General features: G+C 39.1%; 1 protein-coding gene across 2 annotated transcripts; it reads right to left on the bottom strand.

Moving 5' to 3' along the window:
* Window positions 1–56,985: 56,985 nt before the first annotated feature.
* On the bottom strand, window positions 56,986–135,541 carry KCNN2 (potassium calcium-activated channel subfamily N member 2). 2 transcript variants are annotated; one of them, XM_032205422.1, is made up of 9 exons: window positions 135,520–135,541; window positions 134,065–135,182; window positions 133,887–133,982; window positions 114,404–114,822; window positions 83,258–83,399; window positions 69,051–69,161; window positions 66,376–66,503; window positions 61,243–61,312; window positions 56,986–59,298 (listed from the first exon to the last, which is right to left on the bottom strand). In XM_032205422.1, the coding sequence occupies exons 1-9, from the start codon at window positions 135,539–135,541 to the stop codon at window positions 59,011–59,013; spliced, it is 2,394 nt and encodes a 797-aa protein (XP_032061313.1). In that variant the 3' UTR covers window positions 56,986–59,010. The 2 variants fall into 2 exon arrangements, with proteins under 2 accessions (XP_032061313.1, XP_032061314.1); XM_032205423.1 differs by lacking the exon at window positions 135,520–135,541 and adding an exon at window positions 63,826–63,834 and having other exon boundaries at window positions 134,065–135,174.
* Between the last annotated feature and the right edge of the window lie 8,638 nt (window positions 135,542–144,179).

Genomic DNA, 144,179 nt, shown 5'->3' with positions numbered 1-144,179 from the left:
GAATATTAAACAGTGGTTTCTCTTTGTAAAATGTGAAGCTCTTTCTTCAGTCCACAAAGCTAGTACTACTCTACCTGTCACCAGCTGTCTCCTATATAGTGTCTGAAACAGTAAGCAAATACAGAGGTGTCAAAATGGACTTGCAGTTACAAATGATGATTTATTTTTCTCTTAATGAGGAAAAGAACAATAAAATCTCTTACAAAACCCCAAGTGGGGGAACAAGTAGAGTAAACGCTGAGTTACCCTACTTTGTACATGAACTCTATTTTTCCATGATGGCATATCACCCACTTCAGTGAAACAACTTTCAGTGCCAGCATCCATGTTCCTGTGAAGGAGTCAGTGGCAGGGCAAGGAAAAGTTTTGACTTCTTATGCGTCCTGGCATTTTACAGGTTGTTCTAAGAAAACAAGCTCTTATTGCCTTCTGGGCAGGTGATAAACAAACTAACATAAAGACAACTTTTTGGTCATTTTTTTCTTCTTTATTTTATTTTATTTTATTTTATTTTATTTTATTTTATTTTATTTTATTTTATTTTATTTTATTTTATTTTATTTTATTTTATTTTATTTTATTTTATTCTCATCATTTACCTCTTCACTATTCTCTGTTGAAACAAATATGGTATGCTAAAAGCATCAGGTAAGTTAATGTTGGTTTAAAAGACCTCTTGCTACTGTGCTATGCAGAATAGAAATATATTTTGAAAATTTTTGGAGCACTTTTAACTAATTTTCCCATTAGATCATGCTGTGAGTAACTAACAGACCAAAATAGCTTCCAGCTTGCTCCTGAATATGATGAAAGAGGTCTCTGCCAACCTAGATGATTCTGTGATTCTGTGAAAATTGTTAGGTTTGTTTCCCTATCTTAAATCCCAGATGAAGACTAGTTAAGCCAGACTTAAGAATCTGTCCTCATATGTGAGGGAACTGTACACTATGGCTTCTGAAATAGCCACAATGAAAGGCTATAGTGCTCTTTTAGAGTTTCCTTTCTTTTTTCTTCATGCATACATCTAATTGCTAGACTTGCAAGTTTGATTAAGAAAAACCTTTTGCTATGAAAGTCATCTACATTTATCATAACAGAGGAAATAATTATTGATATTTTCCTTTCTTCTGTGAACTCAGAAAGAAAAATGAAGACCAAGACAAAAAAAATTGCGGAGTTGTCATTTTCTATGAACCATACAGAAGCATTGTAGATAACCAGTTGTAACAGAGAACAAAGTCAGTAAATCATTTCATTTTTGTTATTAAGTTTAAATGTGTAGTTAACGGCTTTACTAAGACAATCAAACAAATCATAATGAATAATATATTCATCTAATTGTAGTTCATATGTTGCTTATGAAATATTTGAAAACAGATCTTGAAATTCATCAATGCTTTTTATGTGAATAATTGACAAGATATACTTACCATAATTTATTGTGTCATGATTTAGGATGAAAACTTCAGAATTCTCTGTGTTTGGTTACAGTGCAGAGTAAGACTTGAGTAAGATGCTGAATGTTCTCGAAGAGTCTAAGGTATTTATTTTTTTCCCTTGGAGAAGTTTTTGATGGCATTTTCATTACTTGGTTGCTTTCTTCTACCCAGCAGTAGAGATGAGTTTCCCTCAGAAAAAAACTGACTTAGCTCCAAGGACTATTATTACAAAGGAATCTGAAAGACTGGGAAGCCATTTAAGAAGTAATAAAAACTTTTCCATTACCATTACAGTGAATTATACAAAAAGCATAGGCTGTTGTTATTAGGAGGCTGGATATTACCCGTGGAGACAGGTAGGCTTAGCTATGTCAACTGAACAATATTAGAAGTGAAGGATGTACAAACACTGCTAAAGAAGACAGCCATACAATGCATTACAGCACTGATTGCTGTGATTATCCACAGAATTTCATTGTTAGTCCCCTCACTGGCTCTCTTTTGAACCACTCCAATGGGGTACTACCAAGATAAATCTGTTCCAAAAGTGGTGAGCCCAAAAGCAACATCAACACTAGCTTCTGCATAATAACTACTTGATTTTTGCAACACAGGTCTGTATTTGTCACTCTTACATTCAGTGGCATAGAAATAACCAGACAGAGAGCTGCCCAAAGGTAAGAGGTCAGGAGATACTCTTTTTCACCTAACCTCTGTGTTCACCCTACTGTGCAAGCTTGCTCCTGCACCTTTTTTTTTTTTTTTTTTTTTTAAAAACACTTTTAGATCTACAGATGACAAGGGCTATGTAAGTGCTAAATGTTGATTAATTACTGTTATTACAAGCATCACAAGGTTGGCATGCTGGGCCAGTTCAGTGTGAGGGCCCTAAACAAAATCAATGAAAGATCAGTGGGAACTGGCATTGGTTCCTGCAGAGTGCTGTACTACTATACAGAAAATGGTTTATTTTTCCCCTCTTTAAAAGCTAATTGCTCTTCGTTATTGTTTAACATCATGTAATAGAAGTAGCTGCAAAGAAGGAAAAATAGTTGTTCTTTTTGGATCGGGTTGTAAATATCCATTAGAAAGTACCTAATGTGAAATCGTGACTACAGAGGGAAGTAGAAAAACCCCAAGGGCACCATATTCCCTTCTTAGAGAGCTTGATCTTCCTACTTGCAAATTAACATAATTAGAGTTACACATCCCTATATTGTAAGGAGACTAGCATCCCAACTACAAAATACTACAGTGCAAATGCAGTTGCTGACACTGCTGTATGACATGGCAGTACCTTCCCATCTGTTGAACCAGAACTGAATTCCTAATGGCAGGCAATAAAAAAAGACAAGAAAGTTTAAGATATAACTTTTTATTTTACCAAGTTGCAGTTCTGACGTAACTGGAGAGAGGTGCAGAATAGAAAAGAGGAGACATAATCAAAGGACTTATACATACTGTATATTTATACATACAAAACAGTCATAAATACAAATAACAGTTCATTGCATAATCTTTCAATAAAACAGAATTGTGCTAAATATATCTATAATGACAGTTTCCTTGCTGTCTCTGATTGCAGAGGCTTTTGTTCTTTTATAGATATCAGCTTGATGAAGAACTGTTTTGCTTTAGATAGTATCTAGACTATGGCTGTCAGAGCAACAGCTGAAGGTGAGAACTTGCAGAAATTATTACTAGCAGTTATGGATCAAATCAACATATCCCAAAGTGTAATGATCTGTAGATGCAGAGCTCTCATAACTAAATAGTATTTTGGTCAAGATTATGAGGACAGAAAAAATAAATTTGTCTTAAAAGGTCAGTTTTGTGTTTGAAAAGGCTAAATTGAAAAAAGGAGATATTTAGGATCTTAAAAATTGCTACCAAGAAAGCTGTTAAGGCTGGTTGCATATGCTAAAAGTGCAACCAAATAAAACAGAGAGCATACACTGATGATAAAGAAAAAAAAGTTTCCTCAGAATAAATAAGACGGGGACAAAGGGAAGTAGCAGATTGGTTGAGGTGCCAAGAAGCAACCACATTTTTAGACCAGTAAAAATCTTTATTAAAATTCTTTGTTATGCAGTTGCTGCAACTGGAGTTTTCATTCCAGTCCTATGGACTATGTGTGTTATCCTGAATTTTTCTGAACTGCAATTTGTATTGTCCACCAAGAATCATACACAACCCTTACACTTCCATACTGAAAATATCTGCCTTTAAAGTGTGATGACTATGTAGGAATTCAGTTCGAGAATACTACAGACAGGAGGATTAGGCAGGACACAGTTTTAGTTTCTCTTGAGTAAACACAAAGCCAATAAAAGTAATAGTGTCTCTAACAGTCTAATGAAGATTCTTTATGCATAAGGTTAATAAGAAAATGAACGTTTTTCTTTTTTTTGCTTTAAAAAGCAGCTGTATGAATTGCACGTAAGGTGGCTCCTGTCTTCTGCTTTTTAACAGATACTGACTTGAATCCCTTATATCAGGATAGATAAAAGAGCAATTTAAAAAACAACTCAGATGTTTCATTTTATCTTCCTTTTTTCTTTCATAAGCAAATACGACTTTTAACAAATGTGTGACATTCAATATTTCATTTGCTGTCTGTCATTCTTCCTTCCAGTTTTTGTTTGCCATTGGACATTTACTACTGCACCATGATGCCAGTTTCATTCTTTGTTACAGCATGGTTTATTCTGCTTAAGCGCGGTCCATTCTGGCTAGATTTTTATCATCAGTTTATTATCATTACAGACTGCTATGAGTATCTGCTTTGATTACAAAACTGCTTTCTCTTTGCCACGTGGCTTCTCTAAACATTGATTCTAGATATTATTTCATGTCAGAAATAAACATTTACTTCATTTGCCCACCATTCTCTTGTGTTATACAGGGATATTTTCGTGTGATGGAATATTTATTCAGTGCTTCACTGTTCCTGTTTCTGTTGTGTTTGCCACTTGTTAAACCTGTGAAACTGTCTTGATATTCTTGATATATCTATATAGATAATTGATGTATAATGTGCCACACATACATAGTGCTGAAACATGGTTTAAGCTTAAGCTACGGCATCTTACAGTTGTCATAAAGAATAAAAGAATTAACATTTATGTTACCAAAAAAAAAAAAAATCTGAACACTGTATTCCAAAATTTAATTTGGTCTAGTATTTTTTCTAGGGAATGGCCTGAGGCTGCAGAGTTATGATCTGAAAATTTAATTTGGAGACATCGCTAAAGGTATGTTTAATCTCTGTCTAACTGTAAAGCTCTCTCATGTACAAATTGCTTTGATTTTATTACACAGATCATGACAACAGCTGAGGTCAGCAGAGGTAGTAACTGGATGTCTACAGCAAGAGAGTGTGATCTAATTCCTTCCCCAAGGAACAGTGGAAATACAGTCTGGAGGCCAATCATTTTGATTGGTGTGGGCATTTTTCCAAGCACAAGAAAAGTTTTGAAATACTAGGGGCTAGATGCAAGGAGGCAGGAGATTAGAAGATAAATGGTCTTTGTGTAACCTTCAGGCTATTGGGGGTCTTGTGATCAAATGTTGCTCTGGACATGTTGAATTAACTTCATCCTGAATTACAGGACACTGAACCCCAGGTAAGAAGATGGAATGTATTATACAAACTCTTCCTTTCCCTTTGCACATATTCTCTCTCTTTTTAACACTTTTTTTTTTTTTTTTTTTTTTTTTTTAATGAAATAGCATAATATAAATTCAACAGACCCTCTAAAGCAGAGTTCTCTCTCTTGTTTGGAAGTAGAATTAAGGCAAACAGTACACACATGGCTTGAAACCATACTACTTGCTTCTACCAGAAGGCAGGGTTACTGAGAGAAGGGGACTACCAAAACCAAAACTTCAAACAGTATCTCAGTAAGAAGGCACCACAGAACTCAAAGGGGAACTATGAGGGGAGGAGGAACTATGAGGCAATAAAGTTATTATATAAAAACTGAATAGCACTGCCTCTACTTGCTACATTTTAAAAGAAATGTGAAGCACAACCTCCTTTAAAAGGCCTCTCTCTCTATTGGAACATCTGTAGCTGTCAGATCTGAAAGGGATGGAGGCATTCAAGCTCCTGAAGGGGATGGAAGGCTAGTCAAATATCAGTAAGTGAGCACTAAATGAATCTGCAGTTTCAGTCATATGCAGCCTTGTGCTGCTGAGGGAAGTTTGGCAAGTGTGGGCATGGAAGTGATGAGAAGGGCTGAGAACATGGAGATGCCCATTACTAGACTTGTGAATATGGCTGAGAAACTCTTGGTCTGAACCCAAAGCCTAAGCAGGAAGCTAGAGAAGCTTCACACGAGTATGTGTGAGAGAAGCAAATCGCTTAAAAATGGGATCATCTGAGAAGCAGTCCTTGTTGGAGACAGATTTTAGCTGCTACCACCCTGATGCTGGACAGGTATGGCCAACTGGTTTGGAAGCTGGGTGGCTCATTTGGCATGGTTAGAGGCAGAGTATGTGTTACAGTCACGGTAGTTTGGCATAGATTCAGTCATTAATGTAGATTCTGCACAAGAGTTGGCTTCAACTTGGCCAGCCTGTGTGCAGGTGGAATAGAAGGATTTCTCTGCCTGCACTTGTCCATTACAAGATCAATTTCTAAAGAGTTACAAATAGCAAGTGGAAGACAAAGGAGTCTGAAAGTGGTGCAGGGAAGCAATGAAAATGATAGTAAATGTAAATAGCATGCAGAACAGGAGAAATAATCATAGCTCTCCTGCTCATTAGTTTTCTTTGTCTTTTGCTAGAGATTACTTTAACATTTTTATAGAATGATTTGCATAAAAATTATAAATGGCTAGAGTATTTCCATTTGGTCTTTTATTTGAAAATATAGCTTGGTTCATTATTAAGTTATATGGCAAGAATGTGTTTTCAGAACTTTGGAAAACAACTATTTTCCTTCAGAGTAAGAAGTCTCTGAGAGTGACAATATGATTCATTACTTTAACTAATATGAAAATACTGATTCTTACGCCTTTTGAAACAAGAAAGTAGGACAGAGATGTTTCTTGGGCCCAGAATACATGTGATCGTCAGACAAGGTCTAATATACTACTTAAAGTGCTGTCAGATTCTGAATATGTACTACTGGTTTAAAAAAAAAAAAAGAGTTTTGTACAATTAAATTTGTGCTATTGCCAAGCAGTAGGAAAGCAGCTGGGGTTGATCACCGATCATTTGATAAAAGTTCTTCTATTATTCACCTCATTTTTGCTGCCCTTCTCTAGCTTAATGTTTTGACATGCACCCAGCAGATTTGTGCCATTTTACCACATCACTAGTTAGACTTAGACTTGATTTCCATATGTCACATCAGCATCTAGTAATTACTCATTGTTATTTATGGCAAGGAGTTGCATTACTTACTAACACCCACATACTGGGAATAAATACCTCTGAGTACAGTTTAAACCATGCAGTTAAGGGCAACCCAAATTTTCATTTGGGAAGCTAAGTATATGGGGATTTCAGAAGTCATTTTCTTGATCCCCTAGCTTCTTTGCAACTGTTGTTAGCTTTCCCATCCTCAGATTTAGACGTCTCTCATCAGGCCCTCTTTCCTGAAGAAATCTATTAGAAATGATGCAGTTGCAGATATCATTAGAGTCGACCTTCTCATTTAAAGCTAATAGCTATAAAGATATCTTCTAAATTTGTTTGATGTTTTTACCATATACACCATGATAGATATTTTAACCATGTGAGCTGGATTTATGAAGCAGCAATAGCAGTCTGTGTTAAATTCTCCTCTGTTTCCAGTGTAATGGGAAGAGCCTATAAACTAACAAACTCACAAAAATAGTGGAATTGTAGAATAGTAGATACTACTTGGTACTCCTCTGTTGCCAGCTATTACATTTGTCTGATCTGCTTCTTGCAGAAGACAAGGAATCCCTTCACAGACATCAGAAGCCCTTCCTGTTTTTTTTTCCTGCAGTTTTTTATTTTTGTTTCACATTTGAGAGGAAATGTAGCATTCTGCTGGTATCTGATAAACTGAATATGTATATGTCTTCCTTTCATTATAACCAATTACGAAGTTTTTTTTCCTATTTTTTTTGGGTAAACTGTCATGTTGAGAACTGTTGTATTGTAGTTGTATTAAAATAGGTGGCTAAGATATTCATTGCAAGCACCAAAGAGCCCATGGTCTTCTGTTTGTTAGGACTAAGACCGACCATGTCACTGGCAGCTGAAGCTCTCATTTTTTGTTACCTGAACTTTGCAGTTGGGATTTGTTAACTTTAAAAGAAAATACTGTTCTGTGCCATCCACTGAAAAGCAATGAGAAAAACAGCTCTGGTTCAACATGGGACCTAAACATCTGCTTGGTACTAAACATTCAGTAATTCCACTGACTACAGTGAAGGTATTTGTGTGTTTTAAGTTAAAAACCTTTCAAATGCTTTTCTGAGTGGGACACATCTTTTAAACTGATCTGACTCAAATGCCATCAATATAGCAACAGCTCTGGAGATCTTTATGATTAAGCTTTATTGAAGAAAAAGACCTAACTGTACCAGCCTGTTCCTTGTCCTTATTTTCAGTTCAATAAACTTAGCATATCACTTAGCACAGGACTTCCCAAGACTTCTGACACCATTATGGTGTTTTGTTTAGTTAGAACCACTTTCTGAATTTACAAAGTTCAGTTGTTGCCCACATGTCTTTCTATAAAATCCTGCAAAGGATTAAGTGATTTTAATGTGCTTGTAATCTCTCTGTAACTGGAAAAATTATCTTCATTGCTGCCAAAACCAGATAAGTGATTAGGCTTTACCCTTCAAGGTTGTCATGCTGTTGCAGAGCATCCTACAGCTGCAGAATCCAGCAGCTTTCACAGGGACTTCAGGCAGAATAATTCATGCATGCCATATGCTATCTTTGCTCAGAAGTAGAATTTTTGGCACTGGGTACATTGTTTTCTTTCTTTAATGTCAGCTTCCCCCACTCCACACACATATAAATCCCAGGATGTCTGAGGGCAACCCCTGCCTCAGTGACATTTAAAGAGGACAAGACAGAAGAAATTAATGGAAGATTGCAGCAGTTTAAATATGCATGTGCTTATTCCAGGCGTGTGATAGTTACTTAGGCTTCTTGAACTGAATAGAATTCTCAGACTTTCACTCATCCACTGACTGATGCTGGGAATGACTCTGAAGTCTGAACTACCCCAGAGATTAGGGTTTGTTATTTGATATCGAAATATAAAAACAAAGTTCATGAGACTTCGACCTGGAAGTGGCTAAGAAGAGGATTATTCTGAGTGCTGTAACTACTGGTCTGCTCTAAGCTGATTAAAAGCTACTCTTGGTTTAGTGCAAAAAGTAAAGCAAAGTAAAGCAGTAGAACAGAAAGGCATAGGATTTTTTCTAGTGCAACAGTGAGTGGTCCAGGACTAATGGTCACATCGCACTATGGAATGCAGGAGTGGACTTAGGTGGTGTCTTGCCTTTTCAGGTTGTAAACTGGTAAAAAAAAAAAATAATAATATTATTTACTGTCTATTTCCACTGTGTTCCTTTACTCTCTCTTGAGCCAATGAATCTTTTATAAGAAGGCTGTGTTCATCCCAAGTATAACAATAGCTTTCTTGTTTACAGCTACTATGGGGAATCATGTTTGAAGAGGAGCTAGAAGTCAGGTTTTGCAACAAAAAGGGGAAACTCATTTATAAGCACAAACTCTCCAAAATATGAATGTCTCCAGGCATGCCCCAGCCTGTCTCCTCTTGCAAACTCTTTACTCATTGAACCAAAACTTGTAAGAAACACGGTGGTTCTCCATAGTGAGTACTATTGATAATCAGGTGGAGAAGAGGAAAGCATGGAAGACATTCAACCAATGGCTTCCCATTTAAGATCCCATTCCCTGTGGCACTCAAAGCTGCTAATAACAGGAACTGTTTAGTTACTAGATACATTTTTTAAATTTGGAAAGTTATTCAGACCATAACCATGTAGTTATGCAACAGCCCTGAAATGACTACTGTAAAAATAGCACTTATCAGTATTTATTAATTTCTTCATAACTAAATAAACAATTGTTTGGTTTTATACCACTGCTTGCTACAACAACTCTTATAATTTACATGCAGTGATCATAATATAATCTCACAAAAATCCAGTTCCACCTAAATTGATGTGCTGTACTGCTCAGTGACCAGCATAATTCATTTACTGCCATTTGCTTCCTCTGGAATATGTTAGGGCTGGCTGGAAACTGGAGACATGAGTTCCAGAAACACTTGGACATCTGTTTCATAGAACCATTAAATCACAGAATGGCTCAGGTTGGAAGGCACCTTAAAGATCATCTACTTTCACCCCCCCTGCCATGTGCAGGGACACCTCCCAGCAGACCAGGTTGCCCAAAGAACCATACAACCTGGCCTTGAACAGTTACAGGAATGGGTCATCCACAGCTTCTCTGGGCAGCCTGTGCCAGGGCCTCACCACACTCAGAGTGAAGAATTTCTTCCTGTTGGATCTAAACCTACCCTCTCTTAGTTTAAAATTATTACTCTTTGTCCTATTGTTACACTCTCTGATAGTCTCTCTCCCCAAAAAAGTCTCCTCCCATTGTTACCTTTCATTGTCTTCATTTACTTACAATGGGAGATCAGCTCTCTCCTATCACTTGTGTGTGTGTGATCACAAGACCCTGTTTACCAGAGGCTTCTATGAAATTACACCAGCATGAAATGCATGCAAAAGGAGATTCAGGTTGACATTTCACAATGCAGAGACATTGGTCTAAGAAACATTCCATCTGTCTGTCTACCCCACTCCAAAGCTGAGACATTCCTCCATCCTGCTCTTCTCACCACGTGCCTGTTCCTGTGGTCCAGCCTGTACCAGTCTCAGCAAACAAACTGGGAAGTGCTTCTTGTGCTGAGCTCCCTGGCTCACCGAGGGGCCTGACGTGTACCAGAGCGCACAAGACAGGAAGACCACACAGCTGGTGGGAAGGAGGGAGGAAGGAAGGGAGAGAGGGAGTCAGCAGGGAAGAGGAAGCCAGGCGTGCCTCTCCGGTGGCAGCAAGCTGTTGGACTGGCTCAGGTCCATGTGAAACCTCATCCTCAAGACCTTGCACTGTGTTTATTTGAAACAGTAGGGTCCCAAAGTGGGAACAGTACACAGTGTGCATCAAAAGAGCCCTCACAGTTAGTTATTCACCCTCTGAAGAGCTTCTGATACTCATGGTGATGCATCACAGGATTGTGCTCATAGGTTACTATCCTTGTGTAGCACACAGTGGACAATGGACCATGGCCCTCCCAGCTTTCTGAGATAGAGACAGTCTTGGTCTCATCTGTTAGGCCCATTTTCCTCCTGTCCTCCTGTCCTGTTTGAAGTCAGAGTACTTTTATCTGGAAAGAGAACAGCCAGTTCTTCCCATCAGGGCCCAGCCTTTGCTCTGTGTCACTTTCACTTGATGTCTCCCTCTTCATGGCCTAGGGCCACCTGCAAGTACCCTGCAAGTACCCTGCAAGTACCACCTGCACCCTACTCAGGGTCCAGGACCCCATGTCAGAGGCCACTGCTCCTTTCCCAGCGAGGCCACAGCAGGGCAATTCTCCAGCTCTCCACAGCCCTGCTCTGCTTGTCCACAGGCCCACAATGTTGGGCCCACCAGCAGGCCCATGTCCCAGCTAATGGGGATGGTACAAATGAGCTTAGTTGTGCTATTTCCTTCAGCAAATATCAGTTTATTTCCTCTCTGCATTAGTCTGACTTGGGTTTTCTACCAGATGAAACCCCCCACCACACCACAACTAACCTATGCTCAGGGCAGGCAGCAGAGGTAGTGGAAGTGGTTGGGGGCTGCATTGGGCATGTTCAGCTGCCCAGAGCCTTCCCTCACGCTGGGCTCTCACCCACCATAGCACACTGCAGAGCATCACTGCCTACTCCCCAAGGTCTGATCAAAGGACAAATTACCATGGGGGTGATGGCATCCCCAGTCTGGGGTGATGGTTGTGTGCTGGCCTCTTCTAACGCTGGAAATGTTACAAGCCTGATCTGTGCCTTAATGAAATTTGACTACAACACTGCGGACAATGAGACCAGGTGTTAGCCGTGGTCATGGAATGTGATCATTGGTGTCAGATTAGTAAATATTTTAAATACCTGCACCATTTTCATTTGAATTTTTGCCAGCTTTTTTCTTAAACCCTTTTCACTAAAAAAAAGCAATCAGATGCAAAATCATCTAGAAGGAGAAAAAATAAATTCTTCTTTTCATTGCAAATAAAACTCAGAAGATTACTATTATGTGCAATTATTAAAATTAAGCTGTACACAGTACATGTAAAATAAAAAGTAAGGAATATTTGTTGCCATACAAAGGAAAACCCAGTAAGACAACAAGCTGCCCTTTCACTGAAAGTGTCTGATGGACATTTTGTTTTTTTCTCTTTTCTCTCCCATTACTTTGGCTTAGGGTGTATTTTCTCAGGGAACCATGTACAGAATAGACAGTTTTGTTTTGCATAAAAAAGTGGCTTAAATTTGTCATATACCATATGATTAACATACTTGAAAACAAAACAAAACACACAGAAGTTAATTATGAAATAGTCTACCAATACAAACAGTATATTGAAAGTAGAAAAGCAGTTCTGTCAGGGAATTAGTCATAGTCAAAGTCTGAAATGGAAGGAAAGAATGAAACATCATAAAGTTGCTAAAATTCAGGTACTTTTCACTGCAACATAAAGCCCCCTGTATGTTCTCCTTCCCACAAAGTCACAGCAAGCAAAGTAACAGAATTTCTGCCAATTTCAACCCATTATTTCCTCCTTCTTTCCAAGGCAGCTTTTCATACCAAGTGTAATAGCCCTGCTGACTGATCTTACTTTCTAAATGTTTCCTAGTATCCTGAAGGCACAGTCAAAGGAAGGACAATGTGCAACAATTTGGGGTAACATTAGGGAGTAAACTTTCTTTGTATGTAGCCAGTGGAGACAGATTATGGGTAAGTCTGACTTCCTTTACGTAGTGCAGCATACATCTTACAGACAGATTTCTGAGCATGTTAATCATGATTTCTGACAAAACAGCATTCAATTATGTTACACAATGCTAGAAATTAAAAATTTCCCAATTACCTTATTTGAATTAATTGGATCTTTATTAAAAAAAAAAAAAAAAAAAAAAAAAAAAAAAAAAGGCTTTCGAAAATTATATATACAATCAAATTTTTGTTTACATAAAGTTAGATTGGATGAACTCTTAGTATTCTGCACTCCTGAGAAAGATCTCTGTTCATTTCCAGCCTCATTGCCCATGAAATGTTGGCCTACACATAAAAAATCACCGTATTTTTGTATCCAGAATACAGTACTTTTCAATATTTATCAAAATACACAGTCCTTTGCTAAATTATCAATATTCTGATTTGTTTCAGATTGAATTGCTTCAGACAGGGCAGGCTGGTCAGAATTTGGCTCCACTTCATCAAAGAATCACAGAATGGGCAGTGTTAGAAGGGACCTCTGAAGATCATCTAGTCCCACCCTTCTGCCGAGCAGGATCACCTAGAGCATGTTGCACAGGATGGCATCTGGGTGAGTTTTGAACGTCTCCAGAGAAGGAGACTCCACAACATTTCTGGACAGCCAGTTCTAGTGCTCTTTCACCCTCACAGTACTGAAGTTCCCCTTCATATTGAGCCGGAACCTCCTGTGCTTCAGTCTGTGCCCATTGCCTCTCGTCCGGTCACTGGGCACAACTGAAAAGAGACCAGCTCTGTACTCTCCATACCCTCTTCTCAATGTGAATTTATACACGTTGATGAGGAGTCTCAGTCTCTTCAGTCTCCTCTTTTCCAGGCTAAACAGGCCCAGCTCTCTCAGCCTCTCCTCATATGACAGGTGCTCCAGTCCTCTAATCACCATAGTAGCCCTCCTTTGGACTCACTCCAGTAGTTCCATGTCCCTCTTGTACTGGGGAGCCCAGAACTGGACACAATACTCCAGGCATGGTCTCACCAGAGCTGAGTAAACAGGAAGGATCACCTCCCTTGGCCTGCTGGCATCACTCTTCCAAATGCAGCCCAGGATCCCGTTGACTCTCTTGGCCACAAGGGTACATTGCGGGCTCATGGTCAGCCTGCTGTCCACCAGGACTCCCAGGTCTCTTTCTGCAGAGCTGCTCTCCAGCAGGTCACACTCAGTCTGTACTGGTGCTTGGGGTTATTCCTCTGCAGGTGCACTATGCTGAGGGTGCACTCCGTTCCATTGTCCAGGTCCTTGATGAATAAGTTTAAAAATTTGAAAGGCTCCTGCAAAATATCCTAGTGTTGCTTTAATGGCAGATCTTCTAATTGTTGAGTTAAAGTTCTGGCCATTTTCAAGTGAAAGGTACATGCAAAAATACATAAACAAAGTATTATTTGGACTTCTACCAATAGTAATCCCTTTGCCCTTGCTGATTTTTGTGTAACATCTTACCTTATGAGAAAATGTAACAAAAGCTCCTGTACTGCAGACTAAGAAATAGGTTGACAGGAAATTTAACCTCATAAAATTCAACAAGGGGAAGAGCAAAGTCCTACACGGAGGAGGAATAACCCCAGGCACCAGTACATGCTGGGTGCCACCCAGCATGAAGCAGATTGGCAGAAAGGGACCTGGGGGTCCTGGTGGACCCTGAGTTAAACATGATCCAACAAATACTCTCAAGACAAAGAAGGCCAGTGGTATCCTGTTTTATTAGGAGGATTTCTGCTGGCAAGTCAAGGTAAGTGATCCTTTACCTCCACTGCTGAGGTCACACCTGGGGTGTTGTGTCTTGTTCCAGTCTCATCAGTACAACAGAGACATGAGTACTCTGGAGAGATTCCAGGTAGAGGCCACAAAGATAATGAAGGCACTGGAACACTTCTTGCATGAGAAAGGTCTGAAGGAGCTGGGACTGTTCAGCCTGGGGAAGAGAAATCTCATTGTGAATCTAATCCATGTTTATCAATAGCAGAACAGAGGATGTAAAGAAGAAGGCATCAGTCTGTTTTCAGTGGTGTCCAGTGACAGGAAAAGAAACAATGGGCCCAAACTGAAACACGGGATGATCCTTCCCTCTGAACATCAGCAAACACTTTACTGTGTGGGTGACCAACCAGTGGGAGAGGTTGCCCAGAGAAGTTGTGAAGTATCCCTCCCCTGACTCCTTCAAAATGCCTGTGTATGTAGTCATGTGCAACCTGATCTTGGTAGAGGGGTTGTCTCAATCATTCTGTTCTTCTTTGACATGAATATCAAATAACAACGTATTTTACTTTGAAAGCACATGATAAATGTTCAATTATAGTTTATATTACAAATTAAACATAAAAAAAAGAAGGTTTCTAATGCAAATAAAATCAAAAACTGGAAGTAGAAAATGGTAAAAAACTATTTGAGATACCTATAAAGATTTAAAAGATAAAGTAGATCAAGTTTTGTTTAACCTCACATATTTTATCTAAAATAGAAACAAAATCTAAGGTCTTTTATATGCCTTTTGGAAAATGGGGGATACACATACACATTGTTGAAGTCTTTTCTTCTTGCAAATTCTCTTGAAAAATTATGTACTTCATGTATTTCATAATTCATTTTTTATTGATCATAAACATTCCTGCATAGGTAGGAAACAAGACATATCTTTCAGTGTAATGTATGACCAATGTTTGTTTCCACTTGATGAAAATCAATGAAGAACAGAAGTCTGGTTTCCATAAAACAGAACACACTCTTCATTCTTTGTCAGCCTGACTTTGAATGTGAATCCTTTCTATATAAAGCAGCCAGTTTCAAAACAACACAAAACAAAAAAAAAAAAACCAAACAGATGGACAATTGCTTTCAGTCATACAGCTATTTTGATACCAGTACAAAGGTGCCTCCAAATTTTGGAGCCAAAGTGAAGATAAAATTTTGTTGAAAACAAAAACAAAAACAAAAACAAAAAAAGACACAACAGGAGCTATGTCACAGTCACAGATGTTAGCAATAAATATTTAAATAGGGAAAACCTTGTCCTGTTCTCTGTCTTGTATTAAATGACCTTATGATGAGGGTATTGAGCTAATTCTGAATAAACACAGTAAATTTCCAAAGCAGTAAGAAACCTATTAGCAGATTGATATAATTTTTCTTCTTACGTAGTATTTTCATCAGCGTGTCTCAGAAGTGGTTTTGCAAAGGCAGCTTCTCAGATGAGCAAGCTGGGGCAAATTGACCACGCACAGAAAGGCCACTGAAATTGGCTCCTGCAAAGCTGGAAATGGTACATAAACTTAAAACATCCCCAGACAATACCCTCATTACTAAGCAGCACTGTTTGTTTAAACAGATATTAGTTAAATAGCACAATATCTAGTATATCAACTCCCTTTGATGTTTTCTAGAGAATCCAATAAAATATACAGCAGTAATTTCAGTCAATGGTTGCATTGTAGTGCTTTACAATTGTGAGTACTGAAAAAAACTTTCACTGGGATTTACAGGTACAGTGTTAATGGCTATCAGTTTATTTTACTAGTTGAAGCCTTGGGCAAACAGTTACAGATCTTTTGGAGGCTGAAATATAATATCAACTATTTCTCAGCACAGTGTGGTTTTTCTAGTAGGACATGAGTCTGAGTGCAGCCCCCAATGATATCAGTAAGAATAGATCTAGCCTGGACTAAAGCTTAAAAACTGTAACATAAAAATTGCTGTCCTTATTTCTGCCTGGTTAGGCAGATAATCTCTGATCCACAAAACCTCGCCAACGCTTTGAATCATAAATAAATGAATAAATAAAGTGATACTCTTTCCAAAGGACTCTTTAAAAAGAGACAGACCAAAGTCCGGCAACCAGAAATTAATAATATTTAGGTTGCGAAATGCCAGATTTGTCAGCTTAAGCCCATTTCTATTTTTAATGCAATCTAAAGATTTCATGCTCACCACCATTCCCCTTTTGTATAATAAATATTACATTCCACTAATACTAATAAATATTGCATTCAGTTACAAAAGTAAATGCATCTGAGTGGGCTAATTGGTTCTTTATGAGGGTGTTTCAAAATTGACGATTCTTATTAATGTTAACAAAATTGCTTGAGGGCATACAGTGTCAGCGGAGGCCTTTCAAAAAGAAAGTCTGTCACAGTTTACCACTTCAGCATTTATGTCTGTAGTTAAATTTAAAAATGCAACTTGAACAGCTAACTAAATTAATTATGGCATATGCAAAGTGAAAAGGTTTTAGAAGCCTTTCATCTTGTTTGCTACAGAGTCACAACAAGAAGCTCCTCCTTGTTGTTTTTATTTGTTCATCATATTCTCATATTACAAATGGTATGAAATTTATCTGCCTCTAGTTGCTAAAAGAAAATTTTAGCAGTTTTAAAATACACAAAGTAGAGTCTTCTGCTTAGAGACAATAAATAACAAGTATACATGTAAGCATTAAGGCATGAGATTTCTTTCTATAATTTCTCTGAAATTATATTTAAGCTACTTTGAAAAAAAAAAAAAAAGGAAAGTAAAAAAAATAATTCTCTGTTTTCTCTCATCCAAACCTGACAAATAAAATCCATAGACTACACCAGGAGATTGCACTCTGACTAACAGAAATTCTAACCTGTGCAATGTAGGGGTTCCTGTGTGTCTAAATATCTCATTTCAATCATTTTCCTCTGAAGCTCTATTTCCTCATGTAGAGAACCAGGAACAGCACTCCTTTACTTTTATTTATTTATTTATTTATTATTTTTAAAATATATCTTCAGTTGCAGATAAAGAGTTAAAAAAGTATTTCTATGTATTGTATGAAAAGCATATGGAAATCTCTTAAGAGTCATAGCAAAGATAACATATATAATATTAATGAGATCATAGTCACGTTACTATTTTTGCAAGAGCAAACAAAACCAGCCTTTAATTTCTAAATGTCCTTTAAAGATATTTATTTTCTGAGGGTCATAACTAAACAGATACCTGGTGAAAGTTTTTGTATTGAGAATTCTTGTTTCTTTTCATCTATTCCCCTGAGTATTTGATACCCCAAGGAAAGATTGTGTCCTGACATTTTAATACACTCTTAGAGCTCCAAGCTTTGCCTCTGAAATCTTCAACTTTTTTAAGCAGTATGTTGGTTATATGACTAATCACTATATACAGTATAGAGCTTCTTCTGTGGATCATCTTTTAGTTGTGGGCTGGGTTATATTTAAGGATGGGTTATGTTAAAGTTGTAGGCTGGGTTTATGTATAATTTTGCTACAATTTCAATATCTTTTTTTTTTTTTTTTTTTTTTTTTTTGAAGAGGCCACAGAAATCTCATAGTCTGTCTATATGCAACCGCAAGGCACTGAATGTACAGGCTAATACACATTTCTTATTTTTGTTGTTGAATTGAAACACATTATGATAAAAAATTAGAGACTGTAGAGATAGAAATGACTCTTGATATTGGAGTATCTCTTCTGACTCTGAAACTGTACCATACCTGACAGTGCACAGTATGCTATCAAATAATATATTTTGTTTAGTTTTGAACATTTACCATATTTCTTGGGAGCGCACTTCATGTACAAGCTAACCGAATTGCTATCTGATAATTACTTTTCTCTGTACTGTTCTAATTTTGTATCTGTTTTCTCAGTCTAAGCAGTTACTAGGTGGGCAGCTTTGGGGAGTAATTAGGAACTTAACCCAATAGTGAGGGTTTTTGTTGTTGTTGTTGTTGTTTTGTTTTTAATTATAAACTTTTAAAAGTGTTGAGGCAGAGGTTCTTTTTGCACCTCTCTGTCACTACACATGGTGGAATCTAGTCCACAACTGAGTTCCTGCATAATGCTATAGTGCTAGCTAAGATAATTTAAAGAAACTAGTGGTGGGCAGGTACAATTTTCAAAGTAGTTAGGCATGTTACGTAAGGTAGGAATGTCCCACCAATGCTATTTTCATTTCTTTTAGGAAATTTGACATTAGTGAGCTATACTCTCCTTACAGTATGCTTAGCAGGTTTATTGGAAATATTTTGTGTCTTAATATTACTAACTTAAGCATTAAACAGCAGTGCAAAAAAGCTTACTCAGTGGTGGTTTTTTGCTTCAGCAAAAACACAGGCACAGAGTATTGCTGAACCTCTAGCCTCTTAATTATAAAACCTTAAATATTCTATGACAAACCAGTCCTTTTACCTATTTCCTTGATAATGCGCCTATCATTTAGTCATAAATATGAATTCATTATTTTCATCTTTTGTCCTTTGCAAAACTGTAATGGCTGTAATCCATGAGTGGTTGTCATATATATGACCGACTGAAAATTTTTATATTGTTATGGTTAATATGAGCACTGATTCAACTGAATAGTTCCTTTGAAGTAATAATGAACACAAATATTGAGCACATTTAATGTGCTATTCTTTATGATGCAGTTATATTAAAATACAGATAACTGTATCCTGTAGATAAATGTATTGCATTTTTCCTTCCTGGATAAGATGAAATATTATTTCTGTTTGATCTCTGATAAAATTATAGAGCAGTGTTCTTTTTCTACTTTTTTCCACTCTCCATATCCAATAAAGCATGTATGGATAGTAACATCTAACTGCTCACATTGCAGTTACAAAGCCATGTTTCCTGTAAAGTTTATACAGTAGTTGCATTGCAGCCAGGGTTGGACAAAATCAAGTAACCAATTATAAGATAAAACATATGGGAAATCTATCCATCTACATATCTCCCTAGGACCTTATACAGGGACTGTTAAAATGCTATCTGAGTACTCAAAAAAAAAAAAAAAAAAAAAAAAAAAAAAAAAAAAAGAAAAGTACAGAATCATAAAATAGCAATGGAAATGCTCTAGAATCATCCAGATGCAGGAGGACACAAAGTGAGTCTAGACGTGATTTCCTGATCTTATGAAGAGGCTCCTTTCACTGTTACTGTCAAATATCTCCATTCCACTCATACACACATCAGTGTCTGAGATCAAAAAGGGTCAGGAACCAGAAACCCCTTCCACACCCCTCTCCTAATAAAGAGGCTAACTGGTCAAAGATGTGGAAAGGTCAAATACTCTGCCCACGCAGAGCAGTTATTCTCAACAGGAGCATAATGTTGGTTTGTACAACCTGAATATCTAGCCTATTATATACATAAATATCATGGCTTGGAGTCAGTGTAACAGCTACAGGCAAAGGGAATCCCTTCATTTTATTTTATTTTTTTTTTAAATAGAAGCAAAGTGATTTGTGTTTTTGTCAAGTTTTGCACTTGGATTGCAGGTGTGGGTGTAGTTTTGTTGCTCTACATAGTGCAGAGAACAGATGTTATATTTCCTTTTCAGCACAGCTTTGGCTTGCTGCAGCTGCTGCTTTCAGACTTTCTGAATCCTGCTACCCCATTTTGGCAGTATGGTCTCTAATAAGCTAGATTCAATATCCTGGAAACCCCACCGATGTCATCTCCCATACAAAGAAAGGCTTAACCTTTGGTATGATGGCTGAAGAGTCGAAGGGGGCTGAGAGAAGAAGGTGATAGGCTTGTTTAGTAACAGAAAGGAGTTCTCAGGATCTCTCAGCTGAGAGACAAAGGATACAGACAAAAAGATGAAAGACGATGAAAGACACCAAAAAGAAGAAAGGTGTCTTAGAATAATTCACTGTCCTTGAGGTGAAAAAGAGTGCAGTGAGACTTATGATATCCAAAATTCAGGTGAAACATCAATGAACAAGTGAAGCACTGTGAAACTTATCTCCCTCTCACAAAAAATGTCCACATGTGGATGTCCTGCCTTTTTAACCTCTCTCAGCCTGACAGTTTTTGAAAGCCCAGAACTAGTAGTTCCACAAAGAACAGTGGGATGTGTTCACCTGTGTCAAACATGTTTCAAATGCGTTTCATTCTTTAAAATACCTAGAAGCCCTTCACTTTTGGGAATAATTAGAGCAAAAACAGAGCAAAATGTCCTACAGATGTTGGCTGTCTGAAGAAAACTATTCAGTAGCATCAAGGACAGTATTGCATAGTACATGTCCTTTTTCCTCTTTTCTCATTCAGATGGAGACAATGCAACACATCTCTACAGCACATCACTGCAAGGCAGTAGCAGAATGGAGCATCCTATCTCTCTGCTACCAGCACTGACTTGGCAGGATACAGGCTTACATTAAAGCACTTCCTCACATCAAGTGCATAGCTAAGGTGAAATTATATTTTTGAATAATGTAACAATAAATCTTTGAAAAGGAAGACTCTGTGAATATCTGACTGATCCTTTATTTCTTCTCTCCACTCAATGATAAATGGAGAATGGTAGTATTTTTTCAGCATTAAACTGTTTTCTGTTTGTTTGTTTGTTTGTTTGTTTATCTGACTTTTAAAGCTTTTATTATGAAAATAGCATTTTTTGACAATTATTCATATTCTTCAAAACTGAATTTAACATCATGACTGTCACTGACAATGTAGCTTTTTAAATTTGTTGAATATACAGTAATAAGATTAATCTCAAGACTTTTTTTTTTTTTTTTAATTGCTATGAATTGTTGGTTAAAATTGTTCCAAAAGTTATTTTAGAAATAAATTTTGAGTACAAAATGTGCAGTTTGACTTCAGTTTCCTCATGTACAATAGAATTTGGGGATTTACTTGCAGTATCTGGTCAGTGATTGTTTTCCAAATATTTCAGATGTAAGGTTAAGTCAGCTCCTACACAGACAACTGTATAATTTATATACCCTTAATATCAAAAGAAATATACCTATCAACTCTATACTCTGCTTTGATGTATAAGGTGCCAAGAAATTCTCACAGCTTATTATATATATATATAATATATATATATATGTAATATATATATATATATACACATATATATATATAAAAGTGTATATATCCCTCTCACAGCCATTGGATTAATAGCAAGCATATTCCTTGGTAAAAGGGAAGACAGTCAAGCACCTGTGTATTTTGGTAATCTTTTGTAAACAGAAGAGGCAGGAAGGGCCAAGATGCAACAACATTTGAGTGAAAACAATGCTGAGGATGCTCTAATTATTCATATAAACTAGGCTTTGCTTTATGCCTCTTCCCATCCTTCTTTCCATATGATCCAAAATCAAGGTCAAATACAATGGCTGGTTTTTGACTGCTATTTTGTTGTTGTTTTCTGTTTGTATTTCAATACAAACAAATATCTAGAATATTATCAAACTAAAAGCACAATTCTCTTTGAGTGAATTGTTAAAATTTCTAATTAATGTACTTTATTTTACTGTTATAAGTCCAAAAATATATTTTTACAGCTAGAGAGAGAAAATTGTTCAGTACAGCTATGTCACAGGAAAGTCTCCTGGATCAATAACCGGCTTCATATAATTATGTCTGTTATTTTAATTCTGGAGCCCTATTATGATGTGGTTCAAAGAGGGAGATACTTTTCCTTTCTTGCAGAAATAACAGTGGCATCTTGTTTACAGGAGTAGGACTATGAGCTTATGTTTTCAATTTCATAATGAAAGGATACAAATTCAAGATTCAGAAATGTATCTGTTTTGTGTCTGTTTAAAATCATTCTTAACTCCTAACAGCTATGGCTAATGCTGCTGATCAACAATACAACAACCTAGTTAGACATGATTAACCTCTGCCAGCTTCAGATTGTCAGGGTCTGAATCAGACATTTCCAAGGTGTTCAGGAAGATTTTGTTCATTATCTCAGGTGGATGAAATAAGTTTATTCAGGTTCTAAACTAATTTTATAATACCATTCTCTTGATATATTAAACTACTGTTTGTATCCTAAGCAAAATTCTGATGGACAGGAACTCATTCACAGGCATAACATCTGAAACAAACAAACAAACAAACAAAAACAAAAAAACAACACCTCCAGCTACAACAATAACAACTAAAAATTAAAGAAACATATGCCTTTCATTTTCCTTTTACTTTGAATTATAGACATGGAAAATACCTAATTTATTTTTCTGTTTTTAGAGTACGAAGTAACGGTTTACTTCATAAATAAAAGCAAAGGTAAAGAGTTTTAAAAATATATATTTCTATGACCAACAGAATAAAGACTTTTTGCTTTGTCCTAGCTATCAGCTAGGGTTATCAAAACATTATGTGCTGGTAAGGACAGGAGAGGCTTAGTGTGTAGCTGCCAGATCAATCTTGTTTTGAGATTTTTTGTTAGATGAGGCTTTTCAAGATTTCCGTATCCTTCTCTTAAACTTTGCTAAGAGAGGGATATACGACTTATTGACTGGAGAAATTCTGGCTTTCATGTGACCCTGTTTCTCTTCTGTAGCTCTTATAACACTCTTTTTCCTTTCACTTATTTCAGTCCAGACTTTTCTGAATCTTATGTTTAGATTGTCTGCTTACTGGTTCTCTACTCCCTTCCAATGTGTAAAATAAAATGTAAGAACTAGCAAACACAAAATGTGATAAACACAAAGCTACTCCTTCACTAGTCAGGCAACAAAAGTGATCCATTTGGAGATATAACATCCTGAGATTGTGTCTGATTTAACTATCCATCTCTTTAGTCTATTTTATGTTTGTCCAGGTTTATTGCAGTTATTTGAGCACTAAGATGCTTGGACATTTTTAAATGCTATCTCTCTACCTCTTGTAAAAAAAAAAAAAAAAAAAAAAAAAAACCAACTAGCAGTCACTAGCAGTGCAATAGGATTAGGTAGATACCATGGTATCTACCTACACAGCAGGGCTGAGGCTGGCGGGGACCTCTGGGGGCACTGCTCCAACCCCTGCCCAGGCAGGGCCACCCAGAGCAGGGTGCCCAGCACCATGTCCAGGGGGCTTTTGGAGGTCCCCAAGGAGGAGACCCCACAGCCTCTGGGCAGCCTGTGCCAGTGCTTGGTCACCCGCACAGGAAAGTGGCCCTCCTGGTGTTCAGAGGAAGCCTCCTGTGCCCAGCAGGTGCCCAGAGCCTTTTGTACTGGCACTGGGCACCACTGAAAGGAGCCTAGCTCCATCTCTTTTCCCCTTAATTTAGAAGGAGCTATATAAGTACTCACTGAAGTGCATGGATGCCCAGTGGTTTTTAAATTAAAAAATATATATATTAAAAAAATTGAAATCTTGCTGTGCCTTCTCTGTTCCTTCTTCTATTCAGTGTATACTTAAAACTTATAGTTCTTATGTGGGTGTGCCAATTTGACAGTCTAATGTATTAAGTCAGACTGGTTTATTTTAGCTATAGAAAGCTTGTGATATTCTTTCCAGTGTTTAGAAGTCTATCACTCATGCTTTACAACAGTTACCCTTTGTAATCTATGTGTGAGTTGGAGGTGTGTGGGTTACTCATTCCCATGCAGAGAACACTGGATTCTGTATCATTTTCAAAGTCACCCGAAAATCTTGAGGCGCTGCGACTGCAATTGTGGGCCCTGCGGACTAAGCCCCGCATATCAGTGTGCCATGCAGCAGGGTGCTCCCACACCAGCTCGTGCCCTGCAGCTTGCTGAGCTAATGAGAGTCTCCACAGGAGGCAGAGCACGGCTGGCGGGTGGAGAAGTTGTTGCTTTTCTTTAAGTAACAAGTAACTTGCCAGTAACTCTGGCTGTGTACTGGAAATTGTTCTTAAGCGTAATAAACACAAGATTTGGGGTTTTGCTTTACAAAATTAGTTAGAGATATGATACAGTGTAGAAGAAAGAGAAAGTAGAGAAGCCATGCTGTGAAGTTCTATGAAGTACAAAAAAAGAGTGCTAATGGCAGATCGGTAAAATGCCCCTAATTGATGCAGTGAATTCCAGTACAGAAGTGGCATAGTTATTCTCCCATTACAAAACATCTCAGAAGTGTAATGTTGAGAGGTTCTTCATGGCAGCTAGTCTACTGTGCAAAATGAATGTGGAATATCTGTTCCAGTGCCAGGCTTCTAGGGCAAGTCCTGCTGGCTACCCAGAAGGGTGGAAATCTGGTTTGCTGAGGCTGGTGGGTTTGGTGCCCATTGACTGCTAGGATACTAGTCATGCTCTAGGTCTCTCCCTTCAAACTGCAGAGGGTATGACTCTCAGCCTTACCTGGGGCTTAATATTTCGTAGGCTAGTTATTCATTTTCTATCATGCAAAGCTAAAGCTTCAAATTCACTTATTTGCTTCAGGATGTTACTGGCAATAAAGTTATTGGTCCTCTGGCTATTTATTCATGAAACTTAGAACACAAAAAGTAATGACCTGTGGATTTGCCTCTAATGACTTCCTCCTATGCTGGAGATTTCTTTGAATTCCCGGGTGACATGAAGCAGATCAAAGCAGCAGCAGGATACAGGGTATGATGCAATAGGCAGGTGGTTTTTTTGTTTTGTTTTGTTTTGTTTTTTTTTTTTTTTCCTCATTGGTTTTGCTAAGCCTGATTGATTTTTTGTTGTTCTGTTGTTTTTATTTTTTTTTTCTCCAGTATGTTGTGTAGCCTGTTGTACTCAGCACACCAAGGAATAAGTCCTGCAAAATAGATCAGAAGATCCCAGAAACCTGAGAGGAAAGACATCAGAGATCATTTCACTTTACTTCCCTTCCAGTAGAAAGATGGTGTGTTTGAAGGGTGGAGTCGACTGGGGGACTGGAGAGGGGTGGTGGTGGTTGTGTGGTGGTGTTTGTTGTTGTCATTTCTTTTTGTTTGTTTGTTTGTTTGTTTTTGTTTTCCATAGCATTTAAGTAGAGGGTTTTTGTTTGTTTGTTTGTTTGTTTGTTTGTTTTCCCCAAAGATACCTGGAAGATTACTAGTTTTTACATAGAACACTTTACATTGGAAGTCAGTGACAGTCTGATCAACTTCTTAAAATAAGTAAGAGTAAGTAAGAGTAACAAGTTTTGTCTAGAGGAAGAACCACGAGAGTAAGTGATGTGGGTTGTGGTTTGGGCCATTCTTTCAGAGACCCTGGGTCCTTGGGAGCAGCACAGGACCATGCTCTGTTCTGAACCTTTGAGCTGCAGCTCTCAGACCCCTGTTGAAATATGTATGTGTGTGCATTTCCACAGGTTCCCTACTCTAGGCTTCTGGATGCTCCTCAGTTCCTGTTCCTGCTAGACCTGAGGTCTGTCTGCCCGCTGCCATGGGAGGTGGCCTGGTCTGACAGCTGTGCTCATGTTCCGCACAGCTCTCATGAAGGGGCAGGGGGAAGCAGGCTATTCTATGTACAGCTTGAAGATTTCTAGCAAACAATGGGACTGTGAGAAGGAGACAGAAGGTTTTAACCGAGTGTGGATGTTTGGTGTATAGAACTCTACCTGCAATGTGAGAAGAAAACCCATATGCCAAGGAAGATGCTGAAAGTAGCTACATTTAGGAGAAGGAGCAGTCTACACAAATGAAGAAGGATATGGAGGAGGAGAGATCAGAAAAGCTGATGACTCAGGCCTGGATACTTGACTTAACCATGGGACGCTGGAGACAAAGCCTGTGTGTTTCCCCTGTTCTGCCTTCCTGCCTGAATGCCCAGCTCTTCACTGTAGCAGTTGCCGTGAAAATGAATGTACAGAACTGAAATCTGGGGTGCTTCTCAGCTCTGGTACAACAGGACTTATTAGAGGAGAGTGGAAAGGAAGGGGCAGAGGAATGTGTTTTTTAGCAGTATGTCTGACATTTTCTTCCCCTGTTGTCTAAACCAGGCATACATATTTCTAGAGCTAGAAGTCCTTTCTCATTCTTCAGTCAGATTGGCTTTTCCTCATGGTTCTTTTTAAAGCTGTCCTTTTAGGTTACTGATTTTGTTTCTGTGTGGGTACTTCAGTTTTCTTCCTTAATTACTCCAATTTGCTTCTATTTCTCTATTAGGGAGCATTAGGGAGATAAATGTTTTATTTCAAATACAACCACAGTAAAGCTGCTAAGAGAGAATTTGTAATTTCTTTGTCTCCACGTGGACATCAAAATTCTACTGTTCCTTCTATACAACCACATGGTCTTCCACACGCATGCATTTGCAATTTACCATTGCTATATGACAAATTTCTTATCTGCTTTAACTCATGGGTTTTTCTGACTTTTTCACTATCTTTGTTCACCTGACTTATTGAAAAAAAACCACTGTTATTATGGGTAACAAGTAAAAATAATTTCAGGCTTGTACCCTTTTCACTCATTTTACAGCTTTTGCTCTTATTCCCTTCTCACTTTGGTTCAGCATATCAAGTCTTCCATAATTAGCCAAGCAACATTACTATTCAGAAATTCACAGTTTTTTACTCTCTGAGGTTCTGCAGGTATGTGTTTTGACATATATATATATATATATATATATATATATATATACACACACATATATATATATAAAAAAGATGTTATTAAGTATTCCATACTTATATTATAAATGTTATTTGTAAATATATGTAAATTATATATATATATAAAACAGTTTTAGAGATAGGTAATCAATAACCTTTATATGAGAAAGAAATATGCAATTGCAACACTTAAGTGCTAGGGCATAAATTTCAGTGCTGCTGTTTCTTATTCTTTGTATTTATGATGAGCTTAAAAGAATTTAAATCTTACATGGACTAATATAATATTGTGCTACATGCCAAAAGAGGAAAAAAGCAAACAAACAAAAAATGAAAAGTGTCTGTTGCTCTGGAGAGTTCTCCTGTGTCATCCATCCAACATCCTTCCATCCCAGAGGGAGTGATAAGGAACGTAATTCACTTCACTCCAGGTTCATTGTAACATAAAAAGTGCTATCAATTTCTCATAGAATACACTGAATGAAAGAAAGAAAGGAAAGAACAACACTGGCTTGTAGAACTGTTAAAAAGATGAACTGACATAACAATTGCTCACTGAGATATAGAGCAGCATACAAGTTGTAGAGCTGTAGTAACTACTGCACTATAGTCTTCCAGAAAACCTGGTTATAAACACTGACCATTACAAGTAAAGGGTGTGATATGTTTCATAAGTAGTCTGAAAAAACTCACAACATAGTTATGTAGGGTTTAGTCGTAAATCAAGTCATGATTTAGTCACAAGTTCCAAAAGCATTTGGACAACTCTCTCAGACACATGGTCTGGTTTTTGGGTGGTTCCATGTGGTGCCAGGGGTTGGGTTTGATGATCCTTGTGGGTCCCTTCCAACTTGGGATACTCTGTGGTTCTGTAATTACAATATAGCCACTTTTGGATGCTGAACTGCACTGCAGCTTTTAGCAAAGAAGACTAGAAGGATTTCTTAACTAAACTTTACAGAAGACACAAAGAAAAATTTTCTTTCCAGGCAATCAGGGTTAACAGTACTCCATTCATGCAGCTGCCAGGACTGGAAAAACACAGACACTGCAAATTCTTGTGACTAATATCTGCCTTCATGGTAACTGAATTTAAGATATGCTGAGAGCCATAAAAACCAAAGGTAAATTGTCATCAGTGAAGTTGAAAACTGTCATAAATCACTCAGCATGGTGCAAGAGAAAGCCAGAAAACAAGTTGAGAAGCATGTAGTTTCACTTGTCCCTCTGTGAGTGTCAGTGCTAAATTACTGGGGAGAAAGTTTTCATGCAAGTCTGTTTTGTTATTTTACATTCCTGACTAGAAAAATCTAACCTGACAAATCTACTTTAAGTGCTGTAAGTAGTGCAAAATTCTAACTTACAGAGAACTTTTAATAAATAAATAAAAGACAACTTCTCCTAAGATTCCTGGAACATAAAAAAAAAAAAAAAAGGGCACGCTCAAAAAGAAGAAAATAAAAATAAATAAAATAGTTGAAACAAAACTGGAAGCACTGGTTTACTCGGGGATGGAAGAGGAGATTGACAAGTCTGAGGTGTGGAACCTCAGTGTTGGGGAACATGCTCTGCAAAAGCTGGGAGCAAAGCAATGAGGATAACACCACCATGCCACCATCAACAAGGACACAAACGCATCCCACCCCAACAAGGAGAGCAGTACAAGGTTGGAACAGTGACCAGAGGTAGCCAAAGGATCTGTGGCCACCACAACAGCCCCACTAGTGAGGTGGGTCCAAGGTCATCCACAAAGCCAAGTGAGCAAGGGACAAGAACCTGAGAGTAAATACAGCTCCTAAACCAGGGAGGAAGGGGCATGCAGTGAGGCATTGCTCAACTCTTTTTCATAGCATAATTTTTCTCCCAGAATTCTAATTCAAGGCTGCACCATGACAGACCTGACCTTAAACACTGGCAGCTAAACACTTGGGATGGAGGGGGGAAGCATTTGAGCCTCTTGATGCAATGGGTACAGAAGAAATAGTGACTTTAAAAACATCAAGACATGGAGCTGTTGTCAGCTGCCTGTAAGAATAAATAACACAGTCCTGTGTTAACTAATGTTAAAGCAGAAGACATGGGAGAAGAGTATTGGTTTAGTTACAAAAATAAAAATCCACAGAGAGAGATAAGGAAGGTGATGGGATTGTTGACATCCCAGTAGCTTTTAATGTGCTACATGTGGAATTGAATTTGTTCAGACTTACCAGGTATGCTGTCTAGTAAATGCTTTTGCTGCATTCAGACGGTGCTTCCAAATCATAAAACTAGATCAGCACAGTACCACATCATCCAGTGATAAAGGTCTGATCCAAATCAGGCATTGCATGTGATCGTAATTCAGTACAACATTCCAAAGGATGTGGCAAAGAAAATAGATTGGAGAAAATATTTTCTTTCTTCTATTAGCCAACATAAGACTAGCATGAAGCTAGTCTTATGATCTTCCATGATCTTCCAACATGATCTTCCAAAGTTAGTTTATACAGCAGTGGGGCTGTGCGCTGCCTGGCTGTGACATCTTTTGGTCCAGTACTGAGAGACCAAGAGCTGAAGGCTCCACGTTCACAGAACTGCATTGTTGGACCCTTTATTAACCACCAATTTGGTGACACCATAATCACATCTATATCTTTTCAGTCAAGCCTAATGTTTATCCATATACTTTACCTTGTCTTGAAAGAATTATATTTTTAACTCTTTTTCAGGGTAGGTAGAACAGAGGTGGAAATTTGATCTTTCATGTGTTTGGGAAGAGAACTGCTTCTCGTTTGATATTGTGAGTTTGCTTTTTAGCAAACATATTCTTCTATTCATACCTTAATTTTATTTTATTTTATTTTTTAATCTTCTCTGAATTAAGTTTATAATATTTCAAAACTTTTATGGTGCCTTACTCTAAAAGAAAGATGCAGAATGATTTCATGCTTTTCTGAGATTTTTTCTTGCAGCTAATCAGTATTTTGCCTCATATTGTTTGAACCTCAGTTAGTCTTTTTCTTATAGCTGTCTCTCTTTTCAAATTTGTAATGCTGAAAAGAGAAGAAACACTCTAGTAGCATAACCAAATCAGGAAATGAATGGAAAGTCCTTCTGATATACCTCAGACTTCTGGCACCTTCAGAATTGCATTATCTTTATGCTTTTCAACCCACAGCTTTTATAATCAAATATTCCCTTCTCCAGCAATGAATGTTAAGGGCAAGAAAAATGTGTTTAGTATTTGTTGGAACTAGAGAGACAGTAGGAACAAGTGGTGTCTGAGCAAGTTGCTATTGCAGGTATTTTCACCTCTCAAAAACACAGAATCTACCTCCTGCTACTAGTAATAAAGGTTGCAACCTCATCAGATAATCTCTCTTTCCTTTTCTTATTCTTACTTCCTTGAGAATTCTGTACTTTAGACAATAATAGCTTCTACAGGAAATTCCTAGTGGTGCGCTGTCTTGCAGAAAAAGAAGGGTTGTAAGGAACTCAGACAACTCATAGAAACTATGTAGGTCTACGGAATTATGGAGGAAGGTGCATCTGAGTTTTTTGGTTAGTTTGGTTTTAATCTGGGGAAGAAGTTTAATGGTGTTGGATCTTGAAGTTAAAATATGTTTCTTTAAGTTTTGCTACATAAAAGATGTCCTCTTAATTTGCAGGTATAAATCCACTCCCTAAGCCTCCAGCTGTCTGAGAAAAACTTCTTGGCAGGTATCCCCCTGTGAGCCTAAGCAGGAATGCCGACTCTCAATGATTCTGAGGTTCTGTATAATCCAAGGAATCTGGAGAAACTGCTGAAAGAATTTCCCCGCTGTTGCCCAAGCAGTGGTTGGATTCTGCAACCACAATCTTAATGGTATGTAGCACTTGAGCAAAAAAATCCTTGGCTCTGATAATGTCTTTTTTTTTTTTTTTTTTTTTTTTTTTTTTTTTTTAAGACTTAGCATAAGGAATGGAACAGGAGAGCCTTTTCTAAATGCTAACTTCCTTCAGGTCTTTCATTCTATATTCAGCTCTGCTTTCTTTGGATGATCAATAAACTTTGTCAGCAGTTCCAATCCTATTTATGCAATTTATCTTGCCTTGTCATGAAAGCTTTTGGGTTAATTAAAGTGGGAAAAGACAACAGTTCAATGTAATAAAGGGATAATCTTTGGTTCAGTTCTGCAGCCACTCAGTCAACCTTAGAGTGGATTTTTAGCATATGTCTAAGAAGAGTGTGCAATAACAGCTCTCGGCAATATTAGCAAACTTCAGAATTTGCTGGCTTTGCTGTCTTGGACTTCTGTTGTTGCTGTTGATCTGATCTTAGTGAATTTGCGTGAGGCTGAAACATGTAGTCTTGCAAAGTTTTCATGATGACCTAGAGACTCACCAGAAATATAATTTTTTATCTGCAAAGGTTCAAGACAGGACTGATGCTGAAATCTCCTTGCTCTATAATCTCAAGAATACTTTCAAAACAGCTGTATAATAACTCTTTCTTATTCTACTAGCTAACATGATCAAGAAAAATTATAACCATTATCCAGTCAGCAGTCAACACAACATGTGGAAGAGACAATGGCAGTGAGGAGCACAGGCACTGTGGTGTATTTTTTGCAGCTTTTCCACGTATGGTAAGGTCAAAGATAAAATTGTTCATATACTGTATCTCTGTTCCAGCAAAAAAATGTATCTGAGCTCTCCATATGACACTCTCACACTCACCCTCCTTAGAAGAGGGGAAGAAGAAAGTATGCTGGAAAAACAAACAAACAAACAAACAAACAAAAAGAACTCACAGGTTGAGGTAAGGATAATCTAATTAAAGGGAAAATGAAAAGGAAAAAGGAAAAAGGAAGGAAGAAAAGAAGAAAGGAAGAAAGACAGAAAGACAGAAATAAAGAGAGAAAGAGAAAGAAAGAGAGAAAGAGAGAAAAAGAGAAAGAGAGAGAGAGAGAGAGAAAGAGAGAGGAAGAGAGAAAGAGAGAGAAAGAGAGAAAGAAAGAGAAAGAGAGAAAGAGAGAGAGAAAGAGAGAAAGAGAGAGAGAGAAAGAAGGAAAGAAGGAAAGAAGGAAGGAAAGAAGGAAGGAAGGAAGGAAGGAAGGAAGGAAGGAAGGAAGGAAGGAAGGAAGGAAGGAAGGAAGGAAGGAAGGAAGGAAGGAAGGAAGGAAGGAAGGAAGGAAGGGAGGGAGGGAGGGAGGAAGGAAGGAAGGAAGGGAGGAAGAAAGAAAGAAAGAAAGAAAGAAAGAAAGAAAGAAAGAAAGAAAGAAAGAAAGAAAGAAAGAAAGAAAGAAAGAAAGAAAGAAAGAAAGAGAAAGAAAGAAAGAAAGAAAGAAAGAAAGAAAGAAAGAAAGAAAGAAAGAAAGAAAGAAAGAAAGAAAGAAAGAAAGAAAGAAAGAAAGAAAGAAAGAAAGAAAGAAAGAAAGGAAGGAAGGAAGGAAGGAAGGAAGGAGTGAGTGAGTGAGTGAGTAAAGACTGTGTGGAAGCACAGATAGAGAAAAGAAATTACTCTCTACTTCCCAAGGAGTGATGTTCAGCCACATCCCAGGAAGCAGGGCCTCAGTTCATGTAGTGGCTGTTTGGGAGGACAGACATCTTCATAATAAGAACCCCCCTCTCCTTCCTCTTTCCAACCTTTTATCGCTGAGTGTGACACCACATGGCATGGAATATCCCTTTGGTTGGTTTAGGTCATCTGCCATGGCCATATCTCCTACCCATCTCTTGCCCACCCCAGCCTGCTCCTGGGGGGTTTGGAGGGAGGCCTGATGCTGTGCCAGCACTGCTCAGCAGCAGACACAACACTGGTGTGATACCACTGCTGTTCTAGCTATGAGAGCAGAGCACAGCACTGCATGGGCTGCTGCAGGGAAAGTCAACTCCATCCCAGCCAGAGCCACCACACTGTATCAGCAAACAAAAACATTATCAGAAGCTCTCTCAGTCTGAGAAAGATCACATGAAATAGAGCCAGCTAAGGAATGAATATGAAGTACCCAAATTAAGTTAAGAAGAGTTGTCTTCTTTCTGCCCTCCCAAAACGTACACGGTCTTTTACCTAGGAGGCAAGCTGAGTGTGTAGGGAGCAGTACAAGTTAGTTATGCCTGGTCAGATATGTCAAGGCATAAAAAGAACAAGCCACTGCACTGCACTACATATGTGTGCTCTGTTACCTTCTGAAGTCCTTGAAGTTTTACCATTATATCTAGAGATTGCATATCTAGTGACATATGGAAGCTTTCACCAAATGGGTAAAAGCTGATCCTGATAAGAGAACACTTGTATTCTACTGAAGGAAAACAAAGGAAAATGGGGAACGGTGGTTTTCAGTGGTCCTCTCCCAAAAAAGTGTATTTCTCTGTTGGTTATAGGCCATAGTATTTGCTATGTGTGGAGTGATGCTATGGCTTCATTGCACTGTGGCTGGTCCTGTAAACATGCAAAGGAAGCTAAGGGATGCAAAGGTGAAACTTCAAAGAGGGAGAGGCTGCTGTGGAAGCACAGCAGCTTTCATACACAGTAAAGAATACTTGGGAGATGCTGAAAAGATCCAGAAATATGTTCTTTCTTTTGCATGGTGTGGTGGGTGCTTTTTAAAGTAATTTGCTGGGAATGAAGGCTGGTATGGCAGAATAGACTATGAGAGCAAATGAGATGATTTTGTTAAATTAAAGTGGAAGTGATGGGGTAAGGAAGAATGAAGAGTATCAAACTAAGAACCCCTGTTGACACTGAGTGACTTTGGAATAAGGAGCAGTAGTGACAGGTCTTGGGGTCCAGTTCTGCTGCCAGCTGGATGTCTGTCAATATACGGCAGTTGTTAGTGAAAACAGAATCTCGTCCAAAATGTCTGAATACACCGATACATGCAACAGAACAGGAGGAACGCGTGTGTGTGTTTATGCTGGTATAATCGTACCAACTGCTTGAAAGAAACCATTAAACATTTTAAACTGTTTTCTTTTGGACGAAATGTGAGTGGTATGTGGGGGTAACTCAATACTTACATATAAACATCTATATTCTGTTCTGAAAATTAAGTGTTGTGTAGTAAAAGCAAACAAACAAACAAAACACACACACAAAACAAACAAACAAAACACACACACACACACACACACACAAACACCTCTTCCTAAATAAAATCAGGGTAAGAAAATGTTGAATTTATATGATGAGATAGCTTGGAGTAGAAGCATTTATATTCTGGTACCTTGCAAAAGTTTTTGTGGTTAGGGAATATAGAGTTGTGTTTTTTAAAAAAGCAAAAAGCCTACATGTTTATGGTGGAGACCTTTTTGCTACATAGTTCATAGACTAAAAATAGATGGCAACTTGTTCAAGAAACACCCACATGACTTTCCAATGTGATATTTTATATTTTAAAGATTTTTGTGGAGATCATTTAGAGAAATGATTCACAACATCTACATATACTTATTGCACTAGGGAATAGGAATGAGGTATTTTTCATTCTTCCCATTCAGCTCAAAATATTTCTAAGGATCACAAAAAAAAAAAAAAGAACAATTCAGTGATCCGGATAACATTTGATTTTTGTGTTGTGTTGTGTGAAAGGGAATAGGAAGTAGCAACTGCACTTGGAGTTGATCTGCACTTGGAGTTTAGATCATCTGGAGGTGATCTAAATAAACTTTGAAAGTGCTCTGGATTAGAGTAACTCTCCTGTGTAGACAAGTTAAAGAAATTAAAGTCTCCTAATAGGCACTTAATTCACTGGAATGATTGCAGTTTGCTCTTAGCTGGCTGTGTCTTCAGAGATTCTGACACGTCCTGTTCTGAAAGCAGAACTGAAATTACTGGTGGTTGACTTGGTGCCTGGGGCTCCAGTGCATCAGAGCTGAGCAAATACGTGAGCGGGAACGTCTTTTCCCTGAGGCAGATATAATTTGAGAATTCATCCCGATTTCTGTTATTGAGAACTCATGGGACTCTGCACAGGCTGCAGAGGCTGCTTGTCATGCAGTTTTACAGGCAGGGTGAGAAGAAACATCTCTTTGCAGATTTCCCCACCTGCATTTACACATGAATGAATTCTGAAGGATTCTACCATGCTGTCCTGCTTTCTGCCCTTAGCAAGCTGGCTGCTTAACGTCTTGAAAGAAAACAGGCAGAGGAGGACAGGGCAGTGGCTGCTGGGAGTGTTTCAGGGAGGGCATCCCTGAAAGAAAACGCAAAGGTAGTTGCAGAAGGGGTAGCTTGGTGCATTATCTGGACAAGTTTGTGATGCTGAGACGTGGACTTTCGTCCAGTTTGAAAGCTGATTGGTTTTTAAGATGCACTTTGTCAGGGACCAGCAGTTCTGCCAATGGTGGGAGCTGAGGGTGGTGGAGAGGCAGGCAGAGTTGTGTCTGCACCATCAAGGAATCCCCAAAAGGATAGCTGCACAGGTCTGGGAGGATGAGTGCGGATAGCCAAAGGACCCATGACCACCATGCCAGCCCCACCAATGAGGATGGTCTGAGGTCAAGCCATGGAGCCAAGTTAGCACATCAGGGCGAGCAAGGTGCGAGGCCAGGAAGCACACACCTGCAAGACAGCTCCAACAAGGCCCAATGAGGAAAAGTGTGAACTTAAATGCATATCCTGACCCAAGGAGAAAGAAGCACTCCATGAAGCCTCTCATAGCTCTTCCTCACCACATAGCTGTTTTCACAGAGATTTCATCCAGGGCTGAATGGTTACACCTTGGCAAAGCCAACCTTGAACACAGGTTGCTAAACCCTGAGGACCAGGCAGAAAAACTTACAGACTCTCCCCTCATCACACAGGGCCCTGACAACCTGCAGGACTTTTAAGACCTCCTTCTCACTTAATTATGCAATTTTGACAGCTACAGCCTTATGGTAATATGATATTTCATGGCTTCTCAGCTATCTCTGTCAACCCATTGCACTACAGATTATGGACCTGGGAATTATCCTGCAAACAGCAATGTATCATGCATGCTAATAAAGATGGTTTTCTTCAAAGGCTCAATTGCCAATGAGCAGAGCAAATGTGTGTTGTGAAATCATATTCTTCTGACCTCCTCCTCTCAGCAGGGCATTGCAACCTCAGAAAACATTAGAAATGGCAAGCACTTAGCCTTGTCCTGGCTGACTGCCTTGCCCCTGTAGGGTGCTGTCAACCGAGATCTGTGATTCCCCACTTCTGTTCCTGTCAATTTTGCTCTTGAGTTCCAAAAATGAGAGTGGCAGCCACAGAGTACTCCTCTGGATCCTTCCCTTCTCTTTTCTTCTAAACCTCCTTCTGGCATAAGCTCTTCCAGAAAACCACACCATAGGAAGGGAGGTGAATGAGCAGCTGCACTAAAGGGGATGGAGGCTTTGGAAAGGCATGTGAAAGAGGCAAGGTTTTGCTCAGTCTTGACCCTAATGCCATAATACCATATTTTTTTTACCAGATGCTCTTGAGATACCCACACTGGTAGTTAAGTGCAAGGATGTAAGGACAGGGTGTGAAATGCTGTGAATGCACAGAACATGTTTGCAAAGGGTAATGTACCACTTCTTACAGTCAAATGACCTTGACGTTTCCAAAGGATGAGCTCCCATCTTTGTTTTCTCTCCTCTCCCCTTTTGATCTGATGTGGTAACATAATAAATAACAAATAATAAAGTAGAAAGATCAGATTTGGGGAGCACACTACAGACAGGTCTGTATTTGTGAAGGTGAAATCAGATTTTATTTCAACTGGTCAGGAAAAAATGTCCCTCTTCTTTTCCTTTGTACATATGTTGTCTGTTATGTCATGATGGGTTTTGTAGCTTTGGGTGTTGTGTCAAACAAAGGCAAGGTTCTGACAGACCTGTCTAAATGCTAACATCCTGTAAGTCCAACTCAGGCACAGCCCTTGTGTTGGTGAGCCAGCCCTTGTCCTGCCTCCTATGCTGTGGTGAATTACAGGCATGAGGCTACCACGTTGGGCTGCAAGCAGTGAGAAACTTCACCTCTGAAGAGTATTGCAGATTTGGTTGGGTTCCTCATTTGTGGCAGCTTGTGCAAGAGGACTGGGGAGGTTGAGACTGAAGGAGAGAGGAAAGGACCCTCACTGAATTTCTTTGCTCCCTTGCTCCAGCCACAAGCTCCTGCTTGGTGTGCAGTGATTGTAAACAGTAGAGGGAGGACTAAAGTTCAAGTTCTGGAGCCTGTGTTTGTTCAAACCCCTTGTAAGTATTAACTCTTCCCTCATGCCCTACATGTGAATTGTGCCCCAGACTGTCAATTTGTTCTATCCACACATAACTCGTTCACTTACTACAAATATTGCAAAATTCATGCATCCCTGGTATACCCACATACCTTCCGATATCTGTGCAAAGAACAGTGCTTTGGGCTCTAACGGGCTTTATGCTCTGGGTTTTTATTACACTGAACACACACGTCCTCTTGCCCTGTATGCACCAGCACTTATGGAACAAGTAAGCTGGTGCAGATGAGCTAAATACCATACAGAGAGCTACTGCTGTTCTTGGGTAGCTCTTCTTGGGCTCTTTTATCTACAGATAGCAGCCACTTGAAACCATTTCCTTGTTCCTATTGGTTTAGATTTTGCACATTTTTTTTTTTTTTTTTAGAAGTAAATTGCTTGCCAGTGCTACAAAGCTGATGTTGTGTTCTGTGCATCCCAGTGTTTCCTTTGCATATTAACTGCATATCTGGAAAATTCTGCAAAACATACGTGTGTTGTGACTCTACATAAACATGTAGTGGCCACACCCAGAGAAGTGGTCAGGAATTATTTGGCAGTGTTTATGTATTTCTATTTTTGACCCCATTAGGGAAAAGACTACTATTAGGAGAGTCCTGTGCTCTGTAGCAGAGGAGAGAAGTGGAAAACAAAATGGCTTAACTTGCATTGTAAGCAGTCCTGGATGTATTAATTTATTTATTTAATATGCAAGGTCAAGTTTTGTCTCCTGATGAGTCAATTAGGTGGCTGTTCTAGTCTTTTAGCAGTGAGAGGACCACTATCAATTTTTTTAAAGCCTGGTGGGATGGTCTTAGCAAAAAATAAAATGAAAATCAAAACAGATAAATGAGATTTCTGGTTGAGGGAGGTTTTAAAAATTCCTCTGACTCTGTTTTCAAGAGTATTCTTTCCTGAGGCTGGAAAAATCTCTCTGCAAGGAGCTCACAGTTTAACAGCACTGAAGCTGAACTCCTCAGACACAGCTGCTCTTTACAGGCTATTTTGTTTCACAGTCTTCCCTCCAGTATGGTTCAAGTTTCATGGTGATTTCAACAAGCCCTTACAAACAGCTGCTGCATTTCAACAGAAAAGACTCCTGGTTTCCGAGACTGCTGAGCTTTCCCTCTGAGCTACTGACAGAACGGCTAATTTAAAAATAAAATAAAATAAAATAATAAAAACAACACGTGGTGTTTCATCGTTATCTCATTTTCAGAATATGATTTTGGTTCTGATCTGAGTTAATTGAACTTCCCTCTTAAGACACTGGGATTGATGGTATTTATAGCAACCTCATTTAAGTTTTCATTCCCCCAGATGAATATTCTGCTAATATTAAGTTAAAGAAGTACCTGGATCTCAGAGGAGGCGTAGTTTTCTGGACTATAAGGTGGCCATAGGTGGAATTTAGCCAGCTGCTGAAAGAAAACTTTGTGGTCACAACAGTTCAGTTTCTGAAGTGGTGACAGAATTTGTTTTTTTCCTTTCTTCATCAACTTGCTCATATTAAACTGCCCTGGACTTTTAGACTATTGTCAGAAATGAATGGGTGCTATAAGTTGATGGGTTTGTGAAGTTAAAAGAACAAACAAAAAAACAAACAAACACATACACACTCAAAACAACTTTAAATATTTATAATATAGCTTATAATATTTAAATGATGTTTTTTTCTCCCTTGGGTGTCCTGTGAAGAGCAGTGAAAGCTTTTGCAGCTTGTGATTGTGAGAGTCTCCTCATGACCCAACAAAAAAAAAAAAAAAACCATTTAATTATTATCTTGTTACTTAGTTAAACATATTTGATGTAGGTGCTGACTAAAAACATCTTGCTTCTATTCTTATGTTTTTCATAGTACACAATGCTTCTCTGTAGGTAAAAGAAAACTTGGTTTACAGGATTCTCCATCACAGATTCAAAACAGGTCCAAAGTATCTTTGCAAATCTTCTAGTTTATCTGTCCTAAAGCAGCAGTTGTGCTCTGTTAGAGGGCAGTATGTTACCATTTTATTCACTCCTCCTGAGTGTTTCCACATTCACAAAGTAGCCTGAACTGGCCATTGTCAGCAGATTAATGGCAGTCACCAAACTCTTGATACTCTTTATAAATTCTCCTCTAAAAGCTAGAAGTCCTTAATTCTGGTTCTATGGTTTTTCAGAGGAATGATGCTGAGTGCTCTAGCTGAATGAATTGGCTAGGATTCACAACGTGACCTGAGTAATATGCTACAGAAAGAAAGGATCAAGATTTATTACTCACTAACGAGCTCTGCTGTTTAGATGCTTTCCTGTTCATAAGCAACCAGCTTGTATCAGTCAAGGCAGCTTAGCCACAGAGAAGCTGAGCTTGTTTGGCACCATGTGGGCCAGCAGCTGCTGTGGTGGGCAGGGGTAGCTGCTGAAGTTCAGGGTCTGTGGAGGAGTGCAGTATGTTCCCCAAAAGAGCCAGTTCAGTCCAGAAACATGACTGACATCCAGACTAACCAAAGCCAGTTACACACTTCTTTTGTCCCCACCACATTTCAAGTTATTGCTGAGCCGCTGTGGCTCTATGCGGCACATGTGGTATTCCTACAGAGTCCTAAACCTTGTATTTTTTTGCGATTGCAGTAAGCCTAAGCTGGGTCCCTTAGTTGCATTATCCTCTGGTCAGGACTGCAAAGCGGCAAGACAATGTCACATAGGGCTTGGACCCTCTTTCTTTACAGCTGCTTTGTACTAAGGACAAACAGACCCAGTGTGTGCTTCTTACTCCAGTTGCACACTGACTGTGTGTAGGTAAGACTTACATCTGCACAGGGAACCTCCACTATTTAGTGGTCCTGTGAAAAACAAGTCTAGTTTATGCTAGAACACAGTCCACAGTCCTTTACTGCTCATGTAGCCAGAAAAGAATTATTACTCTAGTGTAAACTTGGCTAGAAGTATCATTGCCTAGACATGTTTAGAATCAGGAAACATTTGTTAGGAAGACAGAACAACATTCAGTAAAAAGTTTATCTTGTAAAACTGTGATTTTAGCACCTTCCAACAAAATATAGCACCTCTGAGGTACACTTCTCAAGCTACAATTTCAAAGGGGCTGTGCTAAGATGAACCTGCTTCAGTTTTGCCGTTGGTTACTGGTCTCTTCATTATCTCATGCAGTAAACATATTGGAAAAGGAAGAACTATGTAAAGTTTTTGATCCATGTCTATCCTAAATCAGACTGTTTAGAAAGAAAATACACTGCTTTTTGTCATAAGAGGATTTCCCTAAATGTAAAGGAAGTTTTTTTGTTTGTTTGTTTGAAGACATAATATATTGAAAGAAAACTGACTGGGATATCATAACATGTGTTGGTACCAGACACTGGAGAGTGCAGGCCAAGTGTCTTTGGGTATTTGTGACAGTGGCTGAGGCCGTCTTTGATATTGATGTGTTAAGGGACCAGGGCCCACTGGTGAAATTGTTTCCTGTTATGTTATATCTACCAGTGGATCTTTGCATTAATTCTCAGTTACAGTCAGTATTGTGTCTTGTTCTCCAGCTGACAAGGTAATTCTTCACATGAGAAGAGGTAGAGTGTTGCTGTCTGTACAAGGGGCTTCAATTAAGATTTATTTTGCAACATCATGTTTAATATGAACTTTTTGTTTTCTTTTCAGCATTAACTTATTTGAAGAAAAACAGTTCTGCAGCAACTCAGGTTGGTTTCATTATACCATCTTGGCTTTAAAACCTATATGAGAGAAATTCAGTTCCTCTGTTGGAGAATACTGTAATTAAAGTGGAACTTTATTTTCATGTCCAGTTTAATCTTATTGCAAAAGCTTTGTTTTCCCGTTTTGCTTTCTGTCACTATCCTGTTTACCTCCAGCAATCATTGAAATAACTGTAAAGATGGATGATTTTTGTTCTTTTTGCTACTAACTTTATTAGCATACAATGGAAATCTTCCATTTCAAGAGATGTTGCAGTTGGACATTTGTCTTTTTTATGTACCTAAGTTCTGAGAAACTCTTCCTTCTGCATTGTTGATTGTCCTGGACTCATTTTGGTGAACTAAAACATGCAACAGCCCTTCCTGTCTTATTTCCTGAATCTGTACTGAAGTTGAAAAGACCCCGAAAAACTTCTTGAAATGAGTATCAATTAAAATTCAACCTATTTAAGAGAACAGGAACTTGGTATATGCAATGGCAGAAGCAGACTATTCAAATACAGTTAAAATCCAGTTGTTTTGAAGGGTGTAGCAGAAGAGGATGTACTTAGCTTATCAAATTAGACTATTTTTTCTTTTTCTTTTTCTTTTTCTTTTTCTTTTTCTTTTTCTTTTTCTTTTTCTTTTTCTTTTTCTTTTTCTTTTTCTTTTTCTTTTTCTTTTTCTTTTTCTTTTTCTTTTTCTTTTTCTTTTTCTTTTTCTTTTTTTCCTTTAACATTAAAAGCTGAAGTTTATTTATTCTCAGAATACGTAAAAAGTATTAGCATACTAATACTAGTTATAACAGACAGGATTTTCAAAATTCAAGAGATTATGTTGTTGTTTAGGAATACAAACTACTATAAAACTATTATGTTGCATTACATACGAAGCATCAGGATATTTGATAGAGCTTGGAGAATGCATTAGCTTCTAAAATTAAGCTGGTTATTTATGTACTGACATATGGATTTAGGAGCTATATGTGCACAATTTTAAGGTCAACATGAGGAAATCAATATTTCTGCACCAGCTTGCTCACCCAGAAGTATGTGACCACATAATTGTGTGCAAAAGATAGCTAAGTCTTACATTAAAACTTGGAAGTTTATTTAGTGTGTTTAGACAAATCAAGATGTGCTTTGTACTGTACCAAGCATTTGGTTTATTTATTGACGTCTGTTTTCCGTACAATTATTTTTCACTTAGTGTCATCCTTTCAAAGACTTCATTTATTTTCCGTATGTGGCAAGTGGAAGCAAGACAGATGTTCAGATATAATGAGCTGGGCTCATTAGTAAAAATCTTGAGGAAAGGGTATCCCAGAAAGGAGACTTCTTAACTTATGTGCCAAAGGAATATTAGCAAGAATTTTATTCTCAAACAAGCACTAATGATAACCTGCTTTGGGGATGAGTCTTGTTCTGGTTTTCTTCTTACATTTGTGAATGCAATGTATACCCACTTGCCTTGGAGTAACCCTTGATTAGTGTGTTCAGAAATGCAGACTTAGGGTGCAAAACAGCCAGTACTGGACATGAATTCTATGATGTGCACAAAAAGTTGAGAATTAGTAGGAATAGCTGTGAATTGTTACCTATTTCACATGTGCAGTGGGATGCATCCCGAAGATGGAGATATGTTTATTAGTCAGAAGTGTTCAAGAGGTCACTACTGTGGTGGTGGGCTTTTTCTCCCCCCAAAGAAGTGCAAGTTTGGGGTATCAGGTAGAGTGGAGATGCGGAAGGAGGGAACAAAAATCTTCAGCTTTGTCATCCAGCTAAATAGAACTACAAAAATTATTACATCTTAACTCCTTATCCTTCATGTCTTAAGATCTTTGGAGGGGGGGGTTGAGTTGTCCTAACGTAACTGTGAACATATGAAAACTGAGAAATTAAATTGTTTCATAATCTCACACTTTCTTGTAAGATAAAAAATACCAATAGTAGATGTGGGCTGTGAGCAGAAAGTAGACTTCTACATGTGTATGTGGGCAAATGTAGTTGTATTTTAATATTTGGATGACTGGATTGCCATAGACTGATAAACTGCAGCCTTGTTGGTAAGAGTCTAAGATATTCCAGAAGCTGTGGGTTCCAACACATAAGGAACTGTCAGTGCGTTCTGGACAGTCTTGTAGTTCATGCATGAAGAATGTGCTGGGAGTTTACAGGCAAAAAATGCTTTTCTTCTCCCTCTGAAAGGCAGAATGCATGTCATTTCCTTGGGTCAGCCATGAGACTTAATTCACTTGTGCATGGAAAAAGCCTCGTGGTGATTTCTGAGCTAGATATCATTTTAGGATTCTCTGCAATTGTAGGGGTGTTGAATTTTGAGACTCAGCCTGTGTTTCTCAGTTAGTTCTGTGTTGCCAATAACTATGCAATAGCTACCTGGCTAATCAGTTTTGGTAAAGACTAGTGAAAGAGTCAGGCATGCTTAGAGATCACTTGCTCTCCGTTTCTGCTTTAGCAGCTGTATTAAAACTTGCAAGTATTTGTAATGAAAATCCTAAGATCATGAAGGAATTTCCCAATATTATTCTCATCTAACTGGCAACACTGCTTTTAATTATCATGAACCCCTCTCCTGCCTTTTCCAGCTTACTTTTTTTGCTAGAGCAATTTTTCTTTTAGAGGAGTGTGTTGGATTCCCCAGGGAAGCTTGCATCTTATTTGGTCCCTTGCTGTTTTCCCTCAAGGGGAAGCAACTATGCAAGACTGTAAGGACTGAAGTTCTTGGGAAATAATTTTAAAGCACAGAGAAATTGCACAAACTTACAGTAATTAAAGAACAGAAAGAAAATACCAAAGATTATATGTGTAGGTGAATTAATGTTAGAAATACATGTTATCATATAAAATCTTGTAAATGGGTTGTGTACAATCTGAGCTTTTTATTTAGTTTTCTTAATTTTAGATAGGTGGTGTTTGATACTGTTTCCAGTTATTTTCCAAGTCCAATAAAGTTGCATTGCATTTGTAGGCAGGTCTGAAGCCCTGAAACAGCACAAAGTGAAAAGTGAAAGAGAAACTCCAATAACAGCAGTAGAAAAATATAAAGCCTTACTAAAAAAAGTTTTTTTAATTTTTTTTTAGGCTCAAAGAAGTTCCCTTAGACAAAAGATATCTTGGGTTGAAAGTGCTGTGTGGTAAAGATGCTATTGATAAAATTGATACAGTCATGTACTTAGACTATAAAAAAAAAAAAAAAAAAAAAAAAGAAAGAAAAAAAGAGGGGGGGGGGGGAGGACAGGAAAAAAAGAAGAAAGAAAATAGGAAAAACTGGGATGAAAGAAAGGAAGAAAGGAAGATGCAAAGGAAGAAAGGAAGGAAGGAAGGAAGGAAGGAAGGAAGGAAGGAAGGAAGGAAGGAAGGAAGGAAGGAAGGAAGGAAGGAAGGAAGGAAGGAAGGAAGGAAGGAACACCAAAACCAAAAAGCAACCAGTATCTGACATAATGAAAGATTTAGTCTTTTGAGAGGTGCATGTTTCTTTGTTTATCCCGCATGACCCTGACTGCCAAAGTTAGGTGTCAAAGATTTGCAGACAATATATCTGAAAGGCTATGTCTTTTTGAAATATGATATAAAAATTCCATATGCTTAACAAAAGCAGCCAGGAGCCTGCTGGTAGCAGCAGGTGGCTTACCAGGCAAGGGCTCCATTCTTGACTGAGATCTCCAAACTCTGCAACAGATTTGTTTGGTGAACTTGGTGAATGAATTTACCCCTGTGCTTTCAAATTTGCTTAGACGTAGGTGCTGCTGGGAGAGGGAAAGGATAGTGTCACTGCGCACAGTGACACCCAAAATGCAAGAAAACCCTGATCTTTGTTAAGCATAAATTTATTTTGCCCTGCAGCCAATATGGATCTACTGGTAATATTTGACTTCAGCAATGAGGATTTGAGAGGGAAAAAAATCTGAGCAGGAGGTCTCCTGTCTTTTGATGAAAATGGCTGTTTTCAATCTTTTTTTTTTTTTTTTTTTTTTTTCTCCTAGCCATTTATTGTGCATTGTCTATATATACTATGACAATGTGTATATGTCATGGAGGTGTTTTGTTAGTGAATAAGGTCTTCCTCTTCAGTGTTCTTTCACTTGTTGACTCAGAGGATGATCAGCAAGTATTGAAAAAATCCAAGGGAAGAAAAACATGTTAGATGAGCTTGGGAAATGTATGGGACACAAGTCTGATGCCAGGTTACTTTCTATCTTCAGAAATCTACAGGGAGGTATTGTACCAGTTGTAACCCATCTGCACAGCCAAAGAATATAAAATAGAGAAAATAACACATATTTTCAATGACGTGAGGATGGATTGTATCTGATTATTACACCTATTCATTTCACAAGCCTGTTGCTTTTGTTATGCTAGTTTTTGTTTAGTGCGCTGGTAGATGTCCAACAGCTTGAAGCACTGTGAATTAGGTAACTACAAGGATGAACAGATTTGGGAAAACAAATGTGATGTTTTGTGCCTCAAAGAAAATCCAAGGAGATACTCTGCTGTTACTGGATTGAAGGAAAACAAATGAATAATGTATAGGCAACTACATTAAGTGAAGAAAATCGTTCCTTTAGGAAAAAAATGTTAGGCTGTACTTAGTATAAAAAGACGTATTATACAATTGAAATGCTCCAGGCTTTTAAAAGACAGCAAAACTGGCAGAGCAAGGTTGCAGCTGCACTAAGTGATGAGGAAAGTGATGCTGTTCATCTTTGTGCCCTGTGACCTATGTTCCCTGTATCTGCCTGTACTAGTAGCACCACAGTTTGCTTCCCTGCTCAGAAAAGAAAAGGTTTAACTGCCCGTTTGGCAGTTGTGTGGCACAGCTGATCTATTACTAAGAGTAAATAAAACATAATAGGAAGTTTGTGTCATGGGATTGACTCAATCTACAAATGCTAGAAGTCTGTAGGACCCTGCCTTTGTACCTTGGTCCATGTAAGCAGAAGTAAATACTGCTACACGCAGGCTCTGTCAGCTAAACTTTGGCATGGGAAAGGGCACACACTCTGTTGGGTGAAAATGGCCAAGTGTGTTTTTGGAAAAAAAGAATTATTCTCAATGAGGCTGGAATATTTCATGAAATGTTGTTCTCCTTCAGAATTTGTAAAAAGTGAGGGAGACTCCTGCTGAACTGTAAAGGAGTATGGAGGTGAAATGTGTCCAGTGCAAGTATATGCTACCATTATTTGGTTTGTAGGAATATGCTGGTCTTATGTGTGCTACAAATCTGGGCTTGAGCCAGGATCTCCAGGAATATCACACTCCTGTACCCCTGCCAGCATGCCATACATCCTCTTTATTTACCATGAACACATTTGAAAGTCTTGAATTATTGTTGTCATCGTTGTTGTTATTACTATTTTGTTTCTGTTCTCGTAAAGAAAAAAATCAGACATTACAAGCTGATATAATGCTGAACTGTCTCCCCACCCCTGTCACCAATGCCTCTGCAGCTAGGTGGCTTTGTAGTTTCCTGGGATTACAGCAGCAGGGTGGCAGAAGCACCTGCAGCCCATGGAGAGGAGCCCATGCAGGAGTAGGGGGTTTGAGGGGAGCTGCCGCCCACCCGTGGGGGACCCATGCTGGAGCAGTTTGCTCCTGGGGGATGGATGGATGGATGGACCCCGTGGGATGGAGCCGTGTGGGAGCTGTGCTTGAGGAGCTTTGGGAAAAGCAGTTTGGGAAGGATGGCACCCAATGAGAGGGACCCCATGGGGAGCAGGGGCAGGGAGTGACTGTAAAAGAGCAAAAGAGAGGAAGTGTTATAGACTGACTGCAGCCCCCATTCCCTGTTCCCCTGCACCACTTGGGGGGGAGGATGTAGAAGAGGGTGGATGGGGGGAAGGTGTATTTTGTTTCTTTTCTTTGTTTCTCACATCTCTAGCCTGATAGCAATAGGGAATACATTTTATTATCTCCCTACTCTGGGCCTGTTTTGCCTGTCACGATATTGTTGAGTGATCTCCCTGTCCCTATCTCAATCCTTGAGCCCTTTACATCGTATTTTCTCCCCCTTTCCCTTTGAGGAGGGGGAGTGAGAGAGCAGCTGAGGTGGAGCTCAGCTGTCCACCTGAGTAAAACCACCACAATTTTTCAAAAAGAAGTCTTAAAAGTTTTCATGGAATTTGTTCTTCAAACTCCAGCACTGCTTAACTTGCCACTAATTCAAAGAATATTCAAATAATTCAAATCTCAGAGCAGGGAGAAATATAACGTCAACTTACCCAATGTATATCATTGAAAGTCTAGCATGATTGAAAACAGTGACGTTGCTATTCATCAGTGTTAATATTTCAGCAGCAAATCCCCATGTTATTCTTTTCAAGTGACTGGTTAATGTCCTAATGGTTGCATATTGCAAATTCCTTCTGAAATCATTGAACTTATTGTAAAAGAAAGCACTTGCAGCATTTTACATATCATTAACTTATTGCAATATTTTAAGTGAAAAGTACACTGAAATAATACTGTTGTTTTAGCTTTTTCCTTTTATTTACTGTATAACTCTTCTGGCATTTTTGTTTATGTGTTTTCTACAAAAATTCTTATACTATTCCCACAGTACTCTGGGAGTTCAGAGGTCTGGAACAAAAGTCCTGTGAGGAGTGACTGAAGAAACTGGGGTTATTTAGTCTGGAGAAGAGAAGGCTCAGGGGAGACCTTATTACTTTCTGCAACTACTTAAAAGGAAGGTGTGGGGAGCTGGGGGTCAGCCTCTTCTCGCAGGTAACTAGTGATAGGACTAGAGGAGATGGCCTCAGGTTGTGCCAGGGGAGATTCAGGCTGGAAATTTGGAGACATTTCTTCTTGGAAAAGTTAGTCAGGCATTGGAACGGGTTGCCCAGGGAGGTAGTGTAGTCACCATCCCTGGGGGTGTTCAAGGAAAGTTTGGACCTGGCTTAGGGATATGGTTTAGTGGGTGAAATTGGTGGTAGGGGTGTCATTGGACCAGATGATCTTGGAGGGCTTTTCCAACCTTTATGATTCTATGATTCTACAACATTAAACGCATTTAATTGAAATGATATTTAAAATATTTTAAAGATATTTTAAAACCAGGGCTCTGAAAAAAATCTGGGTGCCACAGTACTTGCTTTTTTTTTTCATACCACCTCCCAAAATAGTCAAGCTGTCCTATGGAATCCTCAGCCTCTCATGGAGTAATGGGGACAACTAACTCATCATGCACAGATTTTTGTAGTAGGTCAGTTTCTACTGGGTGACAGGTAGGAATCATGGTTAGAAGAAAAATGCCTAGATGCACAAAGATCTGTAGGTAAATTGGGTTGGGGGAAAAGGATTTGGGCTTTTAATAAGAAGTACTTCCCCCTGTTTAGGCTCATCACTCCACTTCTCTCGGAGTTAAGATTTTTCTTGTTATATTTGACTGCCTCTTAAATCACAACTATAGGGGAGAGTCCTTATCTTCGTTCTCACTAATTAGTTCATTGCTAATTGAACAACAGGTACTTAAAACTTCCTATGGGAAATCAGCATTAAAATGGTAGCTAACCATGCTCTTAATGTTCTTAAATTCTCAGTTTAGCAATTCTTTATAACTGTTCAGTACATTTTTATGCCTAAGCAATTTTAACCTTGATCAGACTAAGCTTTCCTACAACCATCACTCAAACAGCACATAGCCTAACTTTCAACAGCTTGCTAGATTTTGCCTATTTGGCATTAATAGACAAGTCAAAAACAACATTAACATTGTCTTCCTGATGGTTTATAGCAATATATGAAACATAACATGCCATAAAAATATAAGCACATCCTTTATTATCAAAGCAGCACTCTAGTAGAATATCAAGCACTCATATCTGTGACCTTTCAAGACAGTCATGCTGATTCATGTAAATACCCATATTTCTTTACTTGGACTTGATTGGACCAAAGTAACCTGCTGGATGGGGTATGGCTGGTGCAATACGGCTATAAGAAGAACAAATGGGAAGGCCAAAGTGCTGGCCAGCTTCTACAGTCAGGGAGCAGTGCTGTGTGTGCAGGCACTATACGAACAAAAGATTCTGCTCCAATGATCTGCTGGCTGATGTGGTACATTTTGGTGCTACTCATCTGTGGGATGTGACTGTGTTCAGACATGGTGCTTGGACAGGTGAGCAGCATCCGAACTGGTTGTTGACACAGAGCAGTGTGTGGTTTTCTCATCATATCAAAAAATGTTGTGTCTGTTATGCTGAAGATTTTCTGTTTTCTGGATGTCAACACGGCACGCTTGCATGCAGCTATCAGAAAACAAAAGCACTGTGTCAGCAGGGGAACCAGTGAAGCTGCAGGCTCCCTTCGGGATTAGTCTCCAAAATGCAGAATCATTCCATTATTTTGGGGGTGGGGTAGAGGGATGGGGGTGGTTCATTCTTCAGTTGTAGAGGAGCTTTTAGAACAATTATCAGCAATTATCTTTTTGCTTTGTCTATCAGAAGTACTATAGGCTTTTTTCTTTTTCTTTTTCTTTTTCTTTTTCTTTTTCTTTTTCTTTTTCTTTTTCTTTTTCTTTTTCTTTTTCTTTTTCTTTTTCTTTTTCTTTTTCTTTTTCTTTTTCTTTTTCTTTTTCTTTTTCTTTTTCTTTTTCTTTTTCTTTTTCTTTTTCTTTTTCTTTCTCTTTCTCTTTTTCCTTTTCCTGTTCCTGTTCCTGTTCCTGTTCCTTTCTCTGGAAAGCAAGGGTAACAGAAAAAGCCTAGGACTGACTTCACAAGACGGATCAAACAATGGCATTGGTTCCAATGGCATTTGGAACAGGCAGCCCAGGGAGGTTGTGGAGTCTCCTTCTCTGGAGGTATTCAAGGCCTGTCTGGATGACTGCCTGGGCAACCTGCTCTAGGGAAGCTGCGTTGGTAGGGGGGTTGGATCCAGTGATTTCTTGAGGTCCCTTCCAACCCCTACAATTCTATGATTCTGTGATTAGTTCTCAAAATGTTTTTGGCACTTAGATCATTGATCTGCTCTGTGTCCAGTTCACTTCCAAATCCCACCAGAAACAGGCTTATTGTTGTGAATGTGACATGTGCAGGGTGCCTGATAACAATGTTCAGACTGTCTCAGACTCTATAAAGAAGGAGCAAAGCACCAAGTCCCTAGGGATTCCTCCCAGCCAATAATACAAGAGAGAGGCTGGAGGGAAATGTGCTCCTGGTACTTTGTTTGGGCCTTGGAACCCATCCTTCCTGCCTTCTCCTGTCACAGAGGGCACAAAGCTGACTGATGGGTGGTTAAGCTGGAAAGGATCAGGAGAAGAAATCTGCATGATGCCTCTGGCTCTAATATGTACAGTTCTGTTTGAGTCATCTGAGCACATATGGAAAATTAGACGGCTGAACCAAATAGAACCAAATAGGGTCATTGGTACCCAGGTTTGGGGTTTGTTTAGCTGTTTCTCTTAAAAACAAACAAACAAACAAAAAAAATTTCTTCTTCTGGCAAAATGACTGAACTCCTAGTATATTTATGGATGAGGGACCCCATCTTTGAGGGGTGTGAAATCAAATCTCAGGTAAAGGAGTGGTATTTCCTATAGATTAATTTGGACAGATGAATGTTGTTCTCTGTGACTTCCCTTCCACGGGAGAGTTATCTATCAGAAATGCCATAAAACAGAAATATGAATTTACTTGCCATCAAGATTTTATGACAGTCATCTTGAGAGTTATGTGGATCCACAGTACATGAGAGACTTCAGGGAAACTTCTGGCTTTGTTTAAATAAAGTATTGAGCAGTGGCATAATGCTTCTTTGTTCTTCACAAGGCCCAAATCACCACATCCTTTTCTGTGCTCTTTTGTGTGGTTGCCTTGTAGCTAGCCTTAGTGGCCTTAGTGCTCGGTCTATTTATCATGCGCTCAGCTGAACTGAGCCAGGGCTGGTCAAATAACTGCAGAGCCACTTGTGCAGCCATGCAAGGTGTGCTATTCTCTAGCTCCTTGCAGGACAAGGAGCACAAGTCAAAGCAGGTGGAACTTCATATCCTGAATTCTGCGTTGAAATGCCAGCAGTTATCACCTTGCCATTTCATACACGAATAGGAAGCGTTTTCTTCATCAGGCTGGAAGGTTACACAAGGTCCTCTGCCTGACAATGTCTTTCTTACACCCAATGAGCAAAGATCAAAGGGGGGAGGGTGAAGACAGCCTCCTTCAAAAAGAAGACTTTGCCAACCTGCTTGTCATTTAGAAAAAGCTTAATGCATAAATGTCATGGAAACAGCCTGTTCCTATTGAATAAAACTGACACTGTTCTTCATATGCCTTCTTTCTTAATCTTTTTAATTCAGGGGAAAAAAGAAGGCAAATGTTAAATAGTCAAAAGCAAATATTTTCTATGGTAGCAGTTTATCTGTCTGATTTTTTTGTCTAGTCCTCTTTGAATACTGTATGAACAGCTGGACAACTCTGAGCAGAACACCAGCAGGGGAAGTAGATGTTTGCACTGGTGGAGTCTGAGCTACAGACAGATACCTTGTGCTGCCACAAGGCACCACCCCTTGCCTACGCTGTCTGTAGAGCTAGCCCATGCTCTTCCATGGCATATTTGGACACAGCCATCAAAGAACAATTTAACCCTATCCATTGACCACTAAGAGAGATGCCAGGCTGTCCCAGCTGAGGATCAAACCCTCCCTCTGTCCTACTTCTACTTCTGTGACATTGATTGCAAATCTTGTTTGGAAAGCCTATCCACCACTTGCCCAACCCTCTTCTGTTTCCCTTCTGCTGAAAAGAGTATCAGCACTTCTGGAAGTGCACTTATTTCTTGCTGCTGTATTACAGCAGTTCCTTCAAACTGAAAATAAGTAGAGCTGAATCACTAAAAATATTCGATACATCGGAGAAAACAGGGTAGCAAACCAGGAAATGCAATCTTGAGTATTGGAGTGCTGGAAAAGCAGTCTACAATTTTTAGAGGGCTAGTCAATGCCTGTCTTCACACAAGGCCTGACACAATTATTTCATCTCTCTCTCTTCTTCATAAGACTTTAATGTTTAACTACTTATAAGCTAAGCTCCTAAATCTTACTGGCCAGGCAGAGCACCATAGTAAGTTCTGTTCCTCTTGAGTCTTGACGTCTGATGCTGGTGGTTTTGATCTCAAAGGCCGGCACATGTCAGAAAAGGAGGCCCTGCTGCGTGGCACAGCTTTGCCTGTTCTTGCAGTGGAGCAGCAGACCCCGTGGTTTCCACACAGCAGCATTACAGCCCGTCAAAATGTGTGCTGACTTACAGTGCTTGAGATGTGATGTTCATTCCATCAGACTATTTGAGAAATATAAAAATGCAGTGAAATATATAGAGATGCAGGTGGAAGAATGGACTCCCAGGTTATGAACCTTAACAAGGGGGCTGCGACCTTTCAGACTGGATCTTGCTCCCAAGTGGCCTGGGGCTACCCTGCCTTTCAGATCACCATTGTGGTAAGTGATATTTGTGAAATTAGAGTACTGGGGGGTCTGAAAGTTACTGTTATGCCACCTTGTATTGGAAACAGTTGTTTAAATTTAGGAGGGATTAAAATAGACTTCTTGTTGTCATACGTGTATGTCATGTCCATGTGCTGATCTTTGTGGTTCCCACACAGGAAGGAGAATCACAGAATCACAGAATTTCTAGGTTGGAAGAGACCTCAAGATCATCGAGTCCAACCTCTGACCTAACGCTAACAGTCCCCACTAAACCATTTCCCTAAGCTCTACATCTAAACGTCTTTTGAAGACTTCCAGGGATGGTGACTCCACCACTTCCCTGGGCAGCCTGTTCCAATGCCTAACAACCCTTTCAGTAAAGAAGCTCTTCCTAACATCCAACCTAAAACTCCCCTGACGCAACTTTAGCCCATTCCCCCTCGTCCTGTCACCAGGCATGTGGGAGAATAGACCAACCCCCACCTCGCTACAGCGTCCTTTAAGGTATCTGTAGAGAGCAATAAGGTCGCCCCTGAGCCTCCTCTTCTCCAGGCTAAACAAGCCCAGCTCCCTCAGCTGCTCCTCGTAGGACTTGTTCTCCAGGCCCCTCACCAGCTTCGTCACCCTTCTCTGCACCCGCTCAAGCACTTTGATGTCCTTCTTGTAGTGAATGGGCCAAAACTGAACACAGTACTCGAGGTGCGGCCTCACCAGAGCCGAGTACAGGGGGACGATCACCTCCCTTGCCCTGCTGGTCACACTGTGGAGAAATCCTGCTCCAGCAGGAATTTGGTCTCATTCAATTTGGGTTGGCAGAGCACTGCCACATTTCATTTTGCACATATTTTTGCTACTCAGTACATCATAAAGGTTTTTTGAAGGGCAATTCTGAGTGTCTAAAACTGATCCTTAGGTAGCTTTTGTTCTTGTGATTTGTTGCTTGTTTTATTTTGTTGTTTGTTTGTTTATTGATTGATTTTTGCTTTATGTTTGCATGAAACCTCATCTCTTGTATGTTTATGTATTTATTTGTTTATTTTTCTGGAGGCTAGAGGCCTGTCTTTTGAAACATTTATCTGTCACAAGATTTTTCAGAATTTTTCCTTGTTTCTATTAGTTTGGAGTTCTTTGTTAAAAAGAAAATAAAAAAAATCTTGCTTTAACTTTTTGCAATAAGCTGACTTCATATCTCTGTCACTGTTTCATGACTTTTCCATAAGGTGATGGATATTATGCACTGTGTGTTCCTAGACCTCATTGTCAGGAAGTGTAATTGCATGGTCTCTTCCTTTGTCCAATGCCCACGACTTTCAGACCTGGAGTGAGGCTTCACTTAAATCTTCCTCAGATCTGAAGCCAAGCCCTGTAGCTGGTCGATGCATATACCTCAGTGTTTTTTTCTAAATTCATGACTATTCCTGGTGCCACATGACAGTTGATCATTTAACTGGACTAGAGATGCTTTTCAGCTCCAAGACCTGTGTTGTAACCACAGAGCCAAACACACAGCTCCTCTTTAGACTTGGCATATTTGGAAATGCAGGTTTGGAAGCCAACAAGAGGTCAGAGTAAGCATCCTTTTAAAGCAGAACCTCATACTCTAACTAAAAGCTTGTTGCTTTCTTCATGTATAATTGAAAACTCTCTTAATTCTCCTAAATATTTGAAGATACCACTGGGTTTAAATGAATTTGAATGCAAGGAAAGTCAGCATAAAGCACTTCAGGCTTTACTTCTCCATCTGATTTAGTTACTTGCCACATTGGATTACAACAGGTACATGTTTGTAGCTTATGATTTTTCCTGCACTGCAGCTGTGTTGCATGCCCTACATATATTATGCAGAAAGGGTCCCCTGCAGGAGAGACTTCTTCATAGGAAAGCCTGGAAATTATTGACCTAGCCAAACTTTAACAGCATCTCTGATAAAGTGAAATATAGAGCAATATGGTCATGCCAGTTCTGGCAACTGAATGCATTTTAGCTTTCTGTAGGGCACATCTGCACAGGTGAGCCCAGACCATACCGCACCTGCTCCATCCCTCTGCCGAGCTGCCTGGCTGCAAGCACTTCTTCGCAGGAAGCCAGGCAACTGCATTAGGCGTGGTGCTGTGCTAAGCCATAAGGCTTGAGCAGAATTTCATGAATTACCAGCACTCTACTCTCCTCTTCCTTCTGCTCATCTTGCATATCAGGCTGATCCTGAGAGATGTGCTCTGTGCTGTGCTTGCTCACTATGGGGTTTCTGGATGAGGATTTGATATGCAGATGGTGAGGCACTTGGGCAGGTCAGAGACATACCTGTGCACACCTGACCACAACGTGTCTCCTATGTATTTTATTTTTTTTCCCAGTTACGGAAGGGCAAAGACCCTTGTAGATATTTCCTAAATGTTTTGGAGGAAAAAGGCTAACTGATGATACAGCCCAGCATGCTGGCAGGCATAAGATCAGACTCATGAGTCCTGATGGCATGGGTTGACAGATGTAGGCTAACTTTATTCTTATGCATATATAAAGTTCAACATATTCTCTTTGAACTCTTGTTGACTCTTGTTGAGCCAACCATTTCTGTAAGGTCCACATCAGGATGGTGCTACTGTGTCAGTGCTCCTCTGGGCTCCAGCTGGCTTGCATGATGGCCAGAGTGCTGTGGGGTGGGAAATTTGTGTCTGCTTCTACTTGAGCACGGAGATACCCTGATGGAAGCAGGTTGCTAAAAGTGAGACACTGCTGTGTTAGCTTTTTCCTGCACCCTACCTCCCCACCATCCCCTTACTTGGCTGCTTCTCACCACTTAGTAAATGTTTTGTGAGAAGTGGACTAAAAAGGCAAAAGGACTTTAAAGGCTTCCTTTAAAGAAAACAAAAAAAGTATATATCTTTCAGCAACAAAAAGGTTGACAGATGGTGAGAACAGACTCACTAATCAGAAAACCTTCTCTCTGAAGATAAAACTTAGTGAAAAAAAGCTTTCAGACAATTAACACTTGTACTACTGATTAAGGTAATAGGTTTTATTCTGAATATGAGACACTCATATTTAAACCATTTATTATTTCATACGTAGATATGCTTTTAATGTGCATTGTATCAATGTCCATGTATGATCTGACATAGAAAGAGTCTTACAAACTGATCACCAGTAAAACAGTTTGCCTACCACCCATCTTTGACCTCTCATGACAACAGTGATTCAGACCCATTCAAGGAAACCATGGTTTTTGAACATCTCACGAGGAAAGGTATGAAGTTCCAGAAGGTGTTCAGGGATCCTAAGCTGGTTGCTTAACTTTTAGAGAAGTTCTTTCTGAATCAGATCCATCTTTACGGAGACATGGGAGGTAAAGAATGGCTGAGTTGCACGGGTCTTTTCCAGGAAGATCTGCAGGCTTACAAAAGATAATGATTTAGAGAATTAAGAACTACAGAAGAATTTCCAAGTTATTTATGGTGTGAACATATTATTCTGATTTTGCAAAGACTTAAAATGTAACAAAAAAAAAAATACTATTTAAATCAATGTACTTAGTTTTAAGCATGGTGAATGGGCCTACTTGTGATCTTACATTCCAGTCTTTACAGCCAAGATATCTTTGCTAAGTGTCATTAAAAATGCCGCAGTTTGCAACATGACTCAAAAGTAACTGATAAATTAAATTAGTACCTGGAACAGTGAAAAGGACATGTTCAATCACAAGTAAAAGCTGAATTTTCCAATCAGTGAAGATGGGTATGCATGAAGGTTTTCAACTGTAACACAGTAAATATGCTATATGCTCTGAGGGGGATTCCTTGTTATTTGTAAGTGATCTTTCAAAGAAAAACCTAAGAAAAATCTATGTTCAACTACACAAGCAGTTTCAGAGATCAGTCATAGCGATACTTTTCCTTTTGGTTAGCTGATATGCTGAACATGGGGAAAGAGTTGGAGTTTCGGATATAAAAAATCATTAATGGAATTTGTGGTACAAGACTCTAATAAGAAAAGATGAAAGGGAATCTTGTATTAGGAGTCAGAAAATTAAACCCATGTACTTTGTGCTCTCTCGAATGTAAGTCTGTGTATGTCTTGTCTTGGATTGGATTCAAATGGAGTGCTTTAAGTGCTTTGCAAAACCAGGTATTAGAAGAAAAGACTCATCAGTACAAAAAATGCAGATAAAATATTTGTAGTGATCTTTAGAGAGAACTAAGAAACTGAACTGGAATATTTCACGGTGTCATCATTTGCTGTTTGTTTTAAAAACTAAGACAAAAGAAATCCAAAAGAATTTGGCAGACTGTTATAGAACCCGACTGATGGGGATAGTCGGATCACATCTATCAGCCCTCCCTGCATAAAGCTACAGCAAGAAGTTAGTACGTTTGCTTGGTTTGGTCTCCTGTGTTGTAATGGGTAACACAAGACTGAGAGGTCAAAGATGACAGTAGGTCTCTCACATCAGAATAAACCAGCTCAATACTTGCAGACAGATCTTAAGTCAAACTTAACTCTGAAAGATTGGCAAGAATTTTCAATATGGAACTACAGTTCTTTTAAAATCCCATTGTACAACCCAGAGGAGAAAAAGGGAAAAAAAGAGTCTTAAAATATAAAAAAGATGTAGTAAGCAAGAAAAGAGCTAGTTCACACTGACAAGACAAAGGATGCATTTAAACTACAGCACACATATTTCACTTTCAATGACAGAAAAACATTCTTAAATTAAACACAAAAAATGGGAGAATGAGAAAAAGAAAAATATTCAAGGAAGAATTCTGCAACTTGACTACTAAATTCCAGTATTATTAATCACTACTTCTAATTCTACCAACAGGATGAAGAAGGTGGGCTCATGACCCTTCAAAATCTCACCCAGTTTAGGACTAGCAAAGTATTAGCACTATATAATATCCCCTTTTTTTTTTTTTTTTTTTTTTTTTTTTTTTTTTTTTTTTTTTTGTCCTTTGGTAACTGAGAGAGATGAACATCACAAAAACAGAAAAATCCCCAAAGCAGAACTGCAAATACTGCACATACAGCTTATTATTTCCAGTCACAAAATACCACAGTCTATAAGGAAGGCACTCTAAAGGTATGCAACTGTGCTGCTCATCCAGGGGGGAAATACTGCAAAGTCATCATCTTTCTCAAAGACATAAAAGTGCTGGAGAAACACGTGAGCTTTTTATAAACAAGCAATGCCACTGTATGTAACTTACATCTATCTATTATACTTTGTACCAAAAGAAAAAAAAAAGGCAAACCACTTATTATAAATAGGCCCAAAGTGTCTGTTGTTTTTCAGATTCTGTACCTGGCTTGGGGAATTTCGGGAGCTTGGAGAGAAACGCTCCCCTGCCTTATCTAGCACCACGCTGCCCTGACTTTCTCTACTACTGTCCTCCCTGGCTATTGCTACTGACCAAAACTCACAAACTTCTGTAGAGCAATCATCATTTCCCTAAAACATGCACATCAGTTACATCTAGACAGATGTAGTACTCCTTGGAAACAGTTAGCCATACCTACTTGTTACACTTAGCTATTGTGTCACCTTTCACTGTAAATTAAGAGGGGAGGGCGCAGGGCTAGTGTATTTTATAAATATCAAATATGATAAAATATTTTATAAAGTCTTATAACTTCCTGCTTATAAATAGAAATCAAGAATGCAAGTTGCATGTGCTGAGCATTTAAGCTTACCTAGGTTTGCTACTCTGGAATATAAACAAGGAGAAAAGTCAGCCAGAACTTTTTCACAAACATGTACACTATGCTTTGGTTTCTCAAGAAAGACCTTATTATCTCTGCATGGAAGTAACATAGTACGGATACCCCACTCACATAACTCCGGTCTACAGCAGGTTTACTACAATTTTTTGGAAATATTGTTAAAAGTTTCTTGCTAAACTTGATGGCATAGCAGAAACCACAGGGATTATCTAAGCATAATGTATACAGGACGTTGTGCTGCCATCACACAAGCGTGTACACTCCAACTCTGTGTGTCAGTCATTCACTCCAGAAGCACTAAATACAAAAAAAAAAAAAAAGGAAGCAGAGAGAGTTAGGAGCAACCCAATATTTCCAAAACCAAGTAGCACTAATGGGAGACTTCCAGCTTGAAAGTGATGCTTCTGTCTGGACATACTTACCTGGAGTAATTATGAGACTCCAAATAAATGAATAGGACCCTTCCTGTGCTTTTTGCACATCAGCAGCTTTACAAATAGTCAGTTTAAAAGATCTTTGCCATGGGCATGGCATAAATAACTTTATATACATATATATATATGTATATGTATTATCTATGTGCGTGTGTACAAATGCGTGTTAAACAAAAGCCCTAAGAAGATCTTAAAAAACCCATAGCATACTTCTTAACTCATTTTCTAGGATAAACTATGTTTTTAAGTAATCCCTTCAGAAACTGAAGCTGTCAGTGACCTTTTAAAATGACTATATATTATTCAGCACACTGTTAGATGAACACTGATTTTTTTCCCCCTCCACTGCAAGCAAAGTTTAGTGAATTGGTTTTCATACTGAGGGATAATGATTAAGCTTCAATTTTCTTTCTTAAATGTTTACAGTTAGGCCTTTTGATTGTGAGCTTTTTAAAAAACTGTTAAAGTCCAAGTAACCAAGCAACTATGTGCAGAAATTAACCTTTTTATTATATTATATATTGTAGTAGTAAAGTTTGTTTGAAGTGCATGAATAAAAAGTTAGTGAAATTACAGGAGGAACAATCTAATATAGCAATAATAGGTGCATTCACTGTGCATCTGAGAGGAGGATGGGGGAAAAAAAAAAGAGTTTTCACTCATTTTGGCCTAAAACATTGTGTTCAGGTTTCCAGGATTCTGACATCAGAACCCAGATAACACTGGTTAGAACCATAGGGCTTTACAATAAAAGCTAAAATATTGACCATATGATGGCAAAAAGTCTTTATTTTGTGGTTAACTTATTCTCTTCTAGCTACTCTCTGATGAAGTTGGTGGTGCTGTGGATGAGGATCTCCTTCTTCTTGACAAAGATCGTGATCGTTCAGCACTGTAGGCAACATGCTTATCATAATTTTGTATCTGAGCCTCGAGGAAATCCCTCTGTTGCTGGCTGATTGTCTGGCTAATCAGTCCAGGTAGAGCTTGAATACTACCAATTAAAGTTTCCAGTTTAGTTTCCAGAGTAACAATTCTCTTTTCAAAATCTTCACTTCTTTCATTTAAGTCAGAAATCATGTCATACATGATGTTTTGAGTCTGAAAGTAGAAGGACGTAAATAAAGGTTTAGATAGATCTTAAAAAATATTGTAACATGCAGTAAAATCTACAAGGGCTTGCAAACACTTTTGTACTCCACAAGGAAAAAAAATAAATAATAATAAGTAATAAAAAAAAAGATATAGCCTTGTGAAATAATTTTACATGTAAATTCAGAACAAACTTTTTACTAACTCTGTTGAGCAGAAACATAACACATTTTGAGTAGCACTTTGAATGCCAAGATCTAAACGAATTAGACAAAACAGCAGACCTTTTTTTTCAGAAGTTCAGGTGCTTAGAAATGCACCATGCCAAGAAACAGTTGTGTAAACCTCATGTGCCACAGCAGGGATGCATTCTTGACTCTTCTGCATTTTCTCTGACTTTAAACACCTTTGTACTTTTAAGCAGAACACAGATTTTGTTCCTTTGCTTACTCCTTAAACTAACCAGGTTTCCTTGAACTGGCTGTAACAAAAGTAGTTGAGTGGGCTGTTTTTGAACTGCAGGACAAGGAATAAAAGCTGAATTGTACACTCCTCTGCTTCTGTGCTCCCCTGTCCATTTGCCCACTGCAAAACCATATTTGGCTACAGAAAGTATATAGTGTCAATTTTAAATGCCATACAGGTCAATAAAAATGTAATCTGAAACATGTTACTTCACAGGAACTGTCACTTTTTTGCCACTTCCATTAGTTTTTCTTGCCATTGAGGCCAGAAAATGGTTAAAAATGACTGACTTTCTCCTTCTTCTAGGACTTCAGATTAGACTAAACTAAAGTTAAAATTGTATGTAATTCAGTAGACAAACTGGCTGAAGTTTATAAACCATTCAAAGGGAATCAAAATTGAAAGGTTGACTGCCTGAAGTATAAAGCATTTCACTATCAGGTGAGTGTTGACAACGCATTTCTCTGCCTGATATTTCAAGATGCCAGCATATTACTTGAAGGCAAACTATTCTACGATAAATGGTATGTGAAAATTCCTTATTTACTGCTAGAAACCATAGAGCGAAATGTATTTCAGCAAGTGAGGCTGTCAGGTGGTTCTCTAAAGCAAAAGGCAAAGAAACGCTGAAGAATTTAATCTTTGCCTTGATGATGTACTTTAAATTGAGGCAGGCTTTGAGATGCCTGAAAGGGGTGTACAAGAAACCCTTAGGTAAAAGCAATGGACACTTCTAATATAGCTTCAAATTAAGATCCTTAAATGTATTGAGGTCTAATGTGAAACCTGGAATGCTCTCAGCTCAACCCTGATATTCTCTAGTAATTATATACATATTAAAAGAAAAAAAAAAAAAAAGAAGCCAGCAACAATAGAGACAAGCAGTTTGCAATTTATCTTGAAGGGCTGAAGAAAGATTAATGAACCCTTACCCTTACAATTTATCAGCAAAGTAGGCAGCTATTGTTCATTATAAAAATGTGGATCAAATGCAGACCTAAACCAACTTATCCAATGTCTCTGCTTCATATGAAGATAGGAACAGAAAAACAGAACCTTCAATTTCAGCCTGCATACTATGATTCCTCACAGCAAACACACTGTCACTGGACAGGTAACCCCTTAACTACACAGCATTACACTACTACAGCCTAGCCATAGTTCAGGACTTGATCACTGCAGTCACCTCATCAAGTGACTCTTCACATTATCAGCAGTCAGGATCACCCTCTTGATTGTGAAATCTTTCTCAAATATGAACCCCCACCCCCCAGAAAACAAATGGTGCATTCAAACTTTGGTCAGACATAAACAAGATGTTTCACTTAATGAGTGTCAACCTAAAACAGATGCATATTTCCATTTTCTGTAAATAAAAGCAAAACCAAAATACAATACTCGTCAACAATACCTGCACATACAATGCATATTTTCACTTTCAAATTCTTCCATTTTGAAACATTAAAACAAGAATAATTGCCTACTAACCTTTGCCAGGTCCACCAATGTGTTGGCTTGATCATTCAGTTTCCTTTGTTCCATTTTTACACTTCTTAATCTAAAAAGTGGAATCTTAAGTCAGATTTGTGTGTTTGTGTAGTCATGCAAGGATTTCTAAAAAGCATGCATAAAATTTACAAGAACAAATAACTGCATGGACAATGCCTTGAGTACTTTGTGTAAATTCAGAATTGGTCATGTGCCTGCTACAATGAGAAGCATGCTTCTTCAAGACCGCAAAAAAGGAAAGAGCAAGGAAATGTGATGTCCTTGAGAATACTATTTGCCATGGTTAAAATTGAATTCAAAAAGGGAGATAACAATTTATCCAGACTACATGAAAGAAAGCCAAAACATTCCTCAAAGCCTCAGTATCGTGACAAGTAGACATAGGAAGAAACATAGAACAATTGTTTTTTGTCATTAATGCTGTAGTAATCAAGAATCTTCCCATGTCTACATGACTAGATACAGGTATTAGCCCTGTTCTGTCGGAAATGGATTGGGTTAGCAGGTGTTTGAACCTGATGGAGATACAGTGATAAGTGAGTTTCTTATTGCTTTAAACACAACTTCCATCTGACCAGCAGCTAAATAAACAATGTACTTGCCAATACACTTCATTTTCTTACATAACTTGTGAATCTAAATATGCTTACATTTTAAATGTATATTAGATATACCTTTTCAATGCACTATTTAAACGAGAGAATTGAGAAACTATGCAAGAAGTATGTATTTTTCTCTGATGCCTACCTATCTGCATTGTTATTAATTAGTTATACACAATCTTGGAACATGATCTTTCTTATGGGTTCTTTGAATCAAAGTAAATGTTTAGTAAAGTAAGGGTTTGTAGATGTGATTTTCACAAATAGGCATTTTATTATTTAAGTATGAGTGCTTTGTTAAACATTTCCCAACAGAGGATTACTTGAACTTTTCGCGACTTTTCTGCTGGATGTTTGAAGCAAGACACAGTCTTTTTCAAAATCAGCACATCAATTTATAAGAGACTTGGTAAGTCTACTAGTATGCCATGGGCCAGCCAAGCGAACTATTTGGTTAGCTGTCAAATCAAAGTAAATTTAGCAGTATTTTGTGGAACATGGGTTGCCAGTGTGTACTCTGCCTATTTCTCAATTATTATGTTACTTAGAAAATTTTGTGTATCTTATAAAAGAAACATGATTTCACAAAGGCATATAAACCTGTTCTTGTATAAACAAAAACTAAACTCTAGCAGTGGCACAAAAGAACCCCATGTCACCGCCAGTCTCTGTAGTAGAGCCATAGCAGTTCAGAAGGGCTTACTCTTTTTCACTTCTGTAAGCCTCAAAGTGCTCCAAACAATAATGTGGAAAATCATTTTGGTTCCTCTGTATTTTGAATGTAGGGGATGAAATTCTGACACCCTTTAAATTAATGACAAAACTGCTAATGGCTTCACTGGGATCAGGATTATTTCCCTAAACTCTTGGGAGCAAACAACTCTCTTCATTTCCAGCAGCTCGATGCTTCCAAGATAGCTACAAATTATTTTAATCCAGAGGCAGAATTGAGGGAATTGGGGAAGGAATCCTACGCAGTGGTGCTTATTTTTCCAAAGGAATCTGGGGAAAAGGGCTACAAATGACCTCTTAAATGATAAGAAACAGATGAAGCAATATAAATATATACACATATATATATATATTATTTTTTTTAAATGGAAGTTTTCTTCAAGATACACCAGAATTGGGAAGTTTGTGTCCAAATCTTTGGTTACCAAGCATTTCTTTTATTATCCAGGCTAACCTCCATGAGAAAGTTATGAAGATTGAAATATCTTTCTTAGAACATGGAAATAACTCCGACAAGGTAGAAACCAACTGTTTGCATAAAGTTGACATTCCAGCATCTTGTTACTGGAATGCGATATGCTCTTCTTCCCCTGGAGGCCTCCTTTAGAGCACAACATAAAAACAGATTGTAGGAATGTTGCTTTCAGAGTCTGTGAGTGGAAGCTATGCTAAAGCAAAAATATGGAAGCACTTCCGAAGTATGGAGCTGTATCATCATAGTCTCAGTAACTAATACTCAGGTAAGTTTGTAATGACTTGACTGGAGAATGACAATCCTGGTGTTTTGGTAAACATCTCTCAGACAATTTGCAGAACATGTTTTTTCCGCTTTTCTTCAGATTCCTTGACACACCCGTTTGCCAGTGAATATGTCCACTTAAAAATTTTGAGCAAATCATTGACAATGTAGCAAAACAGGTACCAACTGACACCAATGTGATAGACGTTACAGTCTGTAAAAACGTATACCTAGGTAATGGCAAGTCTTTAGCTGCAGCAGCCAGATTTAAAGAAAACTGATGGACTTTTGTTCTTAAGTTCACGAAGAGAAAATATGAAACACCTTGATTTTATAAACTTCACTTATCACAGCAAAAGATCATGATTCTGGATCGCGTTTCCATGGTAGCAATCAGACCACCGAAGTTCACAAATAAAGACTCTATTTTTTGCATGCAGACAGTGGTAAACTCTGCAAATTTAGAAAGGAACGGCTCATACAACTTACTTCCGAGCTCTATTTTCATTTTGTTGAAATAAAAAGACAAAACAAAAGAAAACAAACTGTAAAATATACTAAAACAACCAAATGAGCACAGTGGGCTCGATTCAGCAGGTGGGAAGTCCTAGTTGCCTCTGCTTCCAACCAGTAATTGCCTCAGGTGGAGTCTAAATCCACCTGCTGTCATGATGAAGTACTTTCAGTACCTTGAAACCTTCCCATTAACTATCATCTGTACATTTTCTTATTCATAGAATTCATAAAGTCTTTTTAATGATATTGTTTAGAGTGGTGATTTCACCTTCACCTTATTTAGTATGCATGAGAAGCAAAAATGATCCAGACCAGCGGAAGGCAGCACAGTCATGGATAATCATGTTTTAGGGCTGTGACTGGGAGTTTGAGACTGTTAACATGATCTGCTCTCGTTTGTTGTATAAAACTGAAGCTTCACTTCTTTTATTCCCGTCTCCAGCCAAATGACTGAAAAGGTGAAGGAGGACTAAAAAAAAATCCTAAAAATCCAGAAAAATGGAAGAGAGCCATATACCACCATGAGTCCCTTGGTCCCTTGAGAAAAGTTTGGATGCAAAGAGAGAGAAAATAAATCACACCCAGCTACTCTGCTGCAGCTGGAAGAAAGCAAACTGCTAGAGCAATGTTTCCATCTGTGGGACATTCTTCTGCATACTGAGAAAATTATCTAAATTTTTGTTCTTAAATACAAGGTTTTGGAATGGGATGCGAGTGCTAAAGAACATTAAGAAATATATTATTAACACAGCTGTTCAAAGTTTTGCTGGCACAGCTAGGAAAAAACTTACTTCCACCTTCTCCACCCCACCTGATTAATGAATTTTTAAGGCAGGTGCAGAACAATAGTTTACACCCTGTGAAGTTCTTCTGAACTTGAATGATATATGAAGCTGCAGATCGAGCCTGCTGTGCTTTTTAGAGTCGTCTTTAAATACATGTGCACGCACACAAGACACACACACAAACAATAAATAGGAAAGGTAAAATGTTAAGGAATAAGTTTTTCAATAAGGCATTCAAGTCTGGCAAAGGATGCAAAGGACACACCATTCTCTACCCCAGGACCCTCTCCCACCCCTCCCTGCTTCCCAATCCTTTAAGCTAAGCAGGATGACTATACTGCACAAATATACTTTTTATCCTTGGGGAAAATGCCTCAACTTCTGCAGTCCTTTCATTACCTCAAGTATGTCTGTAACAGCACAGTAACATTTAACATGGCAAGTCTGCTAAATATGATATGGTAATCAAGGCTTACAGAGTACTTCATACCTTCAAAGCTTAGCTACCTATTCTTTTAAAACACAATTACAAAACAGAGAAGCAATGACTGTTAGCCTAAATTTACTAATAGGAAATAAGATAACCTGGCTTTTCCTTTCTCTTCACCATGCAAGATGAGACATAGGAGTCCTTTTAATGAACGTACGTGGGTCAGATGGATGCTTCCTTCACTTCTCCTCACGGGCTGGCTCACACACAGATGTTATCAAAATATCAGTATAAAATGAACCTTGATTAATTTATCTACATTTCCTCAAGTATCTCTGGAAAACCCTTTTCATAGGCCAGACAAATGGCTGCCTGAGGCTGGATGGGGCATCAAACAGAACAAATAGTGGCATGAGTCCTAACCATCCCTTATGGCTGTGGTTCTTGGTGACAAAAGTCTCTTTTTTTTTCTTCTGTGTAGTCCAAGGAAAAGGAACTGAATCACCATGAAATTCTTCAGGGTTTTATGTGCTTTATGACAAATATGTATTAGGAGTTTCAGATGAATACTGGAATTACCATAATTCAGTTTAGTCCTACTAAACAGTTCTCAGGTTTTCTTCAACTGTTTTGGAGTTCAGCAGAGGGAAAGAAGTCATCTGAATTATGGCAGAGGTGTTCAAGGGTCATAAAATGTCTGTTGGTGTATTTTCTCATTTTCTCTATGTCAGGGGTAGTAGCTGATTGACCAATACTTGCTTTTATCCACTGAGGAAATGGCAACAAATTACTGTTGAGCTGTAAAAATGAAGCTTGATGCATACTCTTTTTTAATTAAATGCTACATACACACTCATAGCCTCTCTTTTATCACATCATTCTGATCTGAAAGTATCAAAATAACTACTACAAATGATTTTATTTTTTTTTGCTTTTCTTCTATATACTGCAGCTTGCTTGTATCTTACCACCTGTAAGCAAATACATAACAACAAAGAACATTCTCTGTGGCAAAGGACAAAGAAGAAGTCATAGCTATTTCAAGAAGCATGGAAAACTCCTATAAAACCTATAAACAATTCTGATTTAAACTGTGTTGGGCATACCTTCAGCATACCTTCTTTTGTAAACAGACAGCACAGTAAAACCTTATTTTTGTCTTACTCAGAGAAAAAAATCAAACTCGAGAGCAATATTCTGTTATAAGGAAGAAGGGGAGAGTGTAAGATAGAAAATAACAGAAAGAGAGAAAAGAAGTGAAAAAGAGAGAACACCTGGAGAGGAAAAACAAAGCAAAATAGTACTTACTGATGAATAGCTTGCAAGAATTTGCGTTGATGTTTCCTTACTTTCGCATGGTCTATCTTTTTAACCAGCTTTGTGTTTTTATAAATTAACCATGTTTCCCTGAGTACATTGGCCGCTGCATTTTTCACCTGTTTAATAAAACAAAAACACCAGGCTGACCAAAAAAGCAGTATGTCATGTTTTATCATTTCTAGCATAAACACTTAAGACCCTGCCAAACTGTGGGAAATGACTACATCAGGAAGCTGTAGCAGTGACAGCAGAAAATGGAAGCTGGGCTAAGGGAACTAAGTACTGAGCAATTTCTGTCTTCTTTACAAATATGATACCAGCTATCTTTGCATCTGAGAATCACTTGTCCTTCTTTAAAAAGAATTAGCATCATCCAGTGTTTATGGCCATATAAATTACAGTGAGGAAATATTAATGAATTATTTGCATGGTAATTAGCTAAACTATTTTATAAGACCATAAAGTTTCTCTCCTTCTTGTTGTATCACTATCACCTCTTATTTCTCTTTGCAGTTTACCACCATTTAAAAATTCCAGAGCTGTTTGAAGCTAGCTGGAATTTTTGTTGTTTGTTTACACTTTTCATTCTTGTTATTTTCTTAACATTCTCAGAAGAGATGAAAAAAATTCTTGTCAATTAATGTGACTTGTGTTTTCTTTCCTAAGTGCTTTGATATTTTTTTTAAATGAGGTTTTCCACACAATGTTAAAGGTAGGAGTACCTACAGTTCCTTCCTAGGCCCTCAAACATTTTCAGGAATGATTGAAAACAACTGACAAAGAATTTCAATGCAGTGTTTATTAACAGAATTGCTATGTTACTTGCAAAGGCAACTTGTTCTGGATGCTGATCTTTGTTTTTTCTCTCCCCTGCTGTATATCATGCCTGTCACTGCAGCATCAGAGCTAAGTTTCTGTATAGGTAGTGGCACTGTAGGAACACATTGCAGTAGCTCCACCCAGCAGAAGGTTCCCACCTTGTACCTTTAATGGGTTGGACAACCTTGGTCCTGACTTCAGTGGAAGCCAGATTGCATTTTAGAGACTTCCTCGCAAACTTTATCTAGCCCTTGCATATTACCATAAGGTATGGTTATCTTCAGGTCCTGGGAAAACCTCTCCAGTGTCCGCGTAACGTAGTTGCAATCTGATGTGCATCTCAGATTTGCTTGCTTGGTTTGCTTTTCATTTGCTTTGAGTTGCATGAGTTTGAAGCACCACTCAGATACACTATGAAATTGATAATTAGATATATGTGAAGAATAGCTGGATAGAATGAACTTTAAAAGGCACAAGTGAACTTTAAAAGGCACAAATGAACACCTGGCTCAAAATCTGGCCAATCTTGACAAAATCTTCTTCCCTCCTAAGACATTTTAGTTCATCTGTCAGATTACAGTTGAAAAATATTCCTGTCAGATCTTTCAACAGCAACTTCATACCTCATCATGGGCAAGAATCAAAGCAGACTGCTGTGTTTGAAACCTGCCATTCTGTTACCAGAAGTCAGAGAGACTGTTTTAGATTACTACTATTTTATATTCCTCACATTTTAGTTCCCTGTGCTAGGACTCATCTAGCCAAATTCCTAAATTTACGGTCGATTCCTTCTGTAATCAAATGAGCTGATACAGGTAAGACTCACTTCAGTTTTGGTGTCACTACTGTAGATTTCCAAATGTGTTAGGAAAGGGCAAATTATTGCCTGTGGTCTAGTATCAGCAGGACCCTAATTCACTGTAACAGCTGTGTTAAGGCACCCTGCTCAGATGGACACCTCAACTGAAGTTACAAGAACTCACCCTTTTGACCTTTGTAAGAACTGCCTTCCCACACACATCCTTAGTTTTTCCCCCCTGTGACTGCTTAGGGGAGGTATAGGCATTTAGAGGTGATCAGCACAGATATGTGGCAGCCAGCACCACCAGACCTGTGTGCTGACGTGCTAGGAGCACACTTTGTGGAGACACTGTGTGGCTGTCCCCAGCTGGGGGCCTGGGGCTGCATTGCTGCAAGAAGCTCTGCTGATGCAGCCAACCTCCACACCGAGAGCAGAATCACGGCTGCCAGTTTGGGAAAAAATTAAGAAGTTCAAGAAAAATTTAAAATAACACTTTTAAATGAATTCTAATTATTTCTGGGTTTATTTTTTTTTAATAACCCATTTTAACATATTTATTTCTTCTACAAAACATCTGCCTTTGTGCTTCAGTACTGTATGCAGCTAAATGAACCCTTTGCTCAGCGTCCAAACAATTACCTCTCCTGCAAACTACGAACATGTCTTTTTCTTCATAGCTTTAAATCTTCCCATGTCAGTCATTTCACCTATTGCAGCTACAAGTTTTCTCATATGCTGCATGAAAGTTTTTTACTTTAACATATTATTTTCTAGTTTTACAGCATTTAAATGCTGGTTACACCAATTATCTTCCATCTGCAAGGATCTTCTACAGGAAAAAATTCAAATACTCAAAAATCCTCCAGGAATTTGCAGTTACCCTCAATTCAAAGAAAAGCTCAGGGCATTCCATTTCCTCTGTTCAAAATCACACCCATGAAAAAGCCCAGTAGAGGAACGGAGCAGGAGACCATTTAAAATGAATCCAGAAATAAATTAACATACCTTTCCTTTTCAGCTGTGAATATAAAGTGTGACTTACTCTTTTAGTTAGCTGGGTGTCCATCATGAAATTATGCACATGTTTTTCAGCTTTGGTAAGTTCTAACTTCCTTGCCACCACAGCTACCACCAGTGCAGTGCACCCAGCACCCTGAAAACAATAAAACAAACCCCCAAGTTGTTACTACTGCATTTTGCAGTTTTTGTTGTTGTTGTTGTTGTTGTTTTGTTTTGTTTTTTTTGGTGGAAGTTTCTCCTCTGCTGTAGAAGTATGGTAGGCATCAGGTATTCATCCCTGGTAAATATAGTGAACATGCTACAGATATTTCCATTCAAAATAATAGGAAGAGTCAGCAATTACAGGCTGGTATACTGTCAAGGCATCAAAATAATTAGTGAGCAGCATCATTTAGAAGTTCTGCTTTTTTTCCTGCAGGGGTTGAAAATGTGAACACATCCCATTTCTAGTGCAAAACAAAGGGGTGTGTGTGAACAAAACAACTTTTAGAACCCAGAATGTTAGTAAATAAATGCAAAATACCCTGTTCTTAATAACTGTCTTGAGGTTACAACAACTAAAGAAGAAGATTAGATTAGTATTTAGGACACTAAAAAGTTTCTTAGGATTTTTTTTAGAGCCTGAAAATAAAATTATCATAAATTTAGTATTTAATCATTTTAGTATACTTTCCTGTTGTTTTTTGAGCTTTCATTGATTTTTTTTCTGTAGGAATTATTAATTTCTTATTAACATAAAAAATAGCATACAAGCATTATTTCAGCAAAATCTGAATGGAGAAAATATCAAGTCACTAATTTGTGCAGTGTATATGTATGCACACACATGCGTATGCACAGACATGCATGTTCATAACAGGACAAAGTGTCAGTTTCTTTGAAATGGCAGTATCTTTATCAGCATCACAGTATTTTATTTTTCTGTGGAGGTGAGGAAGAGAGAAGAAGAAGTTGGCTAAAATGAGTCAGGTATGGAGAAACAGTATGTATTATACAAATCTCAAGGTATCATTTACTCTCTGATGCTCTTACTAGCATTACTACTGCTGGTTTCGTGTTTTTTCTTCTCTTTATTTAAACAAACAAAAATGCTCTTAAAAAATAAAAATCACATTAAATACACAAGGCTGTGTTCACCACATCTAGTTGTTATTGCACCTGTGTCAGTTACTCTCCAGTGTAAAGCAGTCTCTTGTTGCACACTGAATCTTAATACACTTTTAGACACAATGTTCTTCCACTCTTTCTGTATTTTTCCTATTAATTTACTCTCTCTCCATTCCTCCCCACTCCCCCATGCCTGCCTTACTATCTCCAGAAGATGCAGCCCAAATTCCTGAATCCAACTTCCAAAATACAAATTCCACTACTAAATACACAGAGAATGGAAAATAAATTAACTCTCTGGAACTCCTTGTTCACATAGTGTCCTCAAAAAAAAATTAATCTGCCCTCTCTACTTCCTTACTGAGGTACCCAATTAATTTTGTGAGAGTGTCCAATTAATTAATTTCCACTGGTAGATTGTTCCAAGATATTCATCTGCTTCCTCACAAGGACCTGATCCTCTGCAATTAGTTCTTACTTAGCCAAGTTTCTATCCCCAACAGCCCTCAACACTCCCTTGAACACATCCTTTATAATTTTGCTGCATTTCCCCCTCCAGCTTCTCTCCTGTCCTCCGTACTAACCTTTCAGGCTTTGCTGTGCCCTCTCCCCCTGTGCTCTAGCCCTATGCTGAGCGAAGTTCACATTTATTTGAAGTCGCCCTCTCTCTTCATGAGATAAGGGCAAAATGGGGTTATAACTAATCCTTTGCTTTCCCATATCCCACTCAGAAACAAAAAAGAAGAAGACAGGCAATGCAGCTTAAGACTGAGAGTTTCAGAAATGCTGAGAAGAGAAATGGGCAGGAGCTGCTCTTCTGTATGCCCTACCTCCTCAGAAAATAGACAGCTCTTCTTCAGTCTCCTTACTGTGAAGGAGTGCAGGAAGGAAGTACTAAAATGCAGAAGACTTCCCTGTGGGCAAAAAAAAAAAATAAAAATATGACCCCATAAAATAGCAAGGAAGAAGAGGAGAAAAAAAAAAAAAAAAAAAAAAAAGAGGAAAAAAAATGAAATCTTTTGATCTTTTGATCCCGTATGTCAGGATAAATGGGGCCAAATGTTGATCCAATGACATGATTTGAATTCTGCCTGCTTAGAGTGAGAATGTTAAAATGGGATGAGGCTGTTAATACAAAGAGGCCTGCTCACCACTGGCAAAGCAGCACAAAACAGCTATTTATGCTTAATAATCAGGGAAGAAAAATATTAGACCCACCACCCCACACACACACACACAAAAAAAGGACTGGAGGAATGGTGACAGATGAGCGGAATTTGTTTGCGTTGAAATTATCCCAGGCTTTTGGGACTAACTCGCATGCCTTAAAGTGGCACCAGAGTTATAAGGGCCAATATCTGCTAAAAAAAAGCTTTATATCTCACATGAAAGACAGCACCTGCAGCAGTAAAACAGTGTCACTGGCTCGCTGTGAAAGCCACCTCTATGTCACAAACGGGCTGCTATCTTCCTCATCACCAGAACAGCTTACTGCAACTGCACGGTGGTCTAGATGCAAATTATACGCTTGGTGTTGTGGGTTATGATGGTTCTCAGTATAAGAGAATGAGATCTTTTAGCATCTCTGCACGAGAAAAAAGAAGTATACTCTTTGCATGTTTACTTTTTGCACTAACTTGAAGGAAACCAAATTATACTGATTCTTTGAACAGCTATCAGCTTACAGAGATAACACTGATATACTACCTAAAGAACAAAATTCTAATTAATATTTTATTTTACAGCGCTCTGTGCTTTTATACAGCTTACCTAAAGATTTCAGCATCCTTAAAAATACTCAGAAAGTGAGAATTATTCCAAATTGCAGAAATGAAATGGAGGCAATACTGTTGCTTTAAGATGGTAGCATCATAAGCATCATGCCTGCTGTTTTTTAATAGCACAATTGACATGAAAATAAGTAACATGAATTCTATAAATTCCTGCTCAGTTGCCCCCCCCCTTTTTTTTTTCTTTCATCAATATTTCAGAATTTAGAAGTCACTTTCTTACTAAAATGACTTAGGCTAAATAAAAGCACCACATTATTTCAACTGCAAGAAGGGCTCTTTTGAGAATAAAATTCTAAAAAAGTCTTATATTTGATTACTGCATTTTATAATTTCATTCATCATTCTTTTTATCCTGTTTTGAAGTAAATAAACTAAATCATTGCTTCAAGCTCCTGCTTAACTTTCAGGGGAATTATATATCATCAAAAGAAAATGAAAAGGGCAGGAATATGCATATTTTCAAGTATTAAGGCAGTAATTAATTCTATTTGGACCTTGTATTCCTCAGTCAGTCCCTGTCTTTCTCTTCCATTTCTGAGTTGTCTCAGTTATTTTGTTTTGGTAAGCAGACCAATTTTAAGGGCACTTAGGACTTCCAGTATATCCACAGCTAGGGGGAAAAAGAATGAAAGAATATTTGTAACATTCCCTCATCAGTCCTTTGAAACATTATCTAGATACATATACATCTGAAATCCATTGAATTCCACCCCACAGAACCATCCCTTCAAAGCGTGGCTGAAATGATGCAAAAGCAAATGTCAGATTTTAAAGAAAAGCATCTTTTTGTGCTAGTTAGTAAATGTTCATAACTATGTACAACAGAAAGTTCTGATTTAGGACTATTCCACAAAGAAGGGAAATAATGACCAATTATTAAATATTAATATATTTGCTGACTATTCAGATTTCTAATGATTTGAGGAAAATTTAAAAAAAACAAATAATTCAGATTTCATAGTTTCTCAAATCTGCTGAAATGTTTGACATGATCTCACCCATGAAATGAAGCATTATACAATTACAAGCTGTGTTGAAAGGTACCATCACAGCTGTTAAAAAGCACAAACTTTGTTATTATATGTTAAAAAAATAGTAATATGTACAGTGTGAGCAAACTAGGCAAGCCAAAATGAAGGCTTAACTGTGTTGCTAATTTGATCCATTTATTGGAAACTTTCAAGTAAATAGTATCAGATAACCTTTCAGCAACTAATTTCTTTCAAATACTACGTGAAAAAAGGCTTTCCAGCAACCATAAAGTTTATAAGCTCAGCATCCTTAATTTTTCTGCTTTCCAGAAGGATGTGCAGGCTGAACAAAATTATCTTATAAACAAGGAGAAGTCCCAAACAATCACCCAGTTGAAAACTGGCTTCTCTAAAATGACAAGACCAAGACTCCACCAATAAGCCTATTTTCCATTTAAAATGATCTGAAGTTGAAGTATGCAGACCTCATCCTGAATGCATACCATATCTTGATTGGTATGAAATAGTTTCTCTTAGTCTTTGGTAAAAGCAAGAAGTCTGAAAACAAATATATGACACATCCTCAGTCTTTCAATTGGGCAAAACAAGCACCAGCTTGGATTAGACTGCACAATGGCATCAAATCTCTTCTGTTGATGTAAAACTTGCTTTTCTGAGTAGTACAATCTTGAAGCATAAGATTTATAGGCATTTACACTGGTCAGAACTCTCCTTGACTGTCAACTTTTTCGCTGCTCTCCTGTATGAAAACATTTTGATATATCTGCAGACAACATCAGGACATTCTTCATATCTTTATTCTAAACATGCTGCTCCTGCTCAGGACAAAGAACGATGATTTAAACTCAAACGTTCATGCAGGTAAGCAATAGTCCATGAAAGCTCTCCTTAGCGATCTTCTTTGCTGAGTAGAATATGGACAATGTTGCATGGATGGAAATAAGCTTGTGTGGTTCTTTGACTCACATATGTACTTAGAAACTTTTTAAACACTAGTCGGCTAATTCTTTTCCTCAGTTACACAAGCCTAAATGATGACTTATGTTCCTTAGAAAAGTGGAAGATTGGCCCCAGAAAAGAGGCACTGGCTTTTTAACATCAAGCCCACACAATTTTAAGACAGCGAGAGACGAAAGGTGAAATTAATTCTATTTTGAGTTACATTTAAATTTAGCAACTGAACAAAATGCTTAAATGTGCCCTCCAGAACAAAGCAACTATTACTTCATGTTTTCTTTCATTTTGCTGTTAGACCTACAGCATTCCTTTTCTGTCCACATAGTCAAAGCTCTCCTCTCAGCACTTAGTTCTGAATTATTGCAAGCCTCCTTTCATCTGCTTTCAAGCAAATTATCCCATCCTTAGTCATATTGGAGACTGCTGCAATGATTTATTTTCTCTGCCCATCATTTTTGCCCAGTTTTTCATCTATGGCATCACATATAGAACATTTGCCCTCAGTTTCAGTATGTTATGACTCTACATTCTTCCAGTTCGTCAGTATAGAAACTGTGTATATTTTTGCTCTGATAATCCCACTTAAAAACAAAACAAAACAAAACAAACAAACAAACAAAAACCACTGCATTGTCCTTTGATTGAGGAAAAACTCACCAAAAACATGTACAAATCTAATCATGAGTTTCCTTTCAAATTTTGCCCACCATCATTTTTAGGCTATTACTAGAAAGCCTGACGAAACAATACTTTAGACTCCTGGTGTGCTGAAGGATCACTTGTTTAGATCCCACGTAACACCTCCTTGTTCCCAGCTTTCTTTGCACTATGAAGATGTTAAGCTGTTTAGGAATTTGGAGTATGTGTTTCTACTGTCTTTATACAGTACTGGTATCAGTAAGAGCAGGTGTTTAGAGTACTGAAGTAATATAAATAACAATAAATGAAGGTGGTAGGTCTGTATTAATCAACTGTACTGTACACATCGTTATACTGGACCTGTCTTTGTCTTTTTTCTCCTGTCCTTTTTTCTCCTTCAGATCCTGTTGGGCTCTGCTGAGGTTATGCATCGATCTTACATGCTATAACAGATGAGATGACTTTAGCAGTCTAATCACAGTCCTCTGTCCTTCCCTTCACTAATGCAGCCCACCCTGAGCTTTCTGCTCTTATCACCTGGATTGCCTGAGCAGGCTAATTTAAAGCTACAACAGAGAATTTTATATCGTGGCAAATCACAGCAGTCAGTCACAGCAGCTAGAGGGAAAATCTGTTGTTGCCCAGATTGACTAAAATCACAGAAATCTTATCTGATGAGTGTGAGGCTAAGAAGTTTGGATCAAGATTGTGTCTTTCCTACCATTCACAACTGCTAAGACTGAGGTTCACACTGATCCAATATACAGTGACTGCAAAACTGCAGAGTTCAGACTGAGATGTCAATAAAGTCTAGTGCTTGCCATTAGCATTCTTGCAACAGTCCCATCCCAGTGAAAAACAAAGAGAGGTGCTTGCAACTCTTCGACCAAAGGGTTATGTTCAGGGGTTGCTTTCACGGTCTTTCAAAATCTGTGACAAGTAGGGCTAGCACTGGCTGATAAGCTGCACTGAAAACATCACTTGGTCAGCAGTTTAAAAGTCTGCATTTCAGAGAATGCCTCTGGCATTTCCACTTGGTTCTTTCTTTGGTAGGGCTCCAAAATACATTTACAGACAACAGTGAACTGAGAAATTTCTGCAACTGCCTGGAGGTCACATATATATGCCCAGAGGGTATTATCAGTGAGAAAGAAAGTAATACGGTCTATCAGTGTCTCAGCTGAAAGTCTCCTGGCAGCTTTGGTTTACTGGACTGGAAGTGAAGTGCAGTCTTTAGCGCTGTAGTTGTCACAAAAATGTCCTGCTATACTTGCCTGTAGCTGAAAGAAGGCAGCTGCCACATTTCTTGCTCATTTCCCTTGAGATCCACTGAGGGAGAGAGAAGGTCCGCTTTGCAGACATATGGCTCTGGTGGGAAATTTAGCTCTGTACCAGAAAAGGCACAACATTCTTCCTGCTGCTCTGTATAAAATGAAAACCTGTAAGAATTTAAACAGATACTCTGTTCATTTGGCTTTCTAAAAGGTGGACTTAGAGGACCACCTGGGAAGGGGAAAAAATAATCTTGTTTGAAGCAAAAAAATTCTCCAAAACAAGCAATGCAAAAGTCAAGGGAGGAATCCATCCACAAGACAGACAGAGGCTATGGAAATGGTGTTGCATAAATGCATTTTTGCATTTGTCATTGTTTACTGGGACGGATGTGTAACTTTGCAACACTGAAACAAAGTAGGATGAGTAATAGGACAACAACTATACCATCACAGCCAAAACTGTGACCTAAAATAGTTTTGCATTATTTATACTTTCGTATATTCAGTATTTGCCTGGCTTCAGTGGAGGTTTTCTGCACCACAGCTAGACTTTGGTCGTAACATGTAAATTCCTCCTCTACAGAACAGCAGATGAATGGATTCTTTACTTCCCATTAGTCTGTAAAGTTCTGGCAATGTTGCAAAAAAACAAAGAAATAATAAAAATAATGAGGAGTATTACATGTCATACACAAAAAATGAAACGGATTAAGTACTCCCAGACAATATCAGGTAGTAGCAGGGGGGATGAAGTAAACTCTGTTCTTTAGTAATGCAAGCTGAGTATGGGGAAAGGCTTCTGGGACAGCACAAGAAACATTTCCTAAAAAAAAAAAAAAAAAAAAGACAGTCTGGCTTCTGTAAATGAACCTAAAAATGACAGTGGTGCTAGCTCAGACAAGCACAATGACAGAACGCACCATGATATCTGGGCTCCTGGGAAACTGTGAGTGGTCTGAACAGCTGAAAACACCCTGGCAAACATGACACTGCCTGACATGCAAAAAAACCTTTCTGCTGAGCAAGGAGGTGCTTTCACTTAAGCAGCAGGCTGACCAGCCTATGATGCTGATGGGAAACATTCGTTTAGTAGTTCAGAATGAGACCTGCTGATGATATTCTTGTCCAATGTGTGTGTTGTAAATAAATAAAAAAAGTTTTGTAACAATATGTATAAAAGTATATTAAAATTCCTTTATTAAATCTTAAGTTATTGCAGATGAAACAAAACCAACTTACATGGTTTAACAACAAAGTAGAGGTTCTCCTAAAACAATCATCAGCTGCAGGCATATTTATGTAAACAAAGACATCATGAGACAATTGCTGTTCATTCCAGTCAGTAACAGACTGCCTTTGAACTTGCTGAAATGCATCTGCAATTCCTAAATGAGATCAAAGTAGGAAACAGTTCTCCTGTCCTCCGACACTTCAAAAACTTCCCTGATCTGCTGGGGAAGAGGCAGAACTGAAAACCTTCTGTGCTGGGTTGACCTTGGCTGCTCACCAGGTGCCTACCCAGTCATCCTCTCACACTCACAGCAAGATGGTGCGGTGCAAGAGAACTTCAGGGGAATTGGGGCTGCGGTCAGTCTGCAGCACTTGGTCTCTGCCACTCCCTCACAGTCCCTCTCTGCCCCTGCTCCATGTGGGGTCCCTCCCAGGGATGCCGTCCTTCCTGAACTGAGCCTGGGGGGCTGCCCACAGGCAGCAGCTCTTCAAGCACTGCTCCCACACGGCTCCGCCCCATGGGGTCCATCCATCCATCCATCCCCCAGGAGCAAGCTGCTCCAGCACGGGTGTGGGCAGCTCCCCCCAGACCCCCTGCTCCTGCGTGGGCTCCTCTCCACGGGCTGCAGCTCCGGCCCGGGGCCTGCTCCTGCAGGGGCTCTCCATGGGCCGCAGCCTCCTCCAGGCCACATCCACCTGCTCCACCGGGGGCTCCTCCACCCATGGGGGGGCTGCAGCGTGGAGATCTGCTCCATGTGGGACCCATGGGCTGCAGGGGGACAGCCTGCTCCACCAGGGGCCTCTCCCTGCACAGCCCGCAGGGGAACTGCTGCTGCCTGCCTGCAGCACCTCCTGCCCTGACCTTGGTGTCTGCAAGGCTAGTTCTCCCCCTTCTCTCTCAGATATAGTTGCCCAGCAGATTTTTTCCTTTTCTTAACTCTGCTCTCCCAGCGGCCCACCCAGCATTGCTCATGGCTCAGCTCTGGCCAGCAGCAGGTCCCTTTTGGAGCAGGTGGAGCTGGCTCTGCTCCGACACGGGGCAGCTGCTGGGCTCGGCTCACACAGACCACCCCTCCAGTCCCACCACCACCAAAACGTTGCCATGTAAATCCAGTATGCCAGAAGTATGTTTATGTTTTGTTCCTGAAAAAAGTTTCCATTTTGACAAACTTGTGTGCTCGAACAACAATAATAGAGGAGCTGAGTACTCTCTGACCTGCACGACTTTTTCTAGTTCCAACCCTAAATAATTCAAACACCATTAAATGTCTTCTCCATTTTATGATTCTGCTTGATACGCTGTCCAGCTACATGCTATTATGTTAGAAGGAATAAAAACGATCTGTTGTGAATCCTGACATCACTTATGTTAATTATTTAATTTTCAGAATTGATTGAACTAAATTCTATCATATACTTGAAATGTAGACCAAAAACACTATCAATTCACATGAAAACCTTTTTTTCTCCAGGCTTTCAGGGAAATAAAAACCAAGCTGTGTTCTACATTTTTGAAATTCCTCCAGTAAGCTTCTCATCAACAAAACTATTCACAACATTGCTCTCACCTTTTTTCCACCAGGCACTAGACATGGTAAAAATATTACACATTGATAACCAATGTACAAAATGCTCTAGGTAAACCTTTAAATGGCAACACAACCTATTATTTTTATACTGTTATTATAGATAATTGACTCTTTTCTATCACTTAATAATACAAATCTAGCCAAAAAGCAGCATATTGGTCTTAATCATACCTTTTCAGCTCTTTGAGTGTAATTCAAAGTACATTTCTGTGTTTCATAAACAATTATGTGTTTCTGCAACTCATTACAGAATTAAATATAAAGATTTTTTTTTTTTTGTAAAAAATCCCACAATGTTTTAGGCATCATTATGCAAAATTATTTGTGACCTTTTAGTAAATTACCCATAAAAGTTCTAAAAAACAGTTTTCATATTACACTGCTCCAATCTTGTTTAACTTCTTTTTCTTTACTTTCAGCAGCCAATGTAGCCAATGTTAACAAGACAGTTAAAATCTCATTTTTTTTTCAATCTAGAAACTATTAATTTTCAAAGATGTTACAATTCAGATTTTCCTACCAATAAAAATCACATGATTAAAAATGAAACTATTCTAGATGCCACGTTCCTGATGTAGGCAGTCCTATGTTGATAAGAACTGGATGAGTCTGATATAAAACTGTATGCACAAACAAGACAATTTAACCACAGGTAAGAGTCCACTTTTCTCAGAAACACCTAATCCTCTTGATTTTTTTTGGCACATGTACGATAGGAATTGTGATTCTTTTAAATTAAATGCAAATTTCCACATGTACATTAAAAGTTGCAGCATGAGATGTTTTAAAATGGGATCTAATTCATTTTTAATTCACCATGTAGAACTTATAAAAACTGGCATCCCTAGGAGCAGATAGTACACACTGACTATATTGTGACTACTCAAATAAGAATTCTTCAGCTCTACAAATGGAGTTCAAATATAATGGTTGAAGATGCTACTTAAAACGTTTCTAGATGAAACATTTAATGTTGCCCACCTCTACAATGTAAGTTTAAGAAAATCTTCATAACTTCTTTCTTTTATGATCTTAATGATCTCTTCAGAGTTCTTTTCAATAACAGAACCTTTTATTGCTGCAATTTTGGCAACAGCATGACCAAGCCTCTAAAAGAACAGTTATTTGATCTAAAGCAATCTTCACCCAACCTGTAGCCAATCACTCTTTGCATCCTGTGACAGGACAATTGCAACTCATTCATTTTATTGTGGCAAAATTGGTTTGACCTACTAAGTTCTTCATGTCTTCTAACTGCTGGCAGCTAGCCCATTAGGAAAATTCTGCATCCTTATCTCTGCATCATACAATCAATGCACAAGCTCACAACATAATGCTCAACAGAAAAGGAAAAGTCCTTCTCAAACCTTGCAGCAGATTCTTTTATTTGCAGTCATAAGAATGCATTGCTATTATTTCATCTTGCATTAATAAAAAAAAAAATACAAAGGACTGTAAAATTATCTAAAAATAGTTATTTCCTAGTCATTGTGGCACAAATTGCATGGAATTACTACAATGCATCAGAAAGAGGCAATTTTGCTTTTTCCAACTGTAATGGTTCTTAACAGAGATTAATAGACCCCCTACTCTCACACAAGACCAGGAACTACTCAACATCCTCTGGATTCTTCATATACCTTCAATAGGTCATTCTTTCATTACAATTCTTCCCATCTTTCAGTCAACAGGTACACACCTTCCAATATCTTCTCCCATTTGCCCCTTCTTTTTCCTTCTATCAATTTCTATTTCCCTTCTCCAAATTTTTGCTATCCTCACCATAATCCTCACAAAGCAAGAAAAATTTGGCAAACCGCTCCAAAGCCCTGACACCATAAAGCCATTAAGCAGTTGAAAATGCTCTGTTTATAAGCTGTTCCACTCAGTACCAGCACAAAGTGCTCCAACTATAGTTGAGCTCAGCCTGCTGACCAGGATCTGAGAGGTCCACTTGGGTACTACTGCATATTCAGTGTGCATATTTAGTGATAACCACTGCATATTCAGTGAGCAGAAATAATCCTGCAAGTTGCATGGCATGGTGAAGATGGATGGTATAGGTCTACCTATCTCTTCTGTATCCTGTTCTTATCTTTTCCACAACAAATATGAATTAATTGGTTTCAGAAGAGTTTCAGAAGAGTGACTGTATTTAAAGAATCATATTCAAGACCTATAAGCTTTTTAGTCTTGCAAGCTAGGCTGGAAGATCATTCATTACTGCGTTCATGGTTTCGTATTTCATGTCTTTCAGATCCTTTATCAAAAATTTTTAAAAAATACATAAAAAAAATTCAAACAAACAAAAAAGTAATTCCAAGATCTGAATTTCTCTCACTGATCCATAATTTTCTTTTCAAAGATTACGATTTGCCAAAGCCATATGGCTGATACCCTTTAGAATGTAATTAAGAGTCAGGCTTTCAGAACTACTAACACTGCAAACTAACCACCTGCCCCTCTCTCTCCCCCCCCCCTTTTTTTTTTTTGGTTAATAATGTTTTCTGTGTCTTGAGATTATTAATCCTTAAATTATTACCATGTGATTCTGATTACAGCCTTAGTGCTTCCAAAGTTTCTGCAGAACATTTGATCACAAAATACAAACAAAGATAGGAAGGTATAATGTGTACATTGCACACGCTTAATTTCAAAGGAGTGAATCTTATTTCTGTTGTGAAAAAGAAATGTCTTGTGTGTAAACACTACATATTAATCAGTACTTCACTTTTACTCCCAAGCAATAGAAACAACTGCAATAAATTATTTTATATCTGAATCCCAATGGTGCTGTCAAATGCAAAATGACAAATGCATCCTGTAATTTCATCTTCTGTCTGATTCATTCATAGGTGTGTAGGACAACATCTGCAATAATCTATAGTCTGTTTTTGTGATTTAATTTTTACTTTGTTTTCATCACCATCATCATCATAAAATCATAAGTGTATCTACAGCCTTCAAAATTATGGTTTGGATGCTGCTATCATTTACACTAGCATAAACTTAATAGCAGGGTGAAACTTGTGGATGATTCGTATCAGTATCACTATTGTCACTGCACTTTTGCAGGGTGTTGAAGCTCCTATGATTTCTGTTACTGTAAGTTTTTTTTATACTGAAATGCAAATAACTTGAGTTGAATATGAGTGCATACTCAATACGAGTTAACCTGGAATTTAGCTGCTGCTGTTCAGAAAGCCTAGTCAGAGATGATAATGAGGATGAATAATGATCTGATTCTTGCATCTTGAAGTATTTTCTTCTTATTCTTAAACACTGCTTGGGAAGAAGAAAAGCATTATGACAGGGCTCTGCCCCCATTCTGCATATCCCTGTGGCAATGTATACTGCTTGTCCTCCTTTTTTCCTAATGAACTTATGACCAAATTTTATTCTCTCTGGCATCAAAATGCAGCTCAGAATGAGCAACAAAGGCAAATACTCCAGAAGATGGCAGATTTGAGCTTAGTCAACAGCCTTTATGAAAGCCGCCTGAGTCATTCCTCTGCTTTCAGCCTGTACTTTCCAACTAAATTCAAACTCTGTTTTTAAAGAGATAAGCATTTGCCACCACCAGCAAAATGCACTGGACATCTTTCTTATGAAAGGTCAATGACCTGAAACCTGTAAGCTGTTAAAAAAAAAAAAAAAAAAAAAGGAAAAATTGTAAAACATTACAAAAACACCTTAATCTATTTTACTCTTTGGACATAAAATACACTCTTACAAACAACAAATTTGCCAAACACCTGTTTTAAAGGGGAAACTGTTTGCTACCATTTGTTTTCAGTCATAATCCCAATATACCTGTTTTAACAGAAGGTAGATACTGGAGCTGCATCACTTATCATCAGTAGCAAGATTTCAGAAACATGTATGCATCTCGCTGTCATATGTAGCATATATGATGTTTATCTCATTCACAGGGACATTTGTACAAGAGTCAATATAAATAAAAGTGGCACAATCATGAGCTTTTCTTCTTCTGATTTACTATAGATGTGCATAAATTTCCCAGACATTATTATATATAATATAATAATTCTTGCCTAACTTTGACCAAATGGTGCAATACTGAAAAAAATTTAAAGCACACATACAGAACAGCTAATAAGTATATATTGAATGTGCATGCACCAACAACTGCTGCATTGTAATACTGTTAGCAAAACTCATACTGTGAAAATTGCACTACATAGGTCCACTTAAAGCAATGGAATACTATGTATAATATATTAGACTTATAATAAATAAAACTAAGTACAAGTAAAATGCTTTAGCAGACTAGCAGCCATTGAGTTTCTATGTTTGTGACTAACTTAATTTTAAGAAACAAAACCCAGAACTGTAGATTCATTATTACTAGTAATAATTACACATGTCCAAAGATAACTGAGAAGATGTGATACCTTAAAATGTAATGAAAAACTCTTAAAATTTTGAAGCTGAAAATTATGTCAGGGTGGAATTTGTTTCCCTGTATTTCATTACACAACTATTAAGTTTTACCTCAATCTATATCCTACACAGTCTATATCCTATACAGGCTAGCAAATTAATATTTCTTTATGTCTACCACAAGTTTGGGGATTAATTGCTGCTAATAATCTCACATCCAATGAATAAATTCAGAAATACTCACCATGATTCCAGTGAGTAAACAGACTCCTTTCCCACAGTATGTATTAGGTACCATGTCACCATATCCAATGGATAGAAAAGTTATTGAAATCAACCACATTGCTCCAAGGAAGTTGCTAGTAACATCCTGCTGATCGTGGTACCTGGAAGGAAAAAGAAAACTAATACTTTACAATGAAAATTTCTGTCATTTGTTATGCTGTAAGAAAGAAATCTCAGTAACTGCTCATACAGTCGTTTCTGTATCCTACAGTTAATTATTTTTAAAAGCAGCTATAAAGAACTAAATAAAACTAAAATACAAAGGCATCAGTAGTAAAGAAACTGAAGGCAAAACAATAGCACAAGTAGTAGAGATTCTCTGGATATTTTGTATTTTAGTATTCTGTTACTACTATAAAATAGCAGAAAAATAGCAGAAACTGTAATATATCAGGATACAAAGTTTTTTAACAGAACTTCCTCAGGGGTACCAGTCCTGATAATCCGCTGCAGTGGCATAAGACATCAGTCTGTTGCAGGCTGAGGCATATAAGAAAGTCAGAAAAGGTTGTATGGGCAAGCAGAAATCAGAGCAAAATTCCATCTCCTTTGCCTAACAGTAAGTCTGTGATCAGAAATCTAATAATGAACTACCATGTAATGCTTTATGAGAAAACCTAGTATCTTCCCTCTCCTTCAGCATGTTCAAGATAAATAGTATTGTATTCCTCATCATTACGAGATCCTCACCATAACCATAAGAAAACCTCTCATTTGTGCTAAGTCAGCTAATTAAATGTAATTTCCTGATGTGCCATTTGTTGTCCTAGTTTTAATACTCTAATGGAATACACTCATTTTCTCCTTCAAAGAAAACAAGTTCTGATGAATAAGCTAGTCCTCACATGACAGGTATAGCTAATCAACTGGGAAGCCATAATGACACATTGTAGGAATAAAAACTCTTGTCAACACTCAGCCTGCGGGGGAAAACGCAGCCTAACGTAGATGGTATTTTGCTCCCTGTTCAGAGCAGCTCTGCAGCAGAGACTATCTGTGACAGCTACTGCAGCCTCAAGGTTGCAATAACCCCTGCAGCTGCTGTGAAGCCTCAAGTTGGTTATGTATGCTGCTGGATCTTCACAAGTATTATTTTATTCAATCTCCAAAACAGCAGGTCACAGAGTACCGCCAGAGAATTAGTTCACAAATCTGTAAGCAACCTGCTTTTGACCACAAAAATAATTGCTTCAGTTATCCTCCTTCCTGGACCTCACCCTCAATGCTGGAGCAGGCAGGAATGCTGAGTGGGCAGAAAGCAAGCTCAGGAAAATCCCCTATTCTCTCTCTTGCAAGATATTTGCTGTAATGGAGGCAAAACGCCTCCATTCTTTTCTTAAATTCCTACCTCTGCCCGGATGGTTACAGTAAACTGAAAACTCTGCCTGACAGAGACTACAGCAATTTCTCCAAATCAGTCTGTTCCACTGTTTGCCTGTACCCTTCTCTCTGTTGGCATCAGTGTTGTCCTTCTCACACACTTCATGCAAGCTTTTGAAGGATTTTTGTTCTGCATCTAGAGCAATGCAGGAATTATCCACATTTGGCGATCTAAGGATGAGAGTGATAGAAATACTGATAGTCACAACAGCAGCAAGGGCACAACAGCAAACTTTATCTAACTCATCACCATGAAGTTCTGCACAACAAAAAGATTTGTCATTGTGTTTTTTTGTTGTTGTTGTTTTGCTTTGTTTTGTTTTGTTGTTTTTTTTCCAGCCTGCACTGCAGATGTCAGATGTTACGGATTTTAGTTTTTACTTAACAGTTAGCTATGAAATAGCTAATATCTATGAAATCTATGGATGCAGAAAGAGAGAGACATATTTATCCCATTCAGGAGGCAAAAAGAGAGCCTGCACATCATGCAGTTCTCTACACAGTATCACATATATGATATGACCACAGGCTTTGGACAAGCTTCACAGAAGTGACCTAGAGCCACAACACATAGTATAAAGCCAGCAAGTTAACCCTAACTAATAATAAATGCTTATACAAATATTTATGAGACATTTCCTTAATGCTCATCTTTGGGTTTTGAACCTGGTCATTTCTGTACTTCAGACAAAACACAGTTTACCTACAAAGATAAAAATACCGTGCAATGCCCTTCATTTTTCCTATATTTTGTCCAAATTGTTACATCCTTTACATTTTCAGCTCTACATTGTGATGCTTACAGAGATGTTGATGTGACAGAAAACAGAACATTCAAATACAACTCAATAAGTTTGTGAAATAAACACCTGTTTCACATAAAGAATATAAAAACCTGTCTCACCTAGTTGTGGTTTTGAGGTTATAGTTCAGTGGTCAAACTGCACACTATTTAAAAATCAGCATCAATATTTATGACTCTATTGTGACCGAGACACAAAGAATACGCTGTATGACCAAAAAGACTTATTCTCTCAAAACTCTACAGGGAAAGTTGAAGGAGGGGATTTTCATGTTAAAAATCCACCAGTAAAAGGAGGGATACTGTCCTGATAATCCCATGGCTTCTACAACAGATTTACAGGAAGGTGGACTGGTTCTGTCTTTTTTTTTGTTTTCTTCTGTAACCTGTTTTGTGATTTTTGAGTCTCTGTGCTAAACCGTTCTGGTATATGCATAAACCTCTCTGATTCTGGTACAATGATGGGAATACACTGTCAAGTGCTATGCCGTGTCATCACACCATGCAGCCACTTGGGATCCTGGCCCAAACTAGCCAAGCCCGGAGTCTGTCTTCTCTATTGTGTGGGAGCAACAACAGAAACTACAAGCTTAGATTTTGGCTATTCTCTGTCCACCATCAAATTATCACCAAAATACATAAAAACATGAAGAGCAATTTCTTAAAAAAAAAAAAAAAAAAAAAAAAAAAAAGAGAAGGAATTGCAATGTCACATTCGTACAGCCATGAGAACCACTGAAAAGGTGCATGGGGGGCATTTGAACTGCTTTGTTTTGAGGAGCTGGGCAGAAAGCTACTCTTCGCCATTCCGACTTCTTTTCAAAGTTACCACTGCTGGAAAGGGTGAACTTCTCCTTCCATGGAGGGACCAGTAAAATGAACAGAGCAGAAATTAACCTTTCCCATGCTCATCTATCAGTGTACCTCTAATGCGTGGCACTCAAGCCACTGGACGGCCTGAAAAAAAGTCATCCACATCATTGTGTTCTCCTTGCAGCAGAGCCGAGGTCACGGACACTGCGATGAGGAGAAATGCCACCCGCACTAGCAGCTGGAACAAAGCTGTCTCACTCACTGTCAGCAGCCATCAACCTCTGCCAGCATTTCCTCATTCCATCTGGATCGTGAAAGACAGGTTCGATGTAACAGACTCCAGATTGCAACTATGGTTTTCCTAAACTATCCATTCACTCTGAGTGCTATGAAAAGCTCAGGAAGAAAATAAAAAGAAAAAAGAAATGCTTCCTTTCAGAGATTAAGTTCCAACTAAAGCAAAATCCAGTCATTACTAACCAAATTCTAAAACTTAAGCTTTTAGGCATTAATCTTTAGTTTGATAAAGATTCTCATATTTCATAAAGCTTCTGGTTTTGTCTTTTTTATTTGAATCACTACAAAATATCTCATTATCTAAAATCCACTATTCTTAGTCAATAAAATCTTGGACTAGAAACATGGTGAGCCATTTAAATTAGAAGATAAAGGCTAGTATTTAATTGTGTTAAAACTACAGCTATATACAGTTTGATGTCCTGGATCACATCCAGCCTCATACAGCAGCAGAATAAAGGGTCATTTAGAAAAGCTGTGTATTCCCCTGAGGTAGGAAAATCCTTGGCTGAAGTCACACAAGCATAAGTCTTATTTATCACTTTTTCCTTCCTTCTCCAGTAAGGAATGTGCTCACAGACAGGTGGTACTACAGCTGAAACTCTCCAAGACAACCCTCATCCTGTGAAATGCCACTAAGTCTGTTCTCACCAGCCACCATGTATTAGTCCTGACACAACTTTAATTTCAGTCAAAATTAACTGAAAGATTAGATTTGTGCAAAAATAGAATGATTTGATTCCTTCCCAAGCCAAAATGTGTGGGACTTTTACCATTCATCTCAGGAAGGCATAAATATACTACTCGACTGTTTGGGTTGTCAAAGCAATATTCCAGAATCTGTATCAAACAGCATTTCTTTTCTTCTGGTTTCACTATCAGATTTGTGATTTTTAGTACCGCTCTCCTGCAGAATTATGTTTCTATTTGGTGACGTTTCATCTGACTGATAAAACATCTGCTTTTTAGCTACATGGCAGTTGTCACACAAGAATATCTTGACACCTAAGTCACGTTCATCTTAAGAAGTAATGAGTAACAAGAAATGAAATATAACATGTAACTTAACCACCAGCATATTAATTGGTGCCTAGCAGATTTGCTTCAGTTTACTTGGCCTCCACAGTCAGCCTCTGATAATTTTGCACTCTTTGGTTGTGTTTTCTTTAACAAGTCAAGAACTAAAAAAAAAAATTGAAAAGATGACCATTTTTCTAGGGACAAAATAGTCTGCTTTTATAGTGACCTAAAGGAATCCCAAGCTTGCAGTACAAAGCCAAGCTGGGCAGAGTTTGGTCTTGTCAACCCTTAAAAACTTTTAGACTAATTATGGAAACAGGCTCAGCCCATTAAATCAGAAACTTGTCAAGACTCAGCAGAGACACTGATTGATCTAACTAGCTATTACAGCTCTCCCACAGCACCGGGCCATTCTGTTACCAAGTGCCTTTTTAGTCTTTCTTCAACAGTAGATACTGGCAGGTTTTTTTTTCTGGTAATACAGTGGTGATAATAGGTCTTTTTATTACTTCCCATTTCCCCCTGCTTTAAAGAAAGACGAAAAGAAAAACATAACTGCTTTTAGAAGAAATAGGTGCACCAACTCCTTGACTACTGAAGTCAGTGAAAGAAATGTTGCCTACCTTCATGAGTTTAGGATCACGAAAGGCTGAAAAGTGGATGTCACAACTTTTCTATTTTCTAACACATCTCTTGACATCCTCCAAATATTTATGCACAGCAGCAAAAATGTTCCTGTCATAAAGCTGTTCCACGGAAATGCAAAACACTATGGCAAATGCCTGGATTTCACAGACAGATTCACAATAGTAGCAGTTCTGAACCCAACCATAAGCAACCACTGTGATCAAGCAGTCTGAATTATTTCTACAGGGGTTAAAATGTTAATTATTTTCTATTAAGAATATTTGCAGGCCATTTATGGAAAAGTAATACAACAGGGAAATGTTAAGTATAATTGCATAAGTAGCATATGTGCTATATTAACTGGACATATTTCTTATGAAATTATTTCATATTTCATATTAACTTAGCACATATTTCTGTGCTATGGACAGAAACAATAAAATTAAAACAACTGATGGGATGGGATAGTAAGAAGTCAACACAAAAACAGAATGGTGAAATTGCATGGTTTAAGAAAGTTTATCGTTATTCTTAAATATAAATTGCACTTCAGACACAGGTGTGGAAACATACATAAGGACTTAAGTCCTTAGCTGCTTTCAGATATGAATGCTTGGAAAAGGGGTAAAGAAGTGAAGGCTAATTGCCACTTTTTTCAAGAGGCACCAGAATTTTATTTGACTGCCACTGGCAAAGGTCTTGCCTTGTTTTCTTGGAGCTGTAACGAGCTGATGCTCTACTGAACCAGTATGCCTGTCTGCAGCCTTGGGAGATGTAAACAGTGTACATTTTTCCAAGAGAAGCCATTTGGCTGCAAGTATGATGTGAATATACCAAAGCAACTGAAGTTGCCTGCAAGTATTACGTCCATTTTCTTTTTGACCTATTTTAAATAAATGTGTAAGAGCATGAAGAGAAGCTGCTGAACCAATTCTACAAGTACTGGGAAATTGGAAAACCTGTAAATTTGTGAGAGACAGCAATCCACTACGATGAACAGTGGCATAGATAGGAGTGCTCAGTATCTGTGCACAAATAGGAAGCACTGGAAATAAAGTGAGAACTATTGCTTCAGGTCCTGGACTGTATGAAAACAGATATGTTTAATAAGAAAATTTAAAAACAGTATGTTCAAAAACTTTTCTTTTGCCCCACTTATGAAACACACACTAACTCCACCGTTTTCTTTTCTTTTGTTTTCATTTTTCCTTTCCTTTCCTTTCCTTTCCTTTCCTTTCCTTTCCTTTCCTTTCCTTTCCTTTCCTTTCCTTTCCTTTCCTTTCCTTTCCTTTCCTTTCCTTTCCTTTCCTTTCCTTTCCTTTCCTTTCCTTTCCTTTCCTTTCCTTTCCTTTCCTTTCCTTTCCTTTCCTTTCCTTTCCTAATACAGTCAAATTCATTCTCCCACTTCTTGGCAATTTCAAGCTTTTTTTTTGCCCTTTTTTTTTTTTCTGTCCCCTCATCCCCCCCTGCAGAGGCATAACTGAAGTCAAATTTTATCTCTGTTAAGGTCAGCAACAAAAATCCTATTGACTTCAGTGGGACCAAGATTTCTATTTTGCGTGTGTGTGTGTGTGTGTCTGAGTTTCAGCTGATCATCCCCTAAACGTTACCAGCTAGTGTTCCCATGCTTATTCATTTCAGAATTCTTACTCTGCCATTGTCTTCATCTCACATTTTGGATGCCAAGAAAGCTCCGCTGTTACCAGTATGATTATGTTTATCAAGAAACATCCTAATAAAATTGCTAAGCTAATTAAACTAAAAAGAAAATTTGATGTTTTTCCTCTTCAACATTTGGAAGCATAATAATGAAATAAAATGCTCATTTGGGGATTTAGACTTAGCTATAACATATATTTACTTCCAGTATGCTCGTTGTGATTCAGTAAAATAACAAACTAAAGATCCTGGAAAGCTATACCATAAGTGTTAAACCAGTAAGATCCTCAGTTACCTCCTGTAGATCTGAATGAGCTCTGCTGGCTCTACTTTCTGCATGTATGCAGCAGGGATTCTTTTAAGAACAAAACAAAACAAAAATAAAGACAAAGACAACACAGAAACACTTCCTGTAGACATCCAGATGTATCCACTCTGAGAAGCAGCACTGTTTCTCCCCACTAACTCTGTTATCCCCATACTCCTGCAGCAACTTATAAATAGCCTCCACTTTCCTTTCACCTCTTGGTGCATTTCTCATTTCTTCAGTGTCTACACTGCCGACTGTCTGAATAAAAATATTAATAAGAGCCAAAAAGATCTTCAGACTTTTTTTTTTTGGTCTAATTTACTGAAATACTTTACTTACTAACTTTAAATGCTTTTACATTCTTAATCTTAGAAAGTACAATTACATTGCTTCCTTAGACTCCATAGTTGGCCATTACTCTCTTGTTCATACTGTTGTCTGTCCATTTTTGTTCATTAGTCCAATGCAGCATAAAGAACTCCATTTTTTTTTAGACAGATAGCATAGTGTGGTTACTAGTGAAAATAATCATTAATGATAGTTACAATACCCAATCAATTTGGCATAGAACCGTGAGCTATTACAAAATAATAAACACTGTCTTAAACATATGAAAAAGCACGTGATACTGTATTTTGTAACAGTTGATTTTAATAGCTCTTGCCTGTGTCAAAACTTCAGCATTTTTACCAGTTTTAAATTTGAAGAATTCACAGAAATTCTATATAATTAAATTATTGAAAGTGACAGGAAAACAATAAATAAAAATTTTACATGTTTAGCTGTAACATATTTTAGCATCAACCTGCCAAAATTATTCAGTGGAAATACCAGCACCAAGGGTATTCTTTTTCTTTGAACAAAGCTACTAAAAAGATCTTTTTTCACAAAAGCTGTATATTATTTGGAAAACAGAATTCCTAGGTTGAGGTATTGAAGAAGGGAGAAACAGGCCAAACAGAGATAAAAGGAGGTAGCATTATTAACACATGGTATTTTCTCAGTATTATGGGAGATCTAGATTTTAGGAGGACTTAAAACTGAATTGGGTTATGTGCATAACAAGAACAACCAAGATTACAATAGCAAGATAAAAATGTATACAAGATACTCATCTTGAAGTTTCATAGCACAAGGCAAACCCTAAATATCAGGGATTAGGAAGAAGTTATGCCTATAAGCAGGTATGATAGATCTGTTAATCTCTTTGTGATTATCTGATTTAGAGCAAAAGTAATGCTAAAAATGAACAATATGGATGTGTGTCTGTAAAAGCAGGAGTCAGTTACAGCTGTACCTCATGGCAGGGCAGCAGCATGGCAAGCACCATCCTTACCACCCAGCCCTGCAGACAGGGCATCAGCCCCTCACAGCAGAAGACAGGAAGCTGGAACGAGCAAGCCGGAGCCAAGCAGAGGAGGCCCACCACGCGGTATAGTGCCATGTACAAGTCTAGGATGTGCTTACAGGTTTCTAGCCGAGCCCAAGGCCACGTCACACCTCACACCTTCAGCAGAGCGAGATCCAGGCCTGTGCCCCTGTTTCTGCTCACAGGGGTGGTGGGCAGAAGCCTGCAGGCCCTCACCCTCACACGAATTCTGGCACTTCCAGCACATAAATGTCCCTAGGGACCAGGTCACTGAGAACAGGACTGAAGAGCAGAAATAGCTGCTTCTGTGCCAAGCACAAGAGAAAAATGAATGGTGTGGCTCAGCCCTTAGGCTTCCCACATCACTCATTGAAACTGAAGATGAGGGCAGGGGGAGCAAAGTCCCACCCACTGTAAGTGAAGAGCAGGTTCGAGACCACCTGATGAACCTAAACAGGTACAGGTCTGCAGGACCTGATGACAGGAATCCCAGGGTCCTGATGGAACTGGCTGATGGAGTCACCAGCCCTCTCTCCATCATATATGAAAAGTCCTGGCAGTCAGGCGATGTCCCTGGTGAGTGGAAAACTGGAAATATCACTCCCCTTTTTAAAAAGGTTAGAAAGGAGGACCCAGGGAACTACAGACTGGTGAGCCTCACCTCTGAGCCTGGGATGATCATGGAACAGATCCTCCTGGAAGCAATATCAAGGCATATGCAGGACAAGGAGGGGATTCAAGACAGCCAGCATGGTTTATCCAAGGGCGAATTGTGCCTAGCCAATCTGGTGGTTTTCTATGATGGAGTGACTACATCAGCTGACAAGAGAAGATCAACCCATGTCGTCTACCTGGACTTCTGTAAGGCCTTTGACATGGTCCCATACAACATCCTGGTCTCCAAACTGGAGAGACTGTAAGGGTGGACCATTCAGTGGACAAGGAATTGGCTTAAAGGCTGCACCCAGGTTAGATGGGGCTTTGGGCAACCTGGTCTGGTGGGAGGTGTCCCTGCCCATGGCAGGGGATTGGAACTGGGTGGTCTTTAAGGTCCCTTCTGACCCAAACCATTCTGTGATTCTGTGGTTCCATGACAAAGCTAGAAAAAATAGTAGATGAAGGTCTCTCCAACATTGATGTCCAAATAAGCAAGAACAGATAAGCCAGTTTTGCAAGTTCAAAAGGTTTTCTGCTACTAAGTTATTAAGACCTAAGGTCAGTCTGACATGACTAATTATGTTCTACATCCAACTTATTTATCTTAGGTTTCTTTTTATTTAAAAGTATCATTTGGGAATTGTATTGATCTGTCTCAAAAAGGAAAAAACCTGTAGAAACAGACCTTCTTCTCCCTCCCACCCCCGCCTCCAAACTCAGTTAAACAGAAAAAAAAAAAAAAACAACAAGAAAACAAACACAAACTCAAAATATTCTTTGCTGCTTATATTGAAAATCCAAAATAATATTCCCCCAACCATGGGTCACACAATCAACTAGTCTCATGGGAAATTCAAGGTTAAACACAATTGTCAGAACTGCTCTTTTTCAGAACAATGTGAATAAAAGGCAGGGGAAAAAGCATCAGGTTCACTGTATCTAAAAAGGCCCATTTAAATAAAATATGCACAAAAGAAGTAGAAAAGAAAGTAAGGCCAGTACAAACACCCTTTTCTAATAGATGAAAGCTGGGACTAAGAGCAGCAGTTATCATTAAGGTTACAACTCATTATTCTCATTTTAAAAAACTTACATTACCTATTCTTTGTGCAAAATTTTGCCCAGTGTTAATTATTTGGACTAGTATGTTTTATTATATTCAGACAATCTTTGTATTTATTTAGATAGATGTAGCTTCCATTTGCTATGGAGCAGGGTCAGGGATTCAGTTCTTGCCAGCTCTGTTTGCATTTGGTGTCGTTCTGTATTCAGCAAAAGAAAACCCAGTTTTGTTATTTTCCACAGAGCTGCCTTCAGATTTTAAAAGCTCAACTCCTTAGCCTATGACAACCCCTATATGCACACCCAGACTACGATGAGAAGCAGCATGCTTCATATCCCTCAAGCATTAAGAGGCAAACTTAGACTGTAATGGTTATCGTTAGCTGCTGGATCAAGAGAAGCAATAGACACTGATACTCGTGGTAAGGTCTGGAGCAGCCTTGATTCATGATATCCAGCATAGGCATTGCGATGCACTCTGAAACTCCAGGGACACATGCTGCTTCGTGGCCTTCACAAAAACACACTGCCATATTATTCAATGCTAAGTACAGATCAGCAACAGAAACAAACAACAGTACATACAGAAACAAACAACAGTACATACAATTTTCTGCCTCATTTTTTGCAAATGAAAACACAGACTTTAATATCTCATAGCTCTCTAAGAGACTTCCTACATGAAATTAACCATATTTGTTACAGCTTAGCATTATTTTGTTGGTCTTCGCATCCTGAGCTTTCAGCTCCACTCTTCACAGTTTGATTTGTCAAAGTCCTAGATGCTCAAAACTCTGACCCGCACGCAACAAACTCAAAGTCCTCTACAACAACTTGCATGTTTAAGAATATTTAGGAATAAATTTATTAAACATCCAGAAGTTAAGTAACAACAAAACTCTTCACTTTGCCAAAAATAGAGGAATGTCCCAAAGCCCTTGAAATGCCTCAGTATACATAAGTGAAACAACACAGATCAAAAATATTATTAGAGAAGAACTAATTAATCAGACTTCCCACAATGTACAGGAAAAAGAACAGTTGCTCCCTAGCTGCCCAATGGCCAGAGGCTTCACCATGGGTGGCAATGCTGATTCACCTCAACATCTTCATCTCACTGTTGCACCTGTGAGGGTACAGGTTTTGAAAGCATCTAATAGCATCTTTTTTGAAGCTATTCCAACTTTAAATTAAATTTGAAATAGAGAGAGTATGGCTCTTCAATTTAGTGGGCAGAGATACTACCTACAATGTTTAGAAGGGGATCTGGGGAAGGAAACGTGCCAGTGCCAATCCCAGACAAACCACTCTCTGAGGAAAGAATAGCTCTGCTTTCAAAGCAGATTTTGAGAAGTAATCCAGAGAGTCCCAAGACCAGAAATATGTTGACTAATAGAAATAAAAATTAAGTAAATAAAAATAAAATCCAGGAGCTTCTCATTCTTTCAGTTCAGTATATCATTTTTATCAGTTAAAGTTCAGTAAAAAAAGCCATTATTGATATACATTCAGTTAAGTGAGAGTTGTAATACACAAATGAAAGTGGGCCAATATAAAGTAACACAAGCAACCTTGGGGCAAAACTTTTATTTTTGAATGCAGTGTTTTGTATTCTTATTTTAAAAGACACATATGCACGTATATTTCTTTTCTGTAGCCATGAATTTTAGAAAGTACAATGTTTGAAATTTGTGGATGCAGCAAGAATTAATATTATTTTTAAGATCTGTTTCAGCTTTTCAATGTCTGTACCAGAACTGGCTAAAGCTGCATCATTACTGAAATACCAATCTTTGAAAATCAAAGAAAGTTTCTTAATGAGCCCTATTGTGAATCACTCAGTGTATTCAGTACCAATTAATACCCTGCTAAAATCTCTCTTTATTTTGCATTTTGTATTTTCTCTGGAGATATCCTGATACTGTTTTATTCTCAAACTCCTATTGGGAGGTTTGTGGCCTGTTCTTCTTTTCTTTTTTTTCTTTCTTTTTTTTTTTTTTTTCAGTTGAGATCTCCAGGCATAATCAGTTGATTTCTAAAGAATTTGAAGTAATTTGCTGAAGGAAAACTTCAGAAATAGAGGTTTTTAGAAACAATCATTATGCAACTAAAACTAAGCCCAGTACCTTTCCTCTGTGCCAAACCACAGCAGAAATAGGTAAAGGTTAGCCTTTCTTTTTCTGTATGTGTACATTGCAAAAGTGAAGAGAAATGAGGAGGAGGGCAAACTGCACAGAAAAGATGATGCTGAAATCTCAGAGAAAATGACAAACCAAGTGCTCTCTCTGAAGAGGCTTTTCTCTCATGGAACTACTTGCATTTATCACTAGGCAAATTACTAATTTTCAAGATCTACAGCAGAAACTGATATATTTCCTTGCATTAAAAAAAAAAAGAAAAAAGAAAAAAAAAGTACAAGCCCAGAGCCATAAAGCCCATTCTTTACATCCAAACTTCATTAGAATGTCAACAATTCTGCCAACATAAGCACATATTCTAATGAAAAAGGGAGATAAAGAGGGAAAAATACTTTGCACTATTTTCTTTAAATACCATGCACATAAGAGAGTTCTTCCTACTGTCATGCTCTTTTCTGCCAAGATGATTTTGTTGCTTGATATCTCTTCCTTCATTCAAGACTTTCTGACCTTTCGTATCCATTGATTTTGGTGAAGCAGTGAAGAAAGGAACAAAATTCTGTGCTCTGAAGGAATTCCAGCAGGTGACATTTCAGCGAGAAAGAGCAGCTACAAGAGCAGTCACTCAGTGCTGTACTGGAGGGAAAAACCTGAAGTGGCCACTGAACTCACCCTGAACTGAACTTACCTTTTGCACTAGCTGCACCTACAGCATGCATCTGGCAGTCTGCAAGTTGAATGTGCTGGAAAAATCTGATAATAATACAAAATTTGCCTAATGCCTGTTGATTCTTCTATTGCCAATTCCTGTGCAAATCATACTGTATGTGTGTATCTATGTGACTTTCAGACTTAACTCTTCTGTCATGATTCAGGCAGGCAAGCACAAAATCAGGGGTCATGCTGAGCTACAGATGTGTGGGATGGGAACACATGACTTTGGACATGCTGTCTACAGCTTCACGTGCTTGATAGCAACTTTCACCTGTTCACTTTCACCCATTGCTAATTATTCATTTTCCAGATTGTGGAACAGTTCTTAAAGGCAGTTAACATAATTAGCATTAAATTGCAACACAGACAGTATGAACAAGCAACTAAAAGAACCTGAAATTTACAGTGCTCTCTTGGCCCTAGAAACAAGGCGAGTTCATGGATGGGACAAGCATGGAGAAGCGTATATACACAAGCAGGTCTAGCTCTAGAAGGAAGAATGCTGCCCTTGGGGAGCTAATAATCTTCCTCCTTTCACTTGCTTGGCATAACTGGCCATCTGCAAGACATTACATATACAACAGAAACTGAATCCAGTTTAAAAAAAGAAAAAAGGCATTTGTAGAGCTCCACGTAAACATGACTGCAGTACTACAACTTTTTCTGATGTTCTAGTTTTTCAGATGTTCTGCTTCGTGAAGGTCTCTGAGATTATCACTTGAAAGTATTACAAAGAACAGCAAGAAGCAACCTATGTTTTTGGATTTTGCTGCTCATTTTAAGTGAGTAATTATGACCAATGTACAGGTCAAAGATACCATAACCATTACCAGAATTCTGTGATTAAAGAAAAAACAAGTCAGAGAGGCACAGCAGAAAATGTTTGTTGTAGGAAAGGAAGAGGACTAGACACTGAACTCAAAGCATGTGTCTCATTCTGCTAGTGCTGGGATCACTTTATACTGAAGTTGTATTTCTGTAGCTACAAAACATTCATTACAAAAATGTACAAACAAGACATATTAACTCAATAAAATATCTGAGAAAAGTTACATTTTATCTTTACCTTAAAGGAAAATAATCTTGGGTTTCTCTAGATTGCAACTTTTGCGTTCAAGAAATTGAGTCCTGAGTCCCTCAAACTAAAGAGGACAAAGACCTCCACCATACAGACTAAAAATCTCTGGAAAATACGTCAGATCCACAGCTTTACTTCACTCCACCAAGATCCAGTTAATTTTTCCTTTAGGTTCAGGAGCTGTGACAAAATAGAGGTATGAGCTGAGCAAAAATACAGCCACAAAGCTGTCTGCCCAGAATGGTCCATGTTTTTCCAACTGTCTTTCCCCAGAGAGTGAGAAAGCAAAAAGTAAGCATACAGAATTAACTAAACTTTCTGCATTTTCACATAGACACCCTTCCTCCACAGAATGGGTATAACTAGGTTGCACAATGATTTTATGCAATATAAAACCTCTAGCATGGCAATCACACTTTAATATGACTTTCTGCTAGCTAAGTTTGAATCATTTTGTTATCCAGTGGAAGAATACACCAAACAATAATGGTAAATATAATTCTCTGCATGGAAGAGACACAAAGAGCTTACGTGACTTTGCTCAAGGTCACCAGAAAACTAAGGTGGATACTCTGTTTTAATCTTCAATAAACATGTCTTCTATATAATTAACTGCATTTACCAATGTCATTTTCAATACTTTTCACATATATTTTTTAGGAATTTATAAGTTTCTATATATATTTAGCATATTTTTTTGCTGGTGTACTGAAACCTTCACTGCATTCCTACCCACAGCACTACTGCTGTTACCTGAATAAGAGCAAAGCAAACAAGGTGATCTTATTAAAACCGTGCTAAAATTATTTTAGAGTTTTTTTTTTTTTATATTTTCATTCAAAAGGAAATGAAAATGAACTGTTCTAATGTGTAGTTCCTGGTACAGATTGTTGCATCTCCAACAGACACTGGAACATCAACCCACAGCATCTGGTTCTTGACTGATTATCTGTGCCAAGCCTCATTTTACAAAAATTAAGAGAAATCACACTCCTTTCCACCAGAAATACAATCACTGAAGGACAACAGCGTCCTGCTGTGGTACACTGATTGCGTCAGCAGGTCTTCTGCCTCCCAGCACACAAAGAACAAGGGAGGCTTCCGATGCAATCTGCTTGCAAGGAGATGCAACTGCTTGAGCAAATATCACTCTAAATGCAAGAATTATCAAGAATTACCATGCACAACTTTTGTTAAATGTCGGTATGCTTGGGAAAGGGAGAAAATTAATGCTGCAAGTATTACTGAGAGCTGACAAGTGTCTTTGGTGTTAAATTAACTAAATGTAACATACAATTTTCTTTTGAATACCTTGGAAAGAATCTACTGTAAAAGACTGCAATTTAACACTGAAGTTTAAACAGTCAAGGTTACAATTTTAGCAGCTCATTAGTCTGAAGGCGTACGATGATTTTCTGAAAAGATGAATGATTAAAAACAAAGTCAGAAGAAAAAGACATTTGGGCACGAATACTTAATCTGAAATCTCACTGGTTAATTTCAGGCCATGTTGCATCTCTATGATTTTAGATTGTGGGAAGCTTTGCAGGTTACATCTACTGCATTGTTCCAAGGATAGAATAACAGAGATCACCTTTAACTCAAGGAATTAGAACAGAAAGTATCTTCTTTCTGAAATACAGAAGAGAAGAATTGCTTTCATTAGATGACTATTACTTAATGCAAATCACTTGCAAGGTCATTTTCCATATATGCTATTGCATACCCAGAAATATACAGTCCAGCCCCTGGACTGACACTAAACTTGCAAAGAAAACATTTTGGATGTTGGTCAAGCCAATCAAAATAAGTGACTAAACAAGACCGGTCAGAAAGTAACCTCTCTCTGCAACTACCAGAAGCAAGCCTGACTGCACCCAGTGTGTCACTTGTTCTTAACACCACACCACCACCAATCCAGCAGTTGGCATGCTTTATTTCATAAGCCCATGTTTAAGCCTCCCCCTCAGATGTACCGTAGCCAAATACTAAATTCAGAACAAAGCCATTGAACCTTCTGACACAACAGAATATTAACCAAGATACTTTCCAGGCTCTTCTCCTGAGTTGGAACAAGGGAGCAGCATCTCCTCTTTGAACTTTACATCCTATTTAAGTCTTGCTAGGGAGGTGGAAGCAGCATAGGAGACAAAACAAAAAGGCAGATGCATTCAGCCAAACTCCTCCCCTCAAACCACATCAAGCTGCAAGAGGCCTGAAATGTTTCTTGTTCCTTTCACATCAATTCCTTCTGTTTAACACTTACATGGTCAGCTAGGCAAATAATGCCTTTTGAATCTTCTCAAAAACACCCCAACAGCCAGAGACAACTAATAGCACAAAATAATAGAAAAAAAAAAAAAAACACAACAACAAAAAAACAACACAATGCACTGTTGGTTCAAAGTGCAATTTGCAAGCAAAGACAAGTTACCTTTCTTTTTTTTTTTTTTAAATGAACAAATATTATCTCTCACTTTTGTAAAAATTATCACCTAATTTAAAGACAAGAATTAGACACTGGTTTAAGTCTTATTCAAAAATGACACTTAGATATTGAAGAACCGGTTACTCCTAGATGATTTAGCACCAGTAATTCAACCACTACCCATCCCTGAATACAGATCTTCATGGCTCAAGCTGTCTTATCTTATGAGAGCATGAGGTTGTTGGGCCACAGCTTGACGTTGCATAGGTTTTACACCTGGGCCCCAAACTTTTAGAGGTTTTTATTAAAATTTCTACTTATCTGTTTGCTCTGCTGCACAATGACCAGAAGCATGGTGCTTTCAAAGGGTGTGCCTTGCAGCTCTGTTGGTCTGCCACTGATCCTAGGGAAAAAACATCCCATCAAGGATACAAGGATGAAATAAACTCTAGATTCAGCTACTCTGCTTGAGTTATAAGATGCCAATGTTCAGTTTTCTACATATTAAAAACATGTTCTGAAATGGATATGCATGAGCTAGCTGCGCCTGGGGTCATAATCACTAAATTCTTCTCTAACCAGCGGGAAGCAGAGCCTCCTGATATCAGCAATTAGCAATGCTGTCACCTATCTGATTACAGTTGTTAACAAAGATACTTCTATGAGTTCACACGAATTATATTCAATATAAACAAATGCTTCCCACAAAAATGCATTTGAAACATCAAGCAAGTAAGATGAATCAGACAAGGACAAATTTTATTTACATGCCGACTCTTGTTTCTCAGAGGACCTAGCAATGTAGGATGCTCTGAATTCCGATACACCAGCAACAGCAACCACGCGCTGCCCGTACAGGGGTACTTTGTTAAAACAAAACAGCTGGTGTCAGAAGTGGCAGCTGCCATTTTGGAATTTCTCGTGCTAAACCAAATGGATTTTGTGAAGGATTTTCTTTCATTACCTCCGTCAGGCTTAACAAGCCTCCCAATATAGAATTTAAAATTAAAACAAATTCACTGTTGTGGCATTATTGAACTGAAAACACTCTTAAATCCTTATAAACACAAAGGAGTTTGAGGAGAGAAAGAGCTATGAGAAAGCCTGCCCAGAGACAAGCTACAGAGGCCAGGCTGTTGTAATGGGATAGTTGTGGCTCAAAGATTGAGTCCTTGCAGCTCAAGGATTCAAGAGGAAAAACTTCAGCAAGGGCAAGTATAAAGTCCTAAAGGGCAAAACCAGGCAGGCTGGTCTGTGGATCACCCACCCACCAACACCAGTGGCACTGTGGGAGTTGGCAACACCAGTGCAGGGAGGAAAAAACTGGGTGCATGGAGTGTGGCCTTTCACCTCCTACCTCTGCAGGAGTCTTGGTGGCACGGTGAGTGCCCAAACAGTAGGTCTAGCAGTGCACTGCATCCCAACTAGCTTCTGGGCACACCAGCAGGTAACAGAGGCTTTGCACTTTCACGTCACGCGCACCCTGCTCCTGGAGCCTCTGCACCTGCTGAAGATTGCTAAATAATCTTAACCAAAAGAGCAGTCACAGCATTACAAGTAAGAAAATGAAGGCACAGATGTAGTAGGTGACAGCCCCTGGACTGAAAAGACTCTGGAAACACTAGTTTTTAGTATGCTAATCTTCTGCAAAATCCTAATCTCTGACAGAGTATGCTCATTTGTTCATCCCACACAACTCCCAGTTCCAAGGGTTTTAAAACCTTTTTGCTTTGTATCCCAAAATTGCAAACAACTGAAAATAATTTTAATGCAACCTGTCCAATAAGACAAAAATGCTATGCGGCTACAACTCTATCTACTAAATTTTGTGATTTTAAACAATATTATCTAACATGATCATTTTCTACTTTGTTATGCCACCAAAACAAAATAAACACTGATACATCTACTGCACTCCAATGCCTGGGATGCAACCCTGCAGTCCTGGCATAGCCACAATATGTAGTATTATAAAACCCATTCAGTTTATATTAAGTGAATCACTAGTTTACACTTCTAGGTGATCATGATCATTATCAGAGAAGCCTACATGAGCATTATCATTAATAAAAATCTTCTGTCCTACAATTACATATTTAATCATTCTGTCATTGCTTGTTTATGTATCACAAAATGTTTTATTGTATCAAAGACAGCACACACTGTCTTTTACTATTAGCTATTTACTAGCTTTTACTATTACTATTTACTAGCTTTTACTATTTTCACCTTGCTAAGTAGTCTCTCACAAGTCAATGTTACTTGTAAATATTTATTAACGGAAAAAACAACAACAACAAACAGCTGATGTTAATGCCAGACATCCTTCCCTCTCACAGAGCAGAGTTAGGTACTCCCAGGTGATTAACAACATTGCATTTCATGCACACCACCACCAGTAACAGCAACAATGGTTGCAGATTTTTTTCAGCCCCTTCTAGCACTGCGAAACCTGCTTTCGAACCTGTACACAATTCCTTACAACACATACTTAAGTTTGTATCCGAGGCTTATTCTAACGACCTGGCATGATTACACAGCCAGGATGCAATCATTTTTGCTCCATCCTCGAGGACCACGGTGTCAAAGGAAGCCCACTGCTTCCACTGGTTTTATACATGGTTCTAGACCAGCCTGTAGCCCCACAAGGTGACACTATCCATTCCTCTTCCTGCTCTTATGGCTATTCAGGTAGCTGATACTCTGGGGCTTTGGAAATATATTTTTTATCCTCACTGCACCTTCCCAGTGATCAGAGACAGCCTCTTTTCCTGGCCTAAGAAGAGAGGCTTACAGCCTGCATCGCACATCCCATAAAGATCCCATAAAGGACAGGATGGCACGGAGGCACCGGCTTAGTCCCAGGCCACTCCAGCTGAACCTGCAGGGTGCACCTTCGCAGCATGGTGCCACGTGGGACAGCCATCTGCCCTGCTGGGTGTTGAATGCTCTGGTCTGTGATACAGATCTGCTCCCCTCTGCCCTCTCCACGTGGCAGGAGGTGGCCAGCAGGGCACCACTCTCAGCACAAGCCATCGGCATCCACCCAAACCCAACAGATCTGCTTAAACTGCGCCCAAATTCATCTTCATCTCAGTCTCCAGGAGCATTTAGCTCTCTTTTGCCCACTCTGGAAACCACAACGTTTATCAGCACTGCAATATTGTACACGGAAGCACTATTCTCGGGTACTGCTGTGCTGAGCAGAGTGTGCAAACACGACAGCCCCTGACCGAGGAGTGTAAAGAGTTGGAGGCACTTGTCCAAGTCATGTTGCGCCAGTAGCTTCGGCTTTGCATTAACATACCTCGGTACAGTGAGTCACTCCTGTGGAAACCCACGGGGATTGTGCCAGGGGACTGCATTTAATGCAGAACGCAGCTTAAAGAGAAATACTGGGTATCACTGAGATAAACCCTGGGTTTCGGAGAAAAAAAATGCAAGTAGATTCACGTTCTATCTTCTAATTCAGGAGTATTCTTGATTGAGCAGCCTACAAGCTCAGAATTGGTGTAATATCACTGGTTTTGGAAGCATGCACCACCACTTGCAGAGACAGAAGATCAGAAAATCATGTAACATTAGCCTGAAGCCCAGAGTCATTGACAGGGAACACTGTGCACCCAAGAACGCTGCAATCCTCAGAATGCATATAAACACACTCATAATAGTGGAGGAAAACCGCAAATAAGCTTTTTTTTTTTTTTTTAATAAATAAATCATAATGCACTCCTCCAGACTCACTTGCCTAAAGACAAACATTTAAAGCCTACTTCAGTTGTTATAAGGTAGTGTATTCTGATGAAAAGAAGTTGTTGGTACGACTCCAACATGCAGCAAGGTGTCACAGTATCTTATCCCAGTTATATTCCAGCAGGGCAGTGATGGGACCTTGCCACTCACAGGGTGCTGGTCTGCAGCATCACCCTTAACACAGCATTCGGGCTCTCTGCAACTTTGTTGCATGCTCAAATACCATACATTTTCACTGGGATTATGGGTTTGTGTTCATAGCTAAACTGTACTGAAGAGAACAGGGTTGGAGATCCTCTGAGCAGTCTTTGTGTAATGCCTTTCCAGCTGGAAAGAAACAAGATGGTACCAAACTACCTGGTAAACTAAAATAACCCATAGATATGTAAAGCTATGGCACTTATCTGCAGTAGAGATCCACCTGGTGATCTGTAATCCCCATATACAGATTAACTGTATGGGGAGTATATGGGGGGCTGCACCTGGCCAGCGTTTGCCCAGGCAGTTTCCAAGTGCCGGCTGGCTGCTGGCGTGACACCTCTGCAATGCTGATCAGAGACTTGCTGCAAGTCACTTCCAGTCTCAGGAACAGCTGTGGCAAGAACTAAAGCTGATTTTGAACTTTTCAAGGCAGAAAACTACTGAAGGAGAAAAAAATCGGAATATGCTGAAACATAAAAAACAGGAGGAGCATAAGAAAATAAAGAACATATAAAATATTTTAAAGGCACCTTCTGATGTTGATTTCATATAACCACTAATTTCTTTAAACTATGTAATTCCTCCCACACCAGCCATCTCCTATAATTCAACTTATTGACCCGGATTTTTATGACTGAATTGTAAATTCTCAATAAAAGGCATGTTTTAATATTACATAATTACATTATGTTTAATATTACATAATATGTAATATTATATATTACAGTCAGAGTTCACTCAGCATATTGCCAGTTTATTAGCAGTGAACTGACTGCTGTGATGCAAACTTCTTGCTGTGGCCTGATATTCAGATCAGGAAGCTAATGAAAACTGGTTGTAAAGCCTAAATCCCCATTTCAGGGTGTATTTTTTAAAAATACATTAAGTTACTAGGGCAACAAATTACATTTTCAAGTCATAAGAAATTGATTTCTGCTTCTGTATGACCATATTTTCTAAGGACTGCTTTTAAAAAGTAATACCATAAATAGTTTTGGCTCCTTTTGAAGCAGAATATGCTGAACAGTTTAAGGTGTTGGTTAAAATGGGGAGGGAAAAAAATAACTACTGCTTTTAAAATGTAATGCAAGGGCCAGAGGATGCTTCTTCAGAGCCAGTAGTAAATTGATGACAGAAAAATGTCCATAAATTGCTCTCATCTGAAAGGATTTGGAATGGGTACATGAATGACCATTCTTCTTGCCAAAGGACCATTCCCTGTGTTAGGTTCTGCAGATTCCAGATGAATTTAAAAAGTAAGTTTTGTCCTTGAAAACTGGTAAGTTCCCCTTTACAGGTATTCTCATCCTCTTCAGCCTTTGGAGAAATAGTTTTCACTTTGCTCGTCATTATTCTGAGACCTTGGAGCTATGCACGAGCTCCTCCACTTCATTCTGTCCTCATAGAACTGTTGCATGTACAGATCCTTTGCAAACAGAAGGGAATTTAACCTAAAAAAATGTTTTCTTGCTCTAATTAGATGACCTTGAAATGCAGATATAAAGCAGTCATAACTTAAGACCATCTTTTTCAAATTAGCAAGGAGACCTTCTTGGTTTGTTGGTTTTTGTTTTGTTTTGTTTTTGCCTTCTGTGCTCCCTTTCCTCATGTTGGGTCTACTATTTTTGGACTAGAGAAGCACTGAAGTGCCTGGCTTGAAAACGTTTTGTTAAGGGATGATGACTAACTCATAGAATCATAGAATCATAGAATATCCTGAGTTGGAAGGGACCCTTAAGGATCATCAAGTCCAACTCTTGACACCGCACAGGTCTACCCAAAAGTTCAGACCATGTGCCTAAGTTCACAGTCCAATCTCTTCTTAAATTCAGACAGGCTCGGTGCAGTGACCACTTCCCTGGGGAGCCTGTTCCAGTGTGCAACCACCCTCTCTGTGAAGAACCCCCTCCTGACGTCAAGCCTAAATTTCCCCTGCCTCAGCTTAACCCCATTCCCGCGGGTCCTGTCACTGGTGTTAATGGAGAAAAGGTCTCCTGCCTCTCGACATCCCCTTACGAGGAAGTTGTAGACTGTGATGAGGTCTCCCCTCAGCCTCCTCTTCTCCAGGCTGAACAGGCCCAGTGACCTCAGCCGTTCTTCGTACGTCTTCCCCTCAAGGCCTTTCACCATCTTCGTAGCCCTCCTCTGGACACTCTCCAACAGTTTCATGTCCTTTTTATACTGTGGTGCCCAGAACTGCACACAGTACTCGAGGTGAGGCCGCACCAGCACAGAGTAGAGCGGGACAATCACCTCCCTTGACCTACTAGCGATGCCGTGCTTGATGCAGCCCAGGACACGATTGGCCCTCCTGGCTGCCAGGGCACACTGCTGGCTCATATTCAACTTGCTGTCTACCACGACCCCCAGATCCCTCTCTTCTAGGCTGCTCTCCAGCGTCTCATCGCCCAGTCTGTACGTGCAGCCAGGGTTTCCCCGTCCCAGGTGCAGGACCCGGCACTTGCTCTTATTGAACTTCATGCGGTTGGTGATCGCCCAGCTCTCCAACTTGTCCAGATCCCTCTGCAAGGCCTTTCCACCCTCATTCGAGTCCACAACTCCTCCAAGTTTGGTGTCATCAGCAAACTTGCTCAAAATACCTTCTATTCCTACATCCAGATCGTTTATAAAAATATTGACCGTACCGGCCCTAAAATGGAGCCTTGAGGGACCCCACTGGTGACCGCCCGCCAGCCTGACGCAGCCCCATTTACCATAACCCTTTGGGCCCTGCCCGTTAGCCAATTGCTCACCCATCGTATGATGTTTTTATTTAGCTGTATGGTGGACATTTTGTCCAGTAGGATCCTATGGGAAACCGTGTCAAAAGCCTTGCTGAAGTCCAAAAAAATCACATCAGCTGGTTTCCCTTGGTCCACCATACAGGTGATCTTATCATAAAAGGAAATCAGGTTAGTTAGGCAGGACCTACCCTTCACAAACCCATGCTGGCTGGGACCAATGACTGCTTTGTGCCCCAGGTGCGCCTCAATAAGTTCGAGAACCATCTTCTCCATGATTTTACCAGGCACTGACGTGAGACTGACAGGCCTGTAATTGCTAGGGTCTTCTTTCTGACCCTTCTTGAAAATCAGCACAACATTTGCCAGCTTCCAGTCTACCGGGACCTCTCCAAATTCCCAGGATCGTTGAAAAATAATTGAGAGAGGTTCTGCGATGACGTCTGCCAGCTCTTTCAGCACCCGGGGATGAATCCCATCCGGACCCATGGACTTGTAGGGATCCAGGTGGAGTAGCAAATCCCGCACACGTTCAGGGTCGGTTGGGAGTTTGTCATCCCCACCGTCCCGGTCCTCCAGCTCAGGGCACCCTGGGTCCCAAAGCCCATCATCGGCACTGAAGACAGAGGCAAAGAAGGCGTTAAGCGTCTCTGCTTTGCCTATGTCATTGTCTGTGAGGAGACCTTCCCTATCAAGGAGCGGCCCTATGTATTCTTTAGTTCTCCTTTTTCCATTCACATATCTAAAAAAAACCTTTTTATTTTCTCTCACAGACACAGCCAGCTTCAACTCTAGGTGTGCTTTGGCCACACGAATTTTCTCCCTACAAATACAAACAGCATCCCTGTATTCTTTGCATGACACCTAGCCCTCCTTCCAGTAGCGAAACACTCTCTGTTTCCGCCTAATCTCCATTAGAATGTTCCTGGTCAGCCACGCTGGCCTCCTGCCCCGCCTGCCTGACTTGCGATATTTAGGAATTGCCTGATCTTGTGCTTCTAGGAGGCATCGCTTAAAGAATGACCAGCACTGGTGGACATCGAGGCCTTCAAGAGCAGTTTCCCAGGGGACCTTACTGACTAGTTCCCTGAGCCGCCTGAAGTCTGCTTTCCCCATATCTAGGGATGAGGTTTTGGTGGCACTTTTCCTTCTGTCACTGTAAATTTTGAACTCAACCACTTCATGGTCGCTATGACCGAGGCGGCCATCAATCACCACATCTCCCACCAGACCCTCTCTGTTTTCTAGCAACAGGTCTAGGAGGGCACCTTTCGTAGTTGGCTCCGTTAGCACCTGCACCAAGAAGTTATCATCTAGGTGCTTCATGAACCTCCTGGACTTGCTCGTGTCAGCCGTGTGGCACTCCCAGTTAACGTCTGGCAAGTTGAAGTCCCCCATAAGGACAAGGGGAGTTAATCTCGAGGCCTCTCTTAGTTCTGTAAAGAATAATTTATCGGCGCTATCGTCCTGGCCAGGCGGTCTGTAATAGACTCCCACAACGACATCCCCTTTATTCGTTTGTCCCTTGATCCTTACCCAGAGGCTCTCAACTTTGCCATCGCCGACCTGAAGCTCCACACAGTCCAGCCCCTGCTTCAAATACATTGCCACCCCACCACCTCGCCTACCCTGCCTGTCCCTCCTGAAGAGCCTGTAACCATCTATCACAACACCCCAGTCACAGGACTCATCCCACCAGGTTTCACTTATGCTGATGATGTCGTAGTTGTGGGAATGATGTCGTAGTTGCGGGAATCCATTGACTTATCACACCAGTTATTGTTTACTGTCCATAACTGTAAGACTAATTGCATAAAACCAAACTGAAAAGTATGTTGTTACTGGTATTGCTAAATTCTTAATAAATCCCACAAATAGAACTATCTCAACTGAAATGGAAAATGGAAAAAGGGATTTAAAAGAATGGCTGTCAAACTCTTCATTCTTCATGTATTAGAACAGGTGCCTCTTTTTCCTCCATTAAACATATATAAACTGTTTTTATTTTGCCCTTGGCCAGCTATAGAAGAACACATCATTTAGTTATTAATCCTTCTAGATACACCAGGGAAAACAATTTTTTTATTTTGATCAATTGTTCTCTTTTTGGTCTGCATTACGTACATCAAACATACAATGATATACTTCTGTGATAGATTCTCTTGTTGGCTTCATTATCTGTTCAAACAATATATCTGATGTCTATTGATAACACTTAAACATAAAAAAAGGATAATTTTATAAAGTTACATCTATATTATTCATGAATTGCCTTGAGACAAAAATTCTATAAAAGAGTAACCTAACATTTAATGTTCAACTACACTGAGTCTGCAAAACCAAGAATGAAGACTAGAAGGCAAAGAACCGTTCAACCTTTTATAGCCCAGATTCACGCCAAGATGATAATGGGCCATATCTGATCACTGTTGTGTTGAATATTTAACAGTTAATTTTTACCACCACTGGAGAAACCTGACTGCAGGTAGCATATTCTAGTTTTGGTGAGCCAAGAGAATGTGAAGAATTGTGATTAACAGATACTACCACCAATATACAGGCATTATTTTATCTGTTGTCAATAATTAGGCATATTAACTAAAAAAAAAAAAAAAAAAGAAGAAGAAATAAAAAGTCTACAACTTCCTCGTAAGGAGGTGTCGAGAGGCAGGAGACCTTTTCTCCATTAACACCAGTGACAGGACCCGCGGGAACGGGGTTAAGCTGAGGCAGGGGAAATTTAGGCTTGACGTCAGGAGGGGGTTCTTCACAGAGAGGGTGGTTGCACACTGGAACAGGCTCCCCAGGGAAGTGGTCACTGCACCGAGCCTGTCTGAATTTAAGAAGAGATTGGACTGTGCACTTAGTCACATGGTCTGAACTTTTGGGTAGACCTGTGCGGTGTCAAGAGTTGGACTTGATGATCCTTAAGGGTCCCTTCCAACTCAGGATATTCTATGATTCTATAAAAAAAAAAAAAAAAAAAAAAAAAAATTGCTTCTGAGCTTTTGGAGCTAAAAATATATTTTTTTAAATACCCAAGATTATTTTTTATTTCTTAAATAAACTGCTACTGAGAACGTTTACACTGGCATTGTGGAAACTGCTAAAGACAGTTTCCAGTGGAGTGTGGCTTACGGAATATACATGCTGTGTTCAATCTCAGAGAAGGCCAAGCCAACCAAAGAAGCCAAACAGATATTATGGGAATACTAGAGAGCTAAGAACCATTTTTTTTGTGTGTGCATGAATTACAACTGAAAGTCTCAGTCCATCCACCTGCTTGTATCAAATGAATCCTTAGCATCTGCCTAACAGTTGTCATGTGTTAGCTGCTTACTGAAAGCTTTGTGATGGCATCATATTTCCAGGAATTAAGGCAGAATTATGTATTTGTAGGCGACAACAATAATGAACTGAGAGCACAAAACCATTTCACCTTCACACACCAACATAATTCTTTTTTGTTGATGTTTTGCTTTGGTTGATTCAAGGAAAGAATACATAGCAGAAGCTGAGGGAGGAAGAAATGCTGACTAAACAAACCACTCAATCTGAAGTGACTTCATTGCTGGGCATTGGGGAGTGGTACAAACACAATCAAAAATGGTGCCAAAATTGTGCTCTCTGGGGAGGCAGAAAATACAGTTCTGTTCTCAGTTCTGCTGCTGTAAATCCACAGTAACTCTGGGCATGTGATAGGGGCCGTTCTGGACATCCAACAGTGTGTGATGTGGGCAAATGTGGCTCACGTTGCCCTGATACACAGGGTACGTTACAGCCATCTATGCATTCAGAAGGCAAGGTTCTTTTTTCCTTTGCACAGAAAAAAATAAAAGATCAGCAATAGCATCCACACTCTGTAACTACACTATGTAACCTAGCAAAACATAAATCTCACAGCAGAGACGCATCTTCTCCAAAAGTGTGAAGCAAATTTGTCAGACTTTTCAAGGATAATTGCTATGCATATTAACATAATTTCTTGAGAAACCAAGTAGTTCTATTTTAACAGCTATAAACAACTGACTACCATGCTCAGAGGTATTTCAATAACAAGATCAGTATAAGAGACTGCAAAAAGGAACCTGCTTACAGAGCTCATGATTCATCTACAGAAGTAATATATTCCTAAGTGTTCCAGATCACGTGCCTCAGAGATGTTATAAACACAAACTTCTATTGAGTTAGGGCTAATAAAAAATTTAAGTTTTCATTATGAAACCCACGTATGACAGACAGCAATATACCAATGCTGGCAATGAAAAGGTAGATATTCAAACCTGTGTAATGTAATCTTCCTCTCAAATCAGACCAAAAAAAAAAAAAAAATACAAGTAAAAGCAAGAGTTTCTGACTGCAGTGTTTTCCCCATCTTTTCTTCCCAAACTCCCTCAGCCACATTACTCTGGAGCACTGGCAACCCTTTTGCACTCCGTGTATGAGGGCTGTCCACCATAATTATCTGTACCACATTCTGCCCTCATGGATGACCTTAAACTGCAATGCTGGAAAATACCTTGCTCATCAACCCAAAGTGTCACTTGCTATAATTAGCCTTCTGGGAGCTAACAATACAGCTATTAAGGCACTGAGAAAGACACATGTCCTGCCTTAGTTCAGCGTATGTCAAGTGATCAGTTAGATGACCATGAAAGCAGCAAAGTCTTTATTGAGAACATCACAGGATGGTGAACTCATCTGCCTCAACCCATAACCTGCCTCCACACAGCTCTCCTAGAAGAGATGGATAATGATGCTCCTTCATGTTACCTTCCTCACTATGAAATGCAGTGCTTCCATGTCTCTTGTCCCAATTGCAGAACAGCCTGCAAGGACAAAAATCCAATTTTGAATAGAACAACAAGTCTCAAAATCTTGCTTTCATTCAGTAGCAAGGGCATTTGCTGAGAATTCATAACCTCACAGTAAGGACACTGCCTAAGGCCACCCCACCCTCATCAAGGACACTGGAAATTGCATGAGAGTTTTAAATTTCCATTACGTTATTTTAATACTTTAATCTGACTATTAAATCTTATCTCCATCATCCCATTCTGATTTGGGTGGCCTGGACACAATACAGAAATACTGAAAACACTACTGCAAAGCTTTACATAAAAATACTACACAGCACTACCTCAAGAGCTTGGTGTTGGAGTGATTTTGAGAACTGTTTAATAACATTAAATTTCATGTAAATTCCCCCATTATGAAAAAAAGATGCCACCAAACTGCTGACTAATTTGTAATTTCTGCTAAATGTGTCAAAATGTCACATATATCAAGCAGAACAGTAAATAATCCTTCTAAGGCTAACACTTATTTTCAGGATCATTTTGAGTACATAAAATAGTCTACTCTAACAAATACAGATTCCTTCTAGATAAAATTGAGAAAAAAAAACAAAAAACACAACAACTTATGAACAGGTGAAAGAAATGTATTTAATTAGTGGAAACCAACTGTAGAGCAAATCAAAGCCATTAAGGTCTTGGGATGCATCCTCTCAGGACTATAACCCCTACACAGAATGGATTCAGTGGCCATATTTGCCCTTTCCTGTGACAAATAGCTATTATATCTGTCTATAGCTATGGAATAACAGGATGGTTAACTTCAGGCAGCAGAGTGCTAAGAACTGTCCTATATAGAACAAATCTATATGGGATCTGGGGGTTCTCACCTGAGAGGGTATGTTTTTTGTTTGTTTGTTTGTTTTGGGGGGGCTATTTATGTTTCTGTATGGGCTATGAATGTACAGGTTTTCAGTAGACTAATTAGTAAGGGGAAGCTAGTGCGAGTACCATTAATTTGGTAGAACACATACTGCCTCAACGGAAAATCTGAGGCAAAACACACAAATTGTGAGTGAAACTATTATAAGCGACACAAACTTCCAAAGCCAAAACATAGCTTTTTTAGTGTTTTTGAAAGGTAAAATTAATGATTTTGTTAAATTTGAAGAAGTGTGATCTCTGATTGGATTCCACTGACAGAAGGTAATTATATTTAACTTTTTTTGTTGTTGTGTTTTGTTTCGAGTCACCATCCCTGGAGGTCTTTAAAAGACCTTTAGATGTAGAGCTTAGTGATATGGTTTAGCAGAGGACTTGTAGTGTTAGTCAGAGGTTGGACTAGATGATCTCGGAGGTCTCTTCCAACCTAGGTGATTCTGTGATTTTTGAGGAGTTGATGGTTATCCAGCTTACTATACCAACAACCACAGAATATCAACTGCAACTTAAAATGTAAAAAATCTATTACTAGTTTAGTACAGAGTTGAAAAAAAAAAAAAAACACAACAGCCTTGTTTGCAACCCTGAGTTCAGTGTTCCTGACTCCACAAATAAGTTTATTCCCAGGTTCACAGACATGCAGAAGTGCCTCAGTTCTTGTTCAGAAATTTTCACTGAAATGCACACATTTTATATGTCAATTTTGAATGTGCATCTATTAAAAAGTTAACACAGGCTCTTTATTGCTACTTTGTAATAATAATACAGGTTACTAACCAAACCTGTGATACATAGAAGAGTGACAGCAATGTACACTGAAGTTATTCAGAGCCACTTTGCAAGTGACAATTTGGGAAATTCCTGAGTAGATGTTTGGGAATTCCTGTGTAGTAGTTCTCCAGAAAGAAACTCGTGGGAACAGAGGTGAAGAATGTGAGACAAAAAAAGAGGCTTTGCAAAAGTCAGATGCATATGAAATGAGGACATGCTTATTAAAATATAACTATTATAGATTGATTCAATGTCTAGAGTGCTCCACCAACCACCACTATGTGAAACATTTTGAAACTGTAATATGTCACTGTTAACCCAGCATTTTTAGAATATGCTTAAATTATTCGTCTTCCCATAACATGATATAAAGCATCTACTGTAATAAGCTACATTCTACAATTCTGGCAACGTTAACAATATAAGCTGTGATGTCAACGTAATCTCTATTCTGATGATCAGCTTTTTTTTTTTTTTTTTTTAAAGAAATTAAAAAATCCAAGGAATAACTTTTGCAAATAACCTGGCCATAACAGTTGGCATGCGCTTTAACCGCTGACTTAAATCAGCTAACTGAAACACATAACTCCCCTAAACTGTTTCCAAAATAGGCAGACAAGGTAAGGAAGAGGAAAAACAAAATTTCAGCACCCAGCAGCTGAAATGCCTTAAATATGTAGAAGTCTTCTAGCCTGTGTTAGCTGAAATTCATCCGTCAAGTCTTTCAGAAAGAATCATCATAATTGTCTCCTTAGAACTAACCTCTCACATTCCTAAACAATCCCATCCAATCAAAAGCTCATTTCTTTTTTTTGTAAAGGTGTGTTGAGAAACTCACTTTCAAGGTGTCAGCATTGATGGCTATTTATTCTGCACCAATACTGAAGAGAGCGAGAAGGGAGTTTGGAAAACCACGTGAAATGAATGGAAGTCTGACTCTCAAATGTACTTTTTCAGATTTTTAGGGGAAGAAAAAGCAGTTACATTATTGTAACTTCTGCCTCTTCTATATCTTGCCAACAAGATTTTTGCATGTTATATTTATTTTCCTTAAACAGATCTATAACCTCAAAACCAAAATAAATAAATAAATAGATAAACAAACATTTCTATTGGAATTTTACATTGCTATTTCATCTATCTTATCCTCAATAAATTACTACTCACAAACAAATAAATGAAAGCTGATATCACTGCAAAGTATCAGCAACTACTGTTAGAGACATTATACATATCTGTCCACTGTGTTTAGTAAACTTATCTTAAGTTATAGCAAAACATCGGAATCAAGTTGTAATGCCACAGTAACCTGTACAGCACAAACCTCTTTTCACAATTACTTCAGATTAAAAGGCAAAGTATTCCTGACAATCTGTGACACAGACTACAATCCAACCAGCTCTTCAAATATCCTGTGCCTAGAAGCTCCTTTCCATTGAGTATTTAGGTCTCCTGAAAACAAAACTGAGGGAGCAAAAGAAGAGATTAAAATACAAAGAGAGAAAGAAAGAAAGAAAGAAAGAGCTAAACAAATGGAACAACCTTACCTTTCACAGGCTCGGACAGTCCATGCAGCAATTATCCATAATGAGATACTAAATACCAACAGTACAGTTCCTGGACATATTGTCATTAGAGTCTTCATAACAAAACGGGTATTGAAGTTTATCTTATTTAATGCTCCAATGCTTCTAGATGAGGCATCAGTGAAAAGTTTGCTATGCAAAAGCATAACTCTGGCAATAAGATATAGTCTTAAGAACATTGGTATAGATAAAATAATATCCACATCAGCTGTTGTTGTGGATGGAGCGTAAGAAAAGGCGAGCCGGGCTGTCCATGTGAATGTATAGTTCCCAGGTATGGGATGTATAGCACACACCAGTATTTCCAAGCAGATAAAGAAAATACGCTCATAAGTCATGGCTATTCTCCAGTCATCTGCTCCATTGTCCACCATGAACAACTGAAATAATAAAATATAAGGTTAACTTTAGTACATCATTAACAAACCTTGTTATAATTCCATTTTTAAATACCATAGCTTTCAGAGCTGCCAATGACCACTAAAAAGAAAATAAATATGCCATTTCAGCAAATGATATTACTACATTGCTATGAAGTAAACTATAATTTTGGAAAAAAAAAGATTTTTTTCATGCACTATTTTTAAAACTGTATGTGAAATGCAATTTTCACATATTACTTACTATGAATTCCTCGTATTTTGTCATTTCCCATAAAACATAACTCTGGATCAATTGATTCTTGTGCCTTCAAAATCAATTGCTAACTCAAAGTTCATAAAATTGAGAAAAAATTAAGTGGAGACATAAATTACAAATTGAACATTCTAAGGTGCAGGGTTAAGCTTTCCCTTTATCATACCCATGCTTCAGCCAGGGTGATTTTATAGCTTCAGAGGAGCTATCCAAGCTTTCTTCAGACTTCAAGTACCAATATAGACCAATGCAGAATACAGAACTACCTCAGAAACTGCACAAAGATATCTCATAGTTAAAATTTGAAAAGCAAAAGCCTGCAAACATCAGAGCAGACCAGGCAACTAGGAGATGTCTATTAGTTGCTGAAAATCAAATGCATTTGTTGCCTCTTCCATAATCAAAGCCTTCACTTTACCACCCAGGAACAAAAGTACTGAAACATTTCATGCTGTTTAATAAATGTTGTTCCTGATGATTTACTAAATAAATGCTTCATCAAACAGTATTTGTCGCTAGTAGAGAGTATGTAAAATAGGCAACTTGTCAAAAACAGATATAACCCATAATGACAAAGACGATATAAACTCGGTGACAGGAGAAGACCTTCACTTTAACTGCAGCCTGAATCTAGATAGGGCTGTTCAGTAATAGGGAAGAAGAAATAAACTCTTGCAAGACTTAAAATTCACTTGTTCAAAAACAACAACAACAACAAAAAAGAATTTAAGGGCTGAGAAGGAGACACACAAAGAATACTCTCCTCAGTATAAGAAAACTGTTTCCTGCATGTTACACTGCATGCACACTGCTAAAAAAAAAAAAAAAAAAAAAAAAATACAACTGGTCACACGCACTGCTCTTTACCCCATTCCATCTACCTTTTTCCCACTAAACTCCACAGAGGTCACCTCAAGCACTGTGTGCAGTATTGGCCATCATAGTATAGAAAGGATGCTAAACCATTACAGAGTGTCCAAAGGAGGATTATGAAGATGATGAAGGGCCTAGAGGGGAAGACTTATGAGGAGAGGCTGAGGTCCCTTGGTTTGCTCAGCCCCGAGCAGAGCAGGCTCAGGGGAGGCCTCATGGCGGCCTGCAGCTCCCTCACGAGGGGAGCGGAGGGGCAGGCGCTGAGCTCTGCTCTCTGGGGACAGCGACAGGACCCGAGGGAACGGCATGGAGCTGGGACAGGGGAGGGTCAGGCTGGGGTTTAGGGAAAGGGTCTGCACCCAGAGGGTGGTTGAGCACTGGAACAGGCTCCCCAGGGCAGTGGTCACGGCACAGAGCCTGCCGGAGGTCAAGAAGCATTTGGACATTGCTCTCCGACACATGGTCTGATTTTTGGGTAGTCCTGTGTGGAGCCAGGAGTTGAATTTGGTGATCCTTGTGGGTCCCTTCCAGCTCGTGACAGTCCCATGAATTTCCTAGAGTTTAGAAACACAAGATTGATCTCTCTGTTTATGGTTTTTAGAGACCAAAAATACACTCTGCATCCTATTCCCAATACATTCAGCATGTCTTTCAAAAAACAGCTAACAAAATAAAGTTAACCACAGTAAGAAACAAGACAAAACAGATTTTTACATTTGTGGATCTGTCTTTCATCCCTTTATGTTCTTTCCCTCTACCTTACTGAATTGTGTCTTGGTGACAAGGTTTTGCTAGCTGGAGAAGCTGCAAAGGTGGTCTCTGTGAGAGGAGGTTAGGGGCTGCATTGCAATGTCCCTACCACAGGACACAGCTGAGCCTGCTGCTGCTTCTGTGAAAACATACTTAAGAAAAGGCAAAATATTGCACAGCCAGTGAGGAGTGACTGGGGGGAAAAAAAAAAAAAAAAAAAAGAGAAAAAAAGGCATTAGAAACAATCTTGCAAAGATCAAGGGTAAAAAAAAAAAAAAAAAAAAAAAAAAAAAAAAGAGGAGAAGGTGTTCCAGGTGCTTGAGTAAGACAACTCTCTTTGTAGCCTATGAAGATGACCATGGTAAGGCAGGTATTCCCTGCAGCCTATGAAGGACCCTGACAGAGCACAAAGACATTTCCTGAAGGAACCGATGCCTGTGGAAAGCCCACACTGGAATGGATTCTCCCAACAAGAACTATAACCCACAAAACTATAACCCACAAAGACCCAAAGAGCAGAAGAAAAGTGTGAGGAGGAAGGAGTGGCAGAGAGGCCCCATAATGGCCAAACCACAACCCACATTCCCCACCACCCCTGCACTGCTTGAGGAGGAAGAGGTAGCGGAGTTGGGACTGAATGAGTGAAGGTGAGCCAGGGAAGAAGTGACAGGGAAGGATGTGTTTTAGTTTTCATCTTTGTTTCTTACCACCCTGCTCTACTTTTAATTTGCAATAAATTAAATCAAATTTCCCGAAGTCAATTCTAACTGGTAACTGATCTCCCTGTTATCTCAGCCTACAAGTTTTCCCTCTATTTCCTCTCCTCGTCCAGCTGAGAAGGGGAAGTGAGGGCGCAACTGATTTGGCATCTGGCTACTGGTCAAGGTCAACCCACCACACTCCACTGCAATACTATTAACAACAAGGAAACACAGTGTTGAATTAAGCTAAAGAAGCACACTCACTTCAGTACAAGCACATACGCATTCTTTTGCATGTGATCACTCTGCCAACTTCGTATACTAGGCATAAATGTAAAATTGATACTGACAGGAAAACCAATCTGTTTATTTATTAACAAAAGAGAGTGGTTTGCACTTAGAAAATGTACTATTTGGTATGAAGGGACAAACTTTCAATTACTGTAAGGTCTGAGTCCATTTGGTTCTTGTGATTAGGTTCCAAATGTTGTCAGTCAGATCATAGGAGTGGTAAAACAGCTGTAGAGAGGTGCAGTTATTTAGAGCATCCAGAATACAGATGAATACTAAAGAGGTTTTTTGTTTGTTTGTTTGTTTGTTTTAAAGAAATAATATAAAATCTCTCAAATACTGTGTGGTTTCTTGGTGAAAAGCGCAAGTGAACAGCATGGCTAAGCATTCTCAACTGCATTTTGAATAGACAATGTTTTAAAATTTCTTTTAAAACTGCATAATTTGTTGAAAAGAGCAATCATCTTTTGCCAGTCCTTTTTACCTATTATCTTCATAAATTTCAAAAGTAGTACTATATGCAGATAGCAATTCCAGAAAAATGATACCTTAAGTATGAATTCAATTAAAAAATTAGCATAGAAAAACACTGAGTTAACCTTAGATATTAAAATCTGATCTTACAATTGTAAAAATCTTTACAAATCTTTACTTTGTAAAGATTTTTTTTTATTTAATCATTGAATTTTTTAAACAAACAAACAAACTTTAAGGCTGCATTTCAAAATACATACATGAGAACATATTCACTTGTCAGCAGAAGAAATCCTAACATGCTACAAAGAAAGAAGTTTTGCAGCAGTGCACAGTAAAACGGGTTATGTTTGCAGACACAGATCCCTATCAAGTTCCCTTGATTGTTATGGCTGTACCAATTGCTTCTAAGAAAAATAATACTTGAAAGTGATAATATCTTCAGCTGTCATATGATGATATTTAGGAAGAGAAAACATGGAAAGTAAAAAACACCCAAAGCCACAGGAGACCACAGATCCAGTAAAAATATTTCTATTTCATAAAATTATTAACACCTCAAAAACATATTTTTGAGGCAAATTTTCATATAGTGATGTGTCTCTGCACTCAAACCATGGTGGATATCAAACACTCTGAAACAAGTACAGGGTTGTAAAATAGGCTGTGAATGACAACTGAATTGGGACATGCGAAAAAAAAAACATATGGGTCAGTGCAGGTTTTCATGTACATTTTATATACTTGCAATTATGCAACCCACTAAATGTGAATTTTACTTTTATTTGGGAAGATACAACAATATTTGTGAATGCCTGCTTGCTTGTATGGGCGTGTTTCCTATTTGGAAAGTGAGAAAGGTAGGTGAATGAAGAAGAGAAAGAACACCTGAACAGCACAATGTAAAGGGCACATGCATGCATATACCCTCTCAGCTGCTTTCAGTCATTTCTGTTATAATAACCATGCATTAATCTTCAGATACTACTCCTGTATGAATAGAGAATGATGCTAGTAATAATAAAACTAAAGAACATAATAAAGTAGTGAACAAACTCTTCCTGTAGGGACTGAGTGCTGCCCTCCACAGACAAGGCCAAACTCCTCTGGTCAAGGTCAAAGACGTTACACCTGCTCATAGCTTTCCAATTTATTATAATTATTACTTTATTGTTGAAATGTAATGTAAGTGCTTCATCAGTGTTCTGCAAGGTTCTTCAAATACAGCATTACCTTTTACTTCATCTGTATTCTATAACACAAATTTAAAAAAATATTTTCATCTGAAATTATCTAATGTATTTCCAGCAAGTCATATATAAAATTAAGACTTAAACCAATCTTTTACTACAAATAAGCTTGTTATTTGTCATGTCACAGAGTAAAAGCATAAAAATAAATATCAGATCATAGACATTTATATGGTGCATGCCTATTTACATAACACCTTGTTAAATTCATATAATTACAGATATGAAATAAAACATTCAGAGTAGGCAGAATGCACAAAATAACAACTTAGATCAGGGACTCCCTGAAGCTTCTTAAAACAAAAGGAGAGAAGTTGATTTTGTAGATCATTAGTATATCAAAAAAGATTCATAGCAAGTTATCAGAGGACACTGGTGAATGCAAAGCTCAAAGAAATCAGCCATTTTCTAGGGAAAAAAAAAAACATACAAAAATAGTATCACTCGCCTGCTGAACAACTCTAGGGATACATGAACACAGCAGCAAAAGGGAAGCTACAAACAATGATAAAGTAGCATCAGGTGTACTCCTGGAAACATTCCTTGCAGAAGGGTAATCAAGTGTGCTCACAAACACATTGTTGCAAATGTTTAATTTAAAAATCCATATTTAGAATGGTTAAAGACTGGGGTATTTAATACATCCAGAGTTATGACCAAACTTTCTCTTAGAAATGGACCCTGGAGGATATAGATCTAGTGCATATAGCTATTTTCTGAACAAAACGAACTTACTTTTTTCAAATGGGCATGCTAAACTTTTATCAGTGATATATGTACACACTCCTACTTATAAAACTATAAAGTTAGATGGATAATTGTAAATGTCCACTACTCAGTTTCAGTATAAAAATCATTGTTTGCATAGTATATTTATATTTTTTTTTTACCTCTATGCACAAGTTTTTCAAAATTACCAATATCTTGCTATAAACCCTATGAATGTCAAAGCGTGTAAATAAAACTTCATGTTAATGTGTGCGGGTGGCTAAGCAGGCTCAAAATACTTCACTCAAAGACAGCGTTAAACCCTGCAATCTCTGGAAGTGATGTGTAAAAGTCTCAGACCACTTACAGTCCTTGTGCACCATGTTTTCAGAAGTGCAGCATCAAAACCTGCACATTAAAATACACATGAATAATATATCACAATTATTCTGGCAGGCCAGCCACATAAAGGAACATAACCATGAACACTTCAAAAACAAATATGTGCTTATCAACACTCTTACCAGGTTTGTCTACATCTTTTTCAACCTCTGTCCCTCAGATCATTACAAAAAAACTTACCCCAAATACTTTTTGATATTTTTTTCTCAAAAAATAGAACATCTACAATCACACAATCTTGCATGGAGTTAAATCGTAACTCCACAAATCTAAATTATGCCTAGACGTATTTTCCCTCTGTTTTAAATCACATACTGACAGTACTCTTTTTTGCTTTTCCTCTCCAAAACTACTCAGAGGCATTACTTAACCTTTTTCAATGAAACAGGATAGACTTTCAGCTCTATCATTTGCCCCAAACAACTGTGAAGCAGCTTAGCCCCTGGCAGCATACAAAGCCAAAGGACTATTGCAAGACCCGGCAACTTCTGGGTGATTTTGTAGAGCCACAGAATCACGTAAGTTGGAAAATGTAATTTCTTTTCATACAGTTCCCTCCATATCTATGTGCTTATATGCATTAGCAAACCACACAAGGTGAGATGCTCCAAAATCTGCTGTTCTTTCTACTCAGTAACATTCTACGCAGAGAACAGTGTTAAGAAATGACATCCAAGGACTCCAAAGGAAAAAAAATTATATTCCTAAATATCCAGATTTCTCTCCCAGTGTTACAGGGAAGAACCCCCTGAGAAAAGTGTACTTACACATCCAACTATGAAATCGTCATAGCTTGTATATATAACAATATCAAATAATTAATGAGTTTATTACTATTAATAAAAAGGGCTGATAACAGATTTTTTTTTTTCATTTTAATTATTAAAAAGATATTTCACAAAGCATTGTCCTAATTTAATTTAGTTTGGAATCTTGCTCAAACACTCACAGTTAAGTTTCCTTAGATCTATAATCAACAGGGAGATATGCAGTTACATAAATTTTTTATGAGCCTCTGAACCTAATCAGAGGTCCAGAAATGAAAGTCCAGCACTCAGGGTTACCACATTCACTTGAGATATTCAGTAGACCCACCAGTGAACGACAGAATTAAACTGATGAATAAGAAGTTCCTACGAAGTTTACTGCCACTCAGGTACTTCTTCATTGCAATATCATCCGTCATTTAACAGCTATTCCATTATATAAGAGATTCAGATCCCACTCTATACAGCTGCATAAAACACAATGAAAACAATTTCCTTAAGCTACCACGTCTAAAAGAGTTCCATCCAGCACCAACAGCTCCCACAAGCTCTTGTGGCTGGGGCTGATAGTCAAAAATGTTCTCCAAGCATATATACAGGAGCAAGACTTAATGAATTTCTGAAGACAACATAAGTGCAGGAAAAATAAGATAGGGAGAACAGTGGAGATTAGACTCCTGTTCCTTTTTTTTTTTTTTGCATATGCATGCAAAATGGGAAAATACATGTAAGTTATTTTTCTTGCTTTACACTATTTATTGTTCTGTTGCATAGAAAGTAAGAAAAAAAATGAAGAGGAAAAGAAAAAAGAAATGTTATTATGTAACAGCCATGTTTACTAGAGAACATGCTGGGTGACCCAGAACAATCCAGAACAGTTGCTTCGTACATTTGACAGCAATGGAATGAAAAACATACATAGTTTTAAAACTCAGCTTTTTTTGCAACAATCTAAGGACAGAGCAAGGCTGTTTGGCTCTTGCAAGGTGCCAGGAAATGTTTCACCAGCTAAGCCAACCCAAATACAGCTTGTTCAGAACCCAGCTTCCATCAGCCACCACCGCGCGGTGCACCCTGCTTCTCCTGGCTCACTCTCACTGCTCAGAGAGCGCAGCAGGACACAAGCTATGCCAGCGTCACTACACCTGAAAGGGAAAGTTGCAAAAAAATATTGAATGAATTGCTTTGGGTCCCTCTGCACTTTCACCAATATAAGCAAGTGGCCACTGTGAACGAATTTCCATACTGAAACAACAATTCCAAAACTTTGTGTTTGAAGAACACAGCGTATCTGCCCACAAAACAACAGAGCTATTTTACTGAACTAATTTTTAGAATACATTGTGTGAGAAGCCTAATGGTCTGTTATATTTTCCCACATTTCAAGTACCTCAAAAATAAAGTAACTCTGATTCTACAATCCACTCGCAGAAGCAAAATTCACTGGGGAGAACTATCTACATTTCAATATTTTTATGTTGTTAAATAATTATTTTACAATCCTTCATTTAGGATTTGTTTTTCTTCATTCAGTACTAAAAATAATATGTTCTACAGATCACCGCATAAAGAACTGCCATCTCTCAAAACGGCTGCCATCTGCCACTGTTCCCAATGTGAGAGAAGCCTCACTGTCTTCAGGGACGATCAGCTTCATTACTACTAGGGAAATGGGAACCAATTAAAAAAAGGATGTATTTACTGAAGAAATTGGCAATATTCTTGCAAGTCAGTAGGGGACACAGAAATCAAAAGAAGAAAGGCTGAATCTGAAGCCAGACAAAATGAGCTTACTCACTTGTTCTACCAAAGGAGTGCACCTGCACCTGTGACTCTAAATTTAGGAATGTGTTTTTATGGAACAATTGGCACCAACACATCATATGCACAAGAATCTATCTTCTCAGTTCCTCCCTTACTTTTTATGTATGACATAAATACGCTGGGTATTTGGGAAAATTTGTGTGTTTGTTTCTTAACTGGTGAGTTTCCGTTTAACTGACTGGTGTATACCCATCAGCACAACTGGAATTATAAAGTCCCCATAGTGTTTTCATCACCTCAGATACAGTTAAGCTGGGAACTTCATTTGAGGATATGTTTAAAGTAACTTCAAATAATGAAATGTAAAGCCTAAGTATTTAAGTGTTGTCCTACAGTGGGACCAATTCTTAGAAAACCAAGAATTGGGCAGCAGGAGAGAGAGAGTGGAGTTGTGAATTTAGAAATCTACATAAACATAGTCATGAACTAATCTTGCCTGCATGGAAGTATTTGTGCAACAACTGCCCCTGTAAATCACCCTGGCAGGTAAAGCTGGGAAAGAGCAGAAACAAAGCCGCTGTTTGTTTCATACCTGTTACTCCTGAAGGTCTGAGGTGAGCTTCTGGCTAAACCACGTAGCAGATAAAGTCTTCAGACTGCTTCAAAGATTAAGTTAAAATATCTTTAAGAAGGTAACTTTCAACATCATATTAAATAATGTAGACACATGTTTCTTTCCAAGTATTTACCTGTATTTGTTTATAAGCAAAATGGTGATTTACTTGATCACTCCTAACTATGACTGAAACGGCTTCATCAGCACAAAAATAAATAACATTAAAAATAATAACAATAATTAAAAAATCCCATCATATTCTGTCAAATGCCTCTTGGCATACACAGTTCTTGCCGCTACCCCGTTAATTATGTGAATGTTACAGCTTCATCAAATCGGTCTAGTTTACAGAACTAGATGCTCTGTTCTCTAAGTTACTATTTTTTAAAGAAGTCTACAAATCAATAAGTGAAGCAAGGTCGCACTGCATGCTGCCAGCCCTGTTATCTTCAGTGGTTTAAACACAAAGCTGCTACTCAAAATGTTGTAGACAGTTTTGTGCTCACAACCATTACAGTCAATAAGATATTCCATGGCAGCAAAAAGTCTGATGTCCAACAGTGAGCAAAGGATGACACCAGCCTACACCAACATACATACAAAATCCACAGAAGAAATGTAAGACTCACTAATTTTAGGTAAGTTAACTGACATTTCTAACCATAACCTGGGTATAAAAATTCATCATCCTTTCTACTTTCCTTGCAAGTGCTGAGAATGATCTGCCTGCTCATAGCTATACTGCTAAATTTCTCATCTGTCTCCACTGCATCCCCTTCTGTTGGTGGAAAGTAGGCAAATATCTATTCATACGTGTCTGCAAAAGAAGATGAAGAACTAAATGTTTTCCTGACAAGAAAACCAGGAAAGCAGACTGGCTGTGGGTAACCTTCCTTCAATTTTCCCCCTCATGTTTGCAATTAAACTATATTAAAAATACATGGAAGCTGAACTGAGAATACACGAGGAGAACGACAGATCTGCCCTACTGCATGAGGATTTAGTTATTTTAAACAATCACATTGCAGAAATCACAACAGAATGCAAGTTACTGGCTTTTACCATGAGCCCAAAACTGAATGAGAACAAAAGGAGAGGTTGGGCTTACTGTGAAGCCACTTTAGCCACAACACCATTCAGATCAGGATCATATTTTGTAGTAGCAGTCATGCTACAACATGAGCCAGAAGTACCTTTTCAGCGATACTGGAATTTGGATGACTAGAATTCCTCCTTGATCAGTCCATTTCTTATGCCCAAGAACAGCTCTTGTACAAATATCCTACAAAAGAATCTGCAAGCAAAGAAGCCCACTACAATCTGGGTGTTGTAGCTCCATGCCCAAAACAGAATTTTCCAGCTACAGCAGAGAGAAGCTCTGTAGGGAAGTGAAAAGCAAATAGAGCCTCCTTAGCTTATTCTTAATACCATGTCTATTCAAGAGTTTGTAAATCTTCAGGAAGAGATACTTTAATAATGACAAAGGTTTTAAGGATCAAACCATTAGCATCAAACCTCATATCATGAGGACACCTGAAGATACCATATCATGAAAACCTCTGAAGATCCCACTAAGTAAGACACTTGAAAATTCAGATCATTCTTGGAAGTCAAAACACACCTTAAATGTGCATGACTGGTGTAAAAACAGTAACTAATGTTGTATTAGACATTAGTGATCATTGTTACTGGTCATATTGTTTCTGACGGGAAATAATTTATTGGCACACATGAGCATTCAGTCTTTCTCCCACAGCTTCCTAGAGTTCTATGCATGTGTATGGATGCAATGGTACAGACTGAAACAACACTACCATGTAACTTTTATTTTTACTTAAAGACATGCCTCATTCCCTGGCTGCAACAGACCTTATTCTTAAAAATATAATGATCTTCTCAAAACAAGAAATGCCATTCATCCCCTAGGTTGAATCTGCTTTGTTGTAAGACTGAAGATGAAGTATTGCTGCACAACGCATTATTGTGGTGATGCTACTGTCAGAGGTCAGGGATAGGGCAGATGTGCTTAACACTGTAGTAACACTACGTGACAGAGGTTGCAGAGTTATGGAAGAAGGAATAAACAACTGTAATAGGAATCAAATGCTTCACGGAATTTCCCAACAGTATCTCATTAGGAGATACTGTGGAGCACACCATTCATTTTGCTCTGCATTGTTTGGGACATCTGCTACAGCAGGCTGTTCTTGAAAGCTACAGGCATGGCTGGATGACAACAGCAGTATCTTATTTATGTGACAAATGACTGATCTGAGCATAAGAGCACAAGACAGACAAGCCTGAGCTTCAAATATAGATATAAAGCCTTCCCTAGATTACTTCCAGAGCATTTGAACTTTTAGTCTCAGCTTTCCCCTTTATAAAAACATCATAAAAACATCAGCTTACGGAAAAAAAAATGTGAGGATTCATCCACAGAACTCCTTTCGACAATGAAAAAGACAACACAAATGCTTGTTATACATGCATTCCTTTCTTTACAGGCTGATTTACACCTACCCATCAAACCACAGAACTGATGCGTTAACTGTTTACAGGAGACAGGCAGCTACACTTGAACACTACAAGCAACAGTATTTATTGCACACTGCAGGTAAGAAAGCTCTGGAATCTCTACACCCACAGGTGACAATATCTATGAACATAGGCCCACATGCATTTATTTCTCTCATTTTTGTTTTTAAACTGCAAACATGCTCTTTTAGAAGCAAAAACTCTTCCTTTGCCTTCAATATCCTCTGGTGACTACCCAAACTCAGTACTAAACTAGTACTGTCCTTTCCTGCAGATGCATCCTTAACAATGGCAGTGGTTTTGCAAGAAAAATTACACTGTGAGTTAAACTTGTATAGCCTTTTAAGTGTCCATTTATGACACCCACAGTTCCTGTTCCTGTCAATAACTTTGTCATGCGTGTTCACTGAGCAATCAATAACCTATTCTGTTGATCAAGAATGTAACACAGAACCCAGCTCTCCCCTTTTCATCATGACAGCTCTACAGTATTAACAAGCATAAAAGTTTAGAAGGTGACCCTTTGACAGAGCAAGTTTTTCTTTTAAAACATATTATTCTTTAGGGGTGAGAGAGAGAAAAAAAAAATTACTTTAAAAAGGACTAAGAGTGGCCATTTACAAATATGAAGATATTTAAAGCCTAGCCATTCGATTTAGTTTACATGGAATTCACAGGTGTATTTCCTTTTTGTCACAAAGAAGCTTAGTGTTACTTCTAAAGGGATTTCATTCTGAAGTATCCGTCAATCTTCAGCAAAATGAATGAGATAAGGAAGCAGCTCAGAAGGTGGAAGCTGCTGCAGAATGCTTCTCTTCAGAATTCATCCCTCTTCACTCTTTTACCCTGTATCTAACTTTCACACTCTTTTGTTTTTAAAATGTCAACATAAAACTATTTTCATTAAGGACTGCTCAAACCAATGAATGAGTACAACTGCAGGGACCATTCAAGAAGCAAGAGCTGAATGAATCAGTAAGTTACAGTTGCATGATTCCTGGCATCTACATTAAAATAGTACTATATTAAATATTGATGTGCTATATTAACCAAATATTTTTGGCTGCAGAAATATGGGTTCAGATACATCTGTTTAAAGTGTAAAATTCCTATGTTTCACCACAGTCCTTACTTAAGAATTCTTTCCAAGCTGTAGATATGTTCTCATGACAGTCTCTTCTGATCTTCTGACAGTGATAAGAAATTACTTAATGCCACTCTCATTAAAATTATTGGACAAAGCCAATTTACACAACTTCAATAAAAATAAACTGACACAGGTATTTTTGAATGAAAGTTTTTCCATTCATGTTTTCAACAAAGTGTAGCTTATATTATTTAAAAAAAAAAAAAAACACACAAAACAAACAAAAGTGTTATTAAGTATTTTTCTTTGTGTTGTCATGATGTGTAACTTCTTTCTTTTCAACAGACAGAGCCATAATTTACTTCCCCAGAGAACTACTTGTTCTTCTGCATACTTAAGAGTTTATTTTCCGTTAATAAAAGGTCGTTTGTACAATGACCAATATACCCAGCTTACCTGAAAGCTAATTACAAGATCAATTACAGCCTCTTCTCTTAGGGGTAATTTATGTCTTAAAAGGAGCTTTACGGGCTCAGAGCAGTTATTCATCCTCTAGTAAGGGAGTGTGACAATGACTTTCATCATCAAAATCAAGGGTGAAAACAACTGACTGAAGTTGCATAGCAGCCTCCACACAGCTTTTTGAACCTCCCAAGTCCTATACAACAGACACTCCTATCCTGATCTCTGCTCAAAATGGACAATAAGCACGTTCCAAATCAAATTCAAAGCCCTGAATACTACATTTAGTAGATCACATACAGACCATAACCAGAATCACAAGAGCATTAACCTACATTTGTCAGGTTTGGTACACTTTTACTAAAATTTAGGTAAACCAGAGCTGTTGTCAAGCACATGACAGAATTTTCAGATCTGAAGTCCCTATAGCCAAAGGATCAGATACGTACAATACTTCTATACTAAGATGCCCATGCAGAATGTCTGAAAGATTGTAGACAGCAGTTATCTCTGCTAAACTTCAGCTAAACTATGCAATTAATGCAAATTCAGGATCTAATCTTTGTTTACAAATGCTCTCCTCCAAGTGGGGCAATAACACACCTTCCCCTACCTCATTACACACATCCTGATGAACTTCTTACAGCCCTAATAAAAACTGCTCAGAACAACAGTGCATGGGAACAGGAAATCTGAAGCATTGTCAGGCTCTGACCATCAGGTACATTCAGTGCCCATTCAGTGCCCTGACCATCAGGTACAACCTCCTCATAAATATTAATGGCGGCTGTTGGGAATAAGCATCTTCTACATGTAACTTCAGCACAGAAGATTGGAGATGCTTTTGGATGTTGACCAACATTATAGGATTTCCTATCCTGCCTTCCGTGCCGTATGCTCTATAGTGCTGCTTCCAAGAGACATTGGGCACTTGCACCTTCTTCTGGGTGCTCTGCAAAGATAATCTCATCCAAAATGTACCAAATGGAATTAAAAACAAGTATTTTTCACATAAATATGCCAAAGTGTTAATTTGACAGATACGGCGCCCCTGGATCCCTACATGATTCTCTGCTGTATGGAACATGTACTAAACGTGACTGGTAGAAGGTATTTTTAAGTTTGTAAATGAAGCTACTGTATCTTAACTCAAAACTGCTACATAATCAGTTTTGTTGTTGCCCGATCAGAGGCCTGTTGTAATAAGCAGAAAGAAACCACTAATTCTCAACAGGCTTTAGATCAGAATAAAATTATCACTCAAATTTTATTTATTGATTTTCACCTGTCACTCAACTGACTTGATTTTTTGTTTTTGCAGCAGAAGTTTTAGTCTCCGTTTGTTAGCTCCCATGGCTAAACATACCTAGGCGACGGCAAGCTAGACTCTGTTTCTTTAGGGAAAAAGTCAACAGAGCACCAAAGACACAGCCAGTGAGCTGAATATGTACCATATACACTGAAGGTGAAACAGCCAAACATAATTTGGCCGGCATGAAATGCGTTACTGCTTGTGATGAGAAACTGCAAGAGAGTTTAACTTAGTTTTTGTTAGTGAATGTGGGATTTTTAGGAAGAATTTTCTGTTGATGGCAGTAGGATAGTGAATGTCCTGTAAGCAGTTTTTATTATAGTCATGCATTATGGAATTTATTCACATGATGTATTTATTAACACCCACTCTTGTTTCCTGGTACTGCCTGTTCCATTTCTGCAACTTTTCAGGAAACAGGTAAAAAAAAAAGAAATTCTTAAACCATCAACAAGACATTTAAGTTCCCATCTATGATAACTTTCCATAAAATTAAAGAAGATGGAAAGAGTTACATTCCAAATCTACCAGCAACACATTATTTTCCCCATCACTTCAGATGAATCTGAGAACTGAAGGTGCTTGATCCCTGCAGCCCTGGAGGCTCTGCTGTGAACGTAATGGCCTAACCTCAGCCTCCGAGTTTGCATGACCTTCCACAGGAGTTCTAAAATGTATTGCTAGTTCATACTGATGTAGAAATGCTTAAAAGTTGTCAATTCACATTAAAAAAAAAGGAGAGGATTTCTATTCACTTCTACAAAACAAAAACTTTCATTTTTTCTGTATGAGTGAGAGCATCTGAATCAGGCAGTGGGAAAAGAAGCTCAGATTTTGTGCAGGAGAGCACAGGTAATTATTATTCAGGATAGGCAATAGAAAGGCAACATTTATTTACAGAAGGGATAAACTAAGTAGTCCAGCACCAAAGCAAAAGTATTCCAGTGGACATGGGGGGACTATACCTCCTTCCTGCAGCTTCACCATGTGAAGTGCAATCCAACACTTTCTTAAATTCCATTATTAATCTAACAGCAAATTCCACTAGAGAACCGTGGAACGGAGTAGTAAGCTGTCAAAAACGAGCAGTTTTAACCATCTTGCATGCTGCTGCTTTAATTATGTAAAATAGCATTAAGTAACAAACTGTTTATGCATGAAGCGGGTAATTAACACATTTTAAATCATTATGATAATTGGACAACGCTACCTTCTTAGCTCTTCCCTCCTTCACCGCTCCAAGCTCTCAACTGAAGTAACAGTCAGAGAAAGACCTGTTCAAAGCCGGGATAATTATGAGTTTCATCTTTCCTAGCAATCTTCCTAACACAGGACACTTGCTCCGCAGAAGTGAATCAGCAACCACAAAAGCTCTGAGACAGAGTAATGAATAGCTCACAGTCTCCCAGGTTTGATGTTTTTAAGATGACAGGCATGACAACAATGGACCAAAAGGAGAATAAGCAGGTTTGGGGTTGTCATTACACTAAACTCCAACATCGTTAGAGCAGTTTGTGGTTTTGTGTTTGTTTGTTTCTGGGAGGGGGAGAGAGGAAGGGATTTTCTTCCTCTTTTCTGGAAAGGACAACGTAAGCTAACACTCTTCACTTAAACCTGCTGTTTTCATTCCACTACTGGCACAGCCTTAACACCAACTCGACTGATCAAATTAGCAGCCCCTGCTGCGGAGCTGGAACAACTAACGCCACACAACCACCAAGCCCTCTCCTTTGGCCTTCCATGAGACAGCGCAGCGCCCGGACAGCTGCTCCCTCCCACCCGGGACAGTGTGGAGCCACAGCTGGGTGTCGGGACCCCCGTAGCCTAGCAGTGCCGCAGGAGCCCCCCGCCACCCGCTGACCCCTGTCACCGCCCCGCACTGTGCCCGGAGCTGTCCTCGGTGCTGAAGGGGAGACAAGGAGCCCCCTGCCCTGGCAGGATGGGGTTGCCCCCAGTCCCCCTCCAGCCACGGATCGACTGGGAAAAGGAGACACAAGCACAAAATTAATTCACCTTGCATCCCTGCAGTGCTCCTGGCTCTGGGGACGAAGCCCAGTGGGTCTTTGTAAAACTCCTTGCCAACTCCCTCAGATCATTTAGCCGGGCCGGGGAAGCCAAGAGTTTGGTTCTGCTGCCTGCATGACTTGTTTGCAGAGCAAAATGTACAGGCAAGGTCACGTTAATGCATAGACTTCAGTCACCTGCTATGCTGCCAGGCACAGCCACTGGCTTGCAGGGCTGTTCGGACTTCCACCCATAAATCAAGGTCATGGACTACCGGAACAAAAGGAGAAGCAGATTGCTGTTAGAAGGAATTTTAGGTCGCCAGGTGTTTCTGAAGACTAAATCAGCAAGCAGCAATAATTATTATTGTCATCTTATTCCGCATCATATTTTCTTTCAAGATTTATGGAAAAATCTACTTTTAGTTAGGGTGGTTAGTGTGCATCTGGGTATGAAGCATCCTGTGCTGCAAACAGAACACATCGATGTTCTACAGCAGAGTTCTTTTTCTCTCAATTAAATCCTGCTAGTTTACACAACACTCACTCATAAAGTCTAAGCATGTTTCAGAGAAGAATTAGATAGGAATGTTTAAACTTGCACAGGAATGACAAATAGGTGGTGCAAACAGTGCTCCAGGACACAACCAGCCATCTGTGGGCATGATTCTACAGACGTAATTCACGGAAGATTCTCTAGCAGGATATCTGTTTAAATTAGAGACGAGTTTGCCGTCGGAAAACAGTCAGTTTTAAAGGTTATTTAAAAACCACCACATAATCAGGTTTACAGAGTATTTTCTTTTGCCTAGAATAGATTCCACACCTTCCTGAGAAAAAGTGTTTTAAAGGTACTTCTTGTTTTGGGATGCCAGATGTAACACAAGTTTACCGCTGTAGATGGATGTACATTTTGCTCTGCATGTTCCTCACCTTATTTTTAAAAAGACACGTCTATGTACAAAAACTTACTGTCCCAAAATTAAAAAGCTGTCAGATACAGGATAGCTAAGGGTGGTACCATGCTCGTTCCTTCTAACGGGCTCCCTGAAAACAGAACTTCCCTTCCATTTTCCAGATGAATGATGGAGCTCTTTGGGTCTGCAGCTCGGTCCAGGTCCTGCCATGGCTACTGCAGTCCCTCAGACAAAATCAGAGAGCACTACTGTTCTAACAGCAGCTATCCTGGTGTTCTACACTGTCAGGCAGCACTGAAAACTATGTTAACCTTGATTAAGTCACATGATTGCATAACTCCTTCCAAGCAGCCTCATACATGAGGAAGCTCTTTAAAACGACCAATACAAAAAGAAATTACGTTTTAATTTTAAGACTGTTTTTTTTTTTTTTTTTTTTTTTTTTTTTTTTCTGATATATAAAACATTTCTAAAAGAATGAAAAAATGTAACTACTAACCTGAAAAAAAAAAACAGGTCTCAAATAAATTACTTAGTAAGAGTTGATGCACATAGAAATCTACAGCTGTTTGGTTATCCTACATGAGGATTTCCATGTAAAGTTTCTGTAAAATGCTTTGAGTAATTCAAACATTTGCAGCGCTTTCTTTCAAGCCTTGTTCTTAATGCTTCAAGCACCACTTGTAGAACAGCACACCAGAGAAGAAGGCTCGGACGTGCAGCAGCAATACTTATTTACACGGATAAAGAACCCTCTTCATCAGTATTCCGGTAGTTTAGAGTACCTTTTTTGCCAGAATACTTGCTTATTGAGTACAATATTATTAAACAGCTTTCAATACCTTTGATATTCACACAAAGAAACTGGGTTCTGAGCCAGAAATAGTTTTGCATGTGTAAGGACTTCACAACAGGATCCAATTTGGCAAAGAGTCTTCAGTAACATAATACTTCTCTAACATTATCTTAAGAGCATGGTACCCTTTCACATTGGATCTACAGCATTCGTTTGTGCAGAAGACAGGAACTAAACAATCGTTAATTTCTCTTTTTACTGACTGCTACCACTGAAAAAGTCTTCTTTGCCCTTGAAGCCTGTCATTTCAGCCTGTAGCTGGAGGTGGTTCTAATTAGGAAAAGCAAAAGCAGGGACAGATCTACAAGTAAGGCATTTTTCTCTTCAGAACTTTGAACTCTATCTGTTGTATGTTTCAGTTTAACTAAAAACATGTATTTTAATGTCTTGGTCAAAAAAATTTACAGCTGATATTAGAACTAATTCTCTCGGGCAGAACCTGCGACAGCATTTGTTAGACTTATTCTACAGCCTCGGCCAGCACGTTCCCCCTACCCTTAGCCCTACCTTTCCTGACAGTTCTCCTCTGTCCCACTCCCAGCAGCTGCGGGGTGTTAAGTAAGACGTGTCGGACACAAGTCTTCCCCTGCTTTTTAAATATTCTCCTGGAGCATGCTATACCTGAGGCAGCACAGGGAAGATCACATACCTCGCACCGTGCGGATGATTAACCTTGCCATCAAGAGAAAACACATGGCACGGAATTTAGTCAATGGGAAACAGAAGACTGTTGCTGCACCTCTGCTACAGAAGACAGCAGGCATGTCATACGGGAAGCGTGTTATAACCTGAGGGCTAAGGGATCCTACAGCGCGATGGCAGGTACCAGCACCGAACAGGCAAAGCATGTGTGTCCAGGCAGCCTGCTGTCTGTCTCTGCAGGGCTGGGATGCATTCACCTAACTCTGGTGAGCGCTGAGCTTCTCTCTGTGCTTTCTGAGCCAGCGGGAAGCGTGACCTGCTCGCCGGCCGCCCCTAAAGCCACCGCCTCGCCAGCACGTCCCTGCCAACCCCCATCCATCCCCTGAAGGAAGCATTACCTGGATCTCCCGCGCGTGGTACACGATGATGAGCCCGAGCAGGATGATGGTGGAGAGGCTAATAAGGCATTTCAGAGCGAGGGAATACAGCGACTCCTGCAACAGAAAGACAACACGGACCCTCAGACCGACGCGACACGGGGCCGGGGGTGGCGCTGGGGGGCTCGGGGCCGGGTACCTTGGTGTAGGCGCCCCAGGACAGCTCGGTCTCGATGACCATGACCACGATGCCGAACATGCCGAAGATGAGCGCGTAGTCGCTGAGGCGCTTGCGCTTCTCGAAGAGCGCGCGGCGGTGCCCCAGCTTGTAGCCGATGTTCTGGTTCTTCTTCTTGCTGGGCTTGCCGCCGCCGTTGTTGGGGCCACCCGGGCCAGGTCCGGGTCCGGCGGGGCCGTAGAGGGCCAGGTTGTTGGAGTTGTTGTGCTCGGGCTTGGACACCACGATCTCGGGGGCGGCCGAGGAGGAGGCGGCGGCGGGGCTGGGGAGCGGCGGCTGCAGCGGCTGCGCCTCGGAGTCCATCTCGTGGAGGTTCCTGCGGGACGAGCTCAGGTTGCTGAGCGGCCGCATGACGCCGCCGTTGTACCTGCAGCTGCTCATGGCTATTTCGGTGAAGGGGTTGCTCTCCCGGCGCTGCTGCTGCTGCTGCTGCTGCTGCTGGTGATGGTGGTGGTGGTGGTGGTGGTGGTGGAGGTGGTGCAGGTGGGTGCTGCCGCTGCTGACACTGCTGCTGGGGCTGGCTGCCTGCTGCTGCTGCAGGCTGTGGCACTGGTGGTACTGGGCGAACTGGTGCGGCTGCCTGCCATGGCTGGACGGCGTGAGCTCGCTGACGTTCAGCTGGCTGCCCTGCCGGGACGAGGCGGCGGACGACAGCGGCGACGGCTGCGTGCGGAGGGCGAGGGGCGACGAGGCGCGGAGCAGCAGCGGCAGCTGGTCCCCGGCGGCGGCTGCCGCAGCAGCAGCCCCGTAGTAGGCGCAGTTGTTGCACTGGAGGCACGGGCTCTGCTGCTGCTGCTGGAGGCTCGCCTTGTCCGCCGGCGGGCGCTGCTGCTGCTGCTGCTGGTGCTGCTGCTGCTGCTGCTGCTCGGGGCCGAAGCCCGGCGGGAAGTGCCGCGGCGCCTCCATGCCGGGGCCGTTAAAGCCGCCGCAGGACCGGGCGGTGGTGCACCCTGCGCAATGCGTGACGGTCGGCAGGGGAGCGTCCTGCTGCCGCCACGACGGGCCCATCCCGGCTCCCGTAGCATCCGGGCGGCGCGTCCCATTGGTCGGCCCGGCCAAAACAACGGGCATCACGTCACCTGCGGGGCGGGGCGGGGCGGGGGGTGCCGCGGCGTGAGCCGGCGGGGGAGGCGCCGGGACCCCCGGCACGCCACGCCCCCCGCCTCCCGGGACCACGCCCCCTTCCCCGGGACCACGCCCCCTTCGCCGGGACCACGCCCCCTCCTCCCGAAGCCGCGCCCCCTCCTTATACACCCCCAATCTCCCCCACCCCGTGGCCCCGCCCACCCCGTGGCCCCGCCCACCGCGGAGCCCCACCCCCGCCCGGGGATGCCGGGGCCGCCCGGGGCTTCCCGGGGCCGTCCCGTGTCCCCCCCCCACCCGCCCCGTTCCCCGCTCCCCCCGCTCCCCGCTCACATCTGCGCCGCCTCCGGAACATGGGCGCCCGGCACGGCACGGCCCGGCCTCGCCAAGCCTCGCCCCGGAGCTGTCCAGCGCCGCCCTGCAAGGCAACAGCGGCACAGGGCACAGGGGCGGCAACCCCCCCCCCTCCTACCCCCCCCCGCCTCAGCCGGTCCCCGGTGTCGGAGGAGGGGGAGGTCCGCGATCGGGTTTGCGAGGGGGGGGGTTCCCTGGCGTTGTCTTTATTTTTCTCCGCCGGGCCCCTAAAGGCTGAAAAAAAAAAAAAAGAAAAAAAAAAAAAAAGTAAGTTTTGTGGTTTTTTTGTTTGTTTGTTTGTTTTTTGTTTTGTTTTTTTTTGCACCCTTTACCTTCTCCCTGACATTAAACGCAAAATTTGTGACTGCTTTCCGGGGGTAAAAGCCCGCATCTGTGTAATTTCCGTGCCCCGAGCACCCTGCTGTGTTAGGAGAAGCAAGCCGAGGTGCCCTGCTGTGGTAGGAAGCCCAGGGAAGCGCTGCCAGGAAGATTTTGGATGCCAGGTACCTCCTCGCTAGCCCAGGTGTACCTCTTACAGCACGCACGCCCTGCCCACGCACAATCAAACAGCCCTCCTTAATGCAGCGCACACTGTGGGTCCAAAGCGTAGGTGGACCAGAAATTCATAAATCACCGAGTACCACCATCGGTCATTGTGGAAAAGAGCACCCGCAGTCGGAGCACGCATAATATACAGCAGCATGAGGCCTTGTGAAGGTACAGAATGCCTTCAACAATCGAGTTTTGCACAAAAAATCCACCAACACGTTCCTACATGCATGATAAAGCACTTTCCAAATACATCACTCCGTGATTTTAAATTTTACGTGTACCGTGACTGACTCCATCACAGCCAGCTCTCCTGAGCACCAAAGACATACCAAAAATAAAAATAAAAAAATAAAAGGAAGCTCAAATTTTAAAAGCGAACAGGACATTTAACACTGCTTCACATCTTCCACCGTTTGTTTGCAAAAGCATGGTGCTGTAATTCCACCTTGGTGACTCTGTTTTGCCTGTGTTTTCAAACACATGTGAATCGCGTGGATCTTGAAAAACAAAAATTTTAGGGAGCCTGTGCTTTTATCACTGTGTAAATTAAGCTCCTGCACAGAGCTGCTGTCCTGTTGTTATGTTTTCTGAACTAATTTAAGCTTTAAATGCTCTTAGGCTTCATCTTTCCTTTTCTGTTCATGTCATGTCCTTCGTGTTCAGTTAAGGGTACTACCTCTTACATGTTGTCTTTAACAGAAGATCTCAGGACCTAGTTTCCCGTGTCAGATTTTTTACCAAATTTGTAAATCTCCATGTTTTATTTAGAAGTCACTGTGTCTATGTCCTGTATTTTCATCCAGTCTGGTCATGCGAGGTTTAATGAAATAGTGAAGAAAGATTTGATCTTTTAAAAATCTTGATAGCCTAAAAATACATGATAGTTGTGTTCTACGTGGGGAAATGATTACGTTTATTTTTCAAATTCATACACATAGCAGTTACAAATCCCAATTTTAATACATCTCCTGTTGATATCCCTTTCATATGTAGAACTGGCAAGGGCACGCTGCTGTTACTAGCTTTTGGATATCTCTCATCTGCTTTCTTGATTGTTTCATTAAGCGAATAAACAAATGAATATTCCTATGTTTAACACAAGAGGTCATACTAATCACACAGCATGTTATAAAACTAATCTGCCAGAGGTTTTATTTCAATTCCATTGTACAACCTGGGATATCACAGTCTCAAGGTCTACACTAAGAACTGGTGAGAATTTCCTTCCTCACAGCTAGGGAGGTAGCCTTCCTCTCTATGACACTGGCAAATGAGCTGAAATAAAAAGATGTTATTTAAACTAGCATATTCCCTTTTAAAGTATTTTTAAAGTTCACTTTTAAAACTGAATGTGATTAATTGCAGAAATAAAATATATTCTTCACTTGAATTGAGTTGCTATTTATTCACTTCCATCACAAATAAATGAGCATGGGCAGCTCAGAGCTGCTGAAACATACTAAAACAGTAACAGCGAACCAAACATTATCAGTTTGAGCTTGGGGGCTTCGTTTTTTTTCTACCTTTTTGTTATATACTGGATGGAACAGCTCTTACTGATTATCATAGGTCCTGTTGCTGTTTTGCCAAAGAGGCTGTTTTGCATGTGTGTCTTACATGTGCATGTGTCATACATGTGCATGTGTGTGCATGCTTGCACATGCATCTTTTCATAAAATAAAAGACAATTCCTGCAGATTTCATTCAGTGATTTTGATGATTGGAGATCTTTGGAGAACGGATTTTTTTTTTTTCTAAACCCACTAACTGTGAGAAGAAGATAAATTCTGTGGAACAAAACTGTCAGTAGCAGGACAAGAAGCTCAGCAGACACAGGAAAAATTAGATTTTTGAGAGGGAAAAAACGCTATCAAATATTTGAAGTGACAGCTAATGGCTAGTGGTTTCAAAAGCTCACATAACATCCAGTGAAGATACAACACCTACAGGCTACAATAAAAGGTATTAGAAAGCTATTTTGGCTGCTATCCTATTGCCCCTATACGTGCCAGGCTGCTGTTAAAATCACGGAGAATTCTACACTCATAACAATGTCAAAGGATATAGGAATATAGTAAGTAGAAGGAAACAAAAGGAATGAAAAAAGTCTAGGAAACTCCATTTTGTATCAGTATTTTGCACTCAGGGTGTGTTCTGCATAAGGCCCAGGAATTTCTAGAAAGCACTAAAGGAAACGGTCTTGTTCAGTTCACAAAACACAAGTGGGCACATAGCGGAGCGTACACACAGGAAGACGCCTTTCAAATGGAAGCAGAGTCACAGCAAGAAAAACAGAGGTAACACAGATAGCAGCAGGATATCAGAAGATCATTCAGAGGTACCCATGCAGATCTAAAAATGCTTTGTGAGACCACAGCAAAACGACTGCAGTTCAGCTGCCAAGGCAATGAGATGTGAACTACCCGCATGAGCCACACGTGTAAGTTACCTTCCGCGTACCATCTGGCAGGGCTTTACCCACCAGATGGCTCTGACATTCACCCCAGCAGCTTCCATCACATAGTCGTGATGGCAAGCTGGCATCCCACCCCTGCTGCACCTCTGCTGATTCCAGAGGCCTTCTGATAACGTGCCGCGGTAGCAGGAGAAGGAGAAGAAATCCTGCATGATGATTCCGTGCAGCATATGGTATAAAGCATACTTTACAGCTTCTGCTTTTGATTATAAACTCTTCCACTAATCTGCATGTTCTTCTGCACCTCCGGTGTATCACCAGCAGAAATGTAGATTCATTCCAGTTCAAAACCTTCACCTATTACAAGGGGGGTTTAGGTTAACCAACAATTTTTCAAAAGTATGTATGCCTTAATTCTTGGGGGTGCTGCTTAAAAATGTATAGAATTGCTACATGCCTTTCCTCCAGTCAAGGGAACCTCAAGGGATGGACTTTTTTTTTATAATTAAAACAAATTATTAGTACTATTAAAAACATAGAAAGGTGCCTAGAAAGCAGCTAGGAAAAGTGTTTCTTCCCTTAAGTCACTTCTCCATCCTTTTTGAATAGTACTTTGAGGTCACACAAACTTAATGACTTTCTTTCTTGTCCCTTTTTTTTTTTTTTTTTTTTCTCATTATGGAGATGCTGCCACCTACAAGGAATTTCTCATCTAGCTAATTGCATCAGTGTTAATACTATCTTTCATGGCCATTGCAGGTGCTCAGCAGGTGACTATTACATTATTTTTAATCTGACTGCAGTTTTGAAACAGACCTTTAACTCAGCACAGTTACTGAAATTACAAGATCATGCGCTGCTTCTATTTTAGCCTATGCAAATACAGAGAGTGACTTCAAGTGTGTGGGGGTTAGCAAGTGTGTGAGCTTACTTTTAACTTCATAGAATCCTGTATTTGAAAATTTTCAACTCATTAAGATCAGTGAGAGTGCTTGCATCTAACTATAAGATTGCACCTTGCAAAGCTGGCAGTGCACAAGCTGATGTTAGCTGTGCTTTTCATCTCCATAAAGTATGTCACTTCTAACTCATGTAGCAATTGATTCTAAACAACTACATTTCATTTGCCGATATTTGAAAAATATTAAATAAGTTTTTGCATTGGTACTTCATCATCAGTGCTTCTGTTTTGCCATCAGAAAGTAGTTACTATGGATTTGCAGTGGCGTTGTATTTGGAAAGTTTATACTAGTTTTCTTAATAACATGATCCCCTACTAGTCTATGAAATGTGAAAGATGGACTTTGCTTTTATCAGACTGTAAATGTGTGGCATATATGGTTGCTTTCAAATCTTAAATCCACTGTTGGTTCTTACAGTCAGCAATCAACCGAAATCAAAACAGGAACTGGAAAGTTGCTTACTTGATTGTGTTTTCTGGGGGCTTTTTTGTTTCTGCGGTTCTGATTCATGCCAAGACGTCACAACTTCTACAGCACATTCAAATCCCATAATTCTGTTTGCTTCTTGTTATAATCATACCTAAAGCCTTTTGGATACAGTCATAACACACTGAAATATAAGTTTATGTGGTGGACCTGTTGGCAGAAATCAGCCCCGCCAGGTCAGAGCTTGGAAGACGGGGGAGAACTCTGCTGCTCAGCTGGTGTCAAAGGAGGTGGTTATTAAAGAAATCTCTGCTTCAAGCTGGCTCTGGTTTGATAAGCTTGGCAACTGAACCACTGCTTGAAGTGATATTCCAAAAAGGTCCTGAAAGTTTTACAAAATGTTTGTTCTCAGGAGTGTAATTCTTCTTGCTTCTCTCCTTTGTTCCCTATATTTCCATACTACTCCACAAAAAATTATATGTGGTTTTGAGGAAAAGACTAGAATGTTGTAATAAATAAATAAATACATAATAATAATAATAAAAAAGATAGGGATTAAGACTTTTCACATAACCCATAAAATCTATCCCACTCAGAAGATGTTTCTAAAGAATTAAACTTCCAACATTTCAGCTAAGTAAAAGACACCTCTGCAACCCAGCTTACAAGAGTAGTAGGTCTTAGTATTGGTAGAGTAACATTTTAAAATACAAGTGACACTAGATTGCTTTAAAAAGTTAGGATAAACAGACCATTTCTCTAAAGAAAAACTAACTTTTGTCATTCTGTCTACAACTAAACACATTCAAAATGTATTCTCTACAGAGAAACTACATTCAGGTAGTCAAGACAGGAAATATACAATAAATAAATAAATAATGGTTTCTTCACTCCTGAGAACCATTTTAAATTCCTCATCTTTTTGGAAGATCAAAATAAGGAGTAAAATGGAAAGATCTTCTAGATTTAATTAGGAAATCTCTGCTCTAACTATTATAGAGCATGTCCTAGACGTTCTTTCTTAGACTAATTTTCCTAATATTAAAAATGTATCAGTGTTCAAGCAGATCAGATCAGAATAAAACGAGTTTTTCTATTGCACTGAAACCTCCTCTCTGGATAAGAAAGATACCCATAGACATGGAGGAATACATTGTCCCTTTTGTGATCATTACTGCAGAACAAATAAGGTACATAGGTAAGAGATCTCTCTGTATTGCCTTGGGAATGGCAGTGCAGATGCCAGACAGTGTTGAGAGCAGCAAGTTGTTGAATTCTCTGTCACATGCTACTCACTAATGCAGACAGTTTCTTTCTGAGGACACAGTTCTGCTGTTCAGCCAGACAGTATTTTCCCAATGGATGTAGATGTAACATCTACATCTGCCTTCACACACATCATTTCTAGGCACCAGACCCCACCACAGCATTCAAGCACATGAATTAGAGGGATGGACAAACCAGTATGCAGAAACTGTGCTAGTCAGGAATACAAACTGAGGATAGAGATGCTTCTTCAAGACCAACGTGAATCTCCTATTCAGGTTTTGTAGCCTGGAACTCTCTTTTCATGGAGTAGGAGCCTAAGTGTTTTCTTTTAAACACTGTCAGCCATCGTGTGCTCTTCTTAAATGTCAGCTATGTGGACCCGGATGCTTCTTCTCCACATATACATTGTAGGGAAGAAAATATGATCTTCCTTATCATTATTATTATTATTATTATTATTATTATTATTATTATTATTATTATTATTATTTAATATTAGTAGTAGTATCTTATTACATTATTATACTTATTATATTAGTGTTATACTACTACAGATTACTACTGTGTGTTTTTGGTTCGAACCCATCAGCAATCAAAAGGAAGTCCTGACTCTGTTTTGATTAGAATCTAAACTTCCAAATTCTCTAGCTAAAAAATAAATTATTCACACTGCTTTACTCCTTTCAATTTGTTCAACTCTGTTTCAAGTGTAATATTTCTGTTTCTACAAGCAAAAATTTACACAGACCAAATGCAGATGCCAAAGGATGTTTGTTTATGTCTTTCTACACAAGTATCCCTTTGTGGATGTAAACATACATGTCGTGCAATTACATGTGTGATTTTCTCGTGAAACACAATAGCTTGCATTTGCAGAAAGGTGGCTGCTGTACTGTAGGCATGAATTCTGCCAATACATTTGTGCCTGCAAGAGCACCTGTAACTTCAGGACTGCAAGCAGACAGGAAAGTTAGAAGTGCCAAAACAGTGAAAATGGATACACGGTTCCCAGACTGGAGGGAGAATTGGCACATCTTGTATGAGGTAAAGTGTGAACTTGCATGATAATGCCAGCTACTATGATCGTAAACAATATTTTTGTAAATAGTTAAAAGCAATTCAAGTGGATCAGTATTGCTCATTGGTCTCTGACCTGCAACGTAAAAGTAATACATGACAACAGAGCTAGAAAGGAAAATAAGACAGCAGTCACTATGTAGGAATGCTCAAACTGTAGAGATGAACTATATGAGATGGAAAGCATGAAAATGGGGGATAAAAAAAAAAGAAAGCTGCAATTCCAAAATAGAAGCGACAGCAGATGTTTAAAGACAGAGAGAGAAACTGAGATATGGGAATTGAAAAGTGTAATTACAAAAATGAGAGGTGATGTTTTGGCCATCATACAATACAGATACAAAAGAATTTGTCTAAATTTGATGTGCCACCAGCACTGAATTTCTTAAAAAGCAAGAATGTCAGTAATTAAATGCCAATGACAAATTCTGGGAAGAGATTTTATCCATGTAGAATGCGAAATACCATTTTGGCCTAAGTCCTGAACAGCAAAAGTTGGCTAGCTGGTGTAAGATACACACTCCTTTAAAGAGCAGTTCCACCAGAGAGCTCTGCATCTTTGCAAATGGTCTGTGTCCTCAGAAGATAGCTGCAGCAACCTCCTCTTGTGCTCAGCATGGTGGATATGGTCTGTGGGCTCCGGGACTGCCCCTCCTTGTAGCCTCTGCCCAGGACCCAGGGTTAGACGAGTATCTGTCCCCATAGGGGTTAACCTGGGACTCTATAGGCTAAGGAGTGCTGAGGAGGCAGCAGCAGACAGAGGGGTAATTTGCTTCATACACCAATATTATGAGGGCAGGGCAACAGGGACACATTCAAGCTGACTTTAAATGACTTGGGTCAAAGAAGCGTGGTGGCCGGAGCGGAAAGCTTATCCGGTGCTGATTATCAGATGCTGTTTATCAGGACAAGCAGGGCTCTGCTGCTGGTGCCCCCTCCCAGCACTCCCCACTGTGCAGCAGACCCCAGGGAGAGCCTGCCCATCTGATCTCAGCCTGCTTCCTAATAGCTTTGGCAGCAATGGCTGTGAGATAATAGGTCTGATCTCCCTTACGAGATCTCTTTTAAATGCCAGATATAAATCTAAATTGATACCCAAGATGCCATTTAATCTCTCTCAGTTGAAAACTCAGGCTTACCAGGACAGTAATTTGAAAAGGTTTGCATTTTATGGAAAAGAACCCTATTATAAATTTTGAATATTCTCATTTCTGAAATTTAATTTACTTACCACTAACTTTTCTGGTAAAAGAGAGAAGACAGAAATCCTGTTCTCTTTTATTTATACATATAGCATATTCTGTTTCTAGGCCCTTTTATTTAACATTGTGGGTTGTAAATATTTACAAGACCACTCAGAAAAGCTAAGAAATGAGATGGGCATGTAGTGTTTTCTCACAAGTGTTTTCTGTCCCTTACCAATGGAAATTAACCTCTTCTCAGCCTCCTTTAGCACTAAGCTGCCCTTCTTAGAAGGAAATGTCACAGTGCAGCATTTCAGAGAAGAATGCTGCAGCATTGCCTTCAGTTAAAAGTCATTAAACTGTTCTCATGGTTATTCTTCATCCTGTTACTTATGCATCTCCAGTTGTGACTGCATACTGAAGAGCTTTACTTGAGCTACCTGCAGGGACAGGCAATATTCCTACATAGGTGACTTTGTATGAGAAGACTAAAAATTGTTTATTTATTTATGGTTCATTTCATTATTACGTTCATTAAAGCAGTAGCTTCCCAGGGTTCCCAGCTTTATAACATTTGTTTAAGCCAAGCTTATCTACAACGTCCAAACAAAGAACTCATAATTAGTAATTACTGGTCCGCCCCAAATGCCGTTTATCCTTGTTAAGGCATGTACAAATATTAACTTGCTTTACTTTTCAGGAGATTTTTGAATGTTCAGGTTTTTCTAAATATATGTGTAACGGACCAGTAGA

This window comes from Aythya fuligula, chromosome Z, assembly GCF_009819795.1.
Source record: "Aythya fuligula isolate bAytFul2 chromosome Z, bAytFul2.pri, whole genome shotgun sequence".
NCBI classification, from domain to species: Eukaryota; Metazoa; Chordata; class Aves; order Anseriformes; family Anatidae; genus Aythya; species Aythya fuligula.
The sequence above is the reverse complement of the archived record's forward strand: the minus strand, read 5'-3'. Positions and strand labels throughout refer to the sequence as shown.

Excerpts from the sequence above, each read along its gene's own strand:
- KCNN2 (XM_032205422.1), bottom strand. The coding sequence starts at position 135,541 with ATGTTCCGGAGGCGGCGCAGAT. Across the intron at positions 114,823-133,886 it reads ACCACGCGCGGGAGATCCAG|TTGTTCATGGTGGACAATGG; the intron begins GTAATGCTTCCT and ends TTATTATTTCAG. Across the intron at positions 59,299-61,242 it reads CATTGGTGGACCTGGCAAAG|ACTCAAAACATCATGTATGA; the intron begins GTTAGTAGGCAA and ends TTCTACTTTCAG.